Raw genomic sequence first — 144,179 nt, 5'->3', positions numbered from 1 at the left:
TCACCAAAATATAGCCAATAGGATCCAACAGTACATTAAAAGGATTATTCACCACACAACCAAGTGGGATTTATTCCAGAGCTGCAAGGTTGTTTCAACGTCCACAAGTCAATTAATGTGATACAATACATTAATAAAAACAAGAACAAGAACCATATGATACTCTCAATAGATTCTAAAAAATCATTTGACAATAACTCTTCAGAGGGTAGGGATAGAGGGTACATACCTCAATACCATCAAAGCCATCTATGAAAAAACACAACAAATATCATTCTCAATGGAGAAAAACTGAGAGCTTTTCCACTAAGGTCAGGAACATGGCAGGGATGTCCATTACCACCACTGCTATTCAACATAGTATTAGAAGTCCTAGCCTCAGCAATCAGATAGTAAAAAGAAATTAAAGGCAACCAAAATGGCAAAGAAAAAGTCAAACTATACTCTCAGCAGATGATATGATACTTTATGTGGAAAACACAAAAGACTCTACTACAAATCTGCTAGAACTTGTACGGGAATTCAGAGTGTCCGGATATAAAATCAATGCACAGAAATCAGTTGCCTTTTTATACATCAACAAGAGAGAAGAAAGAGAAATTAAGGAGTTGATCCCATTTACAATTGCACCCAAAACCATAAGATGCCTAGGAATAAACCTAACCAAAGAGGCAAAGAATCTGTACTCAGAAAACTATAAAGTACTCATGAAAGAAATTGAGGAAGACACAAAGAAATGGAAAAATGTTCCATGCTCATGAATTGGAAGAACAAATATTGTGAAAATGTCTATACTACCTAAAGCAATCTATACATTTAATGCAATCCCTATCAAAGTACCATCATTTTTTTTTCAAAGAAATGGAACAAATAATCCTAAAATTTATATGGAACCAGAAAAGACCCCAGGGTGCCTGGGTGGCTCAGTGGGTTAAAGCCTCTGCTTTCGGCTCAGGTCATGATCCCAGTGTCCTTGGATCGAGTCCTGCATTGGGCTCTCTGCTTCAGCAAGGAGTTGGCTTTCCCCCTCCCTTCTGCCTGCCTCTCAGCCTACTTGTGATCTCTGTCTGTCAAATAAATAAATAAAATACTTAAAAAGAAAGAAAGACCCTGAATAACCAGAGGAATGTTGAAAAAGAAAACCAAAGTTGGTGGCATCCCAATTCCAGACTTCAAGCTCTATTACAAAGCTGTCATCATCAAGACAGTATGGTACTGGCACAAAAACAGAAACATAGATCAACAGAGTAGAATAGAGAGTCCAGAAATTACCCTCAACTGTATGGTCAACTAATCTTTGACAAAGCAGGAAAGAAAGTCCAATAGAAAAAAGACAGTCTCTTCAACAAATAGTGTTGGGAAAATTGGACAGGCACATGCAGAAGAAAGAAACTGGACCATTTCCTTATACCACACACAAAAATAGACTCAGAATGGATGAAAGACCTCAATGTGAGACAGGAATCCATCAAAATCCTTGAGGAGAACAGAGGCAGCAACCTCTTTGACCTCAGCCACAGCAAATTCTTCCTAGAAACATCACCAAAGGCAAGGGAAGCAAGGGCAAAAATGAACTATTAGGACTTTATCAAGATCAAAAGCTTTTGCACAGCAAAGGAAACAGTCAACAAAACCAAAAGACAACTGACAGAATAGGAGAAGATATTTGCAAATGACATATCAGATAAAGGGATGGTATGCAAAATCTATAAAGAACTTATCAAACTCAATATTCAAAGGACAAATAATCCAATCAATAAATGGGCAGAGGACATAAACAGACACTTCTGTAAAGAAGATATCCAGATGGCCAACAGACACATGAAAAAGTACTCCATATCACTCGACATCAGGGAAATCCAAATCAAAACCACAATGAGATACCACCTCATACCCATCAGAATGGATAAAATGAACAAGTCAGGAAATGACAGATGCTGGCGAGGATGCGGAGAAAGGGGAACCCTCCTACACTGTTGGTGGGAATGCAAGCTGGTGCAGCCACTCTGGAAAACAGTATGGAAGTTCCTCAAAAAGTTGAAAATAGAGCTACCCTACGACCCAGGAATCGCACTACTGGGTATTTACCCTAGAAATACAAATGTAGTGATCCGAAGGGGCATGTGCACCCCAATGTTTATAGCAGCAATGTCCACAATAGCCAAACTATGAAAAGAACCTAGATGTCCATCCACAGATGAATGGATAAAGAAGATATGGTATATATATATATATATATATATATATATGAATGGATAAAGAAGATATGGTGTATATATATATATATATATGTATATATATATATATATATATTAGAACACTATGCAGCCATCAAAAGAAATGAAATCTTGCCATTTGCAATGACATGGAGGATGGAACTAGAGGGTATTGTGCTGAGCAAAATAAGTCAATCAGAGAAAGACAATTATCATATGATCTCCCTGATATGAGGAATTTGAGAGGCAAAGTGGAGGGTTTGGGGAAAAAATGAAACAAGATGGGATGGGGAGGGAGACCAACCATAAGAGACTCTTAATGTCATAAAACAGGGGGTTGCCGGGGCAGGGGGAGGTGGGTAGGGAGAGGGTGGGTGGTTGGGTTATGGACATTGGGGAGGGTATGTGCTATGGTGAGTACTGTGAAGTGTGTAAGCCTGATGATTCACAGACTTGTACCTCTGGGGCAAATAATACATTATATGTTAATAAAAAAATAAATAAAATAAAATAAGAATTAAAAAGAAGAAGAAGAAGAAGAAGGTGAAGTACTTCCCTCCCCCTGGCCTTTGACATTTGTGAATTCAACATACAAGAGGGAATCTAACACCACCTCCCAGCTCCTAGGAAAATCACACCCTGGGTTGTCAGTGTATCATTTTAAACAGCAACTACTGTGTACTGAGGAACAGCCTGGGTGGCTCCAGCCATGATCAAGTGCTCAACAGGATCTGGACACAGTCAAGGAGAAACAGGTGAGGTCTTTGTTTTGGGAGCCAAGGTTCCCACAACCTGCTCAGATGGTATCAATGGGAAGTCTCCACAAAGAATCCTCCCCTTGCCCTGCCCCCATCCACCCAGGAGCAGCATCCTAGTCTCTGTGGTTACAATGAAGTCAAACTGCTCTGCATTTCCTGCAGAGCTCTGGGAGCCCTTCTAAGTCCTGAAATTGTCCCTTCAACCAATGCCACTCACTGGCTGAAAAATGGCTATGGTCATACCTACAGACCACCGACTCCTCCTCAATCATCCAGCCTAGAAGGAGGGCCGTCCCTACATCTCAACGTGGAAGTCCATTATTAATATAATTTTAAGGGGGAGTAAATTATAAAACATTCTGTACGGTTTAATCCCATTTCTGTTAACTATAAACTGCATATATGTGAGCTCCTGATAGAGTCTGGAAAGAAAAGCACAAACTGTTAACTTCCCCAGGAGAGAGGAATGGGAGATTCTCACCTATTGTTTTTTAAAGTAAAAGATTTGTTGTTTTGTAACATATGTATGTATATATATACATACACACACACACACACACACACACACACACACACACACACACATATATATATATATATGAAGTTCCTTATTCAGAAAGAAGCCTGGCTTTAAATCAACAATTTCCTGGAGCAGTGGGCCAACAGGTGATTTTTGTTTTTCTCCTGGGCTAGCTCTCTTCCACCTGCTGACCCCACATCTACGGAAACATGAAGTGTGTTCTGACCAGGTTGCAGGAACCTCAGCTCCCACCGTGAAGATCTTGCCGGGCGCTGCCAGTTGGTACGCAGGAAAAACAGCCGAATCCATTGCTCCAGGGGATTCGGCTGGAAGAGGCCCCCCAAGGTCTGGCTCCTCCTCTGGACCTGCGAATCCGCTTCCTTCCCTCATCATTTCCACCAGCAGGAAGGATGAGATCTCTGGAGTCCGCAACACGTACACAGTATAAACGGTTTTGTGTTATTTCCCACTTAGAGATAATGCTCGGGAAATAGGCAATCAAGTGACACAACCTGGTCAGAAGCCCCGCGGGGAGCCCAGCGCTCTCCGGGCAGCACCCTGCAAGCACACACACTCAGCCACTTACCCTGGAAGCTGCTGGATCCCCACCAGCTTGCCCCACAGGTAAGGGCTCCACCCCACGGAAACTCCGGATTTCTTCCTCGAAAGTCAGACGTTGTTTCCACGGTGACCAAGGGACACCTAAGAAACTAAGTATGGATCACTTAGAATAAGGCGACAGAACTTGCGGTGGAAAGGAGCCCCGAAGTATGGCTTCTCCGCGCCAGGGCTGGACAGCCTCCCAGCGCAAGAGAAGCTCCCGCAGGGACTGCCTGAGTGCATCCTCTCCAAGCCCCGCCACCAATGCCAGAATCTCTCCAAGAACCTTGAACGCGCCTCACGGGGCGGGTTGCAGACGTCGCACTGCAGCGCCTCGGTGCCTAGACCTCCTGCCCCGCTGCGCCCCCATCCCTAAGCGCCCACCTCCTGGCGGGGCCCGCCGCAGTGCTCAGGGGCTGGAACCCGGGAAGAGCAAGGGAGCGGGGCCGAGAGAGAGGGCGGCCTCGGCCTCCCCTGGGTTCAGGGAGCAGAAGAGTGAGAGGCAGAGCCTGGAGACCCAAGGCAAGCCCCGGAGCTGGGCGAGAACTGGAGGGCGTGGGGTTGGCGCAGGCGAGGCCGGTGCCGGGGCAGAGCAGAGGCGGGACACTGAAGGAGCTTTGCGGGTGAGGCTCAGGAGCCGGTGAAGGACGTTCAGGCACGGGAGCCCGGCCTGCAGACAGGCAGGCAGCCGGGACGGCGGTAGCAGTGAGCCCTGGCTCCGCCTGGGGGCGCGCGCCGGCCGGGCCGGTCTGTGCTCACACAGGCGCTGGAAGGGCCGCGACCCGGCCGGAGGCCGCACGGAGGCCACCACAGCGTGGACCCTGGCAAGCCCTTAGTGTAGATCCAGTGCTATGGGCCACAACGAGGTCTGCAACGGAGGCGTGCAGCCCCTTGAGCGCAGCCCCTCGAGGGCGGAGAGATCCACAGGGAGGACAATAAACCCAAACCCAGACACAGTGCTGTCGCTCATCTGCAAGAGGATCACGAGGTAGCACAGGAAGGCGCTGTGCCCCCAGTGCTGGAATTCGGGGGCCAAAGTTAATCTTATGGTGCAGGAACCGCGTGCGGATGTGGTCGCAGAGGGATTTGCTGGTGACTCCCTCTGAGCCTCTGAAAGCACACTCATGCGGTGGGAGACACCCTCTGCCCTCTAGCCGGGAGAATGACCCCAGCAGCCAGGCCATGGACACTCAGCTGGTCCCTGGGGGCCAACCCACCCTTGCACAAGTGGGAAGCACTGGTGCCCGCGATGGCGGTGCTGGTGCAGCTGGCAGGCCCCACCGGAACTCCCAGGTCCCCAAGACTATCTCCTAGGCCGGTGATCCTCCTCCAGCGCTGAAAGCTGGACCTCTCCTTTGCCCCAGGCCTGACGTGCCAGACGACAGGCCCTTAGGTGCCCTGATGGAGCCAGTTCCTCAAGGTGGGGTCGGTTAGGTCAGGCAGAAGGACCTGGGTTCTGGCCAGGTCTTGCTTCCACAGCTGCAGGTGGAGATGACTTATTAGTCTCAGGAGAGGCTTTGGAAGACCCCCATTTCCCAGAAAGCAATGGTTATGTGAAAACAGCCCAAGTTCTGCAATTATATCCCAGAAAGGAAAGGGGTTTTGCTGGAGGAGACTGGGGTAGCCAGGAAAGGGGAATAAAGAGGCTTGGTTTAAAGAAACCATTACGGCCGTTGAAGTCACCTTCAGGTGCTCTAGCGTCCCACCTGAGCTTGCCCTTGGCTCCTTTCTGTGCTAATGAGGTCAGTGCCCTCCCCAGTATGTGCCAGGCGATGGGCGGTTGCCTGGGAAGGACTTTCTCCACACAGTGGCCCCACCCCCCACCTGGCCAGGCCACCCATTCCCCCACCCCAGGACATGTTACCAATGAACCGCTGAGCCCTGGACTCAGGTGACTGGGCTGTCTTTCTAGGATCAAGACCCAAGGGTGACTGTGGTTTTCTGGGCTGGAGAAAAAGCCCAGAGCCTGACTCCTAACTCAGACCTGAGTTTTTATTTCATTTTTCCAGCTCAAAGGACTCTTTTTTTTCTTTTTTTCATTACTTGGCGATACTGAATGTGTGTAATGGGGGAGAAGGGAGTAGCTTTCCATTCATCATTAGATGTCACTCCAGAAGGAGGAGATGAGTTCTGGGACTGTGGGGTTTAGTCATCAACAAGTCAAGAAGAGGACTTTTTTTTTTTTTTTTTTTTTTTTTTTTGAGCTGAGAGAGGGAGGCAAGGAATACTTAAAAGAGGAGATTGTCCTTTGCTTTTTCTGGCTCTGGTTTTCTTGTTCCAGCCCCAAACAACAAAATGAAACACATCTGACCTTTTGTTGTTAGACCCCTCTTGAGAGCTCTCCAGGAGATTTAGCACATTAAGGGCCCAGCTGGAGATCCTGTGCAAACTCCTGTTGTCCTTCTCTGCCTGGAGCTTGTCTGGGAAACGATCAATGGTGTGAGCTCCAGGACCCCACAGTGGGCAGGAAACGCAATGGGCAGCAGCTCTCCACTGATTTGGTGAAGCCTGCCTCTGTGACAGAATTAGCCAGAGTATCTCTCCAACATGATTCACCTTATACGAACCCATATGAATCCCACCACTACCTCTCCCCTGAGAAGAGGGAGCTTTAGATTGGATGTATATTATAGATAATATGAGAAAATAGCAGAGAGGGGCCAGAATAGAGAAATAAGGAGTGGGAAATGAAGAGGAATTGACTTGGAAAGCAGAGAGGAATGATTCAAAAGCTGTTGGAAGTGCGCACACTCAATTTTCAAAATAAGGCTTTTTACTTCCAAAGACTGAGGGAGGATGCAGTCTTTTAACATATCAAGATTACAACTTTGATCCATCCAAATGAATATTTTACATGGTCCAACATCTGCATATGGCTTATCTCACGTTGCAAAGTAAGTGGATCCCTGGAAAGTTGTCCACAATTGCATTTTTAAGTCTTATTTTAGAAGTGTCAGAAAATCCTCTTCATGACCCTGTTATGAATATTTTGGAATCTAAATCATCAAATTTGGTTTATAGACCCATGTTTTGGATGTTTTTAAATTTCCTAAGTGATAGATGGAAATGAGTGATAAAATGCTAGCCTTTAAATAATGATCCAGATTAAGGATGAGTATAGAAATTAAGCCTGAAATTCTCTACTCTTCCTTTCATGGACCTGTCAATTGAGATGCATGCAACTTTGAAAAGCACAGAGCTTGGTACCATGTATGGAAATGCTGTCATTACTGAGGTTGGAGCCAGGGAGTCATAGAAGACCCCAAGTGAACAGTTCATTCCTGGAATTAGTTAGATATGACAAATCCAGATTGAGTAGCATATTTTCCTTGACATGATTTATTTTTGCTTTGACTCTGGCCAACCCAAGGTTATGTAGTTTATACTACGTATATAACTTGAGATGGTACTACTGATTTAATATTTTTTGAGCACCCACAAGGCATCGAACAGTGCAAGCCCCAGCCTGAAGCGCTTCATATAGTGAGTCAGTCACACATGCATCTTACACACATAACAAAGACATCAACGCATGGAGGGAAATCCATCGAAGATCTACTTGGTAGACCCTGGGTTCACTTTCAGATCCAGCTACGCTCTTGCCTGGGGCCCCTTGATTTTGCAAGACTACTAAATGTTCAGAAATGCAAGCCACGGAACAGAGATGGTTAACCAGCCTACCTGAGAAATTAAACCTGGAACTTAGCACTCCCAATAGAAGAGCGGGCTGAAAAAATCTACAAGAACAAAAATTCAGGAAGCATGCATCAATTGGAATATTGTTACCTTAGAGTCTCTCAGAGTTGCTATTTCCAGGTAACTGTTGCCAACACATATTGAAACACTCCCCAGCTGATTTACTGAGATAAATCTATTGATTGGCTGCCAAAAGTGAGACCCAGTGACAATGCTTGCAGAGAGGATTACAGAACCTCCCGTCGGCCTCGGAACGGGCTGCTGCCAAGTACCCGGCTGGATCGGCTCCCAGCTTTATGGCCTTCATGACTTCTTGCAGTAAAAAGACCAAATGTTTCATATTAACTAAAATAAGTTATACTAAATGAAATTTTCTACCTCGGCGCTATGTGGATTTCTATAGGACTCACTCCTGAGTGATTTTTTTTAAAGTTGGTTTGTTTTATAGTCAAACTAGTCCCAGATAGATTTTAGATAGGGTAAGAATTAATTAGCTGATGTTCAGGTGGCAATCTGGATCATTCGTAAAGATGTTTATAAACACAACATAATTCTCCAGCCTCTTTAGGCTCTCCATAAAGTCCATGCAAATGTTTAAATTTTTAACTTAAGTTGTAGGCATAGAAACAGCGGGCAGCTTTTCTAGTAATTAATGAGGACACTTTCTTCTCACAGTTGATGTAGATTTAAATCAAGCTAATCAGAGAACACTTCAATTTTTTTTTTAACACCCTAGAAACCAGGATTTGGAATAATTCATGGTGTAAAACTTTATAATGCAAATGAATCTCAAGTTGAAAAAAAACAACTGATTGGACTCATGCACTGCCTTACTCATAGGAGATTTGTAAGGAAAGTATTGAATGAATACTTATATATTCTGATTATACAGATTTGCCTCTGTGTGATTGATGAATACTGTCTGAAGGCTAAGAGTATTATTCCCCGAGTGTAGCATGCAATGCCCTGTCAGAATTCAACTCCAGATTCATTATACCTTTGGCAGGTACAATCAAAGCTTCATTCAGATGTTGCTGAGACTCATTAGAGGACAATTCTAAAGGGGTTTAGCCTTGGATGCATATTAAAGTCACCTGAAGTGCTTTGAAAAATGCTGAGGCCCAGGTCTCATCTCAGATCAGTTGGACTCTCTGTGCATAGGACCTAGGCACCAATGTTTTTTGAAAGCTCTCCAATTGATTCTAGGAGCAGCCAGGGCTGAGAACCAGGGACTTAAACTTTCCAAAACAGAAACTACAATTAGATCTCTCCCCCAACTAACCCCATCCTTTCCCCCATCCCCTCCATTGTCCACACATTTCCATCAAAAGAGTGCTCTGAGGAAACATGAAATGTCTGTCTGGCCTTGAGCGTCCCAAGTAATAGAGCTGCTAGAAGCACAGGAGTCAGTCTCTGGGATGCCTGGGAGGTAAGCTCATTTAGAATGGGCGAGTGACATAATGCTACAGGTGGGCTACATTATTAGAACACAGGCTTTGTTCTCCACACCCACAGATGAAGCCGAACATTACTTATTGGTGCCATTGCCAAAGGTAACTTGCATCTCCCAAGTTAACCTGCTTTCTCCTTTCTCCCAAGCCAGCCTTTCCCTACCCTCCTCCATGCTGCAGTCTAGCTATATAACTACTGAAGATGCATACTGCTAACTAGCCCAACCATGAATACTTAACTCTCCCATCGTGGTTGCTGGCATTGAAGTAATAGGACTTAATCCTTGTCATCCCCAAGTCTTTCCCCTCTTTCCCTTCATTTCAGGGCATACTTTCACGAGTGAACGAGCTCATTTCAGAGAGTAAGACAAGGAGAGAGGTTAATTTTACTGTATAGTGAGCTAGGGTGGTACTGGAGTCTTACAGATGGTAACAGATGTGCAGTTGCTGCACTGGTTTGTGCCCTTTATGCGTTGGGGGCTGGTCTGACAGGTGGATAATGTGTATCACTTCCCAAGACTCTCACCCTCACTGTCCACTCACTGCTCCCACAACAATGTGAAAACCCTTGTCCCAGGGCACTTGTCTTCATTTACAAAATTCTCAGGAGGACAAGGTGAGGATCATCAGCCTACTATCATGGCCCAACAGTGTTCACCTGTCGCCTTAACCCTGGAAGGAATGAGGTGTTCGATGGCAATCGAGTAGTAGTTGATTTTTCAGTTCTGGCCTTAAGCAAACTTCTCCCAGTCCTTGCTTTCTGGGTTGATTGTGTTCCAAGCATGTCACCACCAAGCAGGTGTTGAGCAGTCAGATGACAGCTGTTGATCTGTTGCAACTGAGCATTAGAGAATGCAAAGAATGCTTTGGAACATGGTTTATACTGAGTATTCAGAAAATCAAGTATCTGTGTACTTGCCGTATGGCAAACACTGGAGATACATATATATATATATACAAACACACACACAGATAGATAGATGTCTGTCCCGTGCACAGTTACATGCCCCTTTAAGTCATTTGTACCATTTTTCTTGTCCCTATTTATCTACCACTTCATTGACTAACACACCTTATCATTTTCAAATAGAAGTTAGGGGATTAGGAGGAGGGAAACAATAGCAAGACCTTTTGAAAGTTGGCTTCTGAGCACTTTTGTGCCAAAAAATCAAGGGAATCTAAAAGTAAAACACTTTTTGTGTGGAAAGTTCTTATTCAGGAAATGCTGGAATCCCAGATATAGATTTGTAATACATATTTCCCTGGAATCCTAAGAATTAATGGGTTCAAACTGACTCATAAATATCAGGTATGATAGCTCAGTTGAGTCCTTTTAAAAGGCAACCCAAAAAGCTTCACCAACCCAAACGCAAGTCATTTTAAATCCCGCCCCCATTGTTCCTTCATCTCACCATTGAGCAAGTAGAAGGGAAAGCAAGGAAGACAGCCAGAGTTCTGATTTACTGTTGGGAACCAAGAGAAAGAGCTTTGTTTGGCATTCAAGGGCATAACGAGGAAATAATAAATCCTCTCCCCTCTCCCTGGCCTCTTCCAGGCAAAGCACAAGACTCCCACCAAAGCCCACTTCACATTTTACATAGACACAAGGACAAAACAAGACAGCTGGACAGTAGGGCGAAGCTGGAAGTTTTGCCACATATTGGATTCGCCCTGGCGTTGGGCGTAAGTGCTCCAGTCCGGTCTCAGCTGGGCACCCCCGGAGATGAGAGGACTTGAAGCTCCCCAACCAAGCCCTGGCGTGGGGCCCTCAGATGACCACGCTGACTGTCATGGTCTGGCCGTGCGGTGCGATCTTGCGTGGCCAGGCAAGCAAGAGCTTGCGCAGCTCCTCACGGAAGTTGTCGTGCAGCCAGGCATAAATGAAGGGGTTATAGCACGCCGAGCTCATGGCGAGCCAGTGGCAGAGGAGCTGCACTAACCCGAAGGCGTAGGGGTCGATGGCGTGCGGGTCGAGGTCCCGCAGCAAGTTGAAGACGTGCAGCGGCAGCCAGCAGACGGCGAACACCACCACGACCACCACCAGCAGACAGAAAGTGCGGCGGCGGCGCGCGCGGTCCCAGTCGGCCTGGCTCTGGGTCACGCAGCCCGGCACCACGCGGTTCCGTAGCTTCACCGACACCCGGACGTAAGACAGGAGGATGACCAGCAGGGGGAGCAGGTAGGTGACGAGCAGCAGCCCCCAAGCATAGAGCTGGCGCTGGAGCTCCTGAGACCCCCAGAATTCCTCGCAGAGGCGCACCCCGTGCAACTTGAGCTCGATGTGGTACGTGTGCACGGCGGCGGGCAGCGCCAGCACCGCGGACAGCGCCCAGATGGCCAGCACTGCGCAGGCGCTGAGGCGCAGTGAGACTCGCCGCCGCAGAGGGTGAGCCAGCACGACGTAGCGGTCCACCGCGATGGTGGTGAGCGTGAACACCGACACGTAGACGGTGACAGGCTGCAGGAAGAAGACCAGGTGGCACAGGCCGCCGCCGAACACCCAGCCGCGGGGCTCGAAAGCGTACGCCAGCGTGAGCGGCACGCAGGCGGTGCACATGAGCACGTCGGACAAGGCCAGGTTGCCGATGAGGAAGTTGGTCACGTTGTGCAGCCGACGCACCCGCGCAATCACCAGCACCAGCAGGCAATTGCCCACCAGCCCTACAACCACCACGATGCTGTAGAGCAGCACGATCAGCCCCTTCAGCTGATGCACCAGCTGCAGGCTTTGGAAGGGCGTGATGGCCTGAGCGCCTGGGTCAGCCGCCGACCCATTGACCGCCGAGGCCTCTGTGCTCTGATTGGCAGGAGTTGAGGCCGCCGGTGGCAACCCAGAAAATAAGTCAGGGACCGGGGGTTCCTGAGTCGGCAGTGAGGCCATGGCCACCTGTCCAAAGAGAATCAAAGCCCGTCACTTCCCATTGTCCATCCAGCCCCTCCTACACCAGTCGTGCCTCCCTCCCCCACCTCAAATACCCAAATACTCCCTTTAGAATAACTGGCCAAAATAAATTACAACAATCAGAAGTACTGCCATCCCCCCTATGTAAAAATAAATCTATGCGAGATTACATATGCACCGGTTATTTAAACGCCTCCTATTCAATGTAGAGCCTTTGCAGCCTACGCAGGTGAGACCCAGGAGCATGATCCTACCCGGTGAGTGGGGCTTGGCTTGCGGAAAAACGCTCCGGGGATGGAGGGGTCGAATCCCGGCTGTCCCCCTGGCGGTCCTCAGCCCACGACGGCGGTGCAGGCTTCTCGCTTCTCTGCGGGAGCTCAACAGATTCGGGAGTTCCCAGTGGGTTGGTGGGCTCGCAGTTTTTGAGAGGGACTGGGGAGCCCCTCCCCTCCGCCCCGCCCCCCCCCCATCCAGCCCTCCCTTGTATGGAAAATGGGGGCGGAGCGCGCACCACCCGACTTAGACAACTAGGTAGAAGGATAGTGTGAAGACGATGGAAACAGAAAAGGGAGGAAGGGCAGACAAACCTGGATGAGAGGGACGAGAGAGAATCTCGATGCGGGAGCTTGCTGCGCCTTGGCAGAGTCCTTCCTGCTCCGGCGGAGGGAGCGGTGGATGAAGAGGGGGGAGCCGCTTCAAGCGCCAGGCTCTCAGGATGACCTGGAGCAGGGTAAGAAGTGGAGTGAGGGACTGAGCTACACTACGGGATGTGAGGAAGAGATGAGGGACCCATCCCTAAGAGCTGGACCCTGCTTAGAGTCTGGGCTGGAGTGGACAGGACGTTCTGGCAGGGATTTAAAATTTAGAGTCTGGAGCTCGCCGCAGACCTTCAGGCCCTCGCCCTTCCCGGGACCCCCTGCGCCCTTCACCCAGGCTGCGGCGTGCCTGGAGAGCCGCGAGTCCAGCTAAGTAACAGAGTTCAGAACAGCGGACAGCTCCCGCCGCCGCGAGTTGCTTGGGTCCCGGGGGGCAGGACCGTTAAGGAGTTCCCGCCTCTCTCTGCGTCCGACGCTTTCAGAGAACTGGCCTGGCGTGGTTCAAACAGCTGCCTCACCGCCTGTTTTCTGGGCTGGGGCAGCCGACTAGGAGAGCAGTAGGGTGAAGTGGAGGAAAATAAACAAGGGTCTCTGGGGGTCGGAGGGTGGTGACGCGTTCCTGCTGTGGGTCCCAGCACTTAGTGCCAATGACGACGCTGTCTCACCTCCCTAGGTCAGAGAGTGCCGCTCTCACTCCAGTTACCCTACACAGGCACAATTCAATACCTGGCCCCAGTACTCCCCTATTCACTCTGTAACTATTTTATTTTATTTTATTTTTTAAGATTTTACTAATTTATTGGAGAGAGAGAGAGAGAGAAAGAGCACCCGCGCATGAGCAGGAGGGAGGGGCTGAGAGGAAAGCAGACTGCCCGCCGAGCAGGGAGCCCAGCTTGAGGCTCATCCCAGGACCCCAAGATGATGACCTGAGCTGAAGGCGGACGCTTAACTGACTGAACCATCCAGGCGCCCCTGATCTTTCTTTCTCAGCCCCCATAACCTATCCCTTATCTGCCTAACTCTTCCAGGACAGTAGGCAAGCTTCAGGATTGGGACCCTACGGTCTTCTTCCTTACATATAACACACCCAGGCCTCCTTACCTCATTTTAGGATTAAAAACGATACTAGTGATTGCAGGATTTCCACAAGAATAACAAAAGTAACCGACATTTGAGAAGCTTAGACGTTACATAAAATCTCCCGCAGCAGCAAGTTCTCATTGAAATGCAAATTAACCTGAAAGACAGTGGGGAGGAGGTCAAGGAAGGAGGCTTTGTAACCTCCCTCCTTTGAATCGGCCTCATCCCCTCCTTGTCCCCTCTCCGGTAAGCTTTTGTGCTTTGTCCTCTAGCTGCAGATGCCTGGGTTGGGCTGGAAAGAAGCAAAATTAGTCCACTTTGCAAATTCAAGTGATTGACTCCTACAGAGGAAAAGTCAACAATGGAAGAAAAGCAATCAATGTGATACAACTGTATCTATTCTAAACCCACAAGCTCCCTGAGTTATAATCAATATAGCTGAAGCCAATCTGATATGGACAAAAACATCAGAATGAAATGCAGTCTGGGTCTGCCTTATCATTTACCTGCTAATGTTTCCCATCATGTTCACAAACAGAGTTAAATGCACCCAAAAGCAGAGGCACCCTTTTGCTTCAAAATATCTTAAGCAGAGGAAATCGTGGTAATGAAGGTAAAATAGGGATTTGGGATGTGGTTAGTCCCCATAACTAGAGCCATCACTCTGGTCGATATCACTGATACATAATACTAAAAATAATAAAAAGACAACCTTCTTTTTGTAGACATGCTTACTGCATGCAAATGTCAGTATTTGGAAGTTAACCACTGGGACATCTTCCAGACAAGAAAGTCGGTTATTTGCCAAGTTCCAGATCAAATCTGGTATGAGTTTTATTGTTGTCAGTATTTTCAGGGTAAAAAGGAAGTAAACATCTAAGTAAACATCTAAGACTAGAATAGTCCACTTTAAATCTTTCTTCTCTCCGGTCTTCACCGGAATGAAGGCTAGTCCCTCTCACTCAGCCAGACATCATGATTAAACCATACCAATTAAACCATACCAATGTTTAGACTTTCCTGTCTGAACTAATAGTGCTCTAGAAACCTGAGAGATCATAAATAAACAGTTTTCTAGATACCCAGTAAATGTTTCTTATGATTGAATGGATAAAAATAGCCACTCTTTGTTGAAGGCTTTATACTTACCAGGCACTCGGCTAAGTACATTACGTATTTATCTTATTTGAGCGCCTCAAAATTCTTATTATATCCATTTTAGGGATGAGGAAACTGGCTCTTCAAGGCCAGTTGGATAATGGCACAACTCTAAGCAGTGAGGCTGGAACTTCCACTTAGATTCACCTGATTTCTAGAGCCAAAGTACTTCACACTTTACTGCCTCCTAATGAATGAGAGAAGCACCTGCACACACTGAAAATACAAGTAGGTTCAAATGGGATTAAATAAATATAGGAATCCTCCTCTGTTATGGTTTATCAAAGGAAGCTCTAACGAATCCGACTGCAGCCCTAGCATTATTGTGTTTAAGTTAAACAGATCTTTTTTTTTTTTAAAGATTTTATTTATTTATTTGAGAAAGAACCAGAGAGAGCACAAGCAGGGGGAGCAGCAGGGAGAGGGAGAAGCAGGCTCCCCACTGAGCAGAGAGCCTGATGCAGGGCTTGATCCAAGGACCCCAGGATTATGACCGGAGCCAAAGGCAGACACTTAACTGACGGAGCCACCCAGGCGTCCCTAAGCTAAACAGATCTTTATGGCTCCCCTAAGTGTCCCTTGCTTAAGATAAAACTCGTGGGCTGTATGAACTTCAGAAGATGGTATTATGCTTTATGATGGCAGGAGACAACAGGATATAGAAAACAGAAGACAGAGTCAACAGAGATAAGGACCACAGGGAAATTGGATTAAGGGATCTGAAAATTTTATGCCAACTAAGTTCATGCTGATATATTGCACTTAGCCCAAACATATGAGAAACATATATATACATATATTTAAATTACTAGTTGGGAGACTGCAATTTTTTGAGACTTGTCTGGGTCCAGGCAATAACAAAATAGATGCCCCCCCCCAACCAAAAAAAAGAGTTTTCTCTTTTAAGCCTGTCCTGCGTGGATTCCAAGAGCCAGGCTCCCCTCCCCTGCCCAGGCTTCTCATGCTGATCTATGCAGAAGGTCTAGACGCCCACTCGGTACAGTGGGGCTAGCTGCCTGCAGAAGACAACAACCTGAGCCAGCAGGTAAGAAGTGACCTGAAGTCACATACTAAAGTGGAAAAAAAATGTTTCCCTTAGATCACTTTGAGAAAGTGCTTTTCATCACAGACTCCAGACATATCAATTATCACTTCCAGCTTTGTCCTGCACACCCCAGTTGTTTTTAAATTCTCCAACACAGCTCTGCCTGAAAAGCGTGGAGGCTTAAAAGCTGTTTTGCTGGGGCGCCTGGGTGGTTCAGTGGGTTGAGCCTCTGCCTTTGGCTCGGGTCATGATCTCAAAGTCCTGGGATCGAGCCCCACTTCGGACTCCCTTCTCTCTCTGCCTGCCTCTCTGCCTACTTGTGATCTCTCTCTCTTTCAAATAAATAAAATCTTTAAAATTAAAAAAAGAAGAAGAAGAAGAAGAAGCAGCTCTTTTGCTGCCTAGAAACCGTCCTTGGCTGGGCTTTTTTTCTCAGCCTGTTCAAAATCAAAAGTGATCCCCAAATAGCCTCATGCCCTCCACAGCAGCCTGTGGGACACACGACTTGTTTCTATCCTATTTGAATGTGGGCTCCCTGGGAAAGGAGTGGATGAGCTCCCAGAGTAACCTACGAAGTTGAGGTAGAGTAGGAAAATCTTCCCTGCCACCAGAGAAAAGGGAACAATGAAACCTGCTAATTCAACAAATATTTGTGATACACCTACCATGTGAGAAGGGGTAGACAAAATGCCCTGAGTGAGAAAAAGATGAGTAAGACATGAGGCACCTGGGCAGCTCAGTGGGTTAAAGCCTCTGCCTTTGACTCAGGTCATGATCCCAGGGTCCTGGGATCAAGTCCCGCTTCAGGCTGAGCAGGAAGCCTGCTTCTCCCACTGCTACTTCCCCTGCTTGTGCCCCCACTCCCCGTCAAATAAATAAATAAAATAAAATAAAATTGAAATCTAATACAAAAGCCTTCTCTAAGCAAAGCTTGTGCCACAGCAGACTAAGAGCTCCCCACCTTGGCTGGGGGAAGAGGTGATGTCTCATTTCCTCCAGTTTTCTTTCACCTCTTCTAGGCCTGAAGGAGCTACCTACATCTCCAGCAGCCACCTCTTCTGTCTGCTACCAAAGTCCTACAACCCCACATCGGGAGGCTATCAAGACAGGAGAGCCCTCTGCCTTCTCTTTTAAACTGAAAACTCACAACGTCACTGAAAGAAGAGTCTTTAGAAAGGACTGTAGGTTTCAAATAAAGTTGCTGCTGACAGACTTGGTGCATCAGCCTGAGTCCCTCCTTGCAAATACTAGAACGCACTCTGGCTGGTGTAAATAGAAAAAAAAATTGGCACTAGCCCACATTATTGGAAAAACTGGCAACCAGCCTCAAGACTAAGCTTCTAAAACCATCACTGGTGAAGAAAGCCCCACCTATTACTGGTTCTGTCACCTCCACCAAGGCCACTTCCGTGTTAGGAATGCAATCTTGCAGCCATCACCGTCCCTAAAATCCAGGCACCTCTGCTGCACCGTGTCCAACAAAATGAGGCCCCCTTTCCTCGGGTCATTCACTTTTGAATGCAAGTCTCATTCGGGCACATCAGAGTGGCAGAGCCAGGATGCCAAACCTGAGTTTTAATTGCAAAGTATTCTGGGAATTTGGAGTCTGACCTCCACTTTGGGAATATAATGAGGAATTTCTCCAAATACAAGCACATGATGAGCGGTCATGAGTCATGATAAATATTCAGTGTCCCCTGTTATGGGTGTTTAATAGCAGTGACACTATAAAGACCAAAAGCTAGGAGGAGATCCCATGCTCTCTTCATTTCCTACCCTGCTTCTCCCTCCTTTTGAATGAAAATGTCAAGAGAAACATGAGAGAATTAAGGTTGACTTTTGAATATTTTATAATATATTAATTTAACCTACCCTAATATATGACATTGTGTTCCTCTTTATGAAAAATAAAATGCCAAATAAAACTAGTTTCCAAAGATATTAGGAACATAGCACCACATTATCCCAGGGTTGCTCAACTTCAACATTATTGATATTTTGGGCTGGAAAATTCTGTGTCACGGGGAGCTGTCCTGAGCCTTATAGGATGTTTAGCAGCATCCCTGTCCTCCACCCCCTGGAAGGTAGGCACACATACCCAATTTTGACAACCAAAAATGTCTCCGTCATTGCCAACATCCACTGGGGGTAGGGACAAGATCATCCCTGGTTGAGAACCACTGCCTTACAACAATACAGCACATGCAAAGTACACAAAGTACCCTCCTTAGAAACACTACGAGCCTTCATGGCCAACTCTCTTCAGACATCTTGACCCCAGCACTGCATTTGGAAAACATTTCATTTCCCATGTCTCATCAATTCCTGAAATAGCAACAGGGCGAACAGACAAAGGTGATATTTAAGAGGAAGAAAAAAATTCCAAAGATAAGGTAAGCCCAAGTGTGCCAAATGGAGACGAGAACTGGTCCCAGAGCCCAAAGAAGGAATAGCACAGGGTTCTTGGGCTTGTGTAACAGCTGTACCTCTACTAAATGTGAGCTTCTGGGCAAATTTTTTATCCTGAAAGAACCCCCACTCTGAAAATATAACAAATCCACAATGATGCCCACTTCTGGAGGATTTGGAAAAGATCCAACATGAATGGAAGAACTGATACATAGTGGGCACACAGTAATGGTGACTAGTCTTGGATAACTCTTTGTCCTGACTTATGTCACTTCCTCTTGTCAAGAGGGGGTCATTCTAGAGGACATTCTCAAACTCTTCCACTTAAACTTTACTCCAGAAGACAGTCTTTTTGAGAAGAATTTTCCCTTTCTCAGTCTAAATGCTTTTCCTCGGGGCGCCTGGGTGGCTCAGTGGGTTAAAGCCTCTGCCTTCGGCTCAGGTCATGATCCCGGGGTCCTGGGATCGAGCCCCGCATGGGGCTCTCTGCTCTGCGGGGAGCCTGCTAACTCCTCTCTCTCTCTCTGCCTGCCTCTCTGCCTACTTGTGATCTCTGTCTGTCAAATAAATAAATAAATTTTTTTAAAAAAATGCTTTTCCTCATTTTGTCACTGTTTACCAGGTATGCAAAGTCCAGGGCAAGATATTGTAAGAAGAATCAAAACAAGAAGAAGGGAGGGTGGAGGAGGAGAAGGACATTATTGTCTAAAAACCTGTAATGGAGTAAGACAGCTACAAAAATCACTGAGATGTGTGACCATGGTCAATGCCACTACCACCACTTGCTGTGAAAGAAAGACATTAATGATCACCAGGAAATTTGCTAATTACTTTTGTAAATTTGAATTGTTTATCCTTGTAGATCATACTTATTTTTAAGCACAAGAGTCTTTAAAGTGTTCATAGCATTTTTAACTCAGCCATCTCAACCTTGCCCATGTTACTTAAATATGTTCCCCTTCCAATGTTTATGTGAGCCATGCACAACCTCGGACCCTCATGAATGTGCATGAGTTAAGCGCTCAGGTGGCAGGAAATGAACAAGAAATGAGTGCTCATTATGTCTTTCTAATCATCAAAATGTTCTTCAGGCTGAAGCTTTGTGTCAGGTTCCCCTTCTTTCCCTAGCCATTGCTTCACGTCATTTCTTCCCAGAGGAGGACTGCCAGCAATCCCTGCTCCCTTGTCAGGGCCTTGGGTGGAATAATTGGGTAAAATTGCTTCCTTCTTCCTCTTTGCTGATTGCTTCATTTTGAAATATAGTCTTTAACAATATCCCAAGTGGTCCATGAAGGATGCTGACAACACAGCCTGTATTTGGTGCAATTATGCAGGGTTGGGGTGATCCAGTCTGGCTGAGTTTCTGGGGCCCTAGAACATTCTAGAGCAGCTCTAGCCCCTGCCTGTCTATGGCATAGCTGGGATTTCTCATCACAGATGGCCTCACTGCAACCATCCCTGAACTTCATTGCATTCCTAAAGATCCACAACCCAAGCAGGTCACCTTCTCTGGTGATACTCTGTACAAAGAACCTCACAAGGCTTGACCAACTTCTCATATTCAAGATCTCAGTACATTTTATTTTTTCACTTTTGATTCGACTTTCATCAATACTTTAGATATCAGCTGCATGGATGGGATATCTCAGTTTCATCTATGAGGAGTAGAAAATATTTACAAATACAAAAACAGAGAAATAAAACGCAGAGACAGAACACTTGAAAGCCATTTTTATTATGTTCTCTTTGAAAGGCAGAGACAAGGCAATTTGCTTTCCCATTTTGATTCCAACTCTGGTTCATTATCCACTAGAAATGGCTTTTATGGATGGCAAAAAAATCATCTTGCATCTGCATTGTGCCATTTAGCGGTGAAGCGTTCTTTGTTGTCACCTTTAGGTGGGAACCTTGACCTTGCAGAAGCCTCTCATTTGGGTTTCCATTAAAATGTGTCTGCTGACAAAACTCAATGATGAACCCAAACCACATCTCATTATGTCCATCTCTGAATTATTACATAGACACATCTAAATTCATTCTAGTGTCACCATCTAAGGTGAGAGGCCCTTTCCAATTTTTTTTTTTTTTTAGACAAAATGCAGAATTGGAATGGTCTTCATGGTGTTTTTCAAGGGTATTATGCATGTGTGTGCAGTCATACATGACATTCAGAGTTGGTAACTTGAGAGTTGGAATGTCTGGGATGGTGTGTCTTCCCTGTGTCTTATCTTTGTCACCATGGAGCAGTCCTGGATATCATGGGAGGAGATCGTGAGCAGTGTGCCTGCAAAAGGTAAAGAGCAGGAAAGCGTTTTTCTTCTCCCGGTGTGGCCGAAGACCACCTTCATCAGAATCAACTCTGGTGCTTATTTAAAATGCAGATCGCTAAATGACAAGACAGACCCATGAAGTCAGAATAACTGATGGTGATGCCTAGGAAAATGGCACTGCTTATTATCTGATGTACACCAAACTGTGAGTCCTATTGTCTGCCATTAAGTGGCCAATCTATATAATCCTGCCTCCCTACTTCCCCAGCGTGATTGGGATTACAGCCAAGGGGCCACAAAGCCAGTGCCAGGGAGCCCAGCAATGAATTTCAGCCTTCCCTCTCTCCTTATATGATAGATATTGGAAGATAAGTGTATTATACCAGTTCGGTGCTTTCTCTATAGTTTACCTTTTTCAAGTTGTTTTTAATGACATAAGTAGCACATAAGTACATTCTCCTGTTTAATAAAAATGAAACAGGTAAACCTACAGTCCCCTTGACCTCAATCCCAGTCCCTCCCTCAAAGGAGACACAGGCCCCTCCCCTGCACATTTACATACATATGTTTGAACCCATAGAAAAGAAGTACTGACAGACATATAGGTTGTGTGCAAATTTTTGTTTCCTACAAAACTTACTACGATAGAGATGTTCCAGGTGTTGGTCAAAGAGTACAAACTTCCAGTTATAAGACAAATTCTGGGGAGCTCATGTACAGTATGGTCATTATTGTTAATATAACCAAAATAACATTAAAGTATATAATATTAAAGTAGAATATATTTTAAGGTTAGCAAGAGAGTAGATCTAAAATGTTCATCCCAAAAAAGGAATAGTAATTATGTGATATGATGAAGGGGTTAGCTAATGCTACAGTGGTAATCATTTTGCAATACGTAAGGTTATCAAATCAACCCATTATCCACCTTAAATTTACACACTGCTATATGTCAATGATATCTCCATAAAGCTGGAAAAGAATATTCCACATATCAATATTTGGATTGACGGTAAAGCATAGGATCAGTGGCGACGTTTTCTGGCTGCCCCAGATATTCTTATACAGCCCTGCATTTGTTACTTATTTTGTAAAATCTCCAGATTTGAATTCAGAGAAACGAAAATCAAATCAAATAAACATGTTCCCATATTCCTCCTTGGGGAGAATTCTCCTGGGGCCATTCAGCAAAAGGGAATCTGTAAGTCACGAGCTAGGACCCAATTCATGTTGACCACCAGCGCTGCAGGGAACTCTCTTTCACTTAATGAATTTTAAGAGCTCATTGTAGATGACATGAGTTCTCTTAATGGTCAGATAATTATGGTAATGAATGCAACATTCTTCATGGATGTGAGGAACAGCCCTGCATCCTCCCAACTAACAGCTAACGAAATACCCAAGGCAAAATCTAAGCTACTGAATCCCTGTTCAGGGGGAATCCATAGGACAGTCTGGGCCCATCGCCATCCAGGCTCTTAGAGGAGTGAGCTGGGACAAAGAGCTACTGCTTGAAGAGGTGCCAAGGGGGACACTCGTGACTCCAGCCTATGAATCAGGACACCTGGGTACAAACTCCCACACTTACATTAACTGTCTGAGACACCCAGGGCAAGCCCTATCCAACTCAGGGTCTCCACGTCCTCTTCTGTAAAGCAGGTTGGGGAGAAGACCTAGATAATTGGAAAGTCTCCATAAGCTCTCATAGTCCAGGAGCCCAAGACTGTGGCCCTGAGATAGTCAACTATCTACATGCCATCATCTGACCAGACACCTGCCCGGCATTTGTCTCCAGTTCTACCTTAAGAGAAGGTGGTCCACCTTCAGTCTGATGTACTTGGACACCCCTCACAGCCTCACTGTGGCTTTGCTCACCACAAGTCTGGCCTTCCACATCTAGGAAACAACCTTGGGCCCTCGGATTCACACTTCACTGAGGAAGAACCCCTGCAGGAAAGAGCTGAGTACCTGCGCTCACCTCTCGACGCGTCAGCCCTCGAGCCCCAAGCACGGAGAGGAAAATCAGCCTGGGTCAGTGTTGGCAGGCTTCAGGGTTTAAGTGAGCTGCATTTGGCTTGATTCCTATGATTCAACAGATCCAGCCAACCCAAGTCCTCACTCCCACTCTGCAGGCATTTTCTGGACAGGTGAAGGCTCCCCTGTTGACCAACGATGCATGTGCTTGCAAGATTTAAAAAGTTGTAATTGTCTACTGTTCCCCAGCTACTCTGCTTTTGTATCACAAATTTCAAAAATGTAATTAAAGAAGGAAGAGTTTTTTTTCCCTCTTACATTAAACCCAGAAAATTAAACATAGCTAGAGAGCAACCTGAGATATTTCTTAGGCAAGAATCTTTATTTAAAAAAAAAGTGCGTGTGTGTGTGTGTGTGTGTGTGTGAGAACATCAGGTGGGGACTTAGCCATACTCCTCAGATCCCAGCAATTATCATCATCTGTCTGAGCAAGGCCCCTTCCCTGTCAATGTTTTATTTTCTCCCCCTGTCTCCCTTAATAGGCATTTATTCTAATGATTTCATATATATATATATCCTTGAATATACATGTAAATCCTTGAAATAAGTGCTAAGAGCTTGAAGGGAGGCTTAATTTACATAAATGTTATTGTGCCATAAATCTTGATCTGGGGCCTCATTTTTTTCATGCCACACTAGCTTTTAAGGTCTATCCCTTTCCCAGTGTGTTTTGTTTGTTTGTTTGTTTTTGTTTGACAGGCAGAGATCACATGTAGGCAGAGAGGCAGAGAGAGAGGAGGAAGCAGGCTCCCTGCCGAGCAGAGAGCCTGATGCGGGGGCTCGATCCCAGGACCCTGGGATCATGACCTGAGCCGAAGGCAGAGGCTTTAACCCACTGAGCCACCCAGGCACCCCTCCCAGTGTGTTTTCTACTTCATGACTTGCACCTGTTGCTTTGTCTTCCCGAGGAGATGATGTAGCCTGCGTCTAAGGGGACTCTTCAAATCGGTGTAGAAGAGATGAATTGGACGGACAGCATCTCTGCCTTGGTACAGCAGTAGCTGCCTCATGGGAATGCAGGCTGCGCTGGTTTTCTAAGAGACCTCGAATACACAGCAATTTCTCTCTCAACAACACAAGATTTTTTCCCTTCCAGAGGCTCTGCCATCTAACATGTGGTCCCCGTCTCTGGGCCCAGCTCTTCTGGCTCCCTGGGCAGAAGGAAGGCGTCAGAAATCCCAGGAAACACATTCCCAGCCCTTTTCCTGGCAAGACCCACGAGTAACATACCTCTTCTGCCCACAGCCCACATGGCCATTCCTTGCTGCAAGGGAGACTGGGATGTCACACATGCCCAGCTGAAGTTCTGTTCCTTGTCAAAGGAGCGGTTCCTGGGACAGCTAACCATCTGTCACACGCCACTGCTCCCAAGTGGGTGGGCAGGCTGTGCTTTGTGGTCCGTGGTCCTGATTGTCCTTCCCTGTTCTGAGATGCCCACGGCTCCCCTCTGGGGCTGTCTTGCGCACATGGCTTCGAGGTCCCTATTTGCATGCAAGAGGCACACTTGTCTGTGTTGTTTCTCACATCTGGCTCTACCTCCTCTCTGATTTCCCCACTTCCCTAATTTCTGCATGATGGGGAAAGGATTTTTTATTTATAATCTGCCTGCATTCTCAGGAGAGGGGGCCCCAGAAAGAATCCTTCGTTTGCTAAGCGGGGAAGGTGCCCTGCCTAGGGAATAGGATGGAGATATGGGAGATGGGCAACAGAGTCATGGGGCGAAAAAAAAACCCACAAATATCTTGAGGGAAGTTGGACGCAGCTTTCCTGTTTTAAGAAGTAACGTCTCAGAAACCTTGGGAAACCCTAAACCTTTTGCCAGTGCATTTAGCATTTGACAGCAGGGCAAGTAAGGACTGGATCCAAACAGTCTGGCCTGCAGCTGGGCACAAGGTAAGAGCAGAGGCTGCCCCTGGGGTCCCGGTCAATTCAGGTTGAAATTCCACATGTCCAAACCAGCCTTGATCCTTCCGGTTTAGGAAAGAGGGGGTTCCAACTGCTGAGAATGTGTTGCTGCTGGGTCACTGGCTCGACCTAACGGTGCTCGGCCACTGCCCCAGGTCTGTCCCCAAGGAGCCCAGGGAGAGACAGCTCAAGGGCAAAAGGAGTTTTTTCCAGGTGAGGAGACTGAGACCAGGATGAGTGATAGGTCAAGGTTACCCAGCTAATCAGTGGTGCGACCAAGTTCCGCCTCCAGGTCTCAGGAAGCCCTACCCTGTGCTTTCTCCTTGGGGTGCCGGTGCTTCCTTGATGCCAGTGACCACTGGAAGAGTCACAGTTTCCATATGGTTTCCCGCATCTTTAGGACATGTCTCTTCTATTCATTCAAAATAGAAACCCAGGCTGGCTGTGCCCATGCAGTAGGAAAAGTAGAGAAAAGGGCTGGATGCAGAGGTCGGCTTGGTTCCTTCTCGGCTCAATGCCTTTGGCGACAAGGCTGTGCCCAACCCACATGGGTAAGAACATCTTCAATCATGATTATCTTGGAAAATCCAGCTTATTTGATAAAACCAAGAGAAAATTGGACAATTTCTCTCCATTTGAGTCCACACTGACCTCTGTGCCAGTGCCCAGCCCCTCCAATGCCTGCAGCCCACCCCCTGTGTCCCGGGCACCCACTCTCTGGGCCTGTACGGCTTCCTGTACGGCTTTGGCTTGTTTGCCTGATGGTCCCTGTGAGACCAGCCAGGGACGGTGATTTATCTTTCTCAGTTCTCCACAGTATTCTGTAAGTTCTGGTTGAATTAAACCCAGATGAAGCCACCTGTCAGACACGCTATTGGCTCCAGTCCGTCGGGACGCATCGAGGAAAAAAGCTTTCTTTCCCTGAAGAGAGAAGGAGACAGCACTGTATCTGCAAATTCACCCTTTGCCTTTTCCCTAACATCCCTTGAAGGCAAAGCACTGATTTTACAAGAGAAAGGATTGATTTGTACAATGTCTGTTCACCTTCCTTCTTTTCACCGAAATGGACCTCAGAGCCGAAGTAGACACACGAAGAAGAGATCAGCTTGGAGGAGAGGAGGTGGGCTTTGGTTCCTCTAAGATGTAAGGAGAACCAACGGGACAGTCCCCATGATGAGCAGGAAGAGGACTGGTGCTGACAGGTGTCCGCGCCCTCCCCAGCCCAGCTCCCTCCCCGCCATCCCAGGAGTCCGAGACCGAGGCGTTCAGGCAGCACAGCCTCTGATTTAATTCTGATTTAATCCGGAGAGCGTAGCTCACGTCCCCTGCGGCATTAGCCTTTGCTGGCCTGCTTCGTTATTCCAGCCGCGTCTGTGTCCAGAGCAGCCATCCCTAAGCTCAGTGGTTCAAGGTTGGAAGCTCCAAACATCCCCTTCTGGGCAGAGTTTTGAGCCAGAACCCAGAAACAGGAACGGGGAAATGGGAAAACACTCCCGCTGCAGCCCACCCGCACCCCCCCCCCAAAAAAACAACTGCTCTGAAGTTAGAGTTTCATGGGAGACAGGACGCAGGCCTGGGAAAAGGATTGCTAAAGAGACACGCTATGCTTGGGAATAAGCTTGTCGTGGTGGGAACACACACACACACACACACACACATACGGGAGGAGGCATTGGGGTGAGTGGGTACCCAGAGGGAGTCATTGGGAACCACTTCCTGTGGAGGGGGGAGGGACTGTGGTGGGAGCATGTGGTGGGGGCTCAGTCCTAACCCCTTCTGGCCACAGTGCTGGGTGAGTCACCCAGTCTCCCTGAGCCTGTTTCCTCTTCTGTAAAGTCAATCTCGTAACCACACTCACCTCCTAGGGCTCCCGTGAGCCTAGAGGAGACGAGCATAATGGGCTCCGGGCAGGGCCTCGCGTGTGGTTAGCGCTCAAAGTTAGCAGTCCTGTCAGCCCCTTGGGGTGGTTCTGGGGGTTCCCAACAGGCGTCGTTTTATTTCTGTGAAACAGTAGCCTTGAGGAGTAGGTAAGATTGTTGTGCTCCTTTTCCAGACTTGGAAGCTGAGACTCAGAGAGATTGAATGATTTCCTGAGGACCTGGACCCTGGGTCCTCCAGCCTCCTCACCCCACTGCTCCACGCGAGGGCAGGGCATCAGGGCGGCGGGTGCTGCTAAGAATGCCAAGGAGCTTCTGACCTTGCAAAGCAGTTCATGCGGCACACACAGAGTCACCCGTTTAATTCCTTCATAAGATAGAGAGGGCCGCTCTCTCGCTCTACAGCTTGGGGTTAAGAGTGGGGATGAGGAGCCCGATCGCTGGTTTCATCTCCAGGCTCTGCCGCACATCAGGAATATGGCTATGAGCCATTACTTAATCTCTAGGTGGCCTCAGTTTTCCTGTCTCTAGAATGGACTCAGTAATTTGCATCCCTATCTCGTAAGATCAAATGACTAGCACCTGGCACAGACTTAGCCCTCAGTGAACAGGAGCCGGCATGACCCACATAATACAGCCGGGAACCTGAATGCTAGGGGAGCAGAGGCTTGAAGCTCAGTTTGTAGGATGTTTCCCATTCTCCCTCAAGGGCCTGGCCCATCTGTTGCAGACCAGACCCGCCAGCTGGAGCACGGCAGGGCCTGCGTCAGCCGCCCGCCCAAATGAGCAACCACCTCCCTCTAACCGAATCCGGGCATGATGCCTCCTACTATCATGGGATTCTTACAAAAATATTAACTAGATGTATTTTTATTTCCAGCAGCTTTGTGGTTTTTTAGCCCAAATCAAGAATTTAAGTCTCAAAGGTAAAGAGCCATGTAATTATGACAGAGATTAAATCAGCATTGAAAGGCTAATTTTGATGTGCGCCTTGAGCAAGAAAAGTCAGGATGAAACAAGCAGGTTGAAGGCACGCTCAGATTCTAGACCAGGAAGGGAAGTGCCTTCAAGCTCAGGTGAAAACACTGTCTGGAAACATGATGTGCTTTTTTTTTTTTTTTCTGACTAGATAAAAATCTAATTAAGTCTCGGAGTTTGCCACAGAGAACTCCAACGAAAGCACGATGTGATTTAATAAACAGGAAAAGGCTCAAGGGCGATAAGACCACGCAGTCACAGATTCAAGCCACCAAGACGCGGTGTTGCCAGGATTTATATAAAACTGAGAGCCAGCGCCGTCTACAAATTTGAGAACTATTTCCAAACTGTGTATGAGACCCTGATGCTTCTGAAACTATTTTAAAACATCAGTAGTATAAATTCTCACTTTCGAATGATGTCAGATTTCAAACCTTTTCTTCCCACTCAAAGATAAGGGTCTGGAAAACAAAGATGAAGTCCCTGTTATTTTTCCAGGGTCACAGGTCTAGTAAGTAGAGAATCTTTTCCCCCGGACAGAGGCAAGCCGTGTGGACGAGGTGTGAGGAGGTTTCCAGGCTGTACGCCCAGCCCGAGCTCACTGTGGTCGGCAGTCATCAAGAATGAACACACATGTAGGTCATATTAATAATAGTAATTATGACAATGATGATGATAATGAATAGGAACATAGAGTCTGAGTGTAAGGAAATGCCTGTCCCCATATTTTACTCCTTAGCTTAAGGCTCAACCTCCCCTGGAGCCAGTCTGGAAGAAAGACAGGGGCAAACTTGTGTGTATATGACTATTGCGTATATGGGAAACTGATAGGAAACCTACAAGCCACATGCAGGAGGAAAGAGGAAGGCACGGGAACTATTTAGGTTAAAAAAAAACAAACAAAAGAAGAGTAAACAAGACCTAGGGGCCCAGCGGGAGACACTGAGGTTCCAACAAATGTATGCATGAGAGTGTCTTCAGTAGGAAGTGCCCTACAAATATATTCTTCATTAATGTATTTTTACTCATAAGAATACGGCAAGCAGAATCGTTTACATGCAAAAATATTCTTTGTGCATATATTTTCTTGAATATATTTTTAAATGAGTTAACTATATTCAATGACTGTATCATCTTAAGGCTATCGTCTTACAAACATGTTCTTATAAATATATTCATGTCGCCTCCTCTGCCCGCTGTTTCCTCTGGGACTCCCACCTCTGCGGTCCTCACCATCAGCCTCTGTCTATAGCCTCTGACGTCAGCAACAGGAAGCGAGGGCAAAAATAAACTGAACTTCTTTAAAACACTTCTATGAAGACCAAGGGAAAATCAGTAAGTTTAAACTACCTAGTTTTATCTGATTTTTTATTTTATTTTATTCTATTTTTAGTCAGTGTGGTGAATGGACATTGGTATTCAGGAAATTGATCTTCCATGAATTGGCCTGGTGGCAGGTTATATGGAAGAGGTAGAAAGGTGTGCATTTTAGCTGGCCGCAAGTCCAGTACGAACTCACTGTGTTCGTCGGTATCAAGGTCATTAGAAATAAGTTGGTACATTGGCTAATAAGAAAGTGATCCAGGGGTGCCTGGGTGGCTCGGTGGGTTAAAGCCTCTGCCTTCGGCTCAGGCCATGGTCCCAGGGTCCTCGGATCGAGCCCCACGTCCGGCCCTCTGCTCAGTGGGGAGCCTGCTTCCTCATCTCTCTCTTTCTGCCTGCCTCTTTGCCTGCCTGTGATCTCTGTCTGTCAAATAAATAAATAAAATCTTAAAAAAAAAAAAAAAAGAAAGAAAGTGATCCATATTTAGATACCATTATGAATGATAATGACCCTTCCCCTTGACCATGGGTGATTGAATCAGAGGTGTTCGGGCCCCTGACCCTGACATAAGTGAGGCCATCAGAATTCTTCCCTAAGACTTCTCAAGTTCAAAGTGGGAACAAGCCCTCCCTAAGACAGATTCTCATTTCATCTACCAGGTGAGATAAGCCCCCACCTGCAGGGAAAGAATAGAGCCGACTAGCAGAGAGTGGTAAATGACATGGAGCAAAAGAGCATCTTGACAGTGACCACGCACCTGGATCCCACCCTTCTTGAAGCTCGTCTTGAAGCTCGGGAGGAGGAGGTAGCTAGATTGAGTCTCAATGGATGAGTCAGGACATGCCCAGAATGATTCTTAGCATATGAGAGAGATGGAAAGAGGGAAAAAAAAAATCCAAAGACCTGCTGGGTCAGAGTGGCCCAGCCCCAGGATGCCAGTGGTGCAGGTAGCTGGGCGCTCTGGATGGAGAGAGTTAGATGCTTGGAAAAGGCCAGCAGGGGAGACAGGGCCACATCTGGAAGAGACCTCAAAGCCAGGCTAAGAATCTGGAGCTTTCCCCTCTAGAAACTGGGACTCATTGGGGGGGGTGGGGAGGATGAAGGGGACTGAATGGGGAAAAGCAGGAGGTGGAGCACCCGCTGGGAGGCTGCCTCGGGGTTCCAGGGGAGCAGCGAGGGGAGCCCACTGAGGCAGGGAGCGATGGAAAGAGTTTTGCTAAGTCCCTGAACCGCCCTTCAGGCCTTCATACACAGGGTGTGCCAGACTTCTGTGTAGGGCTGGGGGTGGGGAAAGGGACATCAAAGGGAAGGCAGATGGGCACAAGCAGCACCCTTCTGACTGCTTCACATGCTACGCAGAGCACCTAGCACACACACCTGCCCATCCCGGGTTCCTCAAATACCAGCCGGGAGTATTTCCCCTCAAGGTCTGCGGGGCCCGTGCTCTGGTCCTGAGCTTGCCAATTTAGCTCTATGTCGACAGGCAGAACTTGGTTCCTTGTTCTAAACCAGAGAATCCCTCTGACCCAAATTCTCCCCAACTTTTTATCTCTTTAAAAAAAGGAGCTCAGATATCATTCTTCCTTTTTTTTTTTTTTTAAAGATTTTATTTATTGATCGGACAGAGATCACAAGTAGGCAGAGAGGCAGGCAGAGAGAGAGAGAGAGGAGGAACCAAGCTCCCTGCCTAGCAGAGAGCCCGACACAAGGCTTGATCCCAGGACCCTGAGATCATGACCTGAGCCGAAGGCAGCGGCTTTAACCCACTGAGCCACCCAGGTGCCCCAGATATCATTATTTCTTCCACCTGCTCTTTCTGCTTCATTTTTTCCCCTCTTGTTCTACACTAAAATGTTCTGTACTAAAATGTACTTTAGTGTACTTCTATACTAAAATGTATTATAAAATAATAACACTGTCCCTATTGACATGATTTCCTGATGATGCTATATAATCAATTCCTAACCCCGTTCTCAGGCAGAGGGGCACCCTCGTACCCAGCCTGTCTGCTACATCAAGGAGCTGTTTTCTTTACCACTGCAGATGGAGGACTTTGACTTGCTTCTTTCCCCTTTTGTCCTGTGTACCTCATCACCCCTGCCATTTGTTGGAGTGGTATTTTGTTTTTTTTTGTTTTTTTTTTTTTAAGTGCTGTGCTGCCCATGGTCAAGGTAAATATCTTTCATGATGAGAAAAGGCAACTTCATTTTTGCCACTGCATTTCAGGGCCGTCTGAGATGTCAAGAGTGATGTCCTTTTAAAAGCACCTGTTCCTCAGGGCGGGAACAGATACAACCCAGGGCAGGAGCACTCCGGCCTGTGGGCTCCTCCAAACAGAGTTCCTCCCTGTCCTTCCACAGGGCACCTCTGGTAACCCCCAGGTGAGAGTGCAGGGGGCAGGGGACAACAGAGCCTGGGACAAACAGGCCCATGGCACCCTCTCCTCCAAAAGGGCTCAGCGATCTCTCTCCAGGGGCCACTGCTTCAGCGTCCTATCAAGAAGCAAGATGGGCTTCCGTTTCCCAGGCTAGGAGGTGGGGCACAGCCTTACTTTCCTTCAGGCCGTGCTTGGAGCTGGGCAGGACCCAGCCCCCATCCACTTCTGGCTCAGCTCTCCCATAGCAGTCCCAGAAGTCTTGGTGGGGACCCTTGCGCCCTGATGCCATCCAGCAGCACCGTCACCAAGTGAGCTCACAACGAGGACCAGGCACAGTACTCGACAACCCACCTCCTTTTACGCGTGTCTTTCCACATTTCACCACCCTGTTCCACATAATCCACCTTTCCCATAAGGGCCGCCCATGCATCTCCTACCTCAACAGAACCTGTGTTTAAATAACTGTGTTTCTTTCCCTTGAGGTCTACAAATTTCCATTTCCTCGGCTCATTTTGACTCTTGGCTTGGCTCTCTGAACCTGACTTCAAAGTGCGTAGGTGAAGACATCCCCTGTCCTAGGGCATCACTTGCAGACCAACGATCTGAAGAGAGAAAGCTTACCCTCTCCCCAGAGATCCACCCAGGAGCGCTAAGGTACAGAGCCACCCATGTAATTTTAAAAAAGAACATTTCCATGCACTCCAACAAAAGATACAACTGAAAGGGAATGAATACAAAATATCAGCTCCTACGGTTTTGTTCAAAATCCTCCTCTCATTTTGCTCCACGGGAGCTCTATATTTGAATGTTTTTGACAAAAAAAAAAAAAAAAAAAAAGTCTCTTTCTCCCTTACTCTCATACTGGGCGTCTATCATGTTCACATTCCTGTGACTGGAAGTGCAGGCTTTTTTCACCCCCTCACCAAGCAATTGTGCAACCCCAGCAGGTGTCCTACAATTTAACTGGGTTCTGACACCATCTACCTGGAGACAGCTTCAGATCCCCAGGGTAAGGGCTCAGCCCCACGAGCTGCCCCTGGACACTTTGACACCAGGCTATTATTGCCTGTGCCTCGGACCGGTTATAAATTGGAGGTTTACGTCCAGCCGTGACAAACCACAACACCTGCCTGGGGTTTGGTCATTTACCAGAGCGGCTCACAGAATTCAGGGAAACAATTTACTTAACTAGATTATGGGTCTATAATTAAAGAAACATTATACCAGTAGATTATAACTCAGGAGCAGCCAGAGAGGAAAGGCGAATAGGGCAAGATCTGGAGACAGGAGTGCCCAGCTACCACGGCCTCTCCACACCTCCCACCCTTCCAGCCCCTCCCTCTGTTCACCAAACCAGCCTATTTGCAGAGGCTTCGTTACACAGGGAGGATTGATTAAATCTCTGGCCACTGGTGATTGAGTAGATCTCCAGCCCCTCTCCCCTCCCAGGAGGTAGTCAGCTCTCTAAGGTGACTTTCCCCCACCCTATCCCCAACCCCCACCTCTGGGGTGGTTCCCTTGGCAACCTGCCCCCTCCCTAGTCGCTCATTAACATAAAGTGGGGAGGTTGAAAGAGGGACCCTGTGAATAACAGAAAATACCCATTTTACCTTCATCACTCTGGAGCTATGTCAGGAAATGGGAACACAAACTAAGTATCATTAAACCAAAATATTGTAACAAAAAATGGCTCTATAGCTCTTATCACTTTGGAAGTTGCAGGCATTTTAAAGATTCTATTCCAGGAAACTTGGAGGAAGACCAAAATATGTATTTATCTTATTATATCACAATACCACAATTTTCTTTTCTCTTTAATTTTTGTTTTCACTTTTGTTATTTTCTATTTCTCTGTCATAAGCACCTTTAGTGCAGAGCCCTACCCAGTCTCTCAGAGGAATGTGGATACCAACCTTAGTGCTGTCCCACAGTGGCTTAAATGAACCAAGACTATCAAAAGAAGAATCAAATTAATACCCAAAGTCATCTAAGAAATGTGCAATGGCAGAGATTGTTCTGTTCTCATCAAATTCAATTTCCTTTTTCTCCTGGACACAAGCTGGACTACATTTCCCAGCCTCCTGTGCAATCAGGTTGGCCATGTGACCAGGTGCTGGCCAGTGGAATGCAGGTAGGCTTGCTGAACACCACTTGCAAATCTGGCTCCTAAAAATATCCTCTTTTCTTTGTGACCTTTCTTTTCCTTTCTGCCAGCTGAATACAAAGAGGGCCTTTGAAGAGGGAAGACCATATCTTGGAAGAAACATGGGTCCCTAAGGATCCTATAGAGCAGACAAAGCCCTCCTCCCCCTTCCCAATGACCACAACGGAACCATAGTGGATGGTGACATGAGCAAGTAATACAATTTTACTGTATTAAGCCATTGAGATTGGGGAGCTTAATCAGGTCAGCCTACCCCATATTATACTTGTGCCTAGTAAAATAATTCTAAAATTTCCAGCCAGGAAGTTTATGGAACAACTGCCATGCCTTATATACCTTTCACCAAATGCACTACTGTGCTCCCCAAGAATTAACCCACAAAAGGCTAAGATACAGATTAAGACAGTTTCAATTCCATGCTGACCTTTCATTTTGATACTTCTCAAAATCCTTACAAATAATTACCCTGTTTTTTCCAATCCCTGGGAGTTTGGGGAGTCACACAACAAAATAAAACAAAACTCAGCAAGTTACCACTATAGAAAGTTTTGGTGCAAATATCTAAACATCTGCATGAATTAACACTTGGGCCTACACTCATAAAGTACCTTCGTTCAGAGGCCACCTCATGGAAGGTTACACTGCAACTGACATCTTTCCTCCGCTTGGACTCAGTACTTCTCTGCTCGACCCTCCTCCCGCTCCCTTACCCCAGCTCCCACGGTCCATGAAAAGTCGAGGAGGCTTTTGTTCAGGGTCCCTAAGTGGTAAGAAGATCCCTCTCCAACCTTCAGGCCACGGCACTGCTTGTTGCCACCATCTGCCCTGCCCAGAGCGCTGCTGGGGAGTTAATGCCTCTCTCTCCGTTGCCACTGGTGTGACCCTAGCAGGACAGAAACGAAGGCTTGAGTGTTACTTTCGGCTTGGCTCCTTGTCCTCAGTGTTAGGGTCTGTGATCAAAGGAGCGAGACTGATACAAAGTGAAAGTCAAGCAAAGCTTTATTTCACGCCAGCACTGAGAATCAACCCGACCGGTCGGGGCCGGCTCTTACAGAGAGAGCGACCCCTCCCAGCCTCACAGACTAGCTTTTATAGAGCAAAGGTCATGTGCTTGAGCCTGGCCCCACACAGGTGGCCAATGAGATTGTAACACACAGAGAAAGTTGCACAGTCATGCTAGGTCACACACAGGTGGCCAATGGAATTACAGTTCACCCTATAGTAGCTATTTGAACTAGCCTATCACCTTGGTCAGAATTGGCACCCAAAAGGCAGGGTCCACATTCTTTAGGGAGATAGTGATTGGATGTCTCCACCTGGCCTGACTCATCCTTGCCTTCGGACTCTGTTATCTCCACCTGACCTGACCCGCCCTTGGATTTGGGCTCTGTTATCAGGGACTGGTTGACCATATTTTACTGGTTTCCTGGACTTGCTTCTAAGTAAGTTCCTCTGGGGGGATGGAGGGGTGGGCGGGGGAGGGTCAGTTTAAGTTTTACTGCATAAACAACAAAATCACTGTTTGACCGAGATGGAATCGCTCTGGCTAAATAGGCCCTTACACTCAGCAGTCACCTCAACACCTGTCAGCTCAACAGTTTGCTCTTAACTCCTGGATTCTGTCTACATAGTTCCCACGCAAACGTTTCCTGGAACTCAAATGCATCAGATTCAAATGCACCTGGGTGCTGATGCCCAGTCCTGTCTTCTTCTAGTCCCCCTGTCTTCAGTTCTTTTCCCTCTCCTCCCCCAAGTCCTTCTCTCATCAAGACCTGGCTGGACCGCTGAGTTTCTCCTACATTTATCCAGGAGATAAATAAATAAATAACCAGGAGTTGAGCTCCTATTTCTACTGGCTCATGTTAATGCCTTTCTATTATCCGCTCACATAGCTAGTTTTCTGATCAGCAGTCATATCAATCACGTTGAGAAAACAGATTCTCACCAAGGGGAGGGAAGGACAGGTGGCAGATTCCAGGGCCTCTGGCTTGAGGGATGAGAAGAGAAGCACCCTTGGGGGAAGAAGATTGTTTCATTTTGGGGCATGCTGTGTTTGAGGTGTTGTCGTCCAACCAGGTGACGATGCCATATGGTTGTATGAGCAACTTCGATGGGTGCTTTCATGTACAGATGGGAGGTAAAGCCATGTGCAGGGACCATCTGCCCAGCCTGATGTCATGGGGGATTCTGATGCCTGCGAGCCATTGGAGCATCTGAGCCATGGGATCAGCCAATTCCAGGGAAGAAAATAGGAACCAAAGAAGTTTTTTGCCATCCAACAAAGCATCAGGGTGATCAGCACATTTTTGCCAGAGAAACATGCTCTGAATCTAGCGCGGCTGCTCTTTCATGAGAAATGCGAACAGAAAGGCTGAGACCCTGCACCCAGAGAGCCACATCCTCTGCCAGGTCAGAGCAGCCTCACGCAGGCTCTTGTCTCTCACCTCAGTAAGGACTCTCTGGAGACATAACTGCCTTGACACAGCCAGCATGAAAACTCTGTGAAAAGTCGCAGGTGGGAAGGAAGAGAAAGGTCCCAAGAGAGCAGTTGGAGGTCGGTGGGGTCTGCAACTTCTGCCCTCCCCACAGCGAGAAGGACAGCACTGGAGAATAGGGCTCTGGCTCAGAGAGGAGCAGGGATCTCCTCGCTGGCTTGCAGATCAGCTGCGCTGAGTCAGGGAGCAGAAAAGAGTTGGGGACAGCACCTCTGTGACCAGTGCAGCCCCTCTCCACTCTGACTCTCCCCAGGCTTTCACAGGGAGCAGTAGGGATGATTCTTCAGCCAGCCCATTCCCATACTCATTTCTGAGCATGCACTGGATATTCAGAAAAGGATGGGGCTCATAGAAGGGCTGCTGGGACCTTCCCCAATCCCTCAGCCCTCAGCTTTCTGATGCCCCCACAAACTAGAGACCCTCCAGGACATTGTGGAAAGAAGCCCTGAGCTAACAAGGTCTAAAATTTGATGCCATATCTACTTGTGACTTGTCTGATTATGGAAAATTACAACCCTTCCCTGTGACTATTTTCCCCATAAGATGCCTAGATGCCTAAGTGGTAGTTAACACAGTGAGAGGCTCACGGCAAATGCTCCAGGAATATTAGCTATTTTTATGACAAGAATGATAATGTTGAATAGGGCATTTGGATTAATGACCCTCCCTAAGTTGGAATAAGCAAAACATCTGTTTGTAACAAGTTGATACAGTAATAATCACAGACACTGTTGACTAAGCACCCACATGCCAGCCACTAGAGCCACATAGTTTCATTTACTTCTCAGACACACCTTGCAAGGCAGGGGATCTCAGCCCCTGTTTGGGAGATGACCAAACTGAAGCCCAGAAAGGTGAGATAACTTCCCCCCAAAGTCACCAGCTAACAAATGGCATAGCTTGAACTGGAAACCAAGCCTTTTCATTATCCCACTGAAGCCACATCTATAAAAAATGGAGAAGCCCTTTCAAAACAGTACACTCCTCACAAGAAATAAACATAGAGACCCAAAGACTAGAATAGAGAGCCCAGAAATAAATCCAAGCTTCAACAATCAACTGATCTTCAACAAAGTTGCCAAAAGCACACAATGGGGAGAGGGCAGTCTCTTCAATAAACGGAGTTAGGAGAACTGGCGATCCATATGCAAAAGCATGAAAACAGATCCTTATCTCACATCGTATACAAAAATCAATTCAAAATCAATCTAAGGGGAAGAAGCAGGAGGGAGGAAGAGTAGCAGACTAAAATATCATCAGGTCCCAGGAGTTCAGCTAGATAGTTATCAAACCATTCTGAACACCTACAAACTCAACAGGAGACAGAAGAGAAGAGCAGCAATTCTAGGAACAGAAAGTCAACCACTTTCTGGAAGGTAGGACATGCGGAGAAGTGAATCCAAAGTGTTGGGGAGGTAGACGATGGGGAGAGGGGCCGGCTCTCAGCAAAGGGAGAGCAGCAGAGCACAAAATCAGAACATTTAGAAGTCTGCTCCACTGAGGGATGTTGCTCCAGATGCTAAGCAGGGAGTGGAGCCTTTACAGGGACAGTGTGGTCTCAGGACCCATGGGGTCGTAGAGAGACCGGAGGGTCTGAGTGTGGCAGAGCTGCCAGGTATCAGAGTGGGGAAGCCAACTACAGAGACAGAGCCAAGGAGTTAGCTCTCAGCTTGGGGTTACCTTAAACTGTGATCCAAAACACAGTCAGGCCCCTGCTCTTCAAGCAAGGAATCCACAAGTGGCAGATCCAGAGAGACCCCCATCCTTCCTCCTCCGGGTGGAGAGGTGCGGCAGGAATCTGCTTGGTTTGGAGACTCCTAAAGGTGCCATGCGTCAGAGATAGAAATGCTCAGTCATGGGCCAGATGGGCTCTAAGTGCAGCCAGAGACTACAGAGACAGGAGAGATTGACTGCTTTCCTCTGAGGGCACACAGAGGAGTGGGACCCCAAGCTCTTACCTCCTATATGGCTGGATATTGGGAGGTTACCATCTTCATTCTCATCCTCCAAAGCTCTATGGAAAGCGTTCAGAGAACAAAAGCTCCAAGAGCAAACTCAACCCGAGCCAATTAATTAACCTGGCCTCTGACAAGGGTGGTACAATTCTGCCTCTGGCAAAGGCATGTGAGAACCATGGCAATAGGTTCCTCCCCCAGAAGATTATCAAGAATATCTAGCCAAGAACAAGTTCACCAATCAAGGAGAACAGTGGAACTACAGAGCTAGGGGAAAGCAACACATAGAATTCATGGCTTTTTGCCCATGATCTGTTAGTCTTTCAAAGTTAATTTTTTTTAATTTTATTTTTTCTTATTCTATTTTTTAAATTTTTCTTCTTTCCTATTTTAATATTTTTTAACTATTTTATCCTATCAATACCTTTTTCAAAAATCTTTTTAAATTTTCATTGTCATTGTCATATTTTATCCCTTTGTTGTATTTAATGTTATTTTTAATACATATATAGGGTTTTTTTCTTTAAAATTTTGGGATGCAATTTCTTCTAATAGATCAAAATATACCCTAAATCTAGCACAGGGCTGTGTTCTAGTCTCCAACCTGATCACATTCTTTCCTTTTTTTTTTTTTTTTTCTTTTTCAACCACTTCTTATTTTATCAATTCTTTTTTTAGAATATTTTTAAATTTTCACCTTTACAGTCATATTCCATCCCTTCATCATGTTTACCCTTATTTTTGTCTGTATATAAGTTTTTCCTTCTTTATAATTTTGGGAGGTAGTTTCTTCTAAAAGACCAGAATATACCCAAAATCAAGTGAGTGGCTCTGTTCTATATAACAGCCATATATATATTTCATTCTTTTATTTTTATTTTTTCCCCTTTCTTCTCCCCCCAGTTTTGATTTGGTCAGCATATATTTTTCTGGGGTCTTTGCCACCCTTTTAGTATTGTATTCTCTCCTTCATATATTCTTATCTGGATAAAATGGCAAGGCAGAAAAACTCACCACAAAAAAAAGAAGAGGCAGTACCAATGGCTAGGGACCTAATCAATATGAACATTGGTAATATGTCAGAACTAGAGTTCAGAATGATGATTATCCAGGTGCTGGCTGGGCTTAAAAAAGACATGGAAAATATTAGAGAGTCCCTTTATGGAAAAATAAAATCCTTTCTGGAGAAAGAAAAGAACTAAAATCTAACCAAGTTGAAATTTTAAAAAGCTATTATTGAGCTGCAATAAAAAATGGAGGCTCTGACTGCTAAGATAAATGAGGCAGAAGAGAGAATTAGTGATATACAAGACCAAACAATGGAGAATAAAGAAGGTGAGTAAAGGAGAGACAAACAACTACTGGACCAGGAGGGGAGAATTTGGGAGATAAGTGATATCATAAGATGAATCAATATTAGAATAATAATTGGGATCCCAGTAGAAGAAGAAAGAGAGGGAAAGCAGGTATATTGGAGAAAATTATGGTAGAGAATTTCCCTAATATAGCAAAGGGAACAAGCATCAAATTCCAGGAGGCACAGAGAACCCCCTTTAAAGTCAATAAAAATAGATCAACATCCCATCATCTAATAGCAAAACTTACAAGTCTCAGCGACAAAGAGAAAATCCTGAAAACAGCTCTTGTCTCAGGACAAGAAGTCTGTAACATACAATGGTAGAAATATCAGATTGTCAGCAGACTTAGCCACAGAGACCTGGCAGGCCAGAAAGAACTGGCATGATATATTCAGAGCACTAAATGAGAAAAATATGCAGCTAAGAAAACTATATCCAGCTAGGCTGTCATTGAAAATAGAAGAAGAGATAAAGAGCTTCCAAGACAAACAAAATTGAAATAATTTGCAAACACCAAACCAGCTGTAAAGGAAATATTGAAAGGGGTCCTCTAAGCAAAGAGAGAGCCTAAAAGTAGTAGACCAGAAAGGAACAGAGACAATATACAGTAACAGTCACCTTACAGGCAATACAATGGCACTAACTTTATATCTTTCAATAGTTACTGTGAATGTAAATGGACCTTTAGCCCATTTGCCCCAATCAAAAGACACAGGGTATCAGAATGGATTAAAAAAAAACAAGACCCATCGATATGCTGTCTACAAGAAACTTATTTTAGACACAAAGTCTTCTCCAGATATCAAGTGAGGGGTAGAAAACAATTTACCATGCTAATGGGCATCAAAAGAAAGCTGGGGTGGCCATCCTTATATCAGATAAATTAGATTTTAAGCCAAAGACTATAATAAGAGATGAGGAAGGAGATCATACTTAAAGGGTATATCTTACTTAAAAGGTTTGCCCAACAAGAAATCTTTTTTTTTTAAAGAATTTATTTATTTATTTGACAGAGAGAAATCACAAGTAGGCAGAGAGGCAGGCAGAGAGAGGAGGGAAGCAGGCTCCCCACTGAGCAGAGAGCCCGATGTGGGGCTCGATCTCAGGACCCTGAGATCATGACCTGAGCCAAAGGCAGAGGCTTTAACCCACTGAGCCACCCAGGTGCCCCATCCCAACAAGAAATCTAACAGTTTTAAATATCTATGTCCTTAACATGGGAGCAGCAAACTGTATAAACCAATTAATAACCAAAAAAAAAAAAAAAAAAGAAAGAAAGAAAAGAAAAGAAACACATCAACAATAATATAATAATAGTAGGGGAATTTAGCAACCCTTTCACTGAAATGGACAGATCATCTAGGCAAAATATCAACAAGGAAATAAAGGTCTTAAATGACACATTGGACAAGATGGACATCACAGATATATTCAGAACATTCCATCCAAAGCAATATAACACACATTCTTTTCTAGTGCACATGGAACATTCTGAAGAAGATATCACATCCTGGGTCACAAATCAGGTCTCAACCAGTACCAAAAGATTGGGATTATTCCCTGCATTTTTTCAGACCACAGTGCTCTGAAGCTAGAACTCAATCACAGGAGAAAAGTTGGAAAGAAGTCAAATACATGGAAGCTAAAGAGCATCCTACTAAAGAATGAATGGGTCAACCAGGAAATTAAAGAAGATTTGAAAAAATTCATGGAAACAAATGATAATGAAAACAAAACTGTTCAAAATCTTTGGGACACAGCAAAGGCAGTCCTGAGAGGAAAGTATATAATGATACAAGCCTTTCTCAAGAAACAACAAAGGTCTCAAGTACACAACCTAAACCTACCCCTAAAGGAGCTGGAGAAAGAACAGCAAAGAAAGCCTAAATCCAACAGGAGAAGAGAAATAATAAAGATCAGAGCAGAAATCAATGAAATAGAAACCAAAAGAACAATAAAACAGATCAATGAAACTGGGAGCTTGTTCTTTGAATGAATTAACAGGATTGATAAACCCCTGGCCAGACTTATCAAAAATAAAAGAGAAAGGACCCAAATAAATGAAATCATGAATGAAAGAAGTCAAACCACACCAAAGAAATACAAACAATTATAAGAACATATGATGAGCAAATATACACCAGCAAATTTGACAATCTGGAAGAAATAGATGCATTCCTAGAGACACATAAACTACAAAAACTGAACCAGGAAAAAATAAAAAACCTGAACAGACCCATAAGCAGCAGTAAGGAGATTGAAGCAGTCATCAAAAATCTCCCAACAAACAAGAGCCTAGGGCTAGACAGCTTCTCAGGGGAATTCTACCAAATATTTAAAGAATTAATATTTATTCTCCTGAAACTCTTCCAAAAAATTAGAAATGGAAGGAAAACTTTCAAACTCATTTTATGAGGCCAGCATTACCTTGATCCCAAAACCAGACAAAGACCTACTCCATCAAAAAAAGGAGAATTTCAGACCAATATCCTTGATGAATACGGATGCAAAAATTCTCAGCAAATTCTAGCCAATAGGATCCAACAGTACCTTAAAGGATTATTTACTACGACCGAGTAGGACTTATTCCTGGGCTGCAAGGTTGGTTCAACATCCACAAATCAATCAATATGATATAATACATTAATAAAAGAAAGAACAAGAACCATATGATACTCTCAATTAGATGCTGAAAAAAATATTTGACAAAGTACAGCATCCTTTCTTGATCAAAATTCTTCAAAGTGTAGGGATAGAGAGTACATACCTCAATACCATCAAAGTCATCTATGAAAAACCAACAATGAATATCATTCTCAATGGGAAAAAACTGAGAACTTTTCTGCTAAAGTTGGGTTAGGAGGGATGTCCACTATCACCACTGCTATTCAACATAGTACTAGAAGTCCTAGCCTCAGCAATCAGACAACAAAAACAAATTGAAGGCATCTGAATCAGCAATGAAGAAGTCAAACTCTCACTCTTTGCAGATGATATAATAATTTATGTGGAAAACCCAAAAGACTCCACTCCAAAACTGCTAGCACTCATGCAGGAATTCAGTAAAGTATCACGATATAAAATCAATGGACACAAATCAGTTGCATTTCTATACACCAACAGCTCGACAGAAGAAAGAAATTAAGGAGTTGATCCCATTTACAATTGCACCCAAAACCATAAGATGCCTAGGAATAAACCTAACCAAAGAGGCAAAGAATCTATACTCAGAAAACTATAAAGTACCCATGAAAGAAATTGAGGAAGACACACCAAAAAAATGAGAAAACGTTCCATGCTCATGGATTGGAAGAATAAATGTTGTGAAAATGTCTATGATACCTAAAGCAATCTATACATTTAATGTAATCCCTATCAAAATACCATCATTTTTTTCCCAAAGAAATGGAACAAATAATTCTAAAATTTATACAGAATGAGAAAAGACCCGAATAACCAGAGGAATGTTGAAAAAGAAAACCAAAGTTAGTGGCATCCCAATTTCAGACTTCAGGCTCTATTACAAAGCTGTCATCATCAAGACAGTATGGTGCTGGCACAAAAACAGACAAATAGATCATTGAGAATAGAATAGAGAAGACGAATAGAGAGCCCAGAAGACAGAATAGAGATCCCAGAAATAGTCCCTCAACTCTACAGTCAACTAATCTTTGACAAAGCAGGAAACATGTCAATGGAAAAAAGACAGTCTCTTCAACAAACGGTGCTGGGAAAATTGGACAGCCACATGCAGAAGAATGAAAGTGGACCATTTCCCTACACCACACACAAAAATAGACTCAAAGTGGATGGAAGACCTCAATGTGAGACAGGAATCCATCAAAATCCTTGAGGAGGGGGAGCCTGGGTGGCTCAGTAGGTTAAAGCTTCTGCCTTTGGCTCAGGTCATGATCCCAGGGTCCTGGAATCAGGTCCTGCATCCAGATCAATGCTCAGCAGGGAGCCTGCTTCACCCTCTCTCTCTCTGCCTGCATCTCTGCCTACTTGTGATCTCTGTCAGATAAATAAATAAAATCTAAAAAATAATAATAAATCCTTGAGGAGAACACAGGCAGCAACCTCTTTGACCTCAGCTGCAGCAACTTCTTCCTAGAAACATCACCAAAGGCAAGGGAAGCTAGGACAAAAATGAACTATTGGGACTTCATCAAAATCAAAAGCTTTTTCACAGCACAGGAAACACTAAACAAAACCAAAAGACAACTGACAGAATGGGAGAAGATATTTGCAAATGACATATCAGATAAATGGCTAGTATCCAAAATCTATAAAGAGCTTAGCAAACTCAACACCCAAAGAACAAATAATCCAATCAAGAAATGGGCAGAAGACATGAATAGTCATTTCTGCAAAGAAGACATCCAAATGGCCAACAGACACATGAAAAGGTGCTCAACATCACTTGGCATCGGGCAAATACAAATCAAAACCACAATGAGATACCACCTCACACCAGTCAGAATGGCTAAAAAAAACAAAAAAACAAAAAACAAAAAACAAACAGGTCAGGAAATGACAGATGCTGGAGAGGATGTGGACAAAGGGGAACCCTCCTACACTGTTGGTGGGAATGCAAGCTGGTACAGCCACTCTGGAAAACAGCATGGAGTTTCCTCAAAAAGTTGAAAATTCTACCCTACGACCCAGCAATCACACTAATAAAGATACAAATGTAGTGATCCAAAGGGGCATGTGCACATGAATGTTTACAGCAGCAATGTCCACAATAGCCAAACTATGGAAAGAACCTAGACGTCCATCAACAGATGAATGGGTAAAAATAATGTGAGATATATATATACAATGGGATACTATGCAGCCATCGAAAAAGTGAAATCTTGCCATTTGCAATGACATGGACAGAACTAGAGGGTATTAGGCTGAGCAAAATAAGTCAATCAGAGAAAGACAATTATCATACAATCTGATATGAGGACTTTGAGATGCAGGGTAGGGGGTTTATGGGGTAGAGAAGGAAAAAAATGAAACAAGATGGGATTGGGAGGAAGACATACCATAAGAGACTCTTGATCTCACAGTACAAACTGAGGATTGCTGGGGAGTTGGGGGTTAGGGAGAGGGTAGTTGGGTTATAGACATTGGGGAGGGTATGTGCTATGGTGAGTCCTGTGAAATGTGTAAGCCTGGTGATTCACAGACCTGTACCCCTGTGGCAAATAATACATTATATGTTAATAAAAATAATTTTTTAAAAATCGATATAAGACTTTTTAAAAAAGATTTTATTTATATATTTGAAAGAGAGAACATGAGCAGGGAGATGGGTAGAGGGACATGCAGACTCCCCTCTGACCTGAGCCAAAGGCAGATGTTTAAAACTGAGCCACCCAGGTACCCCTAAAGACCTAAACATAAGATTTGAAATTATAAAACTACTAGAAGAAAACAAAGGGGATAGCTTCTTGATATTGGTGTGGGCACACTTTTTTTGGATACAACACCAAAAGAACTGGCAATGAAAGCAAAGATAAACAAGATTGTAGCAACCTATAAAGCTACATAGCAAACAATTAAAAAAGCAAAAAGGCAATCTATGGATTGGGAGAAGATATTTGCAAAGCATGTATCTGATAATGGGTTAATAGCCAAAATACTCATATAATTCCATGGCAAAAAAAACCCCACAACCCAATTAAAAAATGGGCAAATGACCTAAATGGGCATTTTTCAAAAGAGGACATGCAAATGGCCAATAGGTATATGAAAAGATGCTCTGTATCACTCATCATCAGGGGAAGGCAAATCAAAACCACAATGAGATATCACCATAGAGGTATTAGAATGGCTATCAGCCAAAAGACAAGATAACAAATGTTGTCAAGCATGTGGAGAAAAGGGAACTTTGTGCACTGTTAGTCAAAATTTAATTTGTGTAGCCATTGTGAAAAACAATATAAATTTCCTCCAAAAATTAAAAATAGAGCTACTTTGTGATCCAGTATCCCACTTCTCAGTATAGATACAAAGGAAATGGATCTCCAAGAGATATCTGCTCTCCCATGTTCACTGTAGCATTATTTACAATAGCCAAGATATGGAAACAACCTAACTCTCTATCTATTCATAGGTAGAGAGAATATGATAGAGAAATAGATAGATAAAGTGAAATAGATAGAGAATAGATAGAGATAGAATAGATAGAGAAAATGAAATTAATCTCAACTGTTCTCACTATAAATGAAGAAAAGGTAACTATGTGAGGTGATGGGTATATTAATTAGCTTGATTGAGGTGATTATTTCACAATGGATACATTTATCAAAGCATCAATTCATATACATTAAATACATACAATTATTAGTCAACCATACTCAATAAAACTGGGGAAAAGAAAGAGAAAGAAGCCCCATGCCTAAGGCGGCCACCTAACTTAATAGTGAGTGCAAACCTTTCACTGCGTGACCAATGATTTGGTTTATCCAGAACTGGGGAATTTCTTGGGACACGAAACTTTCAGTAATAAAACTGGGATAGCCCTTGGGCAGACCAGATCACTTGGTCACTCTGCTTTTGAGAGTGAAAAGGAACCTGATTATTCATTCAATTTATGCTACTTATTCTCCTTTGATTTCTTCTTTGACCAACGGATTGTTTAAAAGTGTGTTGCCGGGTGCCTGGGTGGCTCAGTTGGTTGGGCAACTGCCTTCAGCTCAGGTCATGATCCTGGAGTTCCGGGATCGAGTCCCGCATCGGGCTCCCAGCTCCACAGGGAGTCTGCTTCTCTGTCTGACCTTCTTCCCTCTCCTGCTCTCTCTCACGGTCTCTCTCTCAAATGGATAAATGGAGTCTTAAAAAAAAAAATAAAAAAAAAAATAAAAGTGTGTTGCCTAATTTCCAAAATATTTAGAGGTTTTCTAGATATTTCATTTTTTATTTCAAGTGTAATTCCATTTTGGTTAGAGAACATGATTTTTAGGGTTTTAACTTTTTGAAATTTATTGAGACTTGTTTTGTGGTCCAGCATGTGATCTATCTTGGAGAATCTTCCATTTGCAGGGAAATAGAATGTGTGTTTTCCTATTGATGGGCAGAGGTTCTATGAATGTCAACCAGTTTAAATAGGGTGATAGTTTTGTTCATATCTTCCATATGCTTTAGTCTACCATATGCTTTTCCATCAGTTATGGAGTGGGGGGTAATAAAATCTCCTGCTTTGATTTATTTCTCCCTTTAGTTCTGTCACTTCTGCCTCTTGTGTTTTGAATCTCTGTTATTGGTAGCATATACTTTTAGGCTTGTTACATTTTCTGATGAATTGGCCTTTTTCATTATTATGAAAGGTCCCTCTTTATCCTTTGCAATATTTATCTTGAAGTCTAGGTTAAATAATTCACAAGCTCCCTCTCAACCTAAAAAAGAAAAAGTTAAGAAAGTGTGCATGTCCCTTCAGCAGCCCTGACTCATTTTAAGTCAGAGATATTCCGTGGGGTTATTTTCATTTCCTTTCTTGGCACATGACATATCTCAACACTTAGAACATCCATGTATACAAAAAGAAATGTTTGGTTAGTTTAAACCATCCCAGATGTGATTCCAAATTGGCTGCGAGAGAAGCAGCTATTTCTGTCAGCTGGGCTGATAATGCCTTTTGTCTTGGGGAAAAAGTAGCAATTTATCAGCTGCCTCAGACCCAGTTGACTGGAGTAGGGGGACAGATGCTACCGTTGCCCTTTGGAAACCTCAGAAACACAGGTGACCTTCTCGTGTAGCAGCCCCTTTCCTCGTGGCTTGTCTGTCATTTCATCTGCACGAGGATACACTGGGATAGGGTCACAGGGTCCTATCTAACCAATGATTTATTGAAGCTCACTGTGAAGCTGGAACTTACAAAGGGACCATGGGGAGGGTGGCAGTGAGTGTTGCTAAAAAAAAAAAAATGCATCGAGGTGCCTGGGTGGCTCAGTTGTTAAGTGGCTGCCGGCTCAGGTCATGATCCCAGGGTCCTGGGATCGAGCCCCACTTCGGGCTCCCTGCTCAGTGGAGAGCCTGCTTCTCCTTCTCCCTCTGCCTGCTGCTCTGCCTACTTGTGCTCTCTCTCTGTCAAATAAACAAATAAAATCTTTAAAAAAAAAGGCATCAAAGACATACATGTAGTTCCTCATTTAGAAGACAGGAGAACAGCATTCCCCAAGACTGGAAGAGGGATGTTGGTTGGTACCATCTTGTCTCGGTCTTGTATCCACCACGTTCAGCATAGTCATAGACACCTAGGAGATATTTAATTCATATTTTTGGATGGCTCAATAAATAAATGAATAAAAGTAAAGTCAGAATGTGCTCTCAGAAAAATTAAAGGAATAAATCAGGGATCAAAAACTTGCTCCTTCGGGACCCCAATCAGTCGGGGTTCAGTCGCATACAATAATAACCACTCTAGCTAGTTTAAGCAGAAGTGGCTCCAATTCCAGGAATCAAGTGCTTACCGAGTCATTGGAAGGGACTGAAGAATAAATAACCTCTAGGCTAAGAAGAGATTCCAAGAAAACTTCACAGAACTGGTTCACCAGGGAAAAGGAATTACCCCGTCTGCCTAGGAAGAAGCTGCAGACGCAGGAAGCGACTGCTGGCTCTGGGTCTACACCACCAGTGGTTGGGGGTCAGGAAGCTGCCCCTAGAATTGCCTGCTCCCGAGCTCCACTGTGCCTGATGGAAACACTGCAGCAAAACAGGTGCGAATCTCCCCTTTGACTCAGTTCTGATTTGAGATCCCAAGAAATGCACCTGGTTGAGTGACTCTGATTCAGTTCTGCAGCCACACCCGCAGGGAGTTAGGAAAACACTGATCTTAGCTTTCCAGCCTCTGCCGTGGAAGAAGTTATCCCAGAAGAAAACTGAGCAAGACACTGAATGAGCCAACCTACGTCTCCACGGTGGATACCAGAAGGGTTACATCAGTATGGCTGGAGTAAGATATTGGGGGTCCCTGGGGGCCGAGGGTTCACATTCTGAATGCTTCAAGAACGTCGTGCTGGCCAGATGAGACAAGACTCAGCCAGATCGGTTTCTCTCTGTGAGCTGAGAGTCCAGGCAGAAAAGAACAGCAGAGCCTGTGGGGCTGGGGCTGGGGGAGAGGAGAAGCCCAGAAGAGAAGCAGGAAGAACTAGCGGGGAGAAACCAGGAAGGTCGTCGTCGTTAGAGAAGATGAGGCTGGTCAGCAGCCCGTGGGCTTGACCAGAGGAGGCCCCACGGGCAGGAGCAGCCAGGGAGAGCACAGTGGTGGCGTCTAGCAGGATCTGGTAAAGCTGGAAACGAGCATCCGAACGTTTCTGACATTGGCGGACACACAAGACAGGTGCACGCACACGCGCGCTCACAGAATTGGGGGAAGCTCCACCTGAATGTCCAGGAAGAGGGCAGCAGAAAGGGGTCTATTCAGACAGTGAAAACAGAAGTTAAAATGAAGTTTGTGTATCATCTATGTGCGGAAGGGTCTACAGCAGCCTCGCTGGAGGTCACTTCAAGGGCATAGAGGACAGAAGTGGAATAAGGAAGATAAAAAAAAACTTTATCCATTGCTAATATTCACTTTAAATAAGTAAATAAATAAATAAATAAAGGGGCACCTGGGTGGCTCAGTTGGCTATGCGTCTGACTCTTGGTTTCGGCTCAGGTCATGATCTCCGTGTCACGAGATCAAGCCCCACATCAGGCTCTGCACTGACAGCAGAGTCTGCTTTTCTCCCCATCTCCATGCTCCTCTTCACCCCTGCTCTCGCTCTCCCTCCCTCCCTCTCTCGCCCTCTAAAATTAAATAAATAAACTTTTTTTTTTTAAAGCAGGTAAGAAAATAGGATAATATGTTAACAACTATTAAGTGGTGACAGTATGGGTATTGGTTCTATTCTTTTTGTGCTTACTTTTCTGTGGAATTTAATTTCTCACAAAATGGATTTGTGTTTTTGAGAAATGGAGGTAGTGACTGGGAAGTGATTTTGCACGTTTCATGCAACTCAATGAACATGTGGTGCCCGCTGTCTCACTTGGCTCCGGTGACTGCTGTCCAGGGGGGCCCCACATAGCCTGCCTCCTCCGAGGTTTAAGCAAACGGATGGGGCTTCAGGCAGCTCATCTCCGCACATGGAGATGCAAATTTAAATCATCACAGCTTCTGCTCCTGGCCTTGAGACTCTCCCCAGGGTGGTGCAAGGGTACTCGGGGCGGGGGAGGTCCCCAGGAGTTAAATCATTTTCCCAAAGGCACACACTTAGGGCAGAACTGCGACTCCAGCTCTATTCTTTGTGTTCCAAGGTCCAGGTGCTTCCCATGCACGACTCCCGGGTCTCCACAGTACACACACCGGCCAACGGAACAGACCTCGCCCCAGACGCGAGGCCCTGCCTGAGTTTTCCCTCCGGACACTGGTCGTCTGAAAGCTATGGCTTCTCAAAATTTCCGTGCATTCTCACCCCAGATGGAAATTAAGGCCTTGACCAGGCTCAGGACTTATTGCCATGGTGTGGGACGCTGCCAGAATAATTGTCTTATTATAGCAGACTCGGAGACATCATTTCTCAAACCGTCTGGCTAGAGTACGTGCCTGGGAAGGACAAATTAAGATGCCCTTGGAGAGGCTAATCAAATAATAAATGGCAGACACACTCCTGAGATTGCTGGTTCATGGAGAAGTAGCCTCGGAAGCTGTTAAGGACTCGAAGCCCAAGACAGCCCAGCCTGAGCACCTGCGGCCACCGCCTCCCCTCTCTGCCTGAGAAGGCGGCGTGATCCCCGTGGGGGGGCGGGGACAGGGAGGGAATTGGGTTCCAAATGGGAAGGAGCTCATTTCTTTCTTGAGGAACCCAGTTGATAACACCTGGGATAAAACATTTTAGATACAATCTCCCAGAAACCTTGTCACCATGATAATGACCAATATTGGGGGCGTATTTTTCTCCTAGAGAGGCTGAGAACAAACACTAAACGTGTAGAAACATCTTAGCTCGTAGAGCTGCTTTCTGAGCTAGGAGCAGACAGCTTGCTGCTTGCCTGATTGTCTCCCAGATGCAGAGGTGGCCTCGGATGTCATTGAGGGATTAACGCCCAGGTGCCTGGCTCTGAGTTAAGGGTGCTCACGTGGGTGCCTCCTACCACACATAGAACAGCCCCAAACAAGAAAGAGTCACCCAACCCCATATACGTCAGGGTTTCTCGCTCTCAGCACTACTGACATTTGGGGCCAGTTAGTTCTTGGTTGTGGGGCCTGTCCCACGCACGCGAGGACTCAGACCTCTGCCCTCCAGATGCGGGGAGCACCCCAGCACCCTCTGTCTTCGGCAACTCTGTCCTTTCTGAGCCTGATCACCCCCTTCCCCCAACCATCTCAGTAGGAACTCTGACGGCTGAGGTCAGGAGCTGCTGGGGGGCGGCCATTCCGGGCTGTTTGGGTTTGGTTTGCTAGAGTTTTAAAGGCTCTAATCAGCTACCTACCAGCAGACAAGCCAAATTTCCATCTCGTCCTGATAATTCAGTAAGTCCAGAAAACAGCTGATTTCCCCCGCTGGAGCAGGGGGTGGGGGCCTACAGACTCCCGGTGCCCTGTCGCCCATGGCAACCTCCCACCCCACCCCACCCCACCCCACCCCCACTGAGGGGACCAGCCCAGCCTTCAGACGCCTGTGTTTGTGCTGCACCTGAAGAGTAGTGGGGTGGAGGGGAGGGGCAACCTCTGTCGACACCCCTCCCGACCCCAGCTGAGCCTGACGGTGGGGGTCCCCCATGGTTCCCAGCTCTCCTTTCTCACAAGACGACCTCTCATTTCAGGGTTTCCGACTATTTACAAGGCTCTCTCCCAGCCTCATGGTCGTCGGCGTCTTCACGACCCTTCTGGAAGGTGGGAAGCAGAGGTACAACCTCCCCAAGAGTTCAGGAGGGGAAACTGAGGACCTCAAAGAGTTCACGTCCCTCCCCACCCAAGCGACCCAACGTGCAAGCAGAGCAGCGGTTTGGAGCCTGGTAGGTCCGGCTCCGGAGTGTCCTCCTTGTTATAGTCTGGACATCTGGACCCGCCCCCAGAAGTCATGGCCCGGTCAGTGTGGCTGGGCTTGGAGACCAGGTCTCTAAAGAAGTAATTAAGGTTGAATGAGGCTATGGGCGGCTGCTCTGATAGGATTGACGTCCTGTGTAAGAGAGGACAAAGCAGAAGACAGCCCTTCGCTTGCCAGGAAGAGAGGCTGCAAAGGGACCACCCTGGCCGGCACCTTGATCTTGGATCTCGATCTTGATCTTGGACTCCCAGCCTCCGGAACTCTGGGAAAGCAAATGCAGAAGCCGCCCGGCCCATGGCAGTCTGTCATGGCAGCCGGAGCAGCCTAAGACGATACTCTCTCTATGCACAGTCTTATAAACTGCTTTCTTTTTTTTTTTTTTTAAAGATTTTATTTATTTATTTGACAGAGAGAGATCACAGTAGGAGAGAGGAAGGGAAGAGATCACAGAGAGAGGAAGGGAAGCAGGCCCCCTGCTGAGCAGAGCCCGATGTGGGATTCGATCCCAGGACCCTGAGATCATGACCTGAGCCGAAGGCAGCGGCTTAACCCACTGAGCCACCCAGGCGCCCTAAACTGCTTTTTTTTTACATGATAGGGTATAGTAGACATCTTTTAGAGTCCTTCCCTGGAAGGGCTGCCTCCTCATTTCTAATGCCTCTATTCAGCGTATACTAAAGGTTTCTGAAATGGAGGCTTCTCGTGTGTCAAAGCCATGCCTCCTGTCTCGGGGCAGGGAATCCTGAGAGCTGTTGGCTGAGCCTGCCAGGACGTGAGACCAGGAATGGCTCCAGCCGGGAGGAGCCAGGCCCCACGCAGAGCCCCCGCTGCAGAGCCCACATCCCCACCTGCCACACGGCCCCAGCCCACACCCCCAACCCCCCCCCCCGCAGAACCCCTCTCCAGGGCCTCCTTCCTGGGGTAGGAGCATCCTCCTCTGAGGGCTCAGGAGCAAGTTGTGCTGCTATAAGCCGCCCCCCTACTGGACTCCCCCACCCCAAAGCTGGAGCGTTCTGGAAGCCCTGCAAGCAGGAACTTGCAGGGCAGAGGTTGGTGAATTCTTCCCGTGATTAGGGATAATGGGGCTGAGTCACATGGGAGGTCTGACTGTTTTTCAGCTCTATTTTTTAAATTATGGCTGGGAAAGTGTGCCCCCACCATCACCCAGGCCGGTTGCTTGAAGCACCAACCCTCCCCTTCCCCACACCCACCACAGCTGCCTTTGCCCAACACAAGCCTCTCAGAAATAGAAAAATGCCACTTCAATGAGAAGGCATGAGAGGCCCAGCTCCCCTCACCAGGGCTGTGGACAAAAATCGGCAGGATGCTGAGGTAGGACGACTGAGCCCCCAGCCCACGTGCTTTTAAAGCCTGGGTGCTTGCCCTTGGCTTGGGCCCTAAAGCCTCCAGAGTGGGGAACCCAAGACAGGAGGGCATGGCCAGCCTAGAAAACCTTGTGTGTGGGGGGGGGGGGGGTGGCTGCCGCCCTCCAGCTGATTCCCTCTGTCCTTATTCCTGGCTTCCTCCTAGCTTAGACAGCAGCCCCAACCCTGCCCCTCCCCGGGGCTGCCTCTAGGTGCCCCCTCCCTCCCCACTCCCCCGATGGCCCCATGACCAAGAACCACTCACTGAGCAGCTACTATGTGCCAGGCAGCATCCTGAACCTTTCACACAGATGATCTCAGGTAACGTTCCATCTGTCTGTGTGTGTGACAGGTCCTAATACCGTCCCCCTGCACAGACCAGGAGTGGAGATGCCGACAGCTTGACAGAACTGCCCAGTTAAGGAGTGGAGGCTACGGCAGAGGCTGCGGCTGGCTTTGAACCCTGCACTTGCTCTCAAGCATGATGCAGTAAGAGCCGGACAGGTGGGCAAGGTGCAGAAGGTCCCAAGTTAGGGGCATGGGCATCTCACTGGGGTGGGAACGAGCAGCCCCTCCGTTAGGTGCCGCTCTGATGGCACCCACATCGGATGCTTTCATCCGGTCAGTGGTCACGGGAGGGAGGAGCCACAGTCCTTACCAGCTCTCAGAGGACACAGGGCACATGGCAGACTTGCCCAGTGTGGCTCTTTACACACCGGCTGGAGGCCTGGCGCCCAAAGGGAGCAGATGCCAGAGAAGTTCTGGCTTCCTGCAGCCGCAATGATGTCATGCCTGGACCTGACCCCTCCCCCGCAGGAGGACGGGGATCCCAATCTCCAGGAAACTTCCAACCCTGTGGGTCAGAGCTCAGCCATGGGGGTACTGGTCCTGCCCCAGGCCCCAGCAGCGGCTCCATCCCCAAAACCCCAACAAAAGGTTCCTGGTCATTTCCATTCCATTTTTAGCTTTTGATACCCTCTCTGTCCAGCCTGTTCCTCACTCTGCCATCCACCGGAGACCAGGGGAGGGGAAGGGATGGCCAGATGTGAGGGACAGCCAGCAACACTAGTCTCGCCCCAACCCTCCACCCCAAACAAGGTTCAGACCTGCCTCCCTCCAATCCAGACTGATCTCTGGGGCTCAGTTGCTTCATCTGCGCAATGGACCTGAAAGTTACTGACTAGTCCGAGGCAGAGGCCCGGAGCCCACGAACTCCTAACAGTGTGTTCTGCTCCCCAACAAGCGTTTGGGTGTTCAGAGCAGCTGGAGGACATTTAAGGAACAAGGCAGCAAAGGAAGGGCAGGCATAGGCATCTCTGTTCTCTGGCCTCCGAATGCCTCAATGAGTCTTAAGAAACGACCTTTGACCCTGCCTTGGCACTGCCATGGAGGAGACAGGACAGGGGGAGATGGTCATGCTGTTAGGAGAGTGGGAGAGCGAGGGTGCTGGGTCCCAACCTCCCAGCTCGTGCTCCCAGTCTGCGTTTCTTCTGGGCAGTCTGGCTGTGACCCAGGGATCCCGCCACCAGGAGAGTGTATCAGGGATTGCTTGGGGGTACACCAGCCACCTGGTATATGGGGGAGCTGCTTAGCCATGGGCTGGACACTGCTGGCAAGTTGGCAATGTAGGGCCTGCAGCATCTCTCTGGTCTAATGGCCTGGCTGTGCTACCTTAGGCAAGTTGCTTAACTTCTCTGAGCCTCATATTTCTCTGGCTGTCAACTACAGCATTTGAATAAGAAGATTGAGTTTTCAAACACATTCAGCAGTAGATTCTCCAAAAGTAAAAGAAGTGAGGGCAGAGCCTGATAACTTTGGGGGTGGGGGGTTGCTCTGGGACAGTCAGGGGCTCACCCAAATAACTACCTGTATGGTTTCTCTCCCCAGGGCTGGCCAAAAGACTTTGAACCCTGCGCCATAAGCAGTGGCTTAACCTGAACACCATAAGCAGTCCATTCCCCAAGAATCATCTTGCCAAATAGCAAGTCATGCAAATGAATCGAAAATACCTTCCATGGAAAATTAGCATAAATGTTAAAATTCTCTAAGGAAGTGGTGGTAATTGGCTTTCTGCTGATGAAATCTCCTAAGCAAAAATGAACTGCCCTTTAATAAGCTACCAAATAGCACCGTCACCAAATCAAACAGGAAAGCTGCTGATGCAGACACATGGGGTTATAGCGGAGTGATGGGTGACTTTTCTTAAATCAGATACGGGGGTGCAACTTCACAGTCCAGGACCCACCTCTGAAATGGCATCTCCAGGCTGTCCCAGCCTCTCTTCAAGGGTGAGACGTGCTGCTTTTCTTCAGTGGTTTCCAGCCGTGGCTGCACAGCAGGATCGTGAAGTCACTCTCCCGCAAGCATCCTGCACCTCCACGTCCATCGCAGCGCTGTCCACAGACACGAGAACGACCTAAGGATCCATCGGTGGATGCACAGATAAGAAAATGGGGTAGATACAGATATCCATAAAAAAGGAGGGAATCCTGCCATTTGCCAGGACAGGTGGACCTTGAGGGCATTATGCTAAGTAAAATAGTCGGAGAATCCAAATACTGTACGATACTTAGATGTGGAATCCAGAAAAGCCAAGCTTGTAGGAACTGAGAGTGTAGACTGGGGGCTGCCGGGAGCTGGAGGTGGGGGCACGAAGGAGATGGTGTCGAGGGCTCCAAGCTTCCAGCCGGAAGACGGGGAGGGTCTGGGGATCTAGCATGCAGCCTGGTGACGGTGGCTAACCATTCTGGACTGCGCACTTGTGAGTTGCTGTGAGAGTAGATCTTTAATGTTCTCACTGCCGCCACAAAAACAGCAACTGGGGCGGCGCCTGCGTGAACTCACCTTATGGTGGTCACTGCTCTGTGATCTAGGCGTGCATCAGTCACACCACACACCTAAAACTTAACACCTTAAACTTAAACTTATGTCAGTTGTTATATCTCAGTAAAACAGGGGTGGGACAAGAATCTTCTGAGGCCACTTCCAAAACACTCAGCGGCCAGTTGCTGGTGCTGGAGGTCTGAGTTCCCAGCCTGGGAGGAGGCCCAGGCTCCCAGTTTCTGAGCTCTGCAGAGACAGCACCAGAGCCTCCCCAGGCTGTCTGGGGCCCGCATCCTTCCGTGCCCTCCTCCCTTCCGTTCCCCTGAGGGTCTGGGAGCTCCGGGGGTGGCAGGCATTCTCATCAGGGCCCCTGATCTCTGTCATTTGAGGCTGACAGTCAGTCACCCTGAGTCATCATCAGCCAGAGATGCAGCCCTTTGCGAACGACAGAGCGGTAACATCATCGTCCACGCTGCTTTCCATGGGGCTACTTACTGGGCAGAGAACAGCCCGAGAAGCAAGCCCTATTGCAGACAGTAGGTTCGTGGTACCCATCCTGGAGCTGGACCAGCAGTGGAGGGGACGGGGGCCAGGCCAGCCCTCACTGACCACCCACCTCTGCGTCTACAAGCAGCCCTGGAGAGGAGGGCACTGTAGGAACATGGATCGGAGCTGCCAGGGCAAGAAGGAGACGCTGGGCTGGGGAGTGGATTGTATGGGGCCAGTAGAGACAGCTGAAGCCATGAACCCCAGTGGAACTCAAAGCCAGCATTCTGAAGGCCCCACCACGAGCTACACTTCTCAAGCTCTAGGGCTCAAGAATCAACCTGGGAGGCATCTCAGAACACAGGTGGCTGGCCCCTCCCCAGAATTTCTGTTGTTCTAGGCTGAGGCCCAAGAATTGACCATTCTAACACCTTGTGAGATGATGCCGATTCTGCAGGTCCCCGGACCACCTTGAGAGAAACTGCCTCTGAGAATATACGCTGAAGCCGCCTGTTTTGTGTGGAGCTGACTCCGGAGGGAAGGAGGCCTGAAGCCCAGACTGCCGCATCCTAGCTGTGTGACCTGAGGCAGGTTATTTCACCTCACTGTTTCGATTTCCCTTTGTGCCTACCTGCTAACTGGGGCCAAGGACCGCAGCTATGCCTTAGGGGGTTTAGGGAAGAATAAATAAGAAAATATCCACCAGGTGCCGGGAGCCCTGAGACTCCCCTTGGCTCATTAACTGAGCTGGGGTCAGGACAAACCTGGAAAATTGTGTCTGTACCTCCTGTGGGCCTGGCCCCTGCCAGGGTTCAAGTGCACTTTACTAAATTATCTCTTTTAATCTTCAAACACTTAAAAGCAGATGCCAGTGATACATCCCCACCCCTGCACCCCATTTCACAGGTTAGAAAGCCTGCTCAGAGAGGTCAAGTAACTTGTTCAAGGCTACGCAGCTAGGAAGGCGCAGGGCCTAGATTCAAACCCTGACTACCAACTTCATCACCCTCCTAATATTCTATTCAAAGTCACTGCTATGTGACTGCAGCCTGCACAGCCTTTGTGGCTGCAAACAACCTGCGTCCAGGAGGGTCCTGAAGCACTGAAAATGGTTCGGCGTCCTGGAGCAGGGGCCCGCAGGCTACCCAAATCAATGCTTTCATACCTGCGACGTCCAGTACAGGAGCCACTAGCCACCTGTGGCTACTGACCTTGAAATTGAAACGCACAAAAAGTAAACAAAACCTAAAATTCAATTCTTCAGTCTCACTAATCACATTTCGAGAGCTCAAGAGGCACCCCTGGCCGGGGCTGCCTTACGGGAGGGCACAGCTCTGGAACATTCCCATCTTCCCATAAAGTTCTGTGGGACAGCACGGTTCTAGAGCTTCGCTCGGACTGTTCTCCGCACTATCCTGCATTTTTAATTTTTTTTCCAAATAAGAAGGAGAAAAAGAGGGCATTGGTCCATCATCAGGAAGAAAGCAACGCTGATTCGATGAAGGAAACATAAACAGAAAGGGCCCCTGACCACGTAAGGAGATGCTCAGACTAATCAGTATTAGAGAACCACAAATCACACTAGACTGAGATACACCATCTGCCTGTCCGACTGAGAATAAGCCAGAAAGTTAGCAAGGCGCCCTGCAGTGGGGCTGTGGGCAGACAGGCAGGCTCAGATGGGCCAGCAGGGGGCTAAGCTGACTGTTACCACTTCGATGAACTTGGTCATGGTCCAGACGGCAGACGTGCAGGACTTCCACTGCCGCCTGGTTGCAGCAGGCAAAGCAAGGAGGCCCCCAAATGTTCGTGGGTAAGGGACCAGCCAGGCGCAGCAGTGTGGAGGGATGCCACGCCACCGCCACCGAGAGAAAAGGAGAGAGGGCGTGGCCTCCAACTGCAGGGGAGGGGTGTCTGAGCAAGAGGAAGGAGCGGGTAGGGAGGAGAATGAATTAAAATATACGCATGTATTTGCTTATTCACCTATTTTCAATATAAAAGAATACACGAGGCTGATTAATGTGGCTGGTTATCGGTGGACAAAGGAAAGGTGAGGGGATCTGGGGCACAACTTTTTTAGAAAGAGAGGGAGCGAGAAGACAGAGTAAAGACAGCCCTTGCAGGTGCCCAGAGCCGATGGGCACGAGGAGAGGCACTGAGACCTGTGGCAGGTGCAGGGACTTGTGATCCTCCTGACAATACTGGGAGGCGGGCGTCTCCTGTGGGCCTGCCTGGCCTCCATCCCCCCCCCCCGCCCCACCACCAACCTCGTGGCTCCAGGCACACGCCAAGCCTCAGCAGCCAAGCCCGAGCCACTGGCCTCACAGCCACCAAGAGATGGCACACCTGGCTTCCTCGCGCCCCAAGCCCTCCAGCATTTCCCCACACCGCAGCCTCCAGACCAGCCCCGTCCCAGGGACCTTCCTGCAAGATGGAAGCCACCAGGCCGTGCAGCACGATTGACTGCTTGGAAGGGGGCTGGTGCATGGGAGCAACGGAATGCTTCATTCCATTGTCATGAAAGAGCCACACGCGCCACGTAGGTACCGTAGTGGACGTGACTGCTCTCACGCATCCGGTTCTTGGGTCTGCCATCGCCTCTCGGGCATGGCAGCTAAGAATCGTGAAGCGAAATTTTAACTGTGCTCAACATGGTAATGAGGGGTAGACACGTGCAAGGCATTCATTCAGGCTGAACTCCCGAGAGGATGATCAAGTTAAAGAAAGAGGAAGGGGAGAGGGAGAGAGGAAGGGGAGGAGGAGGGGGGAAGCCGGGAAGGAGGAGGAACGAGGCCGGGAGGGTGGGGGGAAGCAGGGGCGCGAGTCCGCAGCACAGTCGGCTCCGGGAAGCTTGCGTCCCCGCAGGGCCTCGCAGATGAGTTGCTGCTGTGGGTCCTCGCGCCCGCACAAGTGGGCACCAGTGGTAAGGCTGTCCTGGGGAGGGCTGCGCAAGAGCCAGTCGAAGACACGGAGAAGGCGCCCAAGTGCTGCCTGCAAAGACAGACTCCCCACCGGGACAGGCGAGAAGCCCAGCCATGCTCCTTGGCAGGACCCGGACCTGCCTGTGCTGGTTTTCCTCCCCGGAGGCCTGGCTCGGAGGGCGAGGACCGACCGTGAGCTCTTCTCTTGCCGTTTCCCCATCTGAGCCCGACAGGAGGCTTCTGAAGACCATCTCTCTGCCACGTTCCAGAAGCTGAAGTGGGGGTATTTGCCTCTGTGTGGTGGGTGCGTGATACTGACCAAGGGACACCGACCGCCTCCCTGGGGACAGGGGGTCACAGGGATGGGACGCGACTGACGCTGGGGTCCCAGACACGTGCTCAGCAGCTTTAGGCTCTCCCTGATTTCAAGGACAGCACCTGCACAAAACAGACACTCAACAAAGAGCTGAAGGGACCACTCACGTGACGGGCGTGGGCGCTGGAGCCCACGGCATGGGTCTGCACTGTGCGGGGCGGGGTGGGGGGACTGTGCCACCTCGCACCAGCGCCCGCCCTCGCTGAGCCTCCCTCTGCTCCTGGGAGGCAGAAACAGATCAGGCAGTGCCCAAGGAAGGGGGGCTGCTACGGTGAGGGGGAGAAGCGCAGCTGAGCCCGAAGACTGCTCTCCGTCTGATGGGCCGTTGGCCTCGGTCTGGAGTCACCGCTCATGCTGGGTCAGCACTGTGTCTGCCGTGAGAGTTCTGAGCGGCTGGTAGGGTGGCCCGGTGCTACCCAGCTCCGCTCGTGCAGGGAGGGTGGAGGGTAGCTCGGGGACACCCTCCACAAAGTACCCTGACTCCCAGCTAGAGCCCTCCCCCCCAGTACCACGACAGCTGAGAAACCTCTGGGCACGAGATGTCCTGTTGGTGCTCCATGGACAAGCTCCGTGTGTCCTCCGATGTCCGAACCACGGCTGCCTGCCCTCATGGCCCCTGGGGACGGGCCCACTGGCCCAGAACTGGGGGCCTAGGAGTTCACATGAGATCTGCCTTACTTCCCCACAGGGCCTGGCCTGATACCAAGAGGCCAGCGGAGCCCCTTGAATGACATCCCTCCTCACGCCACCGCTGCTCTCCCCACCCCAAACTCAGAGACTGTGAAACGCAAGGATAAGAGGAGAGACCCCTCCGCGCTCCCTCTCCCTCTCCTGGATAATGAATGTAAGTAGGCCTCGTTGCCAGAGTAACCACTCAAAATCCATTTATTTGAGGAAATCAAGAATCCTGTTTATGCTCATTAATCTATATTAATAAAGCCCTTGACTGCGGAGGGCTCTGGGGGACTCCGTTCCAAAGCACCTCCCACCCCCGGCCCATCCTATCCCCTGCTAACTGGGCTGTCACACCACGGTGAGGGAGCCAGCAGACAGCAGGCTCCCCCGCCGGCAGGGGGTTCGGAGCAGCTCCCCCGAACACGGTCTGTGCACGCTGAGCTGCAGTGGGGTTCATGGGGCAGGGGAGGAGGGAGCCGGGGCCAAGCCCCTGTCTGGGGAGACTGAGAACACTCCGGAGAAAAGCACCTTCAAGTGCAGAAAACAGGACACATGTACCTACCTCCTGGGCCCCCGATGGAACGTTCCGCTCCACTTAGCTGTTGCCAAGGGCTCTGTTATGAGAACCCTATAGCAGGCGTTCGGGGACCGCCCTGTGTCCCTGTCAGCTCCCCATCCCGGGTCCTGGCACCCGAGTGGGTGTTCAGCGCACGGTGACAGGTGAATGGAAAGGTCAGCCGCGCCGGGGATTCTAATTTTAGCCTGGATCAGAAGAGTTGAGGGTGACTAAGAATCAGCCTTCAATTAGACTACATGGAAATTCAAACTTTAGACCGGATCAAGCCGGCATCCCCTTCCCACACGTGGTGGGCCCCACGTGCCTTCGAGACACCTTGGAGCACGCAGCTGAAATGCAGGTGTCCGGGCCCTGCTCCAGACCTACAGAATCAGAATCGTATCGGGGTCGTGGAGGTGAGGGGAGTTACAAGCCTCCTAGGTACCAGCTGTGCACACCATAGCTCAGGAACCCCCCTTTTCTTGCCAGCGAGAAAACAGAAGGGCTGCCTATTGGCCAAGGACCCCTTGCAAAGTCATGTCGGGAGAAGGCGTTCGACCCAGCTCTGATGCAAGCCATGTTGGAGGAGGTGAGGGGCAGACACCTGGGGCCAGACTGCAGCTCGTTGGGGGCAGGTCGACATAAGGCTCTGAGCTTTGGCAGCAGGATGGGTCTCAGCCGCCCATAAGCGGACGGGGATCCGGCAGCCCTTTTAGCCTGCGGAGTAGATGCCAGCCAGGCAGGGAGGCTCAGCTCAGTGGGACCTTCGGGAATAAGCAAGCTCTGCTACTGGTGTGGGGTCCACTGGCGCGTGGTGGCCACCACCACCCGCGGGGATGACAGCGCAGGGAACAGTTCAAGTGCGGCTGATTCGGTCCGGCCGTCTCGGCTCTGCCACCTACTGGCTGTGAGACCCTGGGTACCTGCTTCTCTGAGCCTCCGCTCCTCATCTGGAAACGGGGAATTGGGTGAGTTCCTCCTTCCTGGGGTAGCTGTGCGCGGAGCCCAAGATGGCTCAGGCTGCTCGGCTGTGTCCGCCTCTCAGGTCCTCTCTGGTTCGCTGCCGCCCACACTCACCCCTCTCTGTTCCTGTGCAGACAAAGGGGAGGAGGGCAGAACAGGAGCTCGAAGACCGAAGGTCCGGAGCCCTTCCACCGCCTCCTGCCTCCTTCCCGGCTCCCAGCCCCACCAGCCTCCACGCGGCCAGCCCACAGTGCAGTTAAGTGCTAACTCGCCCTCTGTTCCGTTAATCACATCTTTAACTGCCCATCAGGGCCAATTAGGCTCCAATTAGACTCCGAGGGTGGCCATAAAGAGTTAAAAGCATTTCAGCTGCAGAGTGAGCCAGCCCGAGCAGCCTTTTGGAGGTCAATGATTGGTTGCTGTGCAGTGTCCTGTAAAACCGAGGTGGCTCAGAGCCTCTTTCCCACTCCGGGGTCCTCAGGGTGGCCCAGGACTAGGTGCACAGCCTCTGGGGACACACTCAAGGTAGACCACACATACCTCTATGCCCTGGCAGCTGGGGGATTTCAGATGGGCTACCGAAATTTCTCTGGAGCCCACTTACCCCTCTGTAAAATGGGATTGAGAATGCTAGTAGCCCCCTCCTAGGACTCCTCTGGGACTTAAATGCCATCGTGTATCCAAGGTGCCGAGCTCACACCTGGCAACAGACATACGCAACAATAGAAAGCTACTGTTTTTTCCCAAGGACTTCCATTCTGAGCCCACAGCCTAGGTATGGGTCTAATAAGATGTGTAGACACACCGACTACCATGGAGACCGCCTAATCTAATCCGTGGGGGCTGCTCAGTGGCTGTTTATTGAGTTAAAGGAAAACAGGCACCTAATTTTAGCCCAAAGAAGAGAAAGTTAAAAAAGCAACTTGGATAGTGGACTTTGGCCAGACAGTATCATCGTAACCTCTGTTGTTCTTCGTCATGTGGTCACAACTTTTAAAGGAAAGAAATGGATCAGAGCCGCCCTGGTTTTCCCGGGATGACCACTAACCGCGCCTCCAGTGCAAGGCCGCTGTATGGGTGGGGAAAAGGCAGGCCACTACTACACTGCCCTAAGGGGCAGTACTGAGATCTGCCTTCTTCCTAAGAACCAATCAGCTACCCAGCACCCGGTATGCAACGTCAAGAAGAAAACCTCACAGCAGCTAACACAGCACCAGCTCTCCACTTCTGTCTCGCCAGGTGGCAGGGGACCCATGACAAGGCCCCAGACAGCCCTCCAACGTTCCCCCTGCAAGTAGGTACCCCCCTGGGGCTGCCGTGCCAGGCACGGGTACGTGGATGGAGCAGTGTTGGAGAGGCGATGGCCCAGGGGTTGGTGCCGGGAGACCTGGGGCGATGGCCCACTGGCTCCCCAGGACCACGGTGTAGCAGAAGGCCCTCTCAACTCAGACAGCTCTGCCTGGGACCAGCACTGGACCTCATGTGGAAAATGGGGTGCCTCCCAGCGCTGGGTGAGGGTGGGTGGACACAGAGCTTGGAACAAGGACTCGCTCAGTGGGGCTGTTCTCCTACGTGACCTCATTTAGAGACAGAAACTGAGGCCTGAATGTCACTGTCCTGCTCGAGGGGCTCCTTCCAGACACCAGGACATCCAGACACCCATCCCCACCTGCAAGAGCCCACGATGTCCCCACAAGGTGTCCATGGCCCGCCCCGCCCTTCAGGCTCCCGCTCTCCCGGGGCCCCGGGCCTCCCTGCCAGCTCCGGCTGCAGCCGCAGAACACCTACTGCTGCCTGAGGACTGGAAATGCGATTTTCACTGTGTCGGGCACCAGGGCAAAAGCAATTTACAGTCAGCCGGAGGAGAGCGGCGGGGGGAAGTGTTTTGCAGTTCATTAAGGCTTGGTAACCAGAGAGACTCTCAAAGCTGCACAGGGGCACCTGCTCACGTGGACCAGAGGCCTGGCTGTGCCAACTAGGCGGGTCAAGGACAGGGCCAGATCAAGAACGGGGGCTCCTAGGGACCCCACGCCAGGTTACTCTATCCTGGATCCCCTGCAATGTCTCCCTTTACTGCCCAGAGAGAAAATGCAGAGCAGGAAGAAATGTTCAGTGTGCTCACTGATCTGTCCACCACCTTGTTTCAGAAAAGCTCCAGGGTGCCTGGGTGGCTCAGCTGGTTAAGCAGCTGCCTTCAGCTCAGGTCATGATCCTGGAGTCCCAGCATCAAGTCCCACATCAGACTCCAGGCTCAGCAGGGAGCCTGCTTCTTCCTCTGCCCCTGTCCCCTCTCATGTTTTCTCTCACTCTCTGTCTCTCAAATAAATAAAAATTTAAAAAAGAAAAGAAACAAGAAAGGCTCCAAAGTGGGTAGCAGAGTCCTCACTCTGGGGAAGGGATCTTCTGGGGGTCCAGCCAGAGAGCTTGGGCTGTGAGTACTAGTCACCGGCTGCCACCCCTGGAGACGGAGATAAGGCCACGGTGGGCAAAGGGAGGGTGGTCACCAGGTGGAAGGAGTGTTGAGAGCCATGCTTTGCAGCCCCCGCACCTGGCGGCGCCAGGGATCTCCGTGGCAGGACCCACACCCAGTCCCTCTCTCTCTGCTCTTGCCGGTTTCAGACGGCGATCACTCCGCACACCATCCCAGCTCCGGGGGAGAAAGCCTAGGTGGCTCAGGCAGTCTCCCAGCTCAGGCAGTCTCCCCGCCCAGGGCTTCCCCAGCAGTGCCCCCAAGACTGTGGTAAACAGGAGGAACAATCCCCTGAAGAGAACTATACGAAGGGAAATGGAAGGTCAGAGGACCCTAACTGGTGTTCACCGCCATGGGCCAATTTTTGGTTTTGTCGATGAGGAAACTGCAAGTCAGAGTGGTTCAGTGACTTGCCTGATGAATTAAAGGTAAAGCCAAAATTCCCCCGGTCTGCTGCAGATTCTAAGCTGAGCTCTCCCTGCAACAGGGTGCAATGTCCCCCGAGTCTGTGTGCTCTTGGCTTTGATCTCTGTCCCTCCAAACAGCAAACAACAATCAGCCATTCAATTGCGATTTCTGGCTGTTGGCAGGGACGTCATTTTGGCCTTGGGAGTCTCTGGCTCTGCTGAGCGAGCTCTTGCCCACCTGTGGGGCTCCTCTTCGTGTGCCCCGAAAGTCTGGTCTTCCCTGAGCCTGGCCACTCAGGTGGGGCTCTGCCTGGAGGCCAAGTGGCCACCCAGAGCTTAGAAGGCACTGCCCAGCAGAGAACACTGCTGGCACGAGACAGCCCGCAGGCTGAGGACTCAGCACCAGGCGGGAGGCCGTTCATGGCCCTGGGACACCTCTGCCTTCCAGATAGCTGTGCCCAGGAGCAGCAGGGCCACCGCAGGGAAGCCCGCGAGCACTTGCTGGGCTTGCCAGCCTGCATTCTGGTTACATCTTGCAGCCCTTACATCAACCAACAGTGTGCACTCGTTGAGGACTGGCTGCTGTGTCCCCAGTGGGTGACCTTGGACAGATCACATCATATCTGTGAGCCCCACCCTTGTCACTGGAAACCAGAGCTGCTGTGAGCCTCCGTGAGACGATGGATAGCATGCTTCACACAGTGCCCAGCCCACAGCCGACGCTGGGTGACGGGACAGTGGAAGAGTCCCCACGGTGGTGGTTCTTATCCTTTGAAGGATGAGAAGCATCTGAGCCACAGAACAAGCGAAAGCCTGAGCCCTCTGGCTTTACAGCAGGAGAAACCAAGGCGTGGAGAGCTGGAGTGACCTACACAGGGACGCACTGCTCATAGACTGGGAGCTAGCTGACCCCAACGCAGCTCCGTGTCCATTGTCTCCTGCTCCACGCTGCCAGAGAGGTCCCAACCATTGTCCCAGCTCTGCCACCTGCTCCCCTAGCCTGAGTCCCAAGCCCTGCACCACCCCATGTGTCCAGGCCACAGTGGCTCCCCATGGGCCCTGGCCCGGGATGGCCTGATATGACTGGCAGTCTCAGCTCTCAAAAATGCCCTCATGGCTGGGACACCTGGGTGGCTCAGTTGGTTAAGCAGCTGACTCTTGATTTTGACTCAGGTCATAATCTCAGGGTCATGAGATCGAGGCCTGCGCCGGGCTCCGTGCTCAGCGGGGGTGTCTGCTTGAGGTTCTCATTTGCCCTCTCCCTCTGGCACACGCACTCTCTCTCTAGAATAAATAAATTTTTAAAAAATGCCTTTACATCCAATCTTCACTGGAGCACCTGCCTCTCACATTTGCCCATTGTTTCTTTCCAAGGCTCCCCCATACCCCTGCTAAGATAGCCCTCCCAGCAGAAAGCCTGCTTTCCTCGGCTTGCTCTCCTATCAGCACGTGGGGCTGGGGCCTGTAACCTTCCTGCCGTGTTTGCACAGTACTTCCTGGTCTCACACCTTGGATCAGCTTGACTTAGCATGATTTTCGGTCAAAGTGCAAACTCCAGCTCTGTGGGAACCAGGGAGTATGTGACTAAAGCCCGAGAGTAGAGGGTGTAAGGAACCCAGAAGAGAGGGACTCCCCGAGTGCGCTGGGGGAAGACCTCCCAGCCACAGGAGACCCAAGGGCCAAGGACTTCAACTGCCCGTCTTCCAAAGCTTCCTCCGTCAGTTGATGAGTTGCCGGGTTGTTTTGGCTAAGCTGGGCTGGTAATACCAATACCAACCCAATTCTCCAATCCCTGACTAGAAGCTGGAATGTACTGTCAACACCAGCAAGAGAACAGTAGGACCAAAACACAGGTGTTGTTAAGCTCAGACCCTTTGATTTGAAGATAAACATTTATCTCAAAACACAGGTATTTTTATTGGTGGGGCTCGGCGACCCGCCATCGGGCCCACACCGTGTGCCGCTGTGAGCTTCTGCAGCACAAACTGGTGATTGTTATGTCACACCCCTCTCCAGCCCTGAGAGACCCATGGGATTTAAATAAAACCTTTTGGGAAACAGTTTTTGATTTATGGAAGCATTGCGAAGATAGTACAGAGCTTCCCTGAGCGTTAAAGCGGATGTGGGGGTCATTTCTGGAAATTAGGAAATCATGACTGGTACCACGCCACTAGCTAAGCCGCAGATTTTATTCCAATTCCTCCAGCTTTTCCACAAACGTCCGTTTTCGGTCCCAGGATGCCACATTGTGTTGTGATCACCATGTCTCCAAGGTCACCACGGGTTTTTGGTCTTTCCTCATTTCTCATGCCCACGACACCTTTGCTGAGGGAGTGGCCAGGCGTCCTGCACAGAGTCTCTCACTTGGGATCTGTCGGACGTCGTCTTGTGTAGACTGAGCTTACGGATTTTGGCGAAAACGCCAAACCTTGCCCAGAGAGACGGAAGGGAAAACCGCGACTTCTGCCGTGGAGAACAGTGAAGCCGTGACAGGGGCCCCTGGGGGCGCTGGCCTCTGCGCGGTGCCGCAGGCGAGCAGCCGGGGGAGGCGGAGGCAGGGCGCCAGACGCTGCTCAGAAGCCGCAGCCTCCAGCTTGATTCTCCAGGGTGTAGAATCCTCCTCCCACTGCTGTGGGCTTTGACCCCCCCTCGAGGCTCCTGCAGGACAAACCCACACTCGACTTCCATCTATAGGATGTCCTCGGCACACGCACAGAGCCAGAGGGGCAGACACACGCGGGGAGGGGGTGTGGCAGTGGTCGGCTAACCGCGCCTGCTGGCCGAGCCACCAAGCCTTGTCCTCGAGGGCACTGATGAGGGAGCAGGAGGCTGGCTGAGGACAGAGCAAAAGCTGGCGCCTTGCACCCCCTCCCCTCCGTAATGTGTGTAGCATTCCTCAGGCACCCCTGCCTGCCATAAAACGATAAAGAGTTCACTTGCAGAGATCACAATCCTGCAGGACAGCAATCTCCCTTGCTCTACAGAAGTCCTAGAGATCTACAAACAGGGAGGTTACCTTGTCAATAGCACAAATCTCCAGAGGCAAATAACTCTCAGTTCCTCAAGCCCTAATTGTCTCCCTGCCCACCATAAATGAGACTGAGGAGGCTGAGGTAGAAGGGAATGTAAATGACAGCAGGATCGGAACACCCCACCAACAATCTCCCAACTATCTTGATGTTAATGACTGGCCTAAAGACGACAGTGATCACGCCCCAAGGGCAAGGCCTCCTCCCGGCACCTTGCAGGCACTCCCTAACTTCCGGAAACTCCGTCGAAACCTCCCCTCCCTCGCCGCCCCCCAACCGCAAGGTACACAACCTGCCATCCCTCAAAACCCGGGGCAGCAGCTCTTCCTGCCCACGGGTCCTGTCCCCGTGCTTTAATAAACCACCATTTTGCACCAAAGATGTCTCGAGAATTCTTTCTTGGTCATCGGCTCCGGACCTCAGCCCACCGAACCTCACTTAGGTTCTAGAACTTCATCAGCACGACCACAGATGGCCCTCTGCAGAGCCAAGGCAAGCGCTTCTGCCCTGACTGCGCTCCCCGTGAGGGAAAGGGTTGAGAGGCATCCTCTGAGGTGGCAGGAAACTACCTGCACCTCTGCAGCCCCTCCTCCTGGGGGCCCGGAAGCACCCTGGGTCCATCCCTGGAGAACTCACCCGAGCGGGAGGCAGTGGAGGCCAGAAAGGGGGTTGCCAGCAAAGGACAGCCCCGGCCGGCCGGCACCAACCGCGCAGAGATGGGGGCACTGCTCTGGCTCCCTGAATCGGACAGGGCTCTACTCCTTCCCCAGAGTCTTTCATGCGGTTCACCTGCTTCCAGATGTCCCTGGAAAATGCAGGAAACCTTAGCAGTGGGATTGAAGCACCCAATCCAGCTAAGACCTGGCCCGGTATCAGCTGGGGAGAGCCACGGGCCAGCCTGGAGCTGGCCCTAGAGGACTCTGTGCACACAGGGCGTCCCTGCCTTCCACGGGTAGCTCTGGAGGCTGCTTCCTGAGGAAAATCTCTTCTAGGGGATATCCAAGGCGTTTTTCTCCCCAGAGCACAGCTCACAGTCTTCTCCTGCTCTGCTTCTCTCTCCTCCCAACTCGTCTTAAGGGGGGGGGGGGTCGGGAGAGAATTCAGCCCTTATGCTGTGAAGTCACCATTACATGGAACTTCTCTGTGCGCATCTGGGAGCTGGCTATGTACCATCCCTGGGAACAGTAGGAAAAAATGATCAAACCACTTTCTGTAGGGCTTCTCCTGTGGAACCTGTTGAGAAGGGGAAATTTAAATCCCAAGAGGCTGCTGGTTTTCTAAAAAGTACTGTCAAACTTAAAGTGATATATATTTATTGAGAAAAAGAAAATGTTTGCAATTTGCCAACCTTTCTTGTGGTGACAAGTGCGTGTCGGTAATATACAATGTAAAAAGTATTTAAAAAAAAAACAAAACGGACTTTACCTGCCCCTCAAGATAAAGAGGATATTTTAACAGTGAGTAAGAAAGTAGCTACCTTTTCCAAAACAAATTCATGTTAAAAGCATTTTGAAAATGGTGAGACCTGTGTTTCCAGCTTTATGAAAATGAACTGGTACCTATTAAAAACTCTTGTAAGTACAAAGTTAAAACTTGGGAAATGAAATCCAAAAATGACTTTCAGTAAGTTTTTTTTTTTGTTTTTTTTTTTTTTTCCATTTGAGGAGAGAGATCACAAACAGGCAGAGAGGCAGGCAGAGAGAGAGGAGGAAGCAGGCTCCCTGCTGAGCAGAGAGCCCGATGCGGGGCTCGATCCCACGACCCTGGGATCATGACCCGAGCCAAAGGCAGCGGCCCAACCCACCGAGCCACCCAGGCGCCCCTCAGTAAGTTTTGAACCCATTTTTTTTTTTTAACCAGTAAAAATGCCACACTTGCAATTGAGCAAGAACAAGGTACTGATGGTGAGAAAGATGGAAATTTATTATAAAGATTTCAACAAACACTTTTGAAGACTAGTAGATGAAGTGGAAAATGAGCATTGTTTCTTGGTTAAGCACAGTTATTTGGATCCACAGATGGTAATGAAGTGGCTTTTTAAGCTACAATAGCCGTTAAAACCCAGCATTAGAATAAACTTACCTTAGAATCAGAAATTAAGTAATTTTTATCACAAAATGTTAAAACTAGAGGTTTCAAAAATAATAAGCACTTTTAATTGTACAGCTCTCACTAAAAGAAAAAAAGTTTTAGAAAGAGCAAAGGTATTTTTTTTTTACAATACACACAAAAGATACTTTAAACGTTTTCACTTTTTTTTTTTTTTTTTTGCCTTATGTGTATCAGTATAGTACATAAACATTAACTTAAAAATACACGTCTATATGCACATGCCGGGGTGGTGCTCTACACACACTCAGGTTTGGACAGCGCTGTTTCCTGCCACTGCTTACATCCTTAGAATAAACTTCTCCAATCTCCCCGGATATGAACTATATTGTCTTCTCATTTTTGTAACTTATTCTTAAACTTTTAGTCCAACTGGAATTTCTCTTGGTGAATGGTCTGATGGGAATAAATTTCTCTACTGAAACCAGCACCTTTATTGAGTAATCCGTCATGGTCGGAATTATTTCAAAAAGCGACCTTTAATGCATTCTAAATTCTTAGAAGCATCTGAGTTTAGTTTTAATACTATTTTCAATTGAGTGGTCTATTTTTGTATGAGTGTAAAAATTTAATTGCACTTAAAAGAAAAAAAAATTTTTTTTGGTACAGCAAGTTCCCTCCCCTTTCAATGAAGATCCTCCTATTTTCATGTTCTACTTCCATATGAATTTTTAACTTGTATTAAAAATAAATACTCTTTGGCATTTGATTTTGCATCGAATATACATATTAACTCAAGAACTGCCGTATTTACAACGGTCAGAAGTTCCTGTTATCAAGTGCTCACAAGCCCGTGCTGCTCTGCTTTCCTTCCAGCCCATCCCTAAGCAAACCACGACCTTGTTAATTTTGTCAAAATTAACAAAGATTTTTTAATCTTCCTTTTCTTTAGCTTTACTACTCATGAATCATTCTGACGTAAGCCAACGTCACTTCTGAGATTCACTCACGATGTGCAAAGCTCTACACTACACTCACTGCTCTCCAGAATTCCACACAGAGACTCACTTACTAATTATACTGTGGATGGGCATTGGGCTCTCTTCTTATTACAAACACCACCACCGCACTATTCCTGTGGGTTTCCTGGGTGTATACACCTACACAGGAGTTTCTCTGAACGTAAATCCTTGCCTGTACGATATATCTGTGGTCAACTTAACTAGTTAATACTGTTTTCCAAAGTGGTAGCACTATCTTACACGCCAACAGCAGCAGATGAAAAAGACCCTGCTGTCATCTCTCTAATTGTTGGTATTTTCTGGTTTTGGTTTTTTTTTTTTTTTTGGGTGACTGACAATTTGATGGCCAGAAAATGATACTTATGGAATAATTTCCTGATGACTAATCAAGTTAGACATGTTTTCAGGCTTGGTCATTTCTGTTTCTTCTTCTATGAATGTCTGCATCTTTGCCATTTCTCTTTTTGTTACTGGTTTATATGCAGATAGCTCGTTAACAAGTTAGGTATACTGTGAACATCTGTATCATATTCCACTTTGGGCTCATTTTTTTCACTCTGAAATGTTCAGTCAACAGAAGTACTGTCAATGTAGCCAAATTATTCATTTTTCAGTGGTTTGCACATCCTCCTTTGTTTATAAAATCCTTCCCTTCCCCAAAGTCATAAAAATATTCTTCTATACTGTCTTCTAAAAGTTCTATAGTTTTAATTTTACTGTGTGAACCTTTAATCCACCCGGGATTGCTTTTTGTGCCTGATGCAAGGCAAGGTCCAGTTCACATTTTCCCTTTGTGAAAAATTACCAAGGCCCCGTTTATTAAATAATCCATCCTTCTCCCTGGGGTCTGCCATGACTGCCCTTTTAAAAATTAAGTTCTCGTATTAATTTGGATCAGTTTCTGAGCAATCTGTCCCTGTCTATTCATCTACTCATAATCTCTATCCCAATTCCACATTGTTTTAATCACTACATTTTAAAGTTTTTGTTGTTGCTTCTTTAGATGTCTGAGTAATGGTTTCTGTTTTTTTCATTTTAGAGTAAGCTTTAAAATCTGGTTGTGCTAGTTCCCCTCACTCTTCATTCTTTTTTAATAATGTTTTGAATATCCTTAACCCTTTGCTCTTCCATTTACATTTTGGGATCAGCTTGTCAAGTATCACAGTGAAAACCATTGGGACTTTTTGTTGGAATTGCAGTAATCTATTAGCCAATTTGGACAAAGAGTTGAGACCAAGATAATCTTCTCCATCATAGTCCTTTAGATCAATAGAAGTATTGTTTTTTTTTTTTAATCACCATTTGTCATTAATAGGCTTACACAGCTCTTAAGATTTATTCTTACATACTCTATATTGTTTTGTTCCTACTATAAATTTTTAATTATATTTAAATTGTGGATGGGCGCCTGGGTGGTTCAGTGGGTTAAGCCGCTGCCTTCGACTCAGATCATGATCTCAGGGTCCTGGGATCGAGCCCCACATTGGGCTCTCTGCTCAGCAGGGGGCCTGCTTCCCTTCCTCTCTCTCTGCCTGCCTCTCTGCCTACTTTTGATCTCTCTCTGTCAAATAAATAAATAAAATCTTTAAAAAAAATAAATTGTGGAGACATGAGAGCTTGTAGCTGGATGCATAGAGATGTAACTGACATCTGCATATTGATTTTGTTCCAGCAACCTTGATAAGCTCTTAAGTCTTTTAATTTGCCTTGTAGACTCTTTGGATTTTCACAATCTGATCATACTTTAGTCCATTAACAGATGAGTCACACTGACTGATTTTCTAATATTAACCAATTTACATCCTGGGATAAATCCAATTTGGTCATCATTCCTTGTACTTTAAATGCAATGTTAGATTTGGTTTGCAAAAAACGCTTATTTTCTCATTGGGAAGTGCAGGGAGATTTTCTGTATCTCCATCAGGTCTCATTTATTAGTTATGCTATTTAAATCTTCATGCCCTTCATAGTCATGATTTTGTCTTCACGATCTATTAATTAATCAGGGAGGTATGTTTAAGATGCCCATTATATTGGTAGATTACCTTATTTCTCTTTATAGTTGTGGCCGTTTTTTTAAATATATGTTTTGAAGTATATTATTAGTCACTTAAGGTGCATAATTAAGAAATTTAGAATTGTTCTATTCCTCTTGCCAATGAAACCCATTGCCCGAGGAAGATGCTCTATCATGAGTAATCTAGGGCAGAAAGAGGGCTTAATATGGGGAGACTAAGGTTGAGAAAAATAACCTTACCCAAGCAAGAACACACAACTCAGTAAAGCTAAGACAGACTTTTGCTCTCAGATTATCTGTAAGATATTCCTCTACGAAACCATGTTCTTTGAAATTCAAAATGTTTTAGAATTTCAGATTATGAAGACATAAGCCAACAGAGAAAATAAATTAAACACATATTAACATACTCAAAGAACTGACTCTAGTAGAAAAGTTCAATGTTCAGTTAAAAAAGAAAATCTGCTAAGGGAAGGGAGAGGATTTAAATAACTCCCTACATGGCTGAAACAAAGAAAAAGCTGAAGGAGGAAACTGTCAGGTGATTTCAATGCAGAGAAAGAGAAAAGACAGTCACGGAATCCTGCTGTGTGCAGTAATCAAAAAGAAGGTACCAGTACAACACAGCTTGGGTTTTAAAAAAAGAGGAGGATGACAACTGGCATTCTGAGAACACTGTAGGAAGGACACTTGAAAAGAGAAAGCGAAGCGAAGCGAAAAGGAACTAAAATTGCAAAGTGAGATTTCATAAAACCTAGGAAATAATATTAATTTCATAGCAAGAAAAAAGGGTTATTTTTTAAAAGCATGGTATCATCAATGCAAAAAACCACAAGTCAGAAACTTCTGATAAAGGTCCATAATGTGCCAGTGTTTAAAGAAGAAAAATGACATATATATGTACATATGTATAGATACTGCATACATATGCAGCCTAGGTAACTCAATGTATATAATTAACTACACACGCCCTTTTTTTCCAATCACTGGTACAAAGGTCAAGATGGACACTCACCCTGCCAGCTGATTAACCAGCTGACAGAACAGACAATGTGCTAAGTGTGGTTATTATTTAGGAGGCATTATGAATATACTGTAAGGGAAATCGTATGTTCCGTATTTTAACAAAGTTACAGTGAACCAAGTATCAACATAACAAGCCAAGGACATCTGTACAAGATTTATTTTCATTAACCACAATGTTTTTGAGTGATGGTATACACCCTAATACAGAAGGAGTGAATCCAAATCCATCAAGAGTTAAAGGTCAGAGCCAAAGTCAGTGGCTTTAATCCCCCATCAAGAAGAGTTTCATCCACCATTTTTTCTTGGATTGGGAAGAGCTGGTGTACATAACACCCTGTTCTAAGCTCCACCATGCTTTCCAACAAATAAGCACCACCAGGGACTAGACTTCATTGCTTCATCCTTGCTCTGGCTGTGCTGGTGGGTGGCAAGAGCCTCTTGTCTGCATTCGACCTCCCATTTACTCATAAGCATTCCTGTTTCCAGCCATAGCTCCCACAACTTCACATCTGAGCAATTTCTCCTGCATTGCATGGTCATAATATTGACAAACAGAGCTAATGAGAGCAATTAAATTGCCATCTGTTTAACAAAACATACCCTTCTGAGGGAACATCCACAGTCTTACTGCATTTAGTACATCGTCGCCACATTGAAATGACATGTTAGAATCAATACAAAATATTTATTTTTTTCTAAACCACAAAATTTACCCCAGAGCCACACTATAAGTTTCCTAGAATTTTAAACCATTAACATTTTTCTAAGCAACACAGTCCAACCAGAAATGAAGATAATTTTCGACCAGAGGGAGTACAACATGTACTGAGGTCCTGTTAGAACATACCTCTGAGGAGGATTTTCTCTAATTCTCCCACACCCACACCATCAACATCAGCAGAAATAGTATATGTACTTGTGCCACTCAGCTCTGGAAAGAAGTTCAAAATAGGGTCTTGGTCAGGGGAGGAGGGAAAGTGTCAGTGACTTAGTTCATCAAAACTAAGGGGACAAAACAGATCGTTACCCTTGAAAAAAATCAGGGGTCCTTTCATCAATTCCGGTGGCCAGAAACTGGGGCAAATTTCCATAGCGTAATGAAAGTAACAAGAAAGCCATTTCTCCAAGAACTCCTATTTTAACTTCTGATAAACATGAACTTTATCTTACGCAATCTTACTGAAAACTGCAACCACAATTGAAAAGGTCCTATTAACCTATTCTAGGTGTCAGTCAAGGGATTCACATTCTGATCTTACATTTTAAAGTCCCCTTAAGAGGCCTAGACCTGGAGTAAAGTAAACATAATACTGTGAAGCACAATGAGACGCCGTAAAGAAAATCAGCTCAAAACATCCAAACTGACTGGATACCTAACCTACATTTTTTGTTTTGCTTCTTAGTTTTAAAATACTTTATTATCTCAGATTAGTGTATATTCATAAAACAATGTTCAGTTATTTTCAATAATAGCTGCTTATTAAACAACTGAATTTCAGCTCAAGGGCAATGCTTCTATAATAATCATGGAAATAATTAACTGCCATAAAACAGAAAAAACACAGAGGAAAATATAGCCAGTCTCAGTAAGAAAAGAAGACAAAATCCGGAAGGGTTACTCTGGAGATTAAACAGGCTTATTTAAATACTATGATACAAGTGCTCCTGCTCACTTTATGCTGCAGAAACCAATCGTGTTTGCTAGATCACCATGACCTTTGCCAGTATGTGTGCACAGACCACCACTCTAAAGTTCTCCTTTTGTGCTGAAAAACATTCAAGTCCCTTGTTCGGTCATTACAGAATATTGCAAGGTGATGCATGTGCAAACTCTTCCTGAGGAATTCTTCTTGTGTGCAAATTTGCAACCTGACAGAAAGCACGGCGTCTGTAGCCAGGGGAGTGGCAGCTCTATGAGGCTGTGGCACCAGAGACGCACACAGTAGGAACGCCCTGGGCGCCCACCCTCCTGCCGGCTCACTTACCACCGTTTCCCTCCGATACCCCAAAGAAAGGGAGAGGAACTGCCTCAATCTTGTAAAAGGGACAGAAAAAAAAAAAAAAAAGTAACTTTCCCACAAAATTTAATAACGCACAACTCATGCATCCAGGTTTGAGTTTCTTCTAAATCTACCTAAGAACTACTAGATTAAGAGTCACACTCTATGAGGTTTGGCTTTCCGCCCCACGGAAAACAGGGGGGAAAGTAGCTCCTGTCAGGTAAGGGTACAGCTGTGACCACAGAGACCAGGAGAGGACACTGTTACTGAAGCACAAGGCCAACTCTGAAAGTAAGTACCGTCTCTCAGAACCATCGTCATTTACTTTGACAGGTCATTATTCCAAGGTGACCAAGCTGGCTTTCTTCTGGAGAGTCTGGTTTCAGGCTGCACACACACACCAGTCAGGCTCGCCGAATCAACTACGTGTAGCCTAATGAGACAATCAATGTACAATTTTCTGTCCTCAGTGATTTGGGCCCCACAAAAGCCAGGACTTAACTGGGATGGAAAAACTAGATACAGTACTAGCAAGAAGAATACAAGTAAACATGAGAGGAAAATACTTTCTGGCTGACCATGCTTAGTCAATACAAAATGGAGAGCAAATCTTATTTCCTCTCATGTTGCAAACTCGGAATTTTGCTAAGAAACCCAATTAAATAAGCAAGGTCAATTTCTACATAAAGAAATAGGGTTTTCATCCCGCAATGTGCCTCAAGGGGCCAAGATAACGAGTAGCAACCAGGTCACATGCGCTAGGAAGATGAGTATTTTCTTTCTACAGTGTCTTCCCATTCATGGATCTGTAGTACCAAGCCCTGGCCCACTGTGAGCTGCAGCCGCTGTGCAAATATTCAAAGAAACTAAATTTTGCAAACTTTGCCCACTTTTTGTTAACATAAACATAATAATAATAAGACAATATAAAATATTTCTCCATTAACTTAATAATGCTAAAGCATCCAAAGATTTTAATGCCAATTCACATCATAATACAATGCTTTTATAGAGAAAGTTCCATTGTTGACCGAAGAATACTCTCCCAGAAAAAGCATTTGGGCACATTATTAGGATAATGAAGAATTCATCCACATTTAAAGAAACACCCCAATTTTATTCCTTTCAGAAGTATTATTAAAACCACTCAGGAGAGACGTCAGTCGCAGGTGTTCTATTTATAAGCCCGCAGCAAGCATGCCATGGCATAAAGTAAAATTTGGACTTCATGATAGAGTGGAGTTCTTCCTTGACACCACAATGTTGCTGGGGTACCAAATCAACCTGCACAGGGCACAGTGAGAGCCTGTGTATATCCTTACAGTAATTCAGTGTTTACCAATACAATCTAACATGCTCACAGAGTTAAACGAGTCTGGGTCAAAGTCCTCTGCAAAATCCACCAACTCTCGTTGATAAGTACTTAAAAAATCTGACAATCTCTACATTTACTTCTCCGATCAGTAATTTTGCCACCAGAGGACTTCTATCAGATGACTTCCTTGCTTCTATCATCACACTCCAAACTCTCCCATCCAGCCTGCTCCCGAGAAAAGACAGACTGAATTGACAAGGCAACTCTACGAGAAACCTGACAATCAGAATTGTGACACTATCCCTGATACATCTTGTTTTGCCCCAAGTTCTCTGAAGAGATAAACAGTAGTACGACATAGCCAAACAAAGTCGAGAATAGGCTCAATTTAGAGTCAAGCAAAATTGAGAAGAAAAATGTTTTCACCTGCCACATCTATTTTTCTTTGCCTTCCAGAAACAACTAGAATAAGCTTTCGAGTCTTTTGTAAGAACCTAAACAGCACTGTGGGTGTAGGGAAAAAAAAAATATATATATATAGCTGTGCCACAGCTGGAAGGAAGCTTGAAACAGCAATGCTACTTCTCTAGTATACTTGAATATAATGCTAAAAAAGATGCAGACGGCAAACTTTGTTTTTCAAAGTACCTATCTCACCCATTTAAAATGAAATGGATCCAGAAGCCCACACCATTTATTATATTTGGATTGAATAACTGTATCTGCTTCCTAGAGCATCACAGTAACTAGCTGTTACCACTGGAAATTTCTCCACGATATTAAAAAGGGAGCTTTAGTGCTGACGAGCAGTGCATTCCTACACTAGCATCCTGCCAGTCCTCCAGCAGCTGGTGAAATCATGTGATGTGACAGAGGGAATGGATATGTTCTACAGAGTTGGTCCCCAACATGAACATGAATATGCCACAGTGAGGCAGGGGGAGATCCGACCAGTGAGCAACACGCTTCTACTTTCCCACCTATTAAGCATCCTGCTACAAAGTCACACCTGACACCTTAGTGGGGGAGTCTGTGATACCATAAACCTTTTCACGAAGCATTTGTGAGTTGAACACCATGGTCACAGAGTTGCAAAGTGCACAAAGCTCAAGGCACAGAGTAGAAAAAAGTTGTGAACTGGTGAGGGGGAAAGTTATGGCAGAAGCCAAGTTAGCGGTTTCCTTTAACGAGACTTTCTAATGCTAAACAAAGACCAACTCTTTTTAAAGGGGTTGTTTCTTTTGGTAATGGGCAAAAAACACTGTACTGTAATGATCTGCTTGATTTTAAAGCAAGAGATTCTGATGTGCAAAGCCAATGTGCTGAAGTGCCAAGTCCATGAATGAACAAAACAAGTGCTTAAAAAAAAAAAAGATTCTCTGTTCTTGTATTTTTGGAGGAAGCTGCTGATGTTGGCTGCTGGATTTCCCTTAGCAATAGTCGCTTTTCAAGATGCTTGTTCCTCACAGAATCTGTAGATAAACTCATTAAAAGATTGTCCCATTTCAAAATCATCCCCAAGTCTAGCAGCAACTGTTTTTTGTTTTTGTTAGTTTTTTTGTTTTTTTTAAAATTACAAACCAAAGAAAGAAGTCCAACATCCTCTTCCAAGAACAACTTTGTGACAGAGCTCCTGAGTGTCTGCAGGCCCCCCGCTGTGCTCCGAATACAGTCTCTGCAGCTCCAGTGTGTCCTCTTTTCGGGAAGGAAAGTACAGTCAATACATTCACTATCTGTACCCTCTGGAACTTGCACATGCTGACGAGCTGTCTAGAAAAAAAACATTGCAACGGAAAAAAGTATGAATAGCAAATAGCATCTGATAATGGTAAGAATCTATTTAATATGTATTTCTCGCCCCTCTTGCAATCCCCAAAAGGAGGTTAAAAAAAAAAAAAAAAATATATATATATATATATAAACAAGCTGACTGAAGTGAAAGGGGCTGTATGATCAGGGATCTGGGAGGCCCCTGACAACTGCTGGAAACCACGGCCACCAACTAGACTCCAGAGCCGCCGCAGCTTGCTCTACAGTCTGGCCTTGACCACACAGAGTGCCTCCTGGAGAACACCATTTCCTTAGATTCCCCACACCGCCCCCACCAGGAGCTGCCTGGCATAACGAAGCCATCAGAAATGGTAAGGAACATTGTTACTTACTATAAGCCAACTCATCCCCAGCTCTCTTCCGGGACTGGTCACCTCTGGGGATAAGAAAAGAAGAAGGAATCAACAGAACACGCAGACATCTTCATACACCAAAAGAAGAGAAATGAAGGGACGGAACCCATAACAGAAGGAAAGCAGGTATTTCAGTTCTAACAGCATAGCTTAAAACTGACATTAAACCTGAATATTCTTAGCTAAGAGGTGCTGCCTTTTATTTTATTTTTTATTTTTTAAAAGATTTTATTTGTTTACCTGACAAAGAGAGACAGCAAGAGAGGAACATAAGCAGGGGGATAGGGAGAAGCAGGTTTCCTGCTGAGCAGGGACCCTGGGATCATGACCTGACCCAAAACCAGAGGCTTAATGACTGGGCCAGCCAGGCACCCCAGGGGCTGCCTTTTAAATACAGAAAGCTATTAAATGCAGGAAGGGTTAGCCATAAAAATGGTTTATACTGGGTTCTAGGAATAGGTTCAGACTAAAAATGTCTTTGAAGATAAACTTGGATTCTGCTACCAACATAGTTAGTGACCTGGCTTATACTAGGACAAACTTCAAATATGAATCCAAAATGTTCCCTCAAAATGCACCCCCCTTTCTAAGTAGGCTCCACATCCAGCGGGGAGCCCAACATGGGGCCTGAACTCACGACCCTGAGATCAGGTGTTGGATGCTCCATCTTCTAAGCCACCCAGGCAACCCTCCCCGCAGAAAGCCTTACGACCAAACTCTGCTTAAGGCTTTCGTGAAAAATCTAAGAATTTTTATTTTTAAGATTTTTATTTATTTGTTTGAGAAGAGAGTTGAGAGATCAGAGGGAGAAGGAGCAGCAGACTCACCACTAAGCAGGGAGCTCAATACGGGGCTCAATCCCAGGACCCTGAGATCATGACCTGAACTGAAGGCAGCCACTTCAATGACTGAGCCACCCAGGTACCCGCACCATCTCAGAATCTTAATGTATACGAATACCCTTCCCGCAGGTAGAAGAACACAAACCTTGACATATATTAAGCAGTTCTTCTCCTCCACCTACAGAAGTTCTAGTTCCACTTTACAAATAAGGAAATAGAAGTCCTGACTAGGTCCTGTGCTGCCTATATATCCTAGTTTTATCTTTCCAGTTTCTCAGACAATAATCCAGACAAATAACTAAAGTTATGAGTAAGAACAATGGATTTGCTAGCTTTCTCTTGCCCGGTCCCTCAGTATCATCTACACAGTTCATCTCCTCTTTCCCAAAACACTTTTGGCTCTACCCCGCACTGTCCTTGGTCACTGTTTCTTCTCCGTGTATATATTCTACACTGTTGAGGACGGCAATCATACCAGTCCTGTGACTTAAAATACTATCCATACGCCAATGACTCCCAGATTTCTGTCTCCAGCTCTCATTTCTTCCCTACACTTCAGACTTGTAAGTCCAACTGTTTCCTCACCACTGACACTTAGATGATGGTTAAATACTGCCAGTATACCATGGCCAGTGACTCCACTCCATCCCTATTCCTTCTTTAGTCCTCGTCAATAAATGGCACTACTAGCCACTCAACTACTCAGACCAAAATCCTAGCTCATTCCTGATTTCTTTCTTCCTCTCCCTCTGGAGCACTCTTTGGCAAAACATAATCCAAAATCAAACACTTCCCTTCAACTCCATGGCTACACTCCCAACCCACGCCACTATTATCTCTCCCCTACTCAATCTGCAAGAGTCTTATTATTAGCCCAGGCCAGAGCCAGAGCAATCTTATGTAAAAGCATAAATTAGATTATTTCAGTGGCTTTCCATTACAGTTAAGAATCAATTCAAATTCATTTTCCCAGTCCTATGAGACCTGGCTCTTGCCTACCTCCCCACCGCCCACTGTATGTCAGCCATGCTGGCTCTCCTTCTTCCCTGGGACCTGCCAGCACTTTGGTACTTGACGTCTTCCCTGCTGGTAGCACTCGTGCCACCAGTTAGCCATGTGCCTGTCTCTTTATCACCTACGGCCTCACTGCAATATCTGGCCCTGCGAAGGCATTTCATGTCCCAGTTAGCTGGACCAGCCCTTCACACATGCCCTGGTCACTCCCTCACTCTTTAGCCCATGCTCTGTCTCAATTTCTTCACAGCGCTTTTTATTATTTGAAATAATTTGCTTACGTGTTTGTTATTTATCTCCCAACATTAGAACATAAGCTCCATAAAAACAGGAATTCAGTGGGTTAAGCCGCTGCCTTCGGCTCAGGTCATGATCTCAGGGTCCTGGGATCGAGGCCCACGTCGGGCTCTCTGCTCAGCAGGGAGCCTGTTTCCCTCTCTCTCTCTGCCTGCCTGCCTCTCCATCTACTTGTGATTTCTCTCTGTCAAATAAATAAATAAAATCTTTAAAAACAAAACAAAACAAAAAAACAGGAATTTGTTTATCTAGTACCTAAGAACAGTATCTAGCAAAAATATAAGTATTTGCTGAATTAACAAATCAGTGAATAATTGATGAATGGCCTCTAGAGACAGACTATGAAGATGACAGCCCAAGTGATTATTTCGTGCTTCAGAGTGATCTTCTAGATTAGCAGTTTCCCAGGACAGAAACCTCTTGCTGGGCGAGGTGAGGAGTCTCAATGACCGGGCAGGAAGAGAAGACACCAAATGGCCTCTGAGGGTTCGTCTCTAGGCTGGGCATTTAGAGAAAACCATGCACCACATTTAGCATGTATTAGCCTTAGACAGCCTACAGAGCTCACAACACCTGTGTCCTAATGCCACTTTTTAAACACCTCCTGTTAACACTGTGCCTACAAAGCCAGTTGGTAACCTGTATTATTAACTACACTTATATATTATCTTCTGTGAGTACCATCACAGTAACATTCACCAAATATTCTAAATAAGTTAATGCTGATCAAAAAGGAAGACATAGGATTTTCTATCCAGAACCTCAACTTCTATAGATAACTTTCATTCCCACCCCTGAAAGGTTAAATAAAAACTGAACATGCAAAATTAATAGGAGAAAAATATAGCCGTGAAAACAGAAGTCACAGAGAGATAATGTAGATGTGATCTACTCAAGAGGTTGCCAAAGACATCTCCTAACGCCCCAAGTCTAGAAAGCTATGGTTGTCCTCAAAACCAGACCCTTGTTACTAGATGAAAAAGTGCCAATTCCAGAGTGACCCTCTCAACTGAAAAGATCAACAATACTCCTACAAGGTACCATTTTGTACCAGAAATCCAAGTAACAATTACTCTGCAAAATACTTGCCTTTAAAAGCTATTTACTACAAGCTTTGAAGAGGCTCAACAGGCCAGCTCGAAAGAGAAGGTTCCATCTGAGGGCATGCATGTTAGAAGTTCCCAAACAAGCTTTCCTCCATAATGTAATAGACACCAACCTGCTCTCTCCCACCCTCCAATAATCAATTCTATTACACAGATAACTGAAAAAAACAAAATGCTGTTTTTAGCTTATATGTTAATTCTAGCTTACAAATAAGTCTATTTCCATGTATCTAAAGATGCTGCACATAAACTCCAGCTCAAATGAGAAACACCCATTAACTGTAGTCGAGGATATATTTGACAATATTCACATCATTTCAAAACACTTCGAAGACATTCTGTGCCATCTACATCAAAGCTGGGTGCTGCCTTTCAGGACCAATCCACGCAAACAGAACATAGTCCTAAATGAAAAAATAGTTCACAAAGCTGAACAGGAATCATGTGACTGATTAGGAATAAACCATAAAATGACTGCTCAATCAGAACAGCCAGTAACAGAATTCTTGTTAAATAGCCCGTATTATATTTTCAAGGTTTTCTGCACCCATGGACACCATTTTTTCCAAAACAATCCTAGTCAAATAATGGTCAAAGGCAGCATTGAGTCTGGCAGGGCAGAATGTGGAAGGCCCATACACAAGAGCTGGAAGCATAGACAGACTTGCTCTCAACTGCTAAGTATAGAACGTGTGCCCATCCTTTCCGACAGGTGTGGGCCAGCTCAGCAGTGGACTGCAGGAAGTCCGAGAATGTCAGCTTAGGCAAGACCTACAATGTGCAAAGTACCCAACAGGATAATCTGTTCTCATATTAATGTATAGTATGTTGTTAATTCTAGAAATGGCCCAATCTGGTTTGTGCAACAAAACAGGTTAATCACATCACCTCTTGAAATACGAACTTTAAATGCAGCCCTGCACCCCAGTGTCTTCTTTCAGTTCCAAAATAAGGGTTAGGAAAATGTCTCTGGATATGTTTACATAGTTCTACACACTGTTGTGGAAGGTGAGTTCAAGGTGTTCAGAGAAATCCACAAGAGCTACCTTCATCCATTGCTTCATAGAAATGAAATTTTTCAGAAGCCTGTTTATTTTTTAAAGGCATCAATAAACTCACCCCTAAAATTAAAAGCAACCATTTAAATAAAAACATTAATAAAAGCATAGATGTCAATATTATGGTAAACCTAGAGAAAACAATAAAAGGTAGACTCAGATTATTTTGAATTTACTTAAGAAAAAACTTTTAACTGCAATTCAAAACCCATAACCCATAAAGATATAACCTGATAAAATTACACAAAAATAAAAAACTTCTGCATGACTTAAAATAAAACAAAAAAACACTATAAGCAAAGTCATAGACAAATTGCGAAAACTAACAGACTTTTATCTCAGGCAGAGAGTCAATCTCTTCAATATAAAAATAGCTCCTAGAATTCAAGGAAAAAAGGCTAACGAATAGAAAAGTGAGCAAAGGACATAAACAGGCCATATACAGGAAAAGAAATACAAACCTGATAATATTCTTAGCTTCATTCTTAGTAAGAGAAATGCAAATTAAAACAATCTGAGTAATTATTTTTCACCTGCCAGACCAGTGAAAATCCAAAGCCATGGCAAGGCCATGAAGAAGAGGAACTTTTCAAACTATGCTGGTGGATATGCAAAATGGCACGAACCGCCTATGAAGGGCAATTTGGTGATATTAATCAAAGTTACAACCGCATTTACTCTTGACCCAGCAATCCCACTTATGGGAATTTACTCTCCAGATAAACCGGCAACAGGTACATAATTATGCATGTGCAAGGGTACTCATCACAGCATTTTCTGTCACGGCAAGAACTGGAAATAAGTCCAGTTGCCATCCACAAGGGACTAGTTACACAAGTTCTATCTACACGACAGAAGGGATAAGAAAGGAGTAAAAGTAGGAATACATGCTGTGTTTGCCTGTATCTGTATATTAAAAGAAGCACTGAAAGGAATCATAAGGAACTAATAAAACAGTCACCTAAAGGGGTAGGAATAGATGGGGAGACAAGTAGGAGCAAAACTTCTCAATGTGTACTCCCTGTATCGTTCTGACTTTTGAACCACATGAATATAATAGCTCTTTAAAAATAAGTAAGCAAAATTACTATGGCATTAAACAGGCTCATTCTCTATATGAAAATAATACCACTATTAGAGATATGGTAATTAATGTCAGAAAACACCTGACCACTGGACTTGAAGGAGAAAAATTACCTGCCAACATTCCAGCATTTTCTATGACCTTGCCTTCCCTTAACTTGACCCAAGAAAGTCAGGTCTACGAGACCTACCTACACAGCTTCCAGGAGCCTTTCCTTTGTGAGCTGCCAGTGAGTGAGCCAATGACCCGTGGATTACTCAGTGCCCCCGCATCCACAGGAATACAGATGGCACCAGGACAAAACAGGAATAAACAGCAATGCGTAAGGCTGCAAAGAACAGATTTTCTGCTTTCTTTCCTAACCTATGCTGAGACCAGAGACAGTAAAAATAATCTTGGTCAAGACTGGTTATCTGAGATTTAGCTTGGCCTCAGAAACTATAAAAGAGGAATGTCCATCCCCAGCCCTAGTCAGATAAGCGAGTCAAAATTCAACCTACTATTTGTGATCACAACTATACCTCAGGGAGGAACCAAGGTGTCTTAACTTTCCATAACTTTCTTCCTTTAATGTCAGGAATTAAATAAGAGAAGATATAGAAAAGAGCTGAGTAAAAAGTAAGGATCATGAAAATATAAGGCCTTACTGTACCCTTCAATGATCTGGTGATGCAACTTGGGTGTTTTCCCACAGAATACTCTATTTCGGTTGAAAATATGCACTTTTCAAGACTTTCTGGGTTATAGCTAGGATCCTGAATTGCAAATTTCAGAAAAATCAGGCATCAATAAACTCACCCCTAAAACTAAAACTCACCCCTAAAATTTGACACGTGTATATCAAAACCAAGCAAGGCAAATTTTCTGGACACATATAAAGAGATATCCTATTTTTTTAAGGAGAAACAAGTAGATTTTAGGGCAAAAGCAAAAATAAGATAACTAGAATCGAAAAGCTGCTTTGACTAGTCACAAACTAGTCATTTACTAGTTCAGTCATAGAAGTACATTATAAGTAATCATAACATCTCACCAATGCTAAGAACAGTGGAGAAGGTCACAACTGGAAGAGCCCTTCTAGGCTTCCCAGCCTCACTGCTCCCCAGAAAGAGCTCCTTTCTTCCAAATCCATGTTTAGTGAAGGGCAGTTTCCATATACTCAAATCCCAGCTTCACCATTTCCAGAGACCGGCAGCTAACCTCTCCCCGAGCAGCATCACCTTGACTACTTGGTGGCTGTTTCCCATTCTAAGAACTCTGGCCTCCCTCGTCAAACCAAGTGACCAAAGGAAATGGACAGATTTTGTTTAAAAAGAAAAAAAAAAAAACTTGCCTCGTAAAACCATTCTGTATAAGTTCTCTTTGAAGTTTCTGATCTTCAGCAGCATATTCAGAAAGTTCAGATTCCACCGCCGGAGGGAGAATGTTTGGAATAAATTTAGAAAACAGAGTTGGAGCCATCTGAACCCACTCTGTGAGGGAAGGAAAAGATCCATTAAGGAAATCATAAAGACAAATTACATGAAAAAAGGAAAGCTTTCTTTGTTCACAGAAAGAATATATGTTATTAAACCAAACTTAAAGTGGGGAAAAAAGCAATGCAATCCCATTCTGACAAGAAATCTACAAACAGGTTAAATCTCCTTTCTAAAAAGAACTAACAGTACAAAGAAAGCAGATATTTTTACATTTTGCTGATAAATGAACACTCTCTTCCCTTTATCTGTGAACACTAAATATAAATAACATCCACCTGTAACAAGGGTACTCTGCCTTCCTTGTTGCTGGTCCTAATTTAGCACTGTTACCCTTTCAGATCCTTTTAAAGGCTGTCCTTTCAAATTTTCCCTTTGGAAAACATCTTCGCTGTACAGATCAAAAAACCATAAAATGTCAATCTGGGTTTAATCCAGTAAACTCACTTTAAAAACTGTAATCTGAGTAAATAATTCTAAATCTGGGAGTTGCCGGCGGGGGGGGGGGCGGGCGGGGCGGACATGTTTGATGCTGTGCAGTGCTGGGTCAATGGTAAGTAAAACATGTCCAACAGGAGAACAGTTAAGTTAGACATGACCAAAACAAAACAACAACAACAAAAAAACAAGTACCACAAAAAACAATCCACTCTTCCCTTGTATAAACTTATGGCAAAATGTTCTCAACAGTGTCCCTCCTTCTAGCTCAACTCAAATATACCTTCAGAGTCTCAGTACGGCCCCCAGGAGAACCACTGATCCATCAGTGAGAGGTGGCGGGAGACAGACTGATCTGCCATTTTATGGAACTCCAGGCAATCATTAAAATAAAGATGAAGAAATCAAAGAAAAGAGTGTGTATTAAATGAAGAAGTGCAGGATGGGAGAGCTGGCACTGTGCCTAAACTAAGCTTCTAAAGATCAGATGGAAACACACCAAAAATTTTAATAGTCCTAAGAACCTACAAAGATTAGGGCTCAGGAATTTAGTTTAAGTTCAAATGTATTCATCATACAAAGATCAGCACTTGAGAACCAGTGCAATGAATGCAACTTTTACACTTGAAATTCAACTTTTAAAATATTTAAAATAACTTTAAAATATTTTAACCTTAATCTGTCAGGTGAATAAAACTACTTTAACAAACTAGGAACACAATGGGTACTGGGAAGGCATGTAAATATCAAAATATGTTTAACAGTATCTCCGAAAATGCCTAGGGCAGCAAAAGGTTATTCTCTGATAAAATTCTCCTTTTCAAAAGGACAACTCTCAAATACAGAATTCTCCTCACAAGTAGTATGAATCCTATTACAAGAGCTCAAACCCAGATAAAAATATACCTATGAATTTTTCTATATGTAGTGACTGGCTTTATTCTGCAATATTGTTATTTACGATAAAAGCCAGAGCTGATAAAGCTGCCTACTTGGGAGACAGAATTTAGAAATTTGTTATAATGCACTTGGATGTCTTCCAAAATAAAAGAAAATCATTCATAACCTAGCACTAAAAGAAAAATTCATGAGCCATTTTTAGCACATCTAGTAAAATAAACATAAAACTGTCAAACTACAAACATTAGTTCATAGGACATATGTAATAAAATGTTTTTGCTACTTTATAGAATTACTGAGAATAACCTGTTTATGAAGTTATGAGGAACAAAGTTTAAGACCTGATGAAAATTTAAGGTAACATGACATCTGGATATTCTAGAAGACTAACTGCTTAAAGTAGCCTGGGAAAGAAGGTATTTCTGACATCACAGTCTACCTACAATACCACTGTTTTTAAGTGGTTTCCATTTCAGCAAGCTAAATTCTGACATATTTTTAAGCAAACAATCAAGCCATCAATTAATTAAAATAACTACTGGACTTAACTGGATAGTAATAAAAACAGCTAATGCTATTAGCTATGTTTAAGTACTATGTTAAGCTCTTTAGATAATGTTTTATTTCATTTAATCCTTAAACGACAAGAGAAATGTCAAGAAAGCATCCCTTATGTTTCTAGGTGGTAGCACAATGTTCTATCCTGAGAACTTTTGCAATCTCTCTACTACAGATTTTTTTAAAATTTGCTATATGGGGCGCCTGGGTGGCTCAGTGGGTTAAAACCTCTGTCTTTGGCTCAGGTCATGATCCCAGGGTCCTGGGATCGAGCCCCACATCGGGCTCTCTGCTCAGCGGGGAGCCTGCTTCTCCCCGCCTCCAACCTGCCTCTCTACCTACTTGTGATCTCTCTCTCTGTGTCAAATCAATAAATAAAATCTTAAAAAAAAAATCTGCTATACAACTGTATGAAAATTTTGACATTCTGGCTTACAAACAGGAAGATATATACAAAACATCTTGGAATTCCTTTAAATTCAGTAGCTTTTTTAAGATAGATACATTGAGATAATTTATCAACCATGCCTTTGAATATAGTGCTCTTTGACATTTGGTTCTGCTTTTCTCAGTATTTCTTTCTTCACAGTAAACTTATGAAATGACTGTAATTTTACCAACACTTCTAGATTCCCTACAAGTTACAATGGGCCTAGGAAGATGAGATGCCTAGGAAGATGTATGTCGATGCATATCTATAGTGGGGGGGGGTACAAGTAAAGGAGAAACTCCACAACACAAAAGACAGAGATTAATACTGGATATGAGAATCAATTTTGTCCAAAATGTCTGCTACCAATTAGTTCTTGTATTTCTTAAACTAGCTGGTTTTCATCAGTACAGAAGGAATTCCAGGGGAGTCCTGAGTTTACATTTCACAATGATGAGTGCACTATCTACTGAGTTTTTGCTTTCGTGTGAGTTTCTTTTTTTTTTTTTGGCTATAACAAATCCAAATACCATTAGGTCTCAAAAAACACATAGACAAACTCTGACCTTTGGATAAGGCTGGAGCTGTCATAAATAAACAAACAAGTCTAACCCCAAAAGATATATGGCTCTTTACCTGGCCTGAGAGTGTACAGGCCTTTCACAATATTCGCCATAGTCGAAGGTGTGACCTGAAATGGTGTTGACTGGGCTTCTAAAAGTAAAGCTGAAAGAAGAGAAAATGGGTTATAAAAATGATAGAACATGGCAAGTTTCTCTATTATTATTTCTCCCAAAACTAAAGTAAAACAAGTGCAAGAAAAACAGCCCCAGAGGACAAACCAAGTCTATAAGCTAAAGATTTTTTTTTTAATCCACTGCAGTAGAGCTCAATCTAACAAGTAAATATGTGCAGGTCTGTTAAAACACTAATGGAGATTATTCAATTCATGGAGGTTCTGAAAATAAGCTTTCCAAAAGCAGTAGTATTCATGGTACTTAGCGAGTGCACTGAAAGTGCTCCCCATTAAGTTCATGAGTCAGAAAATTTACATTTGGAAAATAAAATGTTCTCTAACTCCTCCAACCATTCCTCTTTCCCCAAATCAACATATTAGAGGCTCTTGGGATTTTTCTGAAAGACACATTACTGGTAATTTTAGTAACTGTGATGGGAGTCAGAGACTCACATTCCCGAACACTAGAGCGGCACGTACTTCTTCCTTACTGCACATATAGGCAAGAGATCGCGGGGCTCATCCTCACTTTCCTAACTCTCACAACCACATGACCCTGACCGACCATACCAAGTCAGCTTTCTTTTAGGTTACATTCTCCAACAAAGATTTTATTAGAACATTTTTAAATAAGTAAGAAGATTCCTCTAGATAATACCATTAACAGATACAAATGTATTACATTATTTGAGTGGATACAACAGATACCAATGATTCCAAACAGCTAATTTTTTAATTTCTCTCTCAAAGACCGCCTGTAATTTAGTAGCCCCAAAATTCACAAGACTTGGCATAATTTTATTCTAAGCCAGGCTTATAAAGCTGTATAGGCTATGCCTTTTCAAAAATGAAAGCGCCTCCTCACTTGACCAGCAATGATTTTATAGTTTTTAAACATACAATGCAAGCTACGTTTGAATTTATATGATGAAGGACAGGGGTGCACCATTCCAGTGGATCCTTCAGATTCTATCTCTCAGCAATAGACAGTGATAACTCTGAATGCCACAGGTAAGTTTTAAGGATGACAAATGTTAAGCACTGCAGAAAATCACGTTTCAGGATATAATGTTCAAAAACTGCAATTCTAAATTTTAGGTTCTGGGAGTCTCTTCAACTCAAGGTTATCTCTAATTTCAACATGTGCCCCATATGGAGGCTCTTTTTCTATTCATTCATTTCCCTACTTTTTGACAATCGTTTTGGCCTTCGTAAGTCTTATTCCCACTAACTCTTCACATTCAATCACACATTAATTATGTAGTCAAATATATATATTTGTAAATGAAGAAATGATATATTCACAGATTAAATTATATATAAAATACATAAAAATTTATCTGGGATGAATTACTGAAAAGAATTGCATTCAGTAACAATTACAGAGTTGAGAAGGTGTTAAAAAATCACTAAAATCCTCTCCACCTAAATTTTTTTAGGAGAACGGTGCTTAAGAGATTTGTTAGTTGGTCTCCTCTTTCAAGGAAAAAGAAGGGCATCTGGGGGGACGGGCAGCAGCTTGAGACTGGGAAGAAAATATTTCTTGAGTATTTAACAACTGCTAGGTATTTTATAAGTTTAATTCTTTTAAACTTTATTTAGGATTTACTTTCTTACAAACTTAATTATCAACTACTTTAAAAATAAGGAAACTGAGGCTAAGAACAAAACAAAATAAAGAACACTGCATAATTCACCCAAAGTCACAGAGCTAAGTGGCAGAGAGGTCTAAGAACCTGTGTTTCACTCTGAATTCTGTATTCTTTCTAGTTAACCATGCCACCACTGAAATACAGATCTTATATGTGATGGGTACTAATGAAGTTTTACTCTTCGTTTTCTCCCCAAAATTATGGAACTAAAAAACAAGAATTCCACAACAATTCCACTCATTGTTGATTTTAAGTTAACAGTTTTGAAACTAGACTAGGTCCTTCCTGAACTCCTAGGACTGACCTCTTTTATTATAGTTTATGACACTGAAATCTAGAGAGATGAAATACCATCCTAAAAGTCACATTGCTTCCTAACAGTGGAACTGGAGCCAGAACCAAGATCCTCTCCTCCTTCAATTTTTCCTCAGAGCTATACCTTCACCTGATGGCTTCTCTCCTTTTTTAATTTGAACAGTAATTCTTAAAATCAAAACTAAAATTAAAAATATCCTTGACATTTAAGAAGTTCAAACTAGGGCACCTGGGTGGCTCAGTTGGTTAAGCGACTGCCTTCGGCTCAGGTCATGATCCTATAGTCCTGGGATGGAGCCCCGCATCAAGTTCCCTGCTCGGCAGGGAGTCTGCTTCTTCTGCTGACCTCTCTCCTCTCATGCTCTCTCTCTCTCAAATAAATAAATAAAATCTTACAAAAAAAAGAAATTCAAACTACATCAGTCTGAACTAAAGGCAGAACCTAAGAACAACTGATAATCACGTAACTCTTTAAAGCCCTCTGTCAAAAGTGAACTACAAACCTTTACTGCAACTCAACATACTACATTTTCTTAAGAAACTTCTACCATTAACTGGCCTGTTTTTCACATTTGCTCCGAATCAGCAATATAGAAATACTACAGATACCCTGGCTAAGGTAAAAGTATTTCTGTTTTCAAAGTTTAATGAAAGTAAAAATCAAATTCAAAGGAAAACAATTTTGTTACCAGCCAAAGGTAGAAGCGATTTTATTTTATAAGCACATATGTTATGGAGAGATGGTAGAAAACGACCTTTATTTACAGCAGGAAGTCACTGTCTTCGTTCATGAAACAATTGTTGACACAGGGCACTAGAGTACCAATTATTCCTTAGCAGAGGGGGTATTCATTTGGCTCTGCTGCAAAACATGGCCCCTAAATTCTTCCCTAAATTCTTCCCATGGAGAGTTATACTCACACCCACATACCTGGAATCCAGTTACAGATAACTGCCTGGTCAGCACAACACAGCAAAAGTGACATTGTACCAATTTCTAGGCCCGGGACTTAAGAAACTGGCAGTTTCCATTTCCTGCATCTTGAGACACTCACTCTTAGAGGAAACACAAGAGAGGAAACTACAGCCACCACAACTTGCCAGTCACATGAGTGAGCCATCTTCAAAGTCCCCAACCCCTGGGCAAATCACATCGGCCCATGGTGAGTGCAGCAGAGATAAAGAACCCCACGAAGTCCTGCCCTAACTGCAGGTTTGTGAGCAAAATAAAAGACTTTATAAAAAGACTATGTTTTGGGGTAGCATAATAACTGTAATAATAAATGAAACACCAGCATCTTCAAATTTATCTAAAGCCACAGAAACTAATCAGAATTTAGAATATTGACTTTGAGTGTAGTTATTTGTTTTGTTGGAATGAGGGGCAAGTATAGGAAAATGTACAACTAGAGATGAGAAATCATTTCTTCATAACTCCGTTTTTCCAATTTAATTAATATTAACCTTTCTATGCCTCAATTTCTCCATCTGTAACATGAAGTAATGACTACTACAACTGAGAAATAAATGTTAGTAAAGTATCTAGAACATGTCCCACTACAGAGTAAGCAGTGAGTGTATTTTTTTTAAGTTTTGTTTTTCAAGACTTTATCCATTTATTTGACAGACAGAGACCACAAGTAGGCAGAGAGGCAGGCAGAGACAGAGAGAGAGCAGGAAGCAGGCTCCCTGCTGATCAGAGAGCCCAATGCGGGGCTCAATCCCAGGACCCTGGGATCATGACCTGAGCCGAAGGCAGAGGCTTTAACCCACTGAGCCACCCAAGTGCCCCAAGTGTATTAATAAATACAGAGCATTAATAAATACTTAGAGCATTAATAAATACTTAGAGTGTCCCTTATTGTTATAGAGCCCAAACCAATGAGGCGAATGGTCACTGTCTGAATCCCTTACTCTAAGCACAATGCTTGGTAATTGTTCAATAAACATGTGATAAGCTCAGTTTTATACAATTTACAAAAGATTTGGGGAGCTTGGGTGGCTCAGTCAGTTAAGTGTCCGACTCTTGATCTCAGCTCAGGTCTTGATCTTGAGGTCGTAAGTTCAAGCCCTGCACTGGGCTCCACACTGGGAGTAGAGCCTACTTTAAAAAAAAAAAAAAGCTGGGGCGCCCGGGTGGCTCAATCAGTTAAGTGTCTGCCTTTGGCTCAGATCATGATCCCAGAATCCTGGGATCAAGTCCCATATCGGGCTGCCTGCTCAACGGGGAGTCTGCTTTTCCCTCTCCCTCTGCCTGCTGCTCCCCCTGCTTGTGCTTTCTCTCTCTCTGTCAAATAAATAAATGAAATTTAAAAAAAAAAAAAAAGCTTAAGGAATTTTACACCTTACTTGGAAAAGAAAGGCCTATCTACCTTTAAGTATACTTTTGAATGAAAACCAAACTATATAATGAACAAGAGGAAGATTATTACTTTTTTGGAAAAATAAAGTGCAAATTAATTGAAGGTTTAAGAGGAAAAAAAAATTCATTTTTTTCCCTGACTTTATGTCTTCACATCAACAGGCCTTTATGCAGACTCTTCACAGGGTGTGATCTTGTAAAATATCATGAATCTATGGAAAGCTCACACAGATTAAGAAGAGAGATCTCTCTCATCAGATCTGGAAGACTATATATTCTCTTCGAGTATTTTCTTCGCATATGCCCAATAACATTGATTTCTAAATTAACTGATAAATATAAAAACAGATTCACAGAGAAAAAAAGCAGTAGCATTTCTTTAAAGAATTTTAACAGAAAGACTTCAAAATGCTGTGTTCCATTTTGCAATGAAAGTAAAGAAAATGTCAACATCAGAGATAATACTTTAGTGGTTATAAGACCTGGAATATCATAGAAGATTATATTTAAAGATGCTTATAAACATCTGTCCAAATTTTTAGAAAGTCATGCTCCCAAGATTTTGGTCTCTATTCTGATAGAATCCGTTGGGAATATAATAATGAAACAAATATTACCTTAATCAACCGTATTATTTGAAAACTTGGCCTTTCTGGAAGAAACTGGCCCAAAGTTTAACAATTTGTTCTCTTAAACTCAAAAATAAAAAAGTTGATGGTCAAGGGTAGAACAATTCTTCTGTAAATACTGGTAAAAGTTCACTGTGGCAGAAAGTAATTATGAGTATTAGAAAAGCTAAAAATACATACTATAAATCCAAGTATGTGCCAAAATCTAAAAAATGACTTCAATGATATACTGCAAAAAACATGAACTTTTAAAAGATGCTGAGACCTTAGGTTGAAGGAACTTCCTAAACTCCACTTAGAGAGGTATACATTTTTACTGAAAGTAGGATAAGACGCCACCTACCGTGAGGGGGCAGGGGGCCCAAGAATGGGGGGAGAGAAAAACTAACTGAACTTGGTGTTTTGATCTGCTTCCTTACCAATCTACATTACCAAGTTAAACCTTTTATAAATCTCACTTCATAGAAGAAAAAACTCAAGATCAGAAGCTGAAGAGCTTGCCTAAAATATAGTTAATAAATGACTAGACTAGACAAGGGATTTTACACCAAAGAGTAAAAATCAGAAAGAATTCTGTGCTACCATTTCAAAGATAAAATATTGCGCTCCTTCTAGAATTACGAGTAACAAAGTTAGGGTGAACCCCTTATAAATATTTCCCCCGTTGTCAGGACGGTAAAAAAGGTAAGTATCAGGCCAGATATAAAGGCACTGTCCCATGACCTAGCTCAGCTACTCCCAGCTCTCCATTTTCAGTTCCTCAGGGTCTCTATAGCTGGACTTGTAACACCTCTTGCTATACGATTCAGATGTTAATAATGGCTGCACATGCCAATGCTCTCTGATCAAAAATCAAAAAGATCATCGCTCGTGTTATCTCACCCTTATAAGCTGAATTACTTACGCATTAGGCTGTAAATGTGCTTTTCTGCAACATGTTCCGTAAACAGCTTTATAAGGTCATCTTTTAGGTCTCTGTTAAGCTTGGTTTCGATGTAAAACTTATTCTGAAGAAGAAAATAAATTGTTTTTTAGTGACTTAATTAGGGGGAAGTGATTTGTCTAATGAGCTGAAGCACCAAAAAATAAATTATTTTAGGAAATAATTAATAAAGGTATCTATTTAAACAAAAAAAACCCAACATTAAAAAACAAAAGCCCTGCTACTATTATTTGTCTTTCTGGCATGGAGTTAAAGCACATAAAGATAAAGATAAAATGTTATGAACCATACACCTCCAAAAGAACACAGGAAGACATTCAACATAAACTATACAGAGATGAATAGACAAACGGACCACACTGTGTAACAAGCACATATGCCCTTTAAAAATACTGTATCACCACCAAAAGGCAACAACAGGAAACACTAATAAAAGGTACCCCATTTATCAATGATCTGCGCTGAGAGCAGGCAGTGGACATGCACTGGTTGATTCCCCAACATACAATCTGCTTCACTGATTCCTCTAAGTTACTCAGCTTATGGCATTCTTAGGAACGGTCTTTGGTTCAAAGGCAGACATGTGACCCAACATAGAGCAAACAGATTAAGCAAAGCCTAGTTCGGTGCAAAATATCTTGTAACTCATTTATGACCACTAGAACAAACTGAAACAGATGCTGTGTACATGAAGGAGAAAAGAACCTGAGTCCCTGGTAACACTATAGAACCATGAGACTGCCTATTGAAGTCTGGCAGAGACTGCCTTATTTGCTTAGTTTTATTACAAGAGATTAAAACTTTTCCTTATTTACTTAAACCACTTTGAATCAGGTGTTCTGTTTTTTTTGCAGCCAAAAGCATCATGATTAGAATGACTAGCCAAGGGGCACCTGGGTGGCTTAGTCGATTAAGCCTTTGCCTTCTGCTCAGGTCATGATCTCAGGGTCCTGGGATCAAGTCCCACATCGGGTTCCCTGCTCAGCTGGGAGCCTGTTTCTCCCTCTCCTGCCTGCCTCTCCCCCTGCTTGTGCTCGCACTCTCTCTCCCTCTGAAATAAATACATAAAATCTTAAAAAAAAAAAAAAAAAATGACCAGCCAAACAAGACTAAATTTGTTCATGTTAAATGTTAACTCAATATACAGGTATGGAAAATAAAAACAGGAATGTTAATAAGTTGCTCACTGATTCTCCTAAACAGAAGATTATGAAAATTATAAAAATAACATGCACATGGTAACAAAATAAAACCATGCAATAAAAACCAGTCTCTGTTGCATTCTCAAAGGCCCCATTCAACTGGGAAAACTTGTATGTTCTTTCTAAAATGCTCCTTGCAAATACATGGATGTGTGTGTGTTTGTGTGTGTGTGTGTGTATATGCTTTTTTTTCCCTAATAAAGAAACACGTTTTATGAAGAATATTACACACTGCTTTGCATTTTTCTTTTTCAGCTAATGTATTTGGAGAAGATTTCTCTCTAAGCATACATACAAGTCATTACCTTTCACCGCTTATTTTTCTACTATAAGCATCTTTCCACAAATTAATAGTCCTCTGCTGATAATACAGATTTCTCTCAATGTTCTGTTTTGTTCTTTCAGTAAACTGTATTTCATGGAGAAGAAATCCTTTTGAAGATTAGTATTCCACATACAGCAATCTTTATGCTACAGAATGTAGGATCAACCCAAATGTCCCAATCTCTAATAAACAAAAAGGAATTGAGATAATGATTGCTAAGGGCCCCTGCCTTCAATAGGAACACTAACATTAAGATTCTATGGTTTTATATATTTAGGAAGAAGAAGGGACTAATCAATAAAGTCCATAGAGACTAAAAATTATACTCGCGGCATAATTCTCCAAATGAAAGAGAGCACATCACCATAATGGAAGAAAATTTTATTATTCTACTTGTTTTATGGAATGACTTACTTGACATTTATCATGTCATGTTTTTAGACAGCTGTCTTAACTCTTACTTTCTGAGAACGAGAAAGCTTTCTCACATATCTTTACTTTCCAAGCACAGTGTCTTCCATACAGCAGAAATAAAATAAATGCTGAGTACTGATCACTCAGTACTTCTTCCTGTATGCCTGTCTATTCAGCAGTGTTATTTATAGAATTTTTATGCAGTAAAAGGGTAAGCAATTCTATGTCAATACAATCAAACATTACTAAAATAGATGAATTTCTATTTTTAACATAATACATAGCAAAAGATAAACAGTTCATCTATCTGCACTTGGACCAACAGAGATACCTGGAAAGAGAAAACAGCTCTAACTTACCATATATATGAAAAGAGGCACAATGCTCTGCAATGCTCCCATATACTGTCCAAGGGCTATATTAAATCTTTCAATATAGAGATCTGGAGGGCTGGCCTGTGAGAAAGAACATTAAACGTGATTATTCTTGGAAACCAAGTTGAAAACCTTTAATCTAAAATGCAGACTCAGATAAATTTAAAAAAAAATGCAGACTCAGAAGTCTAAGTCAAAATTCATTCTTTCCAAGATTTTATGACAGAGAGAACAGGCGCTGGGGAGGGGCAGAGGGGGGGAGAGAGAGAGACAGAAGCAGATTCCCGGCTGAGTAGGAAACTCAATGCCTGATCCCAGGACCTGGAGATCATGACCTGAGCTGAAGGCAGACACTTAACCAACTGAGTCACCCAAGCACATCCCAAGTCAAAATTCATATTGAAATTTACAATAAAGAAAGGGAGAAGGCTAAAGGTTAAGACGTCTATCTTTGTTCCAAAATCCGCTATGCAAAACTGAGGTGTGGTTTAGCAGTCTTTAAAACTTGTGTAACTTTATACCATGTTAGCTAAAAGTCTTACTCAGTTAGTGAGTAAAAAGCTGCATTCACAAGTTGTGTTTATTAAAATAAATCAGTTTAAAAATTATCACTGAGCTATGTGGACATTTCCTATAGGAACCAAACCATATTTGAGCCTAGAATATGAAGAAAGAGAGAAAATACTCAGGAAATGGTACAGGACATACTATTAAAATAGCTATTGAATTTTTACAGTTACCTTAGGCACAATAATATTCTGACTTCAATACCAACTTGACTGTAAACCACTTCTATAGCTAACCAATTAGCTATGAAGAGACTTAAATGGTCCATATATATCCTCACCTCTAAAGAGCAATCAAATAAACATAATACATGCCTGGCTTTTAACTCATTGTTATCAAAACACCAAGTCCTAAGGCCATCAAAAGAAACACTTCCTGTTTTACTGCATGTTATGGGCTAAATTATGTGTTCCCCTTCCCAAATTCCCATGATGAAGCCCAAAGCAGTGTGACTGTATTTGGAGTAAGGAAGCAATTAGGCTAAATGAGGTTTTAAGAGTCAAGCCCTGATCCTCTAAGATTAGGGTCATAAAAAAAAAGACACCAAATGGCTCCCTCTCCCTCCCCATCTCTTCCTCTGTCTTTTCCTCTATTCTATCACACCACGTACCCGCCCCCAGCACACACTGTATGTGAGCACACAGCAGGCCCACAGCTATGGACGAGCCAGGAAGAGAGTTCTCAACAGAAACCAAATCAGCTGCTACCTTCATCTTAGACCCCCCAGCCTCAAGAACAGGAGAAGTACATTTCTGTTGTTAAACCACCCAGAGTTTGTGGCATTTTGTTACGGCAGCCCCAGCGGACTAAGGCACTATGTTTTAGGAAAGTATACCCATCTACTGTTTCATTTTATTCTCTAAAGCTAAACTAACTAGGTATCATTTTAATACTGAAGAAACACACAAATGGGCAAGTCACTTATCTGAAAAAAAAGAGGATAGACCCAGGTCTTCCAGCTAAGAATTCATTCCAGACACAGAGAGTTGGAGATGGGCATGGCACAAATCATCATGCAAACAAAAGTGACTCTAACCCATGGCATTCTCATTACTTGACAAACATACCGTGCTTTCAAAAGGAAAAGTCTTACTTTTCCTTTTGTCTTACTTTCAAACAACGAAAACAAGGAAATGTCACACTGAGAGGTTCCAGAATACTAAACAATTAAATTGTAAAACCACTTCAGCTAAGCTGTTTTTAAAACGTCCAAACGTTCCAATACTATTTTTAATATAAGATTTCATTTATTTTTTTCAGTTCTACTGAGATGTTAGAATATTGTAGTGAATGTTCCTTACTTCTAATTCATCTTCCACGATTGCACATTTAGAGATCTGGCACATACAAGATCCTTTTTTTTTTTTTAATTTATTTTTCTTAGTCTTCCTAATTACCTGCAAACTGAATGTTATTTCCATTGTACATACGAGGCCACTAGGGCTCAGAGTCACAGATCTACAGTCCCACAGCTAGTAAGCCCAAGAACGAAGACTCAAACCTTAGTCATCCGAGTCCTCGCAGCCATTTACACTGCATCCCTCTTTTAGCAGGCTGAGAACTTTAGAAAACTTGAGCGCACTCTGCTTTCACGGATTGTTCTTCTCGCACGCAGCCCAGCAGAGCACTCCCACCGCACTAACAGTATGATGTGCTGTTTTAGATTTTCTCGAATCTTTTCTTCCTGAATGCCTTTACCACACCCCCTAATCAGTCACTCTAGTTAACTTCTATTCACTCTTCTAGATTTGTGTCACTTCCTCCAAACTGCCGGAGACACAGGGCCCTCAGATAGAGCACCATTCCACTTCTTCACTTTTCCCACCAGGTCGCCTCTGCTACTAAACTTCAAGCCCCTAGAGGGCAAGACCTCTGTCTTGTCTTTATAACCTCCACAGCTGACCGCAAACCTGCAAGAAAGCATGCAGAGATAAATCCGTTTTTCTGCAAGGACGGTCTTGCTTAAATATAAATTTGCTTAAATCTAAATCCTAACCTTGTCTTGTTTCCATCGAAACTACTTCCTTATACCTAACAAGATTGTATTGACATCAGGCAATGCATTTAGCCTTCTGAATTTCAATTTCCATAAATACAAAAAAAGGAAAAATACTAATTGTGCTACTTCCAAGATGTGCCAAAAATCAAAGAAAATGATATGTGTATGCTCTGAAAAATGTCAGATGTTATAAGGGCATATGCAACTAGTGAGGGTAAGTAAACTCCCTTATGAATTAACTATCTATTTGCCTAATACTTGAGAAAAACCTATTAATATTATTAAATGCATTCTTTGTTAACTAGAGAAATTGGGGAAAATGGTTCTACATTATGGGCAAACTTATAACTCTAACTACTGGGCAGAATCGTATGTAATATCTTTTTCTAAACTGCAGCAAAAAACTCTGGAAATGATATTTCAGCACTCAAAGAAATAAATTTTAGAAGCATTATATGAGAAAAAGAAAATCTGAAGAGTTTTTGCATTAAAATAATTTTTCTTTTCATAAAAGGACACTTTATCTATTCAAAAGCTGAAAGTATGAACACTGATCAAAAGGCACACTTAACAGCAGAGAATAAATAAAATTGAATTCCTTAGTTATTCTTTTCAAGAATTCCCAAAGCCTCAAAGGTTATGAGTATTAAAAAGCACTTTTTGTACTAAATCAAATGTCAGAACATTTATTTAGCTTTTTAGTTCCACATTTCACGCAGCACTTACTCAAAACCTTTCAAATGACAGGACTATAAATTATAAGTCTTCTAAAATAAATCCAATCTCTTTACAAGGAACTAGAAATAACTGCCATTTAAAAAATAACAAATCGTCCCTCCTTAAAACTTAAGTTCAGTATACCTTAGGCCCCATGGGGGAAATTGCTACCTATTTGATTTACATTATTTCAACATGAATGTATTTGGCTTGGACATTAAATGATATTTTTTACCCTAAAATAAGCAAGTCTCATTTTCTTCTCAAAAGAAAAAAAAGGAAGGAAGGAAGGAAGGAAGGAAGGAAGGAAGGAAGGAAGGAAGGAAGGAAGGAAACGCAAGCTGCCAGAAAAATAACTATTGCTCCAACCCTGCTCTGACTTCATAACTGAGCCAAATTCCCCAAAATTTATAACGTGTCTCAGTCAGCAGAGTAGCGCAGCGGAAGCGTGCTGGGCCCATATAACGTGTCTCGTAGGAATGCTTCAATTTCTTCTGCTTTTTTTTCTTTAAATGAGTAACACATTCATCTGGTTTAAAATTTAAATGCATTCAAAAGGAAATAAAGAGTTTACCTTTATTCCTTCCTCACTGAACCAACACTTAATTCATTTATAACCTTCCAGAAGAATTAAACATCATATATGAAAATAAGTATCCCATATATATATATATATATATATATATATATATATATACATATATCCTTTTCCACACAGATGCTAACATAAAACCACACCAATCTATACTTTTCCTAAGAACATACCTTGGAGACTTTTATTCTAGTGGTTCTCAAACATTTTGGTCTTAGGATCTTTATACTCTTAAAAATAATTGAAGATTCCAAAAAGCTTTTGTTTATTATATGGGTCATATAATATATAAATATAAAAATATGTACTAATTTATTCTAAAATGGTATTAATGAAGTCTGCATTTTAACATTTAATGATAAAAGTTACATGTTTTATATTATAAACTAGTTATATGTAAATAACTATTTTCCCAAAAAAGGAAGAAAAATGGCACTGTTTTCACATTTATGCAAGTCTCTTTAGCATCTGCCTTAATAGAAGTCTGCTTAATTCTCATATAGATGTGGTATGTTGTTCTGGTTGAAGTAAATGAAGAAAACCTAGCCTCACACCGATATGTAGGCAGAAAAGGAAGGCATACTTCAGTATCCTTTTTAGATAATTGTGCATGTTTTTCTTTAAAACTTAACAAGATTCTCAAAGGTTAGTTGAAACAGGAAATCTGAAACTATTAATGAACTCTCTGTACTCTATTACATTAAAACCCATTGGTCTATCTTCTACTTTGAATGAATCTTTTAATACATACATTTTATAACATCAGAAATTGGTCATTTGTAAAATACTGAGTTGCATATGTCTTCCACATGTTGATGCATTTCACTATACATCAAAAAGAAAAAAATTTACATTTGTTATTATCACCACCTATTTCATCAGAAGAGTCTTTTTAAGTACTGGGAAGCCATCAAGGTCATGGTAGTAGATACAGGCTTTCCAAATTCTAATTTTCACTTCAAAGCTCAAATTTTATCATTGGGAACAAAGACTGCCAGTTGCTTTCCTTGAAGTGACACACTTCATTTTTGAGAAAATGTTGAATACCAAAGTCAAGTTAAATAACCAGTTTGTCTGTCAGTCAGTCATTCTTTCAAATAAAAACACTATTCTATCGGAAAAAAACACCCCATCTAGTTCAGCTCAAAATTCACCAACCACACAAGTGCTTTTTCTTAAAACAATCACTGTACTTTGATATGCAGCTTCCCATTTCTCTACAGAGAATATTTTAAGTATATTAAAAATCACAATAAAATTGTGAAATTTTAAAAAAAATTGCTGCTTCATCTAGGATATTCTTAAGTGAAATGCTTTCATTTTCTAAGGGTGGAAGATTTGTGCAACGGCATCAATAGTTTGCCCACCACTGGCTTGGTGGGCATCAGAACAAATATCAACAACCATACCGTGGTAAGGTATCAGAACCATACCATCAGAACATCAGAACAAATATCAACCCACAAAAAAGGGCAAATAACATCTTAGGAGTACTAGAAAAAGCTTCAATTTTGCAGACCCTCTGAGAGGATTTCAGGAACTCTTGAGGTCCTCAAACCATACTTTAAGAAATCTGTTCCTCTAAGTAAAATGTTTGAATTTACCATTTAACCAATCTCCACATGAATAGCCTGTTGCTAATCTTCTCTACCACAATGTTACCAATTATTAACTTCCTATAGCTATTGTTTAATAGACTGTGCCTTTTTTAAAAAAAAAATTTAAGTAAAATAAAGAACTAGATGATAACCTTATGGATAGTTACAAAATAATTTGACCCCCCCTAATTCTGAAGACCTAACCTGCTTAATATCACTAGTATTATATGTATATTTAGTTACTAAGTATATTCCTTAGAGCAAGGACATAAGGCTAAGATTTGCTATATCATACCACGCCTTCATAAAAGGAAAGAAAAACAAGTTTGTTATCCTTACTTTTGAAAGCCAGATAAGGAAGTTTGGTCAGTTATTCTTCTTAGATGTATATTTAATTTTATAACAACTGATTTATTTAAATAATTTCCCAGCCAATAGACTTGAAAATACTATGATCTAGGTCAGTACTGGCCAAGAGAACTTTCTGTGATGACAGAGACGTCCCATATCTGCACTATCCAATATGGTAGCCCCTAGCCATGTAGGTTTACTTAGCACTTAAAACCTATTTAATGAAAACCAAGGAACCAAGTTTTTATTTCATTTTCATTGTGGTTAGGGGCTACCAAAATGGACACCACAGATGTAAAATACAAACAAGTTCCACAATTTCATACTTATATCATTCCTCTTCCACCTCTGCCTCATCCCACCAAAATGAAACATAGAAAAAATGTTAAGGACTACGTGCTTTTATGTTCACAAAAACACTTTGTCTTCAAATAAATGACTTTTGCATGTTAAAATGAAATACGGAGGAAGAAAGGATGGGAAGGAAGACTAAAAAAACATAAGAAGGCCATAAACCTGTATCTTTATAGAAGTAATACATGTTTACTGAAATTTTAAAAGATTTAAAATGCTATTATAGAAAAACCACCACTACTGACATTGGTAGATAACTACCATTAACATTTTCTTCTGTTCTTGCGTTTATGTGTGTATGCTTATTTTAAAAAATATGTAATTATATTATTTTCTAATTTGCTATTATCACCCAGCTATATATCATCATCTGCCAGGTCAAATATATTTCTACAACATAATGAACCATCTGGACACACCACTGTCTATTCCATTTGCCCTTCTTCATGAGACACTTAAACTAGGCTTAACTATGTATATTATCTGGGTCCGAATGGATCCTTCTACTCCAGACTAGAACTTCAGTGGTGCAAAAGTGTTGTGTGGCCTCAGCAACAAAACAATCTTATATTTAAACCCAAGATGGCACCACTCCTTGCTTAAGTAACAGCAGGTTCAGGAACAAGGCTGCATTTCCATAGGCCAGTGAATCTCGAAGAATGCTCTTCTCCAAATCATCTGAAGGGCTTGTTAATGATGGACAGATTCCTCTGCCACACTCCTAAGTCCTGACTCAAGAAACCTTCCAGAAGTGTGTATTTTTTAATGAGAACTTCAGGAGACTCTTTAAACAGCCAGTCCAGCAGCCGTTAAACACTTAGAGAATTCAAGTGTATGCCAGGAAAAGAAGTTTTATGGGAAGGAAATCTAGAGGATTAAAGAAAGGGCTGAGTTAACACAAGACGTGATTTACTGCAGGACAACTGCAACAATTTAGCTGCAAACTATACATATATACATATATTATACAAACTATATAAAATCAGTAAAAATATGATATCTTAGCATTTTAACATTAGTGGTACAACTCTACATAAATTTTTCTTTTAGATTTAACTGCTTCTTGACTGCTGTCAAATTTAGTGCTTAGAAAGTAATTAGAATGTAACAGTGAAGTTCCACATCTACTTGAAATGCAGAAAGCTGCTAAAGAACATCAGTCCTACCCTGATAACAAAAAAACCTAGTTAAACTACATTATTTTCCAAGCTCATCAGGGTTCTCTGTGTTTTACAGCTGCCCAGTCCAACCAGGTGAAACAAATTCTAAAGAGTGAGCAGCTCTGGGACTCCCTGGCTGGCTCAGTTGGTAGAGCATGTGATTCTTGGTCTTGGGGGTCATGCGTTCAAGCCCCATGTTCCAGGGTAGAGATTACTTAAAAAATAAATAAATAAAACCTTTAAAAAAAATTTTTTTAAATGACCAGTTCTTTTAAGGAAAGTTTCTCCATCGGTGATGGCAGCCATAAAAGCTGGTAAGAAAACAACAGAAGCTGTGACTAATCATTCAAGGCCAAGTGTAAACTAATAGTATAGAATCCCTGGGAGTCTCCGCACAAGGACAGTCCACACCTTCTCTCCAGTTTCTTTATAGAAGTTTGCACTGAGTCTTTGAGAGTAAACGGAATTAAAAGTCCAGCTTCTGAGATCCTGGATTCCTTTAGCTTATCCATATAACAATAACTAAGCTAGGTGACACGGCAGTTACAAAAGGTCCAAGGATTACATAACAGAGGAAAATGCCTAAAGAAGTCAGGTGGACTAGGATGACTTCTCACTCTCCTACACACTTCACCCCTTTTAAAACTTAGCAAAAATTACCACTTACCCCATGTGTTTCTTTTTCAAAGAAAACTTTTTTCCTTACCTTTTCCAAGTACAAAACTCTGTCTCAAAATTAAAGTTTATTTTAAAAAGAATATAACTTGGGGTGCCTGGATGGCTCAGTGAGTTAGTTGGGCCTCTGCCTTCAGCTCAGGTCATGGTCTCAGGGTCCTGGGATCGGGCCCCGGGCTCTCTGCTCGGTGGGGAGCCTGCTTCCCCCTCTCTCTCTGTCTGCCTCTCTGCCTACTTGTGATCTCTGTGTGCGGGTAAATAAATAAAATCTTAAAAAAAAAAAAAAAAGAAAAGAAAAGAAAAAAAAGAATATAACTCACAGTGCACTCTGTATACTGTGGTGACAACTGCAAATAATTGCTCATTATTTAAGCGATCTCTCTTGCTCATCACAAATTCCATTTTCAAGATGCTGTTTTAATTCAGACAAGTAGATGGTTCTAGTAACCTCAAGCATAAGCTTTTTAATCAACCAGTAAGTGTTTTACTGAATCTCTCTTTAGGTCTGGCACTATCTTAAGCCCTATGAGGACATATAAAAAGAAAACGCAGTCCCCATCTTAAAAATATGATAGTAAACTTATTAAAATTATGGTCTGCTGAGGGTTACATTGGCTGAGGGTCTCACTGGCAAATTCTGTTGAGATAAGTACCACTTTGCTATAACTGCTTTAAGTTTTAGTTTGAATTAAAAAATGAATCTCCAAATAACTTATTTAGAAAAAAATTCAGTAGAATACACATATGAAGATACCTACCAGTTGGCAATGAAATTTATTTTACTTGAAATCCATTTAGGGATAACAGGCAATTATCTTATTACCTAAAATCATCCTCATTCCACAAAGAGTGAATAGCATATTTGGGGGAATGAAAGTCTTTCTAAAAACACACTGTGCAGCTCAACAGATGTAGAAATTACAGCCTTTAAAACATACATATATATCCAATGACCACATGCAAGACAACCAGCTGCGTTATGCTGCCACCCACCGGACAGAACATTAACAGCAAAGCAAACCTTGCTCTGATTTTAAAAACCAAGAGAATCTGGTTCAGTTTGCTGGCAGTTTGGTAGTAAAACCTTATATGTAATCTGATGTCCGTGAAGAACAAAACTAAGTTAAGTAATGGTGATTAATTATGGTTTAGTCTCTATAAATTTCCATTATTACTAGTAGATGATTTCAGAGTCGAATTATAACTTAACAAAGATGTATTTAACTCAAAAGATATCAACTCTACTGTAATCTTATTAAAATAAGTGGTTAAAATGTAATTAGTTGACCAACAGTCATGTAAACCATCCCAAATTCAGCCCTACTGGAAGAATAAACACTGCAACATTTTTCTTCTCCACCTCTGTGTTTGTGGTCTCTCTTGGGGACCTGAACTCAGGTTAGTATTATAGGTGGTTTTCCTAACACTTTAATGTTCTGGCCTGGCCTGGGAACCAAGTCCGTTTAAACACTCTGTGCATGTACATAATGTTCAGTGTAAGTTACAAATCACTGAAAAACTGCTGGAAGAAACACACTTGTTAATGGGTTACTGGCTAGAAAGCTAGCAGATCAAAACAGCAAAACAGTTTTTACATAGTGAAAGTGAAAATACACTCTCAACAGGATAAAGTGCATTAATACATAAATTTATCAGCATTATGTGGGGGCAAAAGCCTCATGACTGCTCTAATGGATTCTGGATTCAGACCTACACAAAAATAATCAAAATACAGAAGGACAGTTTTAAGAGTAAAGAATGTTCTATCCATTAAACTCAATTGTCCAAATGGTGGGGCAAACAGGATATTCTAAATACTGCCAACTCAAATACTTTTTGTTATCAGTCAAAAAACCACCCCTAAAATCTCAGTGACTTAAAATGACAAAGTTTGGATAAATAAAATATAGTACAATGGAATGTTATTCAGCCATAAAAAGAAATGAAGTATTAATCATGATATAAACATGGACTTGAAAACACTGTAAGTTAATTAATAAGCCAGACACCAAAGGTCACATATTGTCTAATTTCATTTCTATGAAATGTCCAGAAGAGCCAAATCCACAGAGACAGAAAGTGGAATAGCAGCTGCCAGTGGCTGGGAGAAGGGGAAGGTGGGAATTACTGCCAGTGACGACTGGCTTTCTTTCTGGGGCAACTAACATGTCCTGAAATTAGCAGTGACAGTTGCACAACTTTGTGACTACACTAAAAACCAGTGAGTCTGTACACTTTTAAAAAGATGAATGTTATTAGAGTACATGCTTGTATCTTAAATGTGCTTATATCTCAAAACAGAATTTTTTTAATGGGTTAAAAATTGAAAAAAAAAAAACATAGCAAAGCTTTCTTTCTCAGGTTTTACAGGCCCATCTTAAGAGTCTACCCCATGTCAAACTTGCTCAGGGACCCAGGATAAGAGAGCCTCTATCATCTGCCACCATTCCCTCAGCAAGCAAATGGAAACATGGAAAACTGAACAGCTGATCTTGAAGGCTTCAGATCTTTGGGTACACACTTCACCATGCACACCTCACTTGAATTCACAATTCAGAGGCCAAAGCAAGTCACGTGCCTGAGTCTAATTTCAACAGGATAGAGACGTATATTCTTACCATGCATTGAAAAGTAAGAGAAAGGCAAACTTTGTCTAACGAGTACTCAGCTAGTTCACAATTACAATAAGCCAAAAGAAACCAACAGTAGTACCTCAGGATTCTGGACCTCAAGCAGCTCACAATGCTGCAAAGATGGCATCCTGCTTAGTAACTAAACCTGTGCCAAAGTGCTAAACTAAGGCCAAGAGTAGCAACACACACACAGTGCTCTAGGAGCAGAGAAGACAAAGTGATTCTGAATACTGTCAGGGACACCGAAATTAAAAGCTCAGCGAACCGTGACAAGGAGAATGCCCGGGGGGAGTTGACCCTCAAACAACATGGATTTGAACTACATGGGTCCACTTACTCATGGATTTTTTTCATACAGTATGGTACTGTAATATATTTTCTCTTCTTTTTTTCTTAATATATTCTTTTCTCTAGCTTATTATTATAAAAATACAGTATATAACAAATAAACAAAATCTGTGTTAATCGATTATGTTGTCAGTAAGGCTTCCGGTCCACAGTAGACTATTAGTGGTTAAGTTTGGGGGGAGTGAAAGGTTATCCTCAGATTTTCAGCTGCGTGGGGGATTGGTGCCTTATATTGTTCAAGGGTCAACTACAGTGGCAAAAGAAAGTAAATGAGAAAATACACAAAGATGAAAACACACAGCCCATTTAAATTTTATTTATTTATTTTTTAAAGATTTTTTTTATTTACTTATTTGACAGATCACAAGTAGGCAGAGAGGCAGGCGGGGCTGGGGAAGCAGACTCCCCGCTGAGCAGGAAGCCCAATGCGAGGCTCGATCCTAGGACCCTGGGATCATGACCTGAGCTGAAGACAGAGGCTTAACCCACTGAGCCACCTAGGCACCCCCCATTTAAATTTTAATAGCAAAAACGTTAACACTATATTGCTGAGTTCACAGTGTGAAGAGCCCTGAAATCCTTGATAAGGAGTATGGTCTTTGCTCTTTAGGTAAATAAGAGAGTCGAAAGATTAAGAAAACAGATGATATGAGGGGTACCTGGGTGGTTCAGCTCAGGTCATGCTCTCATCAGGGTCATGGGATCAAGCCCCACACTGGTTCCCGCACTCGGCAACTCTACTTGAGATTCTCTCTCCCTCTCCCTCTGCCCCTACCTCCTCAAATAAATAAATAAATCTTAAAAAAGAAAATAGATGACCTAAGTCTGAAAAAAAAAAAAAAAAGGACTGAGGCAACAAAACAGTCTTGCACAGTAAAGATTCAAGCTAGAAATCTTCCTATTTTTCCACGGAGTACCCATGAGGACCTAAGCTAGGCACACAGCATGGGATAAATTTGAGACTTTACAAGGAGGAAAATTAGCAAGATTTGTGATTCATTTCCTATCTCTATCCTATTATTCATCCCATTCCAGTCTATCAAAATGATCATTACATCCTTTGCCTAAGCAGTACTAAAGAATAAACCCGCATCTTAATGATCTCTGCAGTGCACGCTAAGTCTAGCACACGTGCTCACACAATGTTTTGACATTCAATGTTTGCTGACCTGAATGTTCTCAAAGCACTATCACCCTCCTTCCCTATTCCCCAAGTCCCCTCTAGTAACTGCCAACACTTCTATGGAAACCAAATAGATCTCCCAATCCTCTTACCCTGCCTCTCTTCCGGCTGGTCATGGTTCTAGCTATACTGTTTCTTCTAGATACTTCTTCCCATTACCAGCAACTCCACAATTTCTTTTCCAAGATTCCTTGGGCCAAATGTGTGCCATAATTCAGAACTTCACAGATTTAGACGGTATAGTGATATCTACACAATGTATTATGTAAAATACCCAACAGAGATTAGAAATATCAACACACTGATATTTCTAGGAGAAAACACATAACACATTGATATTTCAGGAAAAGAAATATATAAATGTTCCCCCCAAATTCATCACGAGTTTAGACCAAGTCTTACTACCACATGAGTTCTGACACCAACTTAAGAGGAAACATCCATTTGCAAAGGTTTTTTTGTGATTTTGGAATTGCAGATAAAGAATCGTGGACCTGTAATTCACCTGGTCTATCGTAACCACTACTTCCCTGCCTCCCTTTCTTTCCTACTTCAACCCATCACGTACTCACTTGTATTCCACACCAGTCTTTGCTCGGTGCAACTCCTGGCATGTAAGGGCTTCTACAAACGGGCTCCAATCTTCCTTTTCCAGCCTCATCTCCTCCCAATCTCCCTCAAATACTCTCTATCCTCACAGGCCCACTCCTTTCTACCCAAACCTCTCCAAAAACAGCCTTTGCTTATGAAGTTCTCTCAGCCTAAACAGCTCCCTCCCCAAACACCCACCATTTTTCATGGCATTCATTTTTTAAAGATTTTATTTCTTTGAGAAAGAAAGAGCAAGAGAAACAGCATGAGCAGGGGCAGAGGGAGAGGGAGAAGCAGACTCCTGGCTGAGCAGGGAGCGTGATGCAGACCCTGATCCCAGGACCACAGGATCATGACCTGAGCCCAAGGCAGACACTGAACTGACTGAGCCACCTGGACCCCCCCAATGGCAATTCACTTTAATGCTGCTTCCTCCTTATTCCTCCATCTGGCTTAGGTTATTTCACCTTTAGACAGACAGGGCACTTTTCAAAGCAGAAAGACAGTTCCTTGAATACTATTGTTCCCAACGTCTACTAGCAAAGATTGTGACCTAATTCTTTTTCCTTTTGTATTCTTTTGGGTTTCCTTTGTATTCTTTTTCTAATTTCTTGAAATAAATGCTACTAATGTCATTGATGTGTTAACTTCTCATTATGACTGTGGATCTATCTGTTTATCCTTTTGGGTCTATTAATTTTTGTGGCTATGTTATGGGATCTATACACATTTAGAAATGTTACCTTTCTGGAACTTGAACTTTTTATTACAAGACGTTTTCTTCATATCCAATAATACCTCTTGCTCTGAATCTACCACTATTAACAAAATCAATGTAGTTATATCATCTTTCTTTCTGGCTGATGTTTGTGTATCTTCTTCCATCATTTATTTGCAATCCTTCTGCCTGTAAAAGAATGCTAAATATTCTGCCTCCTATTAGCAGCATTTAGTAAGGTTGCAGAATTTCATTTAGTTTAATAATCTGCTTACTTCTTTTAAAGTAGTCTTTAACATTTCACATAACAATCAATACAAGGAAGTTTAAATTTATTATCTTATGGTTTTTTCTATATGTCCCATCTGTTCTCTGTACTTTTTTATCCTTTCTTGACTTCCTTGTTTATTTTCAAAATTATTCCATTTTCTCTCTCTATTATCCTGTTTATTGCACTTTCTTTTACCATTCTTTTAGTGATTACCCTGAAATTATAAACTGCATCCTTATTTTATCAGTCTAATAAACTAAATTAGTACTTTTACCTTTTCCTACATGATGCTAGGGCCTTAGAACATTTTTTTAAAAGATCTTATTTATTTATTTATTTGATAGAACAAGCAGGGGCGGGGGGCAGAGAGAGAAGGAGAAGCAGGAGCAGGAAGCCTGATGCAGGGTTCGATCCCAGAATCCTGGGATCATGGCCTAAATTGAAGGCAGACACTTAACTAACTAAGCCACTCAGGTGCCCCTCCATTTACTCCCATCCACTTTATATGCAACTGTCATGTGTTTTGATTAACTATATCTTAGGCCATGTAAGACATTATCATTATTATTCTACACTTGCGTATTTATTTTCTCTATTGTTCTTCATCCCTACCTGATTCTCCAAATTTTCATCTAGAACATTTTCTTTCTAACTGAAAAACACTCTTCATTATTTCTTTAAGGTTAGAGACCACTGGTGATGGATTCTCTCAATTCTTGTCTAAAAATGTATTAATCATTTCTATTACTTTTATGCTCACCTCCTAATATGACTAGTTATTCTGACTGAGTGCCAGATACCGTTTATGAAATATGAGGCAACTAATTTGATGCCTAGGATAATGTCATTTTTCTCCAGATAATTTACTTTTGCTTTTGGTAAGCAACTAGAGGCACCAGTAAATCCAGACCATCTTAATGGATCAGGAAGTCAGGCTCCAGCTACAACAGTGTAACTTATTATTCTTACTACTTGTGGGATGTGATCCTTCAAGTGTGATGGACCTTAAATTCCCAATTTTTATCATTCTACCCCCAAAAGTCCATCAAAACACTATTAAATTTCTTAGCCTATTAGCCTCCTCTTCCAAAATAAACAAGTGCCACTAGAGGAAAAATGGCTGAAATGCTACACTCCTCTCTCTGGGTTTCATTCCTCTCTCAGATCTTGGTTCTATAATTCCTTATTGTTTTATCAGCAACCTCGTTTATGTTTTAAATTGTTATCCGTAGGAGGGTTGGTCCAAATTATCTAGTCTTATCCATCACATATCTGCTGCTATACCTAACAGAGTCCCCTGCACACCTGGATGGAAGGCTCTGGGTACATCAGGTTGCCCTCTAGGAACCCCTTCAACAGATCAACCAGCTCAGTTTTTTATACTAATCAAAAAAATCAATGGTGACTGAAAAAGACAACAGCGAGTCTTTATGGTTTTTGAACAAAAAAAATGCCCATCAAATTAGTGTTTTTAGAAGTTTATTCCCCCAAAAACAAGTAAGAGAGGAAAACAAATCAATTAGGAGAATACTGGAGACACACGCCAATGACATGGAGAAGGAAAGGGGAGAGGCGAGTGAAAGGACAGTGTTCTACCAACCGTGACAATCACCTGGAAACAAGAGGTCAGGGAGAAAAAAGGAGTCGAAGATGAACATGAATTTCAAGTCTGAGTGTGAAAATTAATTGAGTGAAGAGGAATTCACAAGAAGAGGCATCCACAAGAATAAATCCAACTTGAAATGTTCGGCATACATTTAGAGACTCCGGTCTGAGCCCTCAACCAAAAGTATGGTGATTGCTAAATATTTTAACAGAATTTTCTAAAACTTACAGAATATTATTCACTAAACTAGGACACTTGTCATCTATTTGCAGTCATTGGTATATTTAAAAAAATTTTAAAAAAATCATGACTCGCAAGTCACATCTGAGGTTTTGGAGACATGGAAAAAGGAAAATATATTAAGAGAGACTATCACATTTAAAGAAGAGAGGAGTTAAGTGCAAAAGTCAGGGGCAGGGGAGAATGGTTTTTAAAAAACTAAGGCAAAATACACTGTCACAGTTCAAACAACCTAGTAGTAGACAGAAAAGCAGAAACTTACATGCAGTGTAATATAATAGCAAGCACAATAAGTGGGGTTAGCCAGTTAAGTGATTTTAGTAACTTAATAAACTTAACAAAAAATGCTTTTTAAAGTTACTGAAGTGAGGGGTGCCTGGGGGGCTCAGCTGGCTGAGCATCTGCCTTTAGCTCAGATCATGATCCCAGGTTCCAGGATGGGCCCCACATCAGGATCAGGCTCCAAGCAGGGAGCTTGCTTCTCCCTCTGCCCCTCCCCCTGCTCATGCTCTCTCTCTCTCTCACTCTCATATAAATAAAATCTTTAAAAACAAATAAATAAATAAATAAATTTACTATGTACTGGAAAAGTCATTGTTTCTTTTAAGAAAGAAACAAATTTTTAAGAGGTAGCACATGAGATTATACCCTTCCTTAAGGATATTTAGGTTTACACAAATTAAAACCTTCTGAAATCTCTGAAAATAGTATTCTCTAGTTTTTAAGTCAATAACTGGAGAACATGGAACGTTACTTCATATACTGTTCAGTCTCCCCATGAGAATATGACTTTTGATGGAGATGAATAAATTACTCTGACACGTAAACTATACAAACCATCAACTATTTTAAGATACCCTTGAAAGATAAAGGCCCACACCCTGAAGGTCCAGCTTATTGATTTATCAACACTGGCACTACATTTCTGATTATCTACCAAATATAACTCATCCATTTAGCTCATAATAACAATATTTCATTTCTAAAATCAGAGTGATAAACAAAACCATTCCAACCGAATACAACTTTTCTGGCTCCTGGATCCTGTTCTATTTCACGGGAAAAGCACCCTTAAGGTCTCAATAAGAACATTATGCTACATATCTGTGATACTGAATAAATTAATAAACCAAATTAACTAAACTCTAAATAAATTAATAAAATGCCTAAACATCTAGAGAACATAAAGATTAGTGATCATATGAAATTAATTATGCTACTCTTTCCATGGTAGAGGTCAATTCTGGTTGCTGAGCAATCACTCACCAATCATTTGCTGAGTTGTGACTGTGCCAGACATGAAGGATAAAAAGACACATGACAGAACCCCTGCCCTCAAATGAGAACCTGTGGGGCAGCCAGACATGACTCAGAAATAACACAGCACAATCACTGCTGATAGGGTTGTTACTGACAAGATGCTAGGAGTCCACTATAGAAGAAATGACAGTGGCCTATTCTGTTCTGAGGGGAGCATGAAGACTCCAGAACATTCCACACAGGTGGACACTAATGAGTTTACACCTGGAAAAACAACAAAGCAGCACTGGCTAAGCAGGAGATAGGACACAGGTTATCTTAGAACACTACTTAGAGCAACCAGGTACTTCAGTAAAGCCATTTCATTTTGACGCTGAGAAAATTTACAATTTGTTATTACCATGTTTAATCAAAAGGAACACAGCAGCTGCATGGCAGAATTGAGACTGAAACCAAGGTCCCCATGTTTTCATTCACTTCACCGTGCCATTTAATAATGGTTAGACTTTATAATCTTACAAAAGATATCATTCTGCAGTAAGATTTTTCCTTCAGGCCATACTGCTGAGCTCCAAGTAGAACATGTATTGATTCTAACAATCAACTAAATTCCCTGGCTTTACATCATATATTACATTTATCAGGATGGTTTCCAAAATGCTAACACAAAGGAGATAGCACTCTTATGTTTTAGTTTTTAATCAAAATTCTTATTATATAATGCAAAAATTATTTACTCTTGTAATATGCTTTATTAGCAAGGGTGGGGGAAAACAGACATTTCACTGATATACGTGTAAATGGTTAGAGTGCAACTCTGGTACAACTTTCATGAACTAAAATATGTTCACATATAGTGAACGCTGCAGCACTGGTAGTAACAGCCAAAGACTGGAAGCAATGCAAAAGCTCCTCAGTCCAACAACAGCTAAATAAATGAAGGTGCATCAATAAAGGTATAATGAACATTCAGACATTCATGATAAAGAATGAATACTCACAGGAACCATTCTCCAAAACCTCAGAAACTCACTCTCTGAACCTCAGTGATTTCAAAGTACTGGCACCCCAGAGAGCCCAGCTGGGTAAGTAACAAGTTTACCTTCATTACTGACAATTGGTCAAACAAACACATGGCAAAAATGTAGCCAAGTGTGGCTCAGTCGGTTAAGCCTCTGCCTTTGGCTCAGGTCATGATCTCAGGGTCCTGGGATGGAGCCCCACGTCAGGCTCCCTGCTCAGCAGGTAATCTGCTTCTCCCTCTCCCTCTGCTCCTTCCCCTGCTTATGCTGTCTCTCTCTCTCTCTCAAATAAAATCTTTTTTAAAAATAATATTTAAAAAAAAAAAAAGAAAGAGAGGGCGCCTGGGTGGCTTAGTGGGTTCAGCCTCTGCCTTCAGCTCAGGTCGTGATCTCGGGGTCCTGGGATGGAGTCCTGTGTCGGGCTCTCTGCTCAGTGGGGAGCCTGCTTCCCCCTCTCTCTCTGCCCGCCTCTCTGCCTACTTGTGATCTCTCTCTGTGTGTCAAATAAATAAAATCTTAAAAAAAAAAAAAAAGAAAGAAAGAAAAAGAAAAATCCACTCAAGCAAAACTCCAAGATGACAAATGAATTCAGCGAATCACAATTCTATTGATTAGATAGATCTAACTTCACATATAGATCTATTTATGATCTATACATGAAGTTAGAGCCCAAGTATAATACAATATCCGACTCACATTTGATAGATATAAATAAGGCAAGTCACATACTTTGTCTTGCATTCTGTCTTAGAAGATTATTTAGTATTATTTCAGTAATAGCAAACCAGTGTTATGAAAACAATCCTTTTTGAGGATACTGAGTTCTTTGCTTATCTAATGAAAGCCGTGGTACTCCCTGAACCCCAAAACTTGATATTAAAAAGCAGGATCACATTCAGAGTTCTACTAGAAAAACTTTATTCAAACAAGCAGTAAATTATTTATTGGTAAATATTTGATATACATTTCACTCAGCAGGTACTAACAACACAGTAACAAAGAAGGCACACATGTTCCTCTGCCCTCTCAGAATATAGGGGACAGAGGGAGGGACAGACACAGCTAAACAAGAAATACACAGATGAACTACAATAATATGCTACATATTACAGAAGCACAGATGAGGGGTCCCCAAATCTAGGCTTGGGAGAACAAGGTATCAGAGAATGTTTTCCAAAACAAATGATGTCCAACCTGCAGCCAAAATGGTATGTTCACACTGACCAAAAAAATAAGAAGGCAGAGAAAAACAAAGTGTTCCAGGCAGTCAAGTTAACATGGCAAAAACCAAGAAGTGAAAGGTTACATAAACTGTTCAAGGAAGTGAAAAAGTTCAGTATGCAGGAGCAGAGACGTAATGCATCAGGCCACAGAAATAAGAAGGTATCAGATAATGAAAGGCTTCCTAAATCATATTAAAAAGTTGAAACTTCAATCTAACAGAAAAATGATCATCAAATCTGTGCTTTAGAAACAGCCACTCTGACAGAAATTAAGAACAAGTAAGAGATGTGAAGATTACAGGCAGAGCCAGCTAAGATGAGCATTTCGGCACAACACTGAAACGATGGATGGTATCCTAGACTGGTAGCGGCAAGTGAACAGAGATGGACAAGAGCCAAGAGAGAAACAGGGAGTAAACAAGGTTTGGTAATCAACTGGATGAGAGAAATAAGGGCAAGGGTAGAGTCAAGAATCAGTAAGCAAGACAATCAAAAGCTGGAATGCATGGATCCTGGGTTTCATCTACAGCTTAGATACAATGCCTAGGTGCTAAATATATTTGTTACATGAGTAAAGATTTCATATTTAGTGCCAAAAAGATTAAGAAAACAGTTTATACTCTTACAGCAGGAAAAGTATATATTTGGCTATGATAAACATAGCTTTCACTATAATTAAAAAAAAAAAAAAGGCTACTTTAGTGCAACAACTGTTTGGGGTAAACAAGACCAAGATACCTCAGACCACAAGGTAAGGGAGGAACATCATTCAAGGCCAAAGCCCGCCCCAGCAGTTGCTGGAAATTGCGGATGCTACAGAATTGCAAGAGCCCTTTCTAGGTGTGGTACGTAGGTTTGGTATGTACCGTGCTCATCCACTGCTGAGTGACTTTTCTACACATCATGGTACTTCTACGTCAGAACTAAAATACCATCTGGCCCTGGCATAAAGATAGTCCCTGACCTTCAAGCACTGGAAACTTCACCAAGGCAGGAAGGGGTAAGGATCAGAAGCCAAATGCTTCCTTAAACAGAGTACTTCTACTACTTGCTCCCACCCAGATTTCACAGCTGGGATGATGTTCCTCTCTAGAGGTTTATCAACAAAATGCTGACATCAGTTGTTTTTATATTAGCAAACATCATAAACTAGCAAGCAAACACCACTCTTCAAAAAGAATACCAAAAAAAGTTACAGTAAAACATTAAAATATACATACATTTATATTACAAAAGCCATCAAATACTGAAGTTAGCAGAAATAAAGTTTTAAATAAAAGAAACGTTGACATAACAAACCATAAGACTCTGAATCTCATAAAACAAACTGAGGGTTGCTGGGGGGAGGGAGTTAGGAGAGGGGGGTGGGATTATGGACATTGGGGAGGGTATTTGCTATGAGTGCTGCGAACTGTGTAAACCTGGCGATTCACAGACCTGTGCCCCTGGGGCTAATAATATATTGTATGTTTATAAAAAAAAATTAAAAATTAAAATGCAAAAAAAAAAGAAACGTTGACATGTAATAATTGGAATCAGTTAAAGTCTGAAGTATATTCAATCTAAAAAGCTCTACAATTTATATCTAATTTTCCAACAATTTATTTTAAAGCTTAGATAATTTGGTCAATATTCATCTAGGAAATATTTATAAACTTATACAATTATCAAATTAATAAGCCTCCGAATATGTATTATATATACTAATTCCAACCAGTCCAAAAATCCCACAGAAGCAAAAATCGGTTCTTTACCTGCAGCTCCTTTGAGACTCGCTCTAGGTGATTAGTTATCTTTTTAATCAGATCACTGTACATCTGTTCTGAGTGCTGCTGGCAGACACACTTATACACACAACTGTGGGGGAAAACCAAAACAGAAAAACCAAGTTAACAATGAAGTACTTTATTCAACCTAAGAGGAATGCATACTTTGGATACACAGTCACTAGTTAAATAATTAATTCAGTCACCTAATAATTAATGCAGACCAATAATTAATTGGTCACCTAAAAAAAGTGACCAATCACAACTTTTTTTTAAATACAATTTTTTTTTTTTTAATCTTTGAAGAGAGAGACACACACACGGAGAGAGAAAGTGCATACACTCGAACAGGGGAGGAGCAGAGGGACAAGATCTCAAGCAGACTCTGAACTGAGCAAGGAGCCCAACCCAGGGCTCCATCTCAAACCCCTGAGATCATGATCTGAACGGAAATTAAGAGTCAGACACTTAACCAACTGAGCCACTCAGACACCCCGACCAATCATCACTTTGAAGAAGACATTTACCTTGCCCCAATCAGTGTTCAGATGAAAGAGATACTACCACAAGCAGTAAATCCTTCTGAGTACTGCATTACACATTTTGTCAGTACTAGATAACCTAGTATTGGGTGATAATCTGAAAATCTGACTACGATAACTACTCACAAACCAGCTTCCACTTATCAGGAACTGGCCAACAAAATAACCAGAAATAGTTAGGACTGTATATCAATAAACATCAACAGATTAAACTAGGGTCTCCATGTGAGACAAAAAGTATTTCTGCACCAGATACTTGTCATTCTCATCGTATTCGCAGACCTCCAGAGTTTCTTCATTATGTATTGTGGGGGTAGCAGGCTAAGGTGGGAAGAAGTTTAGGAGAGTTCGGCTTAACTCTACCTTGATTTGAAAGCCAATTCTGATGCAGAAAGTATAATTCAAACTCCAACCTCCAAGTGTGGAATATACAATTAACATAGAGAGCCTCCTCACCTGATATTACATGTGTACATACACTGTCATATTCCAAGGTGTCATGGACCTTAATATACCCTCTCAAACCAAGGCAAATGAAATCTTGACTTACCTGTATATCTGTTCATAGGATATGGGGATATAGTCACCAGGACTCTGGGTTAAAAGCTGATCTATGGCACCATCCAATTTTGGCCAGTATGTGCTCTTATAATCTTCAATAGTTATAACATTCATTACTAAAAGTAAAAAGTAAAATAAAGATTACTATATACCACATGTAAAGTAAACACAAATCACAGCAATTTTGTGCTCTCAGATTCCTTTCATTTGCTCATTTCAAAAAAAAAAAAAAAAAAAAAAAAAACAAAGAAAACACCAATCTTGTCAGGGATTTTTAAAGCAGCCATTAATTATGATGTAAAAAGGAATGACCATGAGTCTGTCCTTAAAAATAAAAAAATAAAAACAAAACAAGCAAGCATCATTGGTTTCCTTTTCCAATTATCTATTAACAGTGGGACATTCTCCAATACACACTCACTCTTGGCTATACACTGACAATGAGATGACAAGACGGCCTATCCATGAACCACAATAAAATTCTATGAAATTATAAACCCCAACAATCAACCTTTTGAGACACCCCTGAGGAAACCTAACTAACAACAGGGCTACGAGGATTAAAGTCCAAACGTTACCTCAACAAAAGAGGTTGCTAGAAACTTGCAGGGATCTTTGGCACCACCAGCACTTCCACAGCTCTGACTCAGATTCTACCTATCTTACACTTGATAAGCCCAACAGAAAAACGTCAATGACTTGGGAGACCTACAATGAGGCTTACCTCATTCCTACTGTCTGGCTCTAAGTCCTTCACCAAAGGTCATAAAGCTTTTATAACAGCTGGTCCTAACAACTCTGAAATCCAGACCAACAGCTGCTTCGCAACAATGAAATGCTAGTGTGAAAAAAAAGAGCGACTACCCACCTGCCCTGGAGCAAAGAGCTATCCCAAAGCCAAAAATACCCTGTGTATTTTTTTTTTAAGATTCTATTTTTATTTATTTGAGAGGTACAGGAGGGACAAGCCCCAGAAATGGGGCTTGATCTCACAACCCCAGTATCATGACCCAAGGTGACATCAAGAGTCAGAGGATTCATCTACTGAGTCGCCCAGGTGCCCAAATACCATGTGTCTTTGAAACTCCACTATCTCAGGAGATAGGAGCTAACAATACTCAGTCAGGTATTTTATTATGTCTTTTACCAGAAACTGGCAAGCAAAGAGTTGACTTCCCCAAGAGTACATAGCTAATGACTGCCAGAAGTACCACATAAAGACTTTATCTAGCACCTTTCTGTATCACATTACTGATTTCTAAATTCAGGTTCAAAATGTTTCTCTTATGTATGTACCACCTCTGTCACTGTTGTTCAGTATTTTCTTTAAATCAATTCATTTTTCTTGCTTAAATTTATTCTCAAGGACACTTAGGGAATGACTACTGATTCACAGAGCATGGAATAATCATAAGTGTATTTAGCCAAATGAAAAATAAATCAGACCAAAATGGCTGCATATTAGAAGATTCTCAAAAATTTAAAAAAATAAATAAGAAAGAATCACTTATATGATGCTAATAAAGTCAAAACTGTAAGAAGGGAAACAGACTGGGGCCTGGAAGGTAGGGAGGGCAGTCTACAAAGGGCAGCATGGGAGAATGAACTCCCGTGTAGAACCACCCTAGTGGATACAGCACTCCAGGCATTTGGCAAAACCAACATAACTGTACATCATAAGAATGTGTATTTACTATATGAAATTTTTTTTAAAGATTTTATTTATTTATTTGACAGAGATCACAAGTAGGCAGAGAGGCAGGCGGGGGTAGGGGGGAAGCAGGTACCCTGCTAAGCCAGAAAGCCCAATGCGGGGCTTGGTCCCAGGACCCTGGAGCCAAACGCAGAGGCTTAACCCACTGAGCCACCCAGGCGCCTCTACTGTATGAAAATTTAAAAACAAGACAATCAGCAAGCATGTAGTTGTAAAGATGGAATGAAAATCTTGACAAATGAATTCCTGCACTGAAAGGAATGGAGAACAAATATTTTGACTACACATAAGTCTAAAACCAAAAAGAACTGAATCCACATATACACACGGACACGCACACGCATAAGGACAGAGATGGCCAGATCACAGAGGACCTTAGTGGCCATTCCTTTACTCTGAGTAAGATGGGGACTGGAGGGTTTTTGGGTGAAGTGATGTGGTGATCTGACCTAGCTTTTCTGTGGCTCATCCAACTGCTATGTTAGAAGTGAGCAAAGTCAGGAGGCTGTGAGATGATGGGGGCTGAAGCAGGAGGCAGTGGTGGGGGTGAGAGAGGTCAGATTTCGAATAAATTTTAGGGGTTGGGCCAACCAGATCTGCTGATGGTTTGGAGGGAGAAGTGCCAGAAATGTCAAGGACAACTCCAAAGTTTGTGGCCTGAGCATCAAAGGATGGGGCTACTGTTTACTAGGACGAGGAGGCTGTAAGAGCAGCCTAGAATATTTGAGAATCCAGTGGAAACGGTTGGTGGCCCACCCATTTACTCTGTCCAAAAAGGCCACTGTCAACACCAACCATTATTTGCCTCAGGGTTCTCTCTGGCCATCAGAGTTGCTCTGATGAAGGAGGGACAGCCTGGAAGTTCTGAATAATCAACAACCCCAGGGGCCTTCAAGTAACAACGAATGAGAACTTGGTATAAATATCCCAGCAGCTCCCTTTGCTCTGGAGTAAGACAAGGCTGAGGGGCAGGTGCTACACGGACTCCCAGAGCTCCCCACGCGTCTGCACTCCCGCTGTCCACAGTGGTGACTTCCTTACTGGCTTCCTTACCTTTTCTGTCTCTTCTCTCCACTGCCCTGCAGGTGCTTCCTAGTATCCCCCCCTTGTGCTTACAACTATTTGTGCTTTAAAAAGGAGGAAGAAAAAGTAATAAAAAATAGAAAAGCAGTGTCATTTTCCACTAAACAAAAGGTGGTACAGAAATAAATACAGTGCTGTTATTTAAATTCTAGCCGTGTCCTCCCGCCTGATAAAAGGTTCTGAAGCTGGCGCTTGCTTTCCCTGTGAAAACTGGAGACTGGCCCAATGTGGAGAAGTGTTACACACTAGCTCCAAAATACCACCTTTCTGCTTTTTGAAAGACTCAAAGGAAACCAAAAAAGAAAACTGGAAATAACTAAAAAGAACATCCCTTTTGCGCTATGGGATTCTAGGTTACTGAATCTCCAATCATTCTATCACCTAAGCCATATCACATACCTGCTCTACACCAAAAGTTTAAGTTTAAAGAAGGTAAGTGACATCCTCAGAAAGAAAACTTCAAGTACAGAAGCCAAGAACGAACATAATCCCATGGGCACCCCGACTGCTGCTTTCAATGAACTCCACCTCTGTTACAGGTGGGGAGCGCTCCCACTTCTCCAGCACAGGCTCTACACCTCAGCAAATTACCAAGTCAAAGATACAAAGGAGGGAAAAGAAGCTAAAATGTAAAGTCGTGCAGCTGTTAAGTACAGAACGGAGTCCGCTACAGAAGTGGTCATTGCTGATGCCTCTCAGGTGTCTTTCATGTGGCATGTTTTTGTTTTAATGTTCTGCTTTTACATATCTTTAAAAAGAGAATTTAAAACCAAAATGAAAAAGCCATGATCATGGAAAATCTTAAAGCCTATTTCCATATCAAAAAAGTCATATCTATTTCCACTCTACATTTCCAAATACAAATACAATAAAAATCTATTTCTACATGTATTTGGCATGAGAAAGAAGCACGTAAGTAACCAATTCAGTTGACCTTAAATGACAGCTGTTGTAGTAAACTGAATATTTGTGTCCCTTCCTCCAAAATTCGTATGGTGAAATCTCAACCTCCAGTGTGATGGTGCTGGGTTTGGCCTTTGGGATGTGATTAGGTCATGAGAGTGAGATCCTTATGAAGAGAGTTAGTGCCCCCAGAGAGCTTCCTTGCCCCTTATACCATGTAAAGACACAGTAAGAAGACAGTCTACTATGAACCACGAAGCAGGCCCTTGCCAGACTGAATTTGCCAGCACCTTCGCCTTGACTTCCCAGCCTCCAGAGCTATGTAAAATAAGTTTCTGCTGTTTATAAGCCACTCAGCCTCTGACATGTTGTAACAGCTTGAATGGACTAAGATATTAGCTAATATAACTTTCTTCTAGGAAACCAGCCAATCTTCACCATTGTAGTAAAAGAACAGAATACAGACAAGTATCAGAGGAACTGGAGGTAGTCCGAAGAATGAACAAACATTGGTATATACTCTCAGCCAAAGATCAGGAAGGTTCTTCACACCTGCAGTCATAATCTGCAGGCAACACTAAAATAACAATCCCATAAACTTTAAGGTATCTGTTATCTCCCTGCTAATCTCAATCCACCCCTGATTGAAAAATATATACACATATATACAAAGCATGTCTGTGAATTGTGTGGTATGTAGTCCTCAATTTTAAAACTAGATCTTCTTGTTGGAGAAATGCAGTCAATCACTTTTAACTTTGTCCACAAGAAAGTACAGACTGCCAAAAAAAAAATACAAAGTATGGGAACTAAACAAAAAAGAAATTACCATTAAATTACTAACTCTGGGGAGCACCTGGGTGGCTCAGTCCATTATGCATCTGCCTTCCGCTCAGGTATTAATCCCAGGGTCATGGGACCAAGCCCCACATAGGGCTCCCCTGCTCAGTAGGGAGTCTGCTTCTCTCTCCCTCTGCCTGCCTTCCCCACCCCTCGTTCTCTCTCTCTCTCTCTCTCAAATAAATAAAAGCTTAAAAAATAATACTAAATTCTATCTAGGTTAGATTTTCCAGCTGAAAATAATGCACTTCTTTTCAGAAGTTTAAAGAAGGTGCTATAAAACTCAAAAGCCAACAAGCCTAGGCCAGGAACCCAAATGAGTAAAGCAATGAACACTTCAAAGAACTGAAGCATGCAGTGCTCTCTGGAGACAGTGAAGTTCAAAATATGTAAAAACCCTAGTGCTGGCCACAAGACTTAAAACTAGGAACACATAAGATAACAAGTTCACGCAGTCTAACCCTTACTGAGAGAGCTGTTTAAATGACCTTTCACTAAAATAAACTGAAATAAAAGTCTAAAACACATGGAATAGTTGAAATCTAAGGTTCAAGAAATATTAGCAGGTTACTAATAAATAAGAAACTATTAGAAATATATAACTTATACCAGGAGTTAATAATATAGGAGTTAATATGTTCAACTCTCATACTTTTTTATTCAAGTAATTCAAGTAATTTATCAAAACTTGACATTTATTATTGATCTCCCTCAAATAACACATAAGCCCCCAGAGGAGAAATTTACTACTCGAGTCCCAACTCCGAACAGTGCCTAGCACATGGTAAAGTACTCAATAACATATGTGAAATAAATTAAGTTAATGAAAATCAAAATAAATCCTTACTATAAAAACAGCTGACAGCATACCACTTATTAGTCATTCTGGAATTAAAGCTTAAAGTGTATTTTTTTTTCACAAAGGCTGAAGTAAGCCAGGCTTTGAAGCTCTACTATTTCCTTTGAATGTCTTTGTTATTTCTTTGTTTATAAGAGGAAGATATATTCAGAAATCATATCAGGTATTATTAATCTATACTTAGTCTACTGCAAAGACCTCTCATTACCTTAGATCAGTGGTTCTCAAAGCATCAGGATACCCAGAACAGCATCAGCATCACCTGGAAACTTGTTGTAAATGCCAAATGCCAGGCCCTAACCCCAAACTACTGAATCAGAAACTTGGGGAGGAGCAGGCAGTGATTCACAATACAGGAATCTGTTTACCAAGCCCCTCCAGGGGATTCTTACACCTGCTGAAGTCTGACAGCCACAGGACAGCCAGCATCACAGGTGTGTTCTGTTCTCGACTGCTAGCACATGCTTTGTCCCGAACAACTTGGGAGAGTCAAATACAGGTGCCAATGCATCAAAGAAAATTTTTAAAGAAACAACTAGGAACTGTTTTCACATCAAAGACTCCTTAACATTCTACTCTTCCACATCCCTTTTCTCCCACCAAGAACACCACCTTCAATCAGAATTGACTCCTTAAGAATGCAGCAAAGGCAATTATGAATTAAATGATCAAGCCAAATTTAAGAGGTCAAGTTGTTTCAAAAGCAATGACTTTTTAGATTAACCATAATTAATTACAACCAGATAAGGTGAAAGAGTGTACTAGGAAAAAAAACTTTAGGTTTTCTATTTAACTCTGGCTGGTCTATGTGATCTCGGAAAAAAAAAAAAAAAATTATGACTTCTTATTGCCACTGTGTGTCCATCCATCAGTAAAAACCTAGGAACCTTGTGCTGTCCAAAATATCACCACCTGGTAGAATGCTCTATTCTCTACAGCACAAGGGGATGACAATGCTTTCAAATAATGGACAGAGAGAAGCTGAAGGCCAAGAACAAAGTCTAGGGGATGGGGGAAGCCTCTGGTGAAGGTGGTGTTCTGTTTCTTTTCTTTAAAAGAAACAGGAGAATCTGAATCAGAACGAGTTAGTATATTCCAGTAAATAAATGGGGTATTAACTAAAAAAAAAAAAAAAAAATCGAGTTATTTCTCTCAAAAGGAAAATAACTTAATACTGACAAGAGATAGTAATACTTAGTTGTTCCTAAGAGAACGAGTGATTTTAAAAACTGAATCAAATCTTAAAAGAAAGTAAAAAGAAATCACCAAATACCTTAAATATCCTTTTCCTTACTAGGAGGAAAAAAAAAAAAACAAAAACCCCTACTCTTCAGATGTATTTCCATTTGCCAATAGAGGACAGCGGCTAATGTTAAGTCCTAACGAAGTTCATTAATGTTAACGAACATTAACTTAACTTAATGTTAAGTCCTAAAGTAGGCAAAAACCTTTTCAAAGCTGCATGCTTCAGGTATTGGTTTGTTTAGAAAGCTTAGAATTTGTGGTTTAATTCAATTAAATTCAATTAAATGCCATGGACAGTATAAAATGTCTATTTGTGATTGATTATTAAGAAATCATTCCATGGTGGCACCTGGATGGCTCAGTCAGTTGGGAGTCTGCCTTTAGCTCAGGTCACGATCCCAGGGTCCTGGAATCAAGCCCCACATGGTGTAGAGAATGGAGCATTCTACCAGGTGGTAATCTTTTGGACAACACAAGTTTCCTAGATTTTTACTGATGGATGGACACACGGTGGCAACAAGAAGTCTGCTTCTCCCTCCACCCCTCACCCCACTTGTGCTCCCTAACAAAGAAATAAAACCTTAAAATAAAATCATTCCATGTAAAAATGAAGTTACACCCACATAAACAGGTAACACTGATATCTTATTTTTATTTCATGTAAGTCCTCATTAATTCATTGTTTAAGGATTCTGTGCTTCCTACCCCATCCTATCCTATTCTCCCCAAAAGGAAAACATTTTAGTCCACAAAAGGCTTGTAACATACTATGTCAAACTATATAACCTGCTTTGTCTTCAAATATCATGTTTCTTTCCTCAAAACACTATAAAAATTATATAGGAAATGCATTTCATTATTGTTTTACTGCTTAAAAATCCACACATTTCTCAATTTCACAAAATGTAATGGTACAAACATCCATCACTACTGTCTCAGAAAACCAGCTGCTGGGGCCTACAGCAAGACTGAAGTCTATATACCTTCAGGAGAGCTATTATTCTACAATTACAACATCACACTTGAGACAAAGTGAACATGCTATGACAGTACATATGAAAAAGTCAAGGGGTTATCATCTATTATAGTTCTAACTCCAACTAATCCAAAATCTAATATTCATATAGGAAGCATCTGCTCAACTGAATACATAGGTGTAAATCATTCTAAGTGTAGGTCTGCTGTAGTTTTAAAAGTCTGTTGTTGATTTCCTACAAGTTAATCTCTCCATGACATTTAAAACCAGGAAAGTTTAACTGAAATAGTAGTACAAGGCAGTGTGTGCTGAGTTGGAAACACCAGTAAGTGAGCTAATCTAGCCCTGCAGGATCCAGAGAAGTTCAGGGCTTGAAGACAGGATACAATGAGTGTGGAATAGAGGCAGAGAATAGGGGTAGGGAGGGGAGAGGTGAAGACTGGCTGAAAATCTGTAGACAAAACAGTAAAAAGAAAAAGGAATCTGTATAGAAACTGAAAGATATAAGGCTGGGACTCTGAGACAAAGATACATAAAGAGGGTAGGGGCACATGCACAAGCATGTCTGTATGAAGTTCAGGGCCGATGGATTAAGTAAAAGCCAAAAATCAACATAAGAAACACTCAAACATCTAATCCTGCTCCTTCTCATAAATTCTAGGATACCATGGATCAGGAGAAATGTACTTTACTTCCTGTTCCACTTAACTACTACCCCCACCATTCCCCCAAGATGGAAGATCCTCCCTTAGAAAAAGGAAGAGGGGGCGCCTGGGTGCCTTGGTGGGTTAAGTCTCTACCTTTGGCTCAGGTCATGATCTCAGGGTCCTGAGATCGAGCCCTGCATTGGGCTCTCTGCTGAGCAGGAAGCCTGCTTCCCTCTCTGTCTCTGCCTGCCTCTCTGCCTACATGTGATCTCTCTGAATCAAATAAAATCTTAAAAAAAAAAAAAAATCTGTTTAAAAAAAAGATAATTAAGAGAACTTTAAAAGCTTGGGGAAAAAAAACCCTATAATTATTATCCTTAAAGAGGTTAAGACAAAAATCAAAGCCACTGCCATGAAAAAGCAGCAATCCAAATGCTCTTAAAATAAAAATATAGCAGCTATTAAAAAAAAAAACGTAGAAAATATTAAGAAATTCTCCCCAAACATTAAGAGGATATAGCAAAAAGTGGTTGATAGAAGACAAAAACAGGAAACTCAACATCTGACTACTAATCATTTCAGGAAAAAGGAATAGAAAAAAAATGTAAAGGGAAAAAAGTATTGACACATTGATATAAGAAAATATCTCAGAAATTTTTTCAAAGAGAGAAAAGGCCACATACAAAGAACAAAAATTAAAATGACACCTGAATGCCCCAGTGGAATACTGCAAGCTTAAAGTCAATGAAGCAACACAAAAAATTCCAAGGAAAAGTTTTTACTTAATAATTCTATACCCAATAAATAAATAAAATCTTTAAAAAAATATTAATTCTATACTCAACTGTCAATTGGTGAAGGCAAAAATTTTAGAAAGAGAAACCTGAAACTTTATAATATACTAAAATTTTCTCAGGAAGCTACTAGAAGGTATGTTCTATACACACACACGTGTGCACGTGCACACACAGACACACACACACACAGGAAAACAATAAAAAGGAAGACATCAAGTAGCAATCATTCCAACTATTTAGGAAGCCCCTGCAAGGCAACTGTGTAGTGGCTGTAAGGAATAAAGAGAAAAAGATTAACAACTTCAAGACAAAAAGAAAATGCTGATTAACTGGGCATTTTTTTTAAAGATTTTATTTATTTATTTGACAGAGAAAGAGTTTCACAAGCAGGCAGAAAGGCAGGCAGAGAGGCAAGGGGTGGGGACAGAGAACAGGCTGAGCAGAAAGAGATCCTAACCTTAGCTGAAGGCAGAGGCTTAACCCACTGAGTCATCCAGGCACCCCTAACTGGACATTTTTTAAACACCAGTGACAGAAATATGGTGGATCTGATGAAGCCATTGAGGTTTTAAAAATAAGTTTAACAAAAATGATGTAAGTACACACAAAGCAACTAATAACAAAGATCTATGTGAAAGAAAATGGAATCTGAGTGCACTTCTGGCCTTCTGGTGAATTATTTAGAGAGTCATAATGTAAGGATGGTTTATTAAATGAACAAAAAGTTGTGATATTGAAAGAACTGAAGAGGTAAGGTAGGTAGAGGTATAAAGGAACTAAAACCTCATATTAGTAACTGGAAGTCAACTGATCATATACAAGTGATAAATCAAGCAATAACAACATTAATACACTGAAGTGTGTGGATAAATACTAGAAGAAACAGCTAAACGAACTCAGCTAAATAAATGCTAAGTGACTGACTCTGGGTTACAGGTCCAGGAATAGGAAAGGGCAGGGGAGGGAACCACTGATTTTCATTATGTATTTTTTCATACAATTTGAGTTTATAAATTATAAACCTGTATTTTTAAAAAAAAAAAAATTGTGTTGTTTTAAAGCCAAAGAGTTTGGTAAATTTCAAGCCCTCAGAAAGAGGAAAAAAATCTAGTGAGAAGACATTTTTGTTTTAGTATTTCCAATAAGTCACGGGGAATGAGAAAGCTCAGAGTTCACCAACTGGCCACTAGACCTCTCTACATTACTATTCCGTAGACCTTAAAAAAGACACACACACACACACACACACACACACACACACACCCCTATGATCTGTATCCTCCCTCCTTCACCCCCAAATTTTGTAGATCCTAGTCCCAAATATTTCCAAAATCTGAGACATGACCTCTTCCAATGCTTTATTTATTCAGGTCATCATCTCTTGTCTGGACTACAACAATTACAACCCCCTAACTCGTCTCCAGGCTTCCATTCATGATCCTTTCCAAGCTAAATTAACAAAATAAGACATATTTGCCAAGGTAGCTCCCCTAATACCCTTCAGTTATTCCTATTCCTACAGAAGAAAGTCCTGCCCCTAACATGACATGTCCCTCACTACACACCTTTCTATCTGTGTTTAATTTGCACCACTTGATCTGCATACCCCGTGTTCCAACAATGTCAGCTCTGGGTATTAGGCACAGAATACCCCCTCTGCAAAGGAAGTTTCTTTGAACCCAGTCCCACCTCCTCAATCCTCCTGATAAACTTATTTTTTCTTAATATTTATTTATTTGAAAGAGAGAGAGTGTGACAGTGCAGAGTGGGTCAGAAGGAGACAGAAACCCCAGGAGACTCTGCACAGAGCGGGACGTAGGGCCCAATCCCACAACCCCACAGTCGTGACCAGAACTGAAACTAAGAGCCTGAGGCCCGACCCACTGCGCCACCCAAGGGCCCCTCTTCTGAAAAGCTTTCATTCATTTTCATAAAAAGATTCTCTTTTTCCTCTACCATGTACTTACACAGCTTTACTACAGCACTTAATCATATCATAATTATCTCTCATCATCTCCTACACTAAACTCTGTCTCATCACCAGAGTCTAAAATACTACCCTGGCATACAGAAGACCCTAAATAAATATCTATGGGATAAAATACCATTCAGATGTCTGGTCAGCACAACTGCATCTACAAATTATGGGATCTATAACTCTATCTATAGAGATTAATAGCCAAATGACTATAAAAGTAGGAAGAAAAACAGAAGGCCAGTTTGTCCTGCTAAGAAGTGTTACAAAAGGCTATCCACAATAATTTTTATATAGTATTTAACAGTTTACCATGTGATTACATATGGTCTACAGCTCAGAGTTACAGTTTAAAGAAGAAATAAGCAGCATTCATTCCTTTAGGGATTTGGGACTGGGCCTTATATAAACATTACTATGGCTTTCTCTTAAAGCTTCACTGACGTCACTTTGTACAATAACGTGTCAAAAAACAGCAAGACAAGATTCCCAATGAGACCCTGAAATTCAGCCCATTAATCAATATCATAGTGTCACTTACTGCAGCACAACTCCACTAAGCTGGAAGGCAAGAAGATACCAAACCACCACAGATGCTACAAACAGTGCATATTTTAAGACCTGAATGCATTAACTGATACACTTGTAAAAGGATCAGCCAATCTGGAAACTGGCAGATGTAAAGGGCAGGATTTACCAAAATCAGTTAACACTTTCATTTAATTCAAAAGTCAACTTTAACACCTTTTTTAATCATTAATTTTAAAAAACAGAATAATTTCATGGAATTCAAATCCCATTTAAAATCCCATGAAACTTTTCTTCATCTGAAGAAGAGAAACTTTTGGTGCACTGGTCAATAATTTTCTGGAGATCATGGCACAGTATCAGTTAATGCAAGATCCGCCCCCCCCAACACACACACCCTCCCTGTCTCGATCCACTCATTGCCCTTTATCCTCATACCCTAGTCCCACCTGCCTCCATCCTCAATACACCGTGACAGGAAACCATTCTATTCTGTTTAATATATTTGCAATATGAGCAGCTGTAACATGTGCTACATCTGAGCAAAAGCTTTAAAAGCCATTTAGTGCTTCTGTCCACTCTCTTCTGTTTGCCTCTGCCAAGAGTGACAGGACCCTGAAAAGAGCTGCTCTTGAGAATGAGATGACACGTGAAAAGCCACAAGCAACTGTCAACAACGAATATAACATGAACAAGAGTAAACCTATGTTGTTCCATAAGCTCCTGAGATTTGGGGGTTATTTGGGGGTTACCATCATAGAAAGCTAACCAATGCAGAATGGAAAGCTGAGCTAATTACACTTCCCAAATTAGATTCCACCAATGAGACACATTTGAGTGGAATTTGGAAGGTCAAAGTGAGACAAAGCATATTATTATGGCTTATGATTCTGCCAAGTAAAGTTAAAAAACTTCAAGCACCAGTGTCTAGTGATCCACTTCAGAGGTGAGCGACGCATCCTGACACAGGATGGTGGTGGCGCAGCCTGCCCTCAGCTTGAATGGAGCCACCTCACCGACTTCTACACCTCCAACCTTTCAACAATGTTTAGAGGACCTAATTTCCAGTATTAAATATCTTCTTGCTTTGGGTATCTAGAGTGATTTCTTGCACTGAACTATAATCAATAAAATACTGAAGTAGTGACAGGGCACATTCTCTAAAGCCAGGAAGCTGGCTTTGGTTTACCAATCTAGTTGGATTTAGAGGCAATGATGGCAGTGCCAACATCAGATAACACAATGCAACAGTACACGGCAGGAAGCAGCAAAGAGGTACCCAAATTATCACCTGCACTGACCCAGAATAAAGTTCTTCTTGAGGAAACAACATGGCAGACTGTTCTGAAACAACATGGAAGTTAGGATGGAAATGAGAAACAAAGACTATGAAGGGCTGTCTGATTCTGTTAACAGGTGAAAACTTTGAGAAAATGATTAGCTCAATGAACAAAGACTAAAGAGCATCCATGACTGTCATTAAAAGAATCTCTTAGGAGCACTGGGGTGGCTCAGTGGGTTAAAGCCTCTGCCTTCGGCTCAGGTCACGATCCCAAGGTTCTGGGATCGAGCCCTGCGTCAAGCTCTCTGCTCGGTGGGAAGCCTGCTTCCTCTCCTCTCTCTCTCTGCCTATTTGTGATCTCTCTCTCTGTCAAATAAATAAATGAATCTTTTTAAAAAAATTTTAAAAAATAAAAATAAAAATAATCTCTTAGTTCTTATAGGCACAGGGTTGACATAGCCCAAAAATGAGAAAGAGAATGATTGTGCAAGTTAAACAATTACCATACTAAAATAATTCAAAGCTTAGATAAATCTTTTAACTGAAAGGATACTGACTGTAGAACAGTAGGACCTTGAGACCTGAAATGGGACCAGCTTGGTGGAGTCTGATCATCTGGGAACCCTGACCTCACAAAAGTCACTGAGCTTTCCCTGCCTAAGAAGTACCCTTCCTCCACAACATGACGCTAGTCTTTACCTAAGTAAAGACTCTGTGAAAATATCTCCTCATGCCTTACCTGCAAGCAGCCCTCACTGACCCTAAACTTCCAAGCAAATCAGATTTCCTAGGATAACAAGTACCAAATTTAAACCAACAGGAGTCAGCTTACATTCCAAAAAAACTAGAGACTTCAGAAGACTTTAAGACTTCAAAGACTTTAACACCTTGTTGACAAAAACCTAGAGAATGCAGGTAGGATCAGATTCTAGGGTTACTGAGTAAGAACGAAACAACTTTAGATAAGACTTATCAAAAGGAATATACTTACTAAAGATTATTTACTGTACTACCTCAAGGAACTAGATATGGTTGTAACAGTTTGCTCAGTTAACTGACTGAAACCTGGACTCAATGAGAGCCAACATTAAAAACAGCTGGAACTCGGGGCGCCTGGGTAGCTCAGTGGGTTAAAGCCTCTGCCTTCGGCTCAGGTCATGATCCCAGGGTCCTGGGATCGAGCCCCACATCGGGCTCTCTGCTCCTCGGGGATCCTGCTTCCTCCTCTCTCTGCATGCCTCTCTGCCTACTTGTGATCTTTGTCTGTCAAATAAATAAATAAAATCTTTTAAAAACAACAACAACAACAGCTAGAACTCCTGCTGAATAAAAGCAAGAGTAACAGAGAAGAAAATGTATCAAGGAACTGAAAAAGATAATGAACAGAACCTTAGTGATTTAGGGTACAATAATAAGTGGTCTAACACATTAGTAACCAAGAGGTGAGTGGTAAAGTTTTTTTAAGATTATATATAATTGTAGTATTGTTACAATTACATAATTATGATTATGTATTGATGTAATTATACAACATTAACTATAATTAAGTATATATATGATGAACAATAATGCTCTAAATTTGACAAATTCTAAAAACTTACAAATCCAAGAAGCTCAATGGACAATAAAAATAAACCTAAAGAAAACCCTACCCCAAGAAACATAACAATCAAACTGCTGAAAACTTAATCCATAAATGAAAATCCTCAGAGTGGCCCGAAAAATAGGACAAGTTAGAGAGAGGAACAAAGATAAGACTATATGGACATGTATTATAAGAAAAAAGGCAGGCCAGAAGTCAAAGGAAAAACATCTTTAAAGTGTTGAAAAAACAAAACAAAGACTGCCCATCTAGAATTCTATATCCAGCAAAAATAGCCTTAGAAAATGAAGGTAAAATATTCTTGCAGACAAATGAAAGTTGAATAAATTCAAGGCCAAAAGGACTGTACTGTAAGAAATATCAATGTACATTCTCAAGACAGAAGAAAAATAAGAGGTGAAAACTCCGGTCTAAACAAAGGAATAAAAAGTTACAGAAACAGTAACTCTGAGTAAACAAAAAAAGAATTATTTTCCAGTTTTTGATTACGTAAGACAAATTTCACACATGATTCCATCCATATGAATATCCAGAATAGGTGCATCCATAGGGACAGAAAGCAAGTTGCTGGACGCCACAGGCAGGGGGAGGCAGGAATAGAGAGTAACTGCTTAACAGGTACCAGATGTTATTTTAAGGTGATGAAAATGCTTTAGAACCAGATAAAGGGATTGTTGCACAACACTGAATGTACTAAATGCCACCAAATGGTTCACTTTAAAATGATGAATTTTATGTTACATGAATTTCACCTCAATTTTTTTTAAGATAAATGGATATTTCAAACAAAGCTAATAACTGTATATTTGATGCTTGTTATACTTAGAAGTACCATTATGACAATGGCAATGCAGCATAAAGGACAGGAGGGAGGAATGAAGTATACTGATATAAGATTGTTACATTATATGTGAAGTGGTCAATACTTGAAAGTACATTGTGATGCGCTTAATTTTCATATCGTAAATACTAAAATAAGCACTAAAAAGAAAAAAAAAGGGGGGCATGCTAATAAGCCAAACTGAAGACAAACATGAATCATAAAAATTAATCAAAAAGAAGATGGGAAAAGAGGAAATTTAAGAAAAAGAAAAGAGCAGAAAGGACAAAGACAAAACAAATCAGAAGACAGTAGATTTAAACCCTACCACATTGTTAATTACATTAAATGTAAATGGTCCAAATGCTCCAGTTAAAAGGCAGAGATTGGGACACCTGAATGGCTGAGCTGGTTAAGCATTCAACTCTTGATTTCGGCTCAGGTCATGATCTCAGGGTCATGCCATTAAACTCCAGGTCATACTATGTATGGAGCCTGCTGGAGATTTCCTCTCTCCCTCTGCCTCTGCCTCTCCCCCAACTCGCGTGCATGCTTGCATGCTCTCTCAAAATGAATATAATCTTAAAAAAAAAAAAAGAAAGAAAGAAAAAGCAAAGGTGGGGTGCCTGTGTGTCTCAGTCATTAAACATCTGCCTTCAGCTTGAGTCATGATCCCGGAGTCCTGGGATTGAGCCCTGCATTGGGCTCCCTGCTCAGCAAAAAGCCTGCTTCTCCCTCTCTCACTCCCCCTGCTTATGTCCCCTCTCTCGCTGTGTCTCTCTCTGTCAAATAAATAAATAAAATCCTTAAAAATAAATAAATAAATGGCAGAGGTTGTCAGACTAGACTTAGAAACGCAAAACAAAATCATATACTGTATACAAGAAATACACTTTAAATACACAGATACATTAAAATAAAATAGGAAAAGATGTATTATGCAAATAATAAAATAAGGATGTTTTATTTAAAAAAAAAAAAAAAAAGCAGCCTTCAGAGTAAGGACTATTACCAGAGTAAGGACTATTACCAAAGATGAATAAAGATATTCTACAATGATCAAGCAACCAATTCATTAAGAAGACAGAACAATCCTAAATATGATACACCAACAGATTAATGGACTTTGGACCCCCCACATATATGGTCAGTTATTTTTCAACAAAGTTGCCAAAGTAGGAGCACCTGGGTGCTCTGTGGGTTAAGCCTCTGCCTTTGGCTCAGGTCATCATCTCAGGGTCCTGGGATCCAGCCCCACATCAGACACTCTGCTCAACAGGGAGCCTGCTTCCAACCTCTCTCTGCCTGCCTCTCTGCCTACTTGTGATCTCTGTCAAATAAATAAATAAGATCTTTAAAAAAAAAAAGTGACTCAGTGAGGAAAGGATAATCTTTTCAATAAATGGTGCTGAAACAACTGGAAATCCATATAAAGGTTAAAAAAAAACTTCAATCCTTATTATACATATTATAATACTACACACAGGTTCAACTCATAACTTAGATCATAGACCTAAACATAAAAGCTAAAACCGTAAGATTTCTAAAATAAAATATAGGCAAAAAAATCTTCCTAACTGTGAAGAAAGAAAGTATTTCTTAGGATAAAAAAAGTACAAACCATAGAAGAAAAACTGATGTCAGATTTCACCAAAACTTAAAACTTCTGTTCTTCACAGGACATTGTCACAGATACAACATTCACTATACATATTATCCCACAGAATATGAATCTAAAACTAATGATGAAGCCTTGCAATAAGACAACCCAAGAAAAACTTAGATTCTCACAAACAAAATTACGTTAAAGGGCAATAAGCACATGAAAAAGCCAATAGCATGTGTAAAAGGGAAATGCAAAATAAAACCACAATTATTATTCTTCCTCTAAAGTGGCTAAAATTAAAACAAACCTTACAATACCAAGAATGGGAAATGTACCCGGTATAAATATCAGTGAGGGGGCGCCTGGGTGGCTCAGCAGCTTAATCCTCTGCCTTCAGCTCAGGTCATGATCTCAGGGTCCTGGGATCGAGCCCCACATCAGGTTCTCTGCTCAGCAGGGAGCCTGCTTCCCCCTTTCTCTCAGCCTGTCTCTCTGCCTGCTTGTGATTTCTCTCTCTCTGTCAAATAAAAAAAATCTTAAAAAATAAATAAATATCAGTAAGTATGTGGAGCACTGGAACTTTTATACATTCTGAATGGGAATGTACAATGATACAACTATTCTGAAAAACAGACTGGCAGTTTCTCATAAAGTAAAATATACAACCAATATAGGACCAAGCAATTCCACTTACAGGTATTTGTATGAAAACCTATGTCTACACAAAACCTACATGATGGTTCAAAACGGCTTTATTCATAACCGAGATTGGAGACAACCCAAATGATCACCAACATATGAACAGATAAACAATTTGTGGTATCCCCTCCAAAACAGAACTCTGCCCTAAAATGTAGTAATATGCAAGAACATGTAGGAATCTCAAAAACAAGGTGAAGAAGCCAAGCATAAAATAATACAGATGATACCATTTATCAGTAAAACCTAGTTAACAGAAAGCAGAGGGGCTAGGGGCAAGAGTACTAAAAGCAAAGCAAGATAAAACATATCTCAGTGATGAACATGTTCTATTGATTGATTTAGTGGTTACTGTTGGAGAGAGTCTTCCTTGGGCTTCTTGCACTTCTACATGTCTTGCTGAGTGTGCTAAGACTGCAAGGCCCAGACCAATTGCTCTTGAACTTGAGCCATCCTATAGCTGGTAACCTTGAAAGATGAGGTAATGTCTTCCCCTAAACAAAGAGCAAGCTCGCTTACTACTTTCTATAAAAGCAGTGGATTCCCCACGTTCAATATTCTTCAGCTGCAACACAAACCCAATAAGGGAGCATCCATCTTGGCCATACTTTATTGCCTCTGGAGACCTGGGGAAAGGGAAACCTATACAAATACACTTATTTTCAAACTATTTGCTGTGCCATGAATAACACATTTCTTTCTCTGATCCAGGAGTCTCCGTTTCTGCCAGCATCCAGTAGTAACAGTAACAGGCTAGCTTTTAGCTTGCTCAAATCCTAGATAAAATTTTATGCCTCAAATGGGTACAATTCATTGAATATAAATGGAGGAGAAAGGAGAAAAGGTATACAAGAAAGAAGGAAATGGACAAAAAGGAAAAAGAGGAAGGAGGAGAATGAACAGGACGAGGGAGGGAAGCAGAGGTTGAAACAACAGATATTCCTTAGTACGCAGAATGAATCAATCCAGCCTTATGCAGAATGTCTGAGTGCTTTACACACAACACACTTAAATTGTTCTCCAAGAAGACCCTTTCTCAAGGAATTAAATGTATTGTTGAAGGATGTACTAATTTCCTTGAAAACTGCTATGGTGGCTGTCCTTTGTAGTTCTGGTTAAAGATGGTCAATACTGCCATTAAAAAGGGCTCCCTGATTTCAATGGGACAGTGGGTTCCCAGAGTGACAAAGGATAAGTAGAAGCTGTTAATCCTCAGATATAAAGTAGGCATGGTTATAAAAGGCAAGAGGACCAGATCTGTCAACAGAATGGTTTGGATCCCTGGTGGTGGCTAACCATGGTGTCCTACGGAAAAACAGTGGGCAATACACGTGATGAGAAGAAAAAAGGAAAACAAAAACAAAAAAAACCTCTAGGTATATCAAACTGAGGCGTGCCTTAAGTGGCCACAATGTAAGAATTATGGCATGTCACGTAATACACAGACTGAGCTTGTTCAAAGACTTAGAGCCCCTGGAAAAAAAAAGGAAACAGTGGGTTCCACTGAGTAAGAACCCTACAAAATTTCATCAAGAGAATACTTGGGAGTCTTCCTCCTAGCCTTTCCGAGAGAACATGCAGCTTTTCATAAGGAGACAGTGCATGTGGGAAACAGAATCACTTGGGCTTTTTAGGGGTTACTCAACACTGGCTCTAAGCCCATGCTAACCCTTAGGGACCAGAACATCACTGTGGTAAACCAGTCAGATCAACAGCTGTGAAGGCACATGGAGAAAGAAGTGTTTTGGCTTTGCTCCATCTTACAGTGGACCCAGTGATTCCATGGACCCACCCCGGGTTCCTGAACACAGTTAGTCTCCCTAAACTATGGAGTAAGGGTTTACAGCATAAGAAGGGCTAAGTGGGGGGGGAGAAAGGGGGGGCAACTAAAATGTCCTAGATGTGCTCTTTCCTAACAAAATAATAAATCCAAAGCAACTGTACATCTCTGTGGAAACTGGAGAGGATAATACCAACTCCAAAGACTTAAAAGATGGCAGGATGGGGACTGTCAGAAAGACATGCTGTTTCACTAGCCTACTGCAGCCAGTGCAGAAGACTTGGATCTTGGTGATTGACTGTGGATTAAAGTAAACCAAATTAAGTAGTGACTCCAACGGTAGTTGTTCCAGATAAACTCTCTATTGGGACAAATCAACACAATCCCTGGTACCTCATATGCATCCATCAAGCTAAGAAATGCTTTTTTTTTTTTTTTTTTAACCTATTCCAAAAACATACCACTAGAAGCTGTTCTCATCTTACAGTCCAGAAACACACTTTGTGACTGTCATAGCTCAGGGCTTCGTCAACACTCCAGCTATCTCTCATTATCTGGTCCACAGAGACTGTGGGCATCTGGACACCTCACAGGTCCATATATTGTTGGTTCAACCAGCAAATCCTGTATCCCCACCCACACTTGGTGCCATCCAGCTTTCTACTTTTTGCCAACCTAGCAGGTGGGAAAAGACATTACTACTCTCTTAACTTGCCTGCCTCTGATTACTTAATAATTGCAAATACCTCTTTCTATGCATGTTAAGATTTACTATTCTGCAACCTACTTATGAATAACCTTTGACTATTTTTCTAGAGGTTGCTGCCCTCTCCTGATGTGTAGTTCCTTGTCTGATCTACATATTAATCCCTTATCAATTTTGAGCACTGCAAATATCTTCTCTCATTCTTGTCTTTCACTGAATAAAAAGCTTTAATTTTTATATAATCAAAGTCATTAGTTTTTACTTTTATAAATTGTTGAAGCTTTGGGAGTCCTTATCTCTTAAAGAAAGAGCTCCTTCAAGAATTCTTATGTCAATATTTTTTCTTACATTTAGGTCTTTTTAACTTATCCATAACCCATCCTATCTATAGCTAAGGTTTGTTTTTTTCCTCCACGTAGTGAGCCACTCTTCCCAACATGACTCCTTTCTCCAGTGATTTATGATGCCACCCTTAAGTTCCTGAACACATATGGGTAAGTCTCTCCTATTTGTTCCGCAAGTCTACTTTTCTGCTCATGTACTTACACTATAGTTTTTATTACTATAGCCTTGAAACAGTATCTTAATTTCTGATAAACCAAGCTCCACCAACACAAATATTTAATACTGCTTTAGCTATTCACAAATTTTATCCCATTTGCCATACGAATTTTAGATTTAGGTTACTAAGTTTGTAAGACCAACTGGAATTTTGATGGTAGTTTAATCGAATTTATAGATTAAAATGGAGAAAACTGACACTCATAATAATAAATATATCCCAAGAACATGGAAAGTTTCTCCTTAGATCCTCTTCTATTCTTTATTAAAGTTTTAAAGTTTTCTTCTTAAAATTTTTAAGTATGCTTGTGTTAATTCCTAGAGACTTTACAGTTTTGATGTTCTTATTTTTTACAATATTTACTTTTGATTACCTTTCCTAGTTGGTTATAGCTTATGTAGTAAATGCTACTAATTCTTATAGTTTGATCTTCAATCCAGTAACCATGCGAAACTCTTACTAGTTGTAATAGTTTCTCTGGATTCTAATGGTTCTTCTAGGTAAGTGACCAATATCTGCAAATAATTAGTTCTTACGCTTCCCTTCATATCCTTGTATTTCTTATTTTTTCCCTTTGTAATGTCAGCCAGGACTTTTTTTTACCATGTTAAAAAACAGTGATAGAGGGCATCATTGTTAGTAATCTTAAAATGAATGTATCTAAAATTTCTACATTAAGTATTATTATTTGCTGTAGGTTTTTGGTAATGACCTTAATCAGTTATCTCATATTCCAAACTTGCTAAGAGTTTTTATCATATATCGTTGTTGGATTTTATCAAATATTTTTATGGTATCAAGAGATTCAAGATTTTTCTCCTTGAGTCTCTTAAAGTGATAAATTAATAGTAAACAGATGTTGAATCATATCCACATTCTTAAACTCCACGGATCACAATTTAACACAGACATGAAGGAGGATTTTCATACCTATGTTAATAACTGAAACAGATCTGTAACTTTCTCATACTGTCCTTATCTAGGTTTAAAATCAAGATTTCACTAACACTAACCTTATAAATTGAGCTAGCCATCTTTTTGTTTCCCTATGTCCCAGAACGACTTGTAAAAACAAATTATTATTTAAAATTCAATGCAACTCACCGATCTCGTTACAATTTCTGAAAGGGGAGGTCTTTACCATTTCAGTTTGTTAAATATTAAGCTCAAGTTATCCGTTTCTTCTGATACCAACTTTGTTCGTATTTTTCTAAGAATTTATACTTTTCATCTAGGCTCTCATATTAGCCTATAGTTCATAAAATTTTTTTTCATAAAATCCTTTTTAAAATTCTCATACTTGTAGTTATTTCCCATTTTCTCCTTAATTATATTTGCATCTTTTTTCTTGATCTTATCAGAAGCGTATCTTATTAATCCTCAAAGAACAATCTTTTGGTTCAGCAAATCTGTTGTTCCTAATTTCACTGGTTTCTGCTCTTAACTTCATGGTATTTTCTGAACTCTTCAAATGAACCGTGTAAGCACTAAAACAAGCTCTGGTCAGAATTTAGAAGAGTCAGCCAGCCACTGTATTCAAAGCCTGGTTTCACTATACAGACTTCAGTACACAAACTATATTATTCTCACATATGCATGATACAAAAAAAAATTAGACCCGATTACCAATCATACCTACACATGAATATCCTTGAGGAAAGCTTTATATTGAAGGCAAATAAATTAGATTATGTGCTTGTCCCCACCAAAAAAAACAAAAGTGTAAGGCTGTAATTGTATATCTGAACCAAGGCAGATATTTCCTCCGCACAGCTAATTGGACAATTACTGGTACCGCTTGATAAAATTAGTAACTAGAAATGAAATCTCCAGTTGCTTTACCAGATGCTATTCAAAACCTGCAGTTATTAATAGGAGACTAAAATCTGGCTGCCATGGTCACTTTTCACCACTGCCACCACTTCCAAAAAAAACCCCACTCAAAGCAAAAGCATTTATTTTCCCTAGCTATAGAACCATACCTCCTGGTTAGGGGACAAAATTACAAAAGATTTTAGTCTTCAATCTTTCTGCTCGAAACTGAGCATTAAGGCAAGGCAGATCACTAACATAAAGTTCAATATTCAACATAATCTTGGACTTGGACACAGTAAATGGCTTATTATGAATGTAAGCTTTGAAAAGTTATTTTATACGTTATTGGCCTCAAAACGGGACGTCCCTCCCACCGCACTGGTGTTATCCAAGAAACAACTCATACATTTCTCTATCAGAACGCAGAACGTGCACACTTTAGAAGGGAAAGAACGAGGTGCAGATATTGGTCAACTTTCTAATTTCTGAGTTGGTTAACGCAGACAAGGTAAAAGCACAAGAACACAATTGCCAGATTTCAATCTGGTCACCAAAAAAATAAATAAATAAATAAATAAAAGACTCTCCCGAACGAAACTCAGACGGCCTTATTTTCTCCTCACGTTTGAGGCCGAAACTTGAAAGGGGGCACGGGGAAGAAAAGAGCTTCTGAACGTGGCGAGACAGCCTGCTGTGATAAAGATCGCATTTGGAGGAGAACTTGGGGCTGGGTGCGCACCCGGCTGCTCCTCTAGGCCAGGTAACACAAGAAGCCAGGGCCGCTCCGGCGCTGGCCGCAGACACCGAACGAGGGGGGGTGGGGAGGGAGGCGGGGAGGAGAGGAGAGACCCAGGCCTGAGACAAAGGAAGCGGGGCTGGCCGAGAAGGGTGGATTCGACGTCCGGGTGGGGAGGAGAAAAGCCAAGGCTGCTGGGGAGAGGCTGGACTCACAGAACTTGGAGGTGGAGGTGTTGATGTTGATGGTGGAGCTGGGGGTGGGGGCGGGGGCCGCCTTGGCCACGGCGGCGGCCGTGTCGCAGCTCTTCAACATCATGATCACCCCATTGGCCTCCGGCGGTGGCGGCGGCCCCATCGAGAGCCCCTCCTTAGGGCCTTTCCTGTCCACCGAGGCCGCGGGCACCGCCAGCAGCTGACCCCCCGGCGGCTCTCGCGCAGGGGCTGCAATCGACGAGGGGGGGGGCGGCGGCGGCGGCGGCGGCGGCGGGGGCTGCCGGAAGCCGTCCACCGCGGCCTCCCAGTTGTTGTGGTTCTGGTCGTCCATCATCGCCACGTAGCTGCCCCACTCCTCCTCTTCCATGCTTTCCTCCATCCTGCAGGCCCCCAGCACCCGCCCGCCTCACAGGCACCTGCCGCCCGTCTCAACCCCGGGCCAGGGGGCACCGCAGCCTCCTCGAGTTCACATCGCCGGAGGCCGGCACGGGCGCGGCGGAGAGGGGAGCTGGGCGCCGGGTCTCTCCGTCTCCGCCGGGCCGACTCTTACAGACAGGGCTGACGGCGGTGGGCGCTCCCGGGCTCTAGCCTGGGAGAGGCAGCCGTAAAGCGGCCGCGCCCCTCACGACATTTTACAGCAACTTCCAACAGGCTGTTGGAAAGGGCAGCTGGGGGAGCGGCCAAGAGGGCACGTGGTGCGAGGAATGAGCCAGGAGAAAGCAAAGCAAAAAGGGGCAGGAGCTGTAAGTCACCCCCACGCAAAAGGGCAGAGGTTTGGCCCGCCCCGGCTGGACCCGCACTGAGAGGGGAGGGGCCCCGGGTCGGGTGGAGCAGGCGTCGGTCCCGCCCCCGGGCTGGCCCCACGTGACAAGGGAGTTTGCGCACGCGCGTTCTGTGTCTGGTTACCAGGGCGACCGGAATCTGGCCGGCTGCTGAAGATGCGCACCAAACCTGGCGTTCGCTGCGGCACAGGGCCCCGTTTGCGTGGTGTTTTTCTTACGCCCGCCGGATTTACTGTGTCTTTGCGCCGCACAGGGTCTCGCCGTCCAGACCTTTGGTCGACACGGAGCTACGAGGCCACAAGAGGCCTGGGGTCGCGCATTACAAATGGATGGGACTGCCCTGGGTGGCCCTTGATGGGCCTGCTGATGGGCCTCAGCCCACACTAACCGAAACCTTCAAAACCAAGAATAAAAACTGAAACATAGCAAGGTGGCTTTTAAAAAAAAAAAAAAAATGCGTTTGAGCTACTCATGGATTTTTTTTTTTTTTTAAAGTTCCTTAACTTCTCCATACACAGAGGCCGGGAATTTTAGATTTTTAAATGCCAAGCTTCACGCCATGTTCCGTAAATCTGACTACAAATTTGAGATGATGTTTCAGAGTCCAGAGGGGCAAAAAAGAGAGGTTACGTAACTATATTATAATTTCTTTAACTTCTCTGCTTTCTCAAATGACAGCAATAGTATATTATAGGAGAACAAACGTTACTGTTGTGTTTATAGGTCATCCCAGCTACTGGTGTTAACGTTGTCTAGAAAAACCTGTTATTATTTACTCTAGCAGATAATGAATCTTTATTTCCAGAGGTATGTAATTAGTGCGAAGAATCATTTCAGCCACTGAAAAACCGTTGTCTCGGGTGCACTTCAGTGTCCACATGTATTTGGGCTTCTCAGCATGTTTTCCCACTATATTCTGTGCTATACTTAAGGCAACTGTCCACCAGTCACTTAACAATGATTTAATTCTAGACAGTGCTCCCACATATTAATGGCACATAC

At 43.1% G+C, this 144,179-nt stretch overlaps 2 protein-coding genes across 3 annotated transcripts; both read right to left on the bottom strand.

The window, feature by feature from the left end:
- Nucleotides 1-7,122: 7,122 nt before the first annotated feature.
- On the bottom strand, nt 7,123-12,528 carry PRLHR (prolactin releasing hormone receptor). Its single transcript, XM_004751844.2, has 2 exons — nt 12,398-12,528; nt 7,123-12,128 (listed from the first exon to the last, which is right to left on the bottom strand). The coding sequence occupies exon 2, from the start codon at nt 12,120-12,122 to the stop codon at nt 11,010-11,012; it is 1,113 nt and encodes a 370-aa protein (XP_004751901.1). The 5' UTR covers nt 12,123-12,128; nt 12,398-12,528; the 3' UTR covers nt 7,123-11,009.
- A 60,986-nt stretch (nt 12,529-73,514) lies between these two features.
- CACUL1 (CDK2 associated cullin domain 1) lies at nt 73,515-143,196 on the bottom strand. Of its 2 annotated transcripts, XM_004751843.3 has the most exons (9): nt 142,396-143,191; nt 118,994-119,120; nt 117,890-117,992; nt 97,013-97,108; nt 94,674-94,776; nt 88,712-88,801; nt 85,608-85,746; nt 78,853-78,896; nt 73,515-78,460 (listed from the first exon to the last, which is right to left on the bottom strand). In XM_004751843.3, exons 1-9 carry the CDS (start codon nt 142,772-142,774, stop codon nt 78,420-78,422), a joined length of 1,122 nt encoding a protein of 373 aa, XP_004751900.2. In that variant the 5' UTR covers nt 142,775-143,191; the 3' UTR covers nt 73,515-78,419. The 2 variants fall into 2 exon arrangements, with proteins under 2 accessions (XP_004751900.2, XP_044924886.1); XM_045068951.1 differs by lacking the exon at nt 88,712-88,801 and having other exon boundaries at nt 142,396-143,196.
- Between the last annotated feature and the right edge of the window lie 983 nt (nt 143,197-144,179).

Source organism: Mustela putorius, unplaced genomic scaffold (assembly GCF_011764305.1).
Source record: "Mustela putorius furo isolate JIRA1106 unplaced genomic scaffold, ASM1176430v1.1 tig00003909_pilon_pilon_pilon, whole genome shotgun sequence".
Classification (NCBI taxonomy): domain Eukaryota; kingdom Metazoa; phylum Chordata; class Mammalia; order Carnivora; family Mustelidae; genus Mustela; species Mustela putorius.
The sequence above is the reverse complement of the archived record's forward strand: the minus strand, read 5'-3'. Positions and strand labels throughout refer to the sequence as shown.

Excerpts from the sequence above, each read along its gene's own strand:
- PRLHR (XM_004751844.2), bottom strand. The coding sequence starts at position 12,122 with ATGGCCTCACTGCCGACTCAGGAACCCCCGGTCCCTGACTTATTTTCT.
- CACUL1 (XM_004751843.3), bottom strand. The coding sequence starts at position 142,774 with ATGGAGGAAAGCATGGAAGAGGAGGAGTGGGGCAGCTACGTGGCGATG. Across the intron at positions 85,747-88,711 it reads CCTGTACACTCTCAGGCCAG|AGTGGGTTCAGATGGCTCCA; the intron begins GTAAAGAGCCAT and ends CTTCCCTCACAG. Across the intron at positions 78,897-85,607 it reads ATACAGAATGGTTTTACGAG|AGGTGACCAGTCCCGGAAGA; the intron begins GCAAGTTTTTTT and ends TCTTATCCCCAG.